At 36.9% G+C, this 144,179-nt stretch overlaps 2 protein-coding genes, 3 long non-coding RNA genes and 1 pseudogene across 7 annotated transcripts in view; 1 reads left to right on the top strand and 5 right to left on the bottom strand.

Moving 5' to 3' along the window:
• Positions 1 to 60,398: 60,398 nt before the first annotated feature.
• On the bottom strand, positions 60,399 to 60,929 carry LOC148093715 (ATP synthase F(0) complex subunit C2, mitochondrial pseudogene; annotated as a pseudogene).
• A 9,153-nt stretch (positions 60,930 to 70,082) lies between these two features.
• LOC107531418 (uncharacterized) lies at positions 70,083 to 76,445 on the bottom strand. The gene is made up of 3 exons (XR_001602622.2): positions 76,412 to 76,445; positions 74,288 to 74,417; positions 70,083 to 70,531 (listed from the first exon to the last, which is right to left on the bottom strand). It is a non-coding gene; the product is annotated as an uncharacterized LOC107531418 (long non-coding RNA).
• Positions 76,446 to 76,992: 547 nt separating this feature from the next.
• On the bottom strand, positions 76,993 to 85,446 carry LOC148093714 (uncharacterized). The gene is made up of 3 exons (XR_015714045.1): positions 85,098 to 85,446; positions 79,446 to 79,519; positions 76,993 to 77,552 (listed from the first exon to the last, which is right to left on the bottom strand). It is a non-coding gene; the product is annotated as an uncharacterized LOC148093714 (long non-coding RNA).
• Positions 85,447 to 85,548: 102 nt separating this feature from the next.
• On the top strand, positions 85,549 to 129,768 carry LOC107531417 (uncharacterized). Of its 3 annotated transcripts, XR_015714044.1 has the most exons (5): positions 85,549 to 85,842; positions 91,769 to 91,863; positions 99,670 to 99,733; positions 99,824 to 99,913; positions 128,822 to 129,768. It is a non-coding gene; the product is annotated as an uncharacterized LOC107531417 (long non-coding RNA). The 3 variants fall into 3 exon arrangements; XR_001602618.2 differs by lacking the exon at positions 85,549 to 85,842 and having other exon boundaries at positions 86,139 to 91,863; XR_001602620.2 differs by lacking the exons at positions 85,549 to 85,842; positions 99,824 to 99,913; positions 128,822 to 129,768 and adding an exon at positions 99,977 to 100,009 and having other exon boundaries at positions 86,139 to 91,863.
• Positions 129,769 to 135,580: 5,812 nt separating this feature from the next.
• KCNRG (potassium channel regulator) lies at positions 135,581 to 141,252 on the bottom strand. The gene is made up of 2 exons (XM_016205470.2): positions 140,310 to 141,252; positions 135,581 to 136,617 (listed from the first exon to the last, which is right to left on the bottom strand). Exons 1-2 carry the CDS (start codon positions 140,888 to 140,890, stop codon positions 136,377 to 136,379), a joined length of 822 nt encoding a protein of 273 aa, XP_016060956.2. The 5' UTR covers positions 140,891 to 141,252; the 3' UTR covers positions 135,581 to 136,376.
• A 1,124-nt stretch (positions 141,253 to 142,376) lies between these two features.
• TRIM13 (tripartite motif containing 13) overlaps positions 142,377 to 144,179 on the bottom strand; it is a 12,243-nt gene continuing 10,440 nt past the window's right edge. The window contains exon 3 of the mRNA XM_016205469.2: positions 142,377 to 143,979. Coding sequence (XP_016060955.1) covers positions 142,750 to 143,973 — 1,224 coding nt within the window. The 5' untranslated portion in view covers positions 143,974 to 143,979 and the 3' untranslated portion in view covers positions 142,377 to 142,749. The remainder of the gene's footprint in view (positions 143,980 to 144,179) is intronic.

The raw sequence follows: 144,179 nt of genomic DNA, 5'->3' as shown, positions 1-144,179 counted from the left end.
CTTCTTCCAAAACAGCAGCAGAGGGGACATAATCATCATGCCTATTAATCAAAAGTTGCAGTTTTCTTTCAAAAAAGAAAACCCATGGGGCACTTTAACGTTTATCCTTTTTACCCTTGCTGTATGTAGACTATAAAACCATTAAATAAATATTATAAATACCTACTAGGTACCAGCCCTCAAAGACACTGAAAAAGAAAGTATTTTTGGATTTTGCCCTTAAAGAAAAGAGTTCATTGTCCAGTATCACAGGCTAGCCTCGTCTGCTATGAGGACTGAGAGCAAGTCAGTTCCTAACTTTGTCAGTTCCCACCCCCATCTCTGTGTGCATGTGGCTGAAGCAACATATCAGGAAGACTGTGCTGTCCCAGGGTACTATGGCTCATTAGGACACCCCGTGAATGGCAAAACATAGTTCCCAGATTCCTACATGTCATGTGAATTCAGCACCTGGCTTGGGGCTTTGCTCATCCATATGTTTTTATGGATAGATGAAGCTTTGTAGAAAAACTGCAGTGACTCAGGACAATCTAATCCTTGGGCCATATCAAACAAAAGTGAGTGTGTGTGTGTGAGTGTGTGTGAGTGTGTGTGTGTCTGTGAGTGTGGTGGCAAACACACTAAATTGAAACTTTCGGCCCAATACTCTAGACAGCTGATGAAAGCACTTCATTCTCTGCTTTAAACCCAGAAAAAATATTGTGATTCATTTTGTCTAGGGCTTTTTAAAAACAAGAATCAAGGGGAAACCCCAACTCTCTTTTTCATACCCTTATATCAAAATTCCTCCCCTGGGTCCCTGACCTAAGATAAACCTACAAACCATTCGAGAAAGATTGAGGATAAAAAGGGAAATATTTATTGAGTGCCGAGCACTATGCTAAGTATTCCTTTAACAAAACAATCCTGGTAAAGTATTATCATCTAAACTTTACAGCTGAGGAAGCTAAAGTTCAGAGAGGCTAAGAAACTTGCTGAAGCCACACAGCTTACAGGTGGCAGAATCAAGGTTTCTCCTTCCATGACAGCATGCTGCTTCCTCTCTACACCTGTACTCCCAGCCGCTGCTGATCATGTCCACATGAGAGTGAAGGTACAGAACACGGCAGACCTGGGTTTTACGGGGCTTAAAGCTTATACAAATTTTGTGTCTCTCTATAAAAAAATTAAATACAAAATTTGTTGCAAAAATGAATATGTATGGAGAAGTAAAGAAATTACACAAATTTAAAAAAATGTTTAAACATGACAAATATTTTCTTGCAATGTACTCTTTTGGTTTTCATAAGGATATGTCCTCCCTATCATATATGAATTTTTATATGAACAATTATTCTGGGGGGAAAAAGTATCCTGAAATTAAGGTATGCACAGGACAATTCAAATATCCCTACATTGCACTGAGCTATACAATTCGATAAATGGGTTCCTCTTATACTGCATACTGTGACTTCTTGGTGAGTGAGAGATTTTTCATCAGAACATTTATTTCTCAGGGCATTTTGCTTCCTTTGGCAGCAATTTTACACAGCCTTTCCTCTGAAATCACCAAGCTTTGTCAGGACAAGATGCAATCGACACAATTAGACAAGATCCGGGATGGGATGCAGAAAACATGCAATTTCTCACACAGACATGTTTGCTGTGCTGCCTAGAGGCTGTGCCCTGCAAACACAAGAATTCTGATAAAATCTATTCCATACTATTCACACGAAGAAAAGAAAAAATATGTAGTGGATTTATAATTGTATATTTGGTATAACCAAGAATATTCCAGAGAGAACATACTGGGCTAGGCATCAATCTTCTGCTTCCAATTTTATGTCTGTTGAAGATAAGAATTCCCCACAGTTAAGCTTCTCAAGCCTTGCTTGAAACCTTTTTTATTCTCCACTACCCCTTACTTCCATCAACGAGTGTCCTAGGGCTGACTCCTATCTTTAAGACCTCAGGTCCTCACCTTTGCTCACCATTCATGCCGGGTGAGTCATCCACTGGGTGGTAGGAGTATTCCTAGAAGCCAATCTTCACTCAGGTGGCCACAAAAGGGACTGTAAGCTACATTAAAATATCCCAATAAACTGTGTGTATTCCCAATTCAACTTCTTCTTAGCCAGCTCCAAAACATGCCCATCGCTCAGGTGCAGCCGACAAACAGTGATGGAGAAGGAGTCAGAGTGGAAAGGAGTGGTCTTCAGTGACTGCATGTTTTTCTAATTTATTTATTTTAGTGACTGCATGTAAAACATCTTGCTTTTGCAAAATTTAGAAGCACACATGATCGTGTGAACACACCGGTAGCACCCCTTGCAGAACCTTCATTAGATTGCTGGAGGCTGGCTGCTGATGTGGAATAGATCATGTTACAGAAAAATAGAATTGAAAGAGAAGCAATCCAAGGACTGAGAAGACATTTAATGAGACTAACAAGGTCTCTGGGTGCCCCTATCAATCAGACAGGCTTAGTTCAAAGCAGACACAGAGTAAGGGAAGAAGAGTAAAGGTCCAGCAATCATCTGTTTCTGTAATTTTAACAAACTACAGTCATCCAGTGAAACAGAGTCTCCTCCAAATGTTGCCTCCACATTCCACTCTAAAAAAAACTTTGGAGACCAGTACACAGCACAGCTCCATGGTTAAGATTAGCCTTTTGGCCTTTTTATTTTTTCTCCCAGGGTGGTAGTATTTTATCTCCCTCAAATGTGTGTAAGGGATGACTTTGCAGAAAAACTTTGCAGTACTATTGTCCCATGAATAATTATTATTATTATTATTATTATTATTATTATTATTATTATTATTTTAATCCTTACCTGAGGATACCCTCTCCATTGCTTTGCAAAAAACTGGAAGCAGGAGAGAGAGAGAGAGAGAGAGAGAGAGAGAGAGAGAGAGAGAGAGAGAGAGAGAGAGAGAGAGAGAAGGGAGAGAAAGAGACACATGGATTGGTTGCCTCCTGCACATGCCCCGGGCTGGGGCTGGAAATCAAGCCTGCAACCAAGGTGCATGCCCTTGCATCAAACCCAGGACCCTTCAGTCCATGGTCCAAAGCATTAACCAGTAAGCCAAACCAGCTAGGGCCATGAATTCTTTTTAAGAGCTGATATAGACTGGAAGGTTGTTGCTGTTGTCTTTTTCCCCCTCTTATCAGCTCATCAAAGCTTACATGTATAGTTTCAAGGAAGGCAAATTGGTTTTCATCAAGGATTGAAAAAATAAATATGATCCCTCACAGAAAGACTGTGAGGTCCCTTTATTCCATTAGATACTACCCGTAGAGTTGATCTTTCAAAGGGAAATATCCATTAATTTCAGCTCCAAATGACACACAAAATTGACCCCTTAGAATGTGAGGCCTTCATTTATATGTCTTATATAAACAACTGCCTCTTTCCCCTCCTGTTGCTACCTGATTTGGGTAAGATGGACCAGAGAGCTTGTGAATGCCTCTCTTCCCAGACACAGATATTCTCCAAACAAATCCCACAATCTGGCAGCCTTCTCCTATCCCCTAAGCCCAAAGGCATAACACAGGCTTTGCTGACAGTCGTGAGGTTGGAAAAAAAAAAATCCCTTGCCATACTTGCTTAGGGATCTACAACAAAATCACATCATAGATTTTCTGGTCATAATGCTGTTTCATGAAAGAAATGAAACACAAAATTTATTTGCTGGCTATCATGTGCCAGGAACTTTCATATATTCTTCATACATACCCTTTTGAAGTAAACACTATTATTCGTACCTTATGGATAAGGTAACTGAGGCACAACGAAATTAAGACATTTTCCCCAAGATCTTGCAGCTGTAAAGGGAAGGAACAGTATTCAAACAGAAGACAACATCTGGTGAAGTAGTACTCACAGCATAAAGTGAGGAGACCATGGGCTTTGGACTTAGCTCCTGGCTTTACACATAAAAGCAGTGTGACCTGAGACAAACTATGGTGCCCCTTTCCTCATCATAAAATAGGTGTAAAAACAGCACTACCTCAGAGGTGCTACAAATACTGAATGGATTCTTGATGTAAAAGACTAGCACTTAAAAGATACTCAGTAATTTTTGTTATTTTTCCTTCTTCTCAAGTTTCTTGGAGGCAGAGGTTACATCTTTTTTCTTATTTTGCACACAGTCTTCCCTAAGCAAGTATTTATGAAAATGAACCCTGCCATGTCCAGTCCTTTTTGGTGACAGCTGACATAGTATTTTCCAAAGCAACATTGTCATCCGTATGCCCAAAATATTAAAATTCTCATTTCAACAGATTGATTGGATTAAATACCTCACATGACAATACAAGCAAAGTAGGAAATGGGTGGGGAAAGCATTTTGCAATTAAGCCATCAGTTCCAGCATCTCTTTTTTATTAAAAAATATTTTAAGCCCTGGCCGGCATGGCTCAGTGGTTAGAGCATCGGCCTGTGCACCAGAGGGTCATGGGTTCAATTCCCAGTCAAGGGCATGTACCTGGGTTGCAGGCTCGATCCTTAGCCCCAGTTGGGGTGCATGGAGAAGGCAACCAATAAATTTGTTTCTCTCACACTGATGTTTCTCTCTCTCCTCCTCCTCCTCCCCCCCCTTCTACTCTCTGAAAATCAATGGAAAAAATATCCTCAAGTGAGGATTAACAAAAATTATACATATATAATTTTTTTTAAGCCAGGGGAATGCAAGGTGAAACAATCAAGTTATCAAACAAGCATTCCGAGCACTATCATGCCTCTAAGACAGGCATGAAAGGCTATTAGGCCAGGATTGCATCTGATCCAGTCAGGCCTGGCTTTTAGGATCCCAAACCAGCTGCTCAGACACTAGCTTAAGCACATGAATGCTGAAGGCAGCCCCTAGCCCTAAATGAAGGCTACACTAGTATAAGAAATAGGGTTTGGCCTACAAATATATATTTTGGCAAGAATTAGTCCACTTCTTTCTATTTCCACTTTGAACACCCTAGTTTAAGCCATCATTATCTCTAGCCTAGAATTCTTCAATAGCTTCTCTAACTAATCTGCTCCTGCCTCTTTCATCCATTCTCACACTGCAGCTAGACAGAATTTTTAAAAGCACAAATCAGACCATGTCAGCCCCCTTTTCTCCCACAGTCCTTAGACTTAAAACTAAACTCTTCATTATAGTCTGGAAGGCCGAATGGTATCTGGCTTCTGCTTACTTCTGTATTCAGTGAGTGAGTGAGTGAATGAATGAATGAAGAAACAAGTGAATAAGTGAGATATAGCAACACTCTACCTATCTAGGATGAAGCCCAGAATGTCTTTCAGAAGACAGGTGACTGTTATTGCTCTCGCTTAATGTTTATGGAGTCTTGAGCACACTGGGATACATACAGAAAAACAGAGGTAATTCAACCCCTATACTTCAAGAGCTATATCCCAGTAGGTGGTTTTCCAAACACAAAAGCAAGGGAAGGTTCTTGCTTGGTTACATTTGTTTCATTCTTTGTTCTTCTTCAGACTTATACAGAGACAATGGTGTATATAGAGCCATGAACAGTTGTAAGAAAGAAACTAGGAATGCTAAGAAAAAGTAGATAAACTGCTAAGAGGAAGGGAGAGAAATAAATCAGTAAAAAAATAAGGAATCAAGCAGGGAAGTCACAGGAGGGAGGCAGCAATGAGGAAGAAGGGAAAGTCCATATTTGGCTCTCTCTCTCTCTGCCTGAAATGGCCACTTGACTGGGACTCATTTGAAAAACCATAAATTAAGGTGAGTTCCTGTGACCTCAGACAAATTGTGACCATCTGGGAATGGACTGCAATAGCTAGAAGAGTACATAAGTACACTTGACTCTCTGGGTTGATGGACTGAAGGCAAGAGGCATAGCTGGTTAATATTCTACCATTACTGCCTTACCTCTATTTCTTAAATTTCTTATTATCTTTAAAAACCCTCTCTCAAGGGTGCGAGAATTTACAACCTGACATTAGAGAAGAAACTGAGAAAGAATCTCAGCCAAAATGTCAACAGTAATCTCAATAAATCAATACACTCAACTTCCTCATCTGCATAGCTGGTGTATCAGAACAAAAAACACTCTGATTGCTCATGATGTCCATCCAGTTGCCATGTCAACACTGAGGAGCTAGCCCATCAATAGGTTTGCTGGAAATGCTGATCCAGTTCTAAAAATATAACTTCCTTTTCTCTTCAAGAGCAATTTTCCAAGTTAATACAAATATGTAAGAATACTGAGGCCCATCAAGCCTTCCATAACTCTTGTAGGTTCATTAGCTAAATACCCCAAGAGCTTCTTACACTTGTGAGGACTGAACTGAGTTATCACCGCTATTGCTGATCTACTAAATTGTCAAAAATGCAGCAGAATCTAAGGTTGTGATGACCATTTCTTCCCTTGAGCCCAAGGGCAGGAATCATGAAATTCTTTCTCCTGAGTCTGGACTTGGCCTCAGAAATTCTCTAGACCCAGCACCCCAACCCAAGCAGCCTCAAACAAGCAGAGTGAAAACTTAAGATTAAGCCTTTTTCCCATATCTAAGCTAAGCCCTCATAATCTCCCAAAAAGAGCTACTGTAAAGACCAAATTCTAAATCAGACTGTGAAACAGGTTACATTTGTCTTCAGTGGCACCTAACCCCTCTTTACAGGAGTTACCCCCATTGTTTCTGTCATCCCATCCCCAACAAAGCTATCATTCTAGGATGTTCATGCTAAACCAAGATGCCAAAATTCCATCCTGTGTGCCTATCCCTGGCCTTCCTTCCACAGGTGTTATTATATTCTCAGAATGTTTCTTCCTCCAACTTTCTTCTCTGTTAACACCTGAATGTCTTATTGTCTTACTCCTCCTGGACCCTTTTTTCTTAGTTCCATAGATGATAACTGCTTAGTCTGACAAACTCACCTAAACCAATGTGCTAATGCTCCAAAGGAACATACTTGAATTTTAGCAGGGCCCTTCTAGAAACAATGGCCTCAATAATAACGGGGAAATTTTCAGACCTTGATGTTAATTGGCTAGATGAGAGATTTGGAAGCCTGAGAGAGAAGCTGCTCATTGTCACACCTCCTTGTTTTTCTTTCTGAGTGCCCACTTCACACACTTAACAACTCTTTTTTAATCTGTCACTGCCCTGGGTCTTTTCTAGATCCATTTCAGCAAGCCAACTTAACTACCACATAAGAACGTAAACCATGAAACACCTAAAATTTTCCAAGAAAAGCTACTGTAGTTGAGAAGAGAAGTACCTGATTCTGTGGACCTTTGGGCACATGTTAACTGGAAGAGTTTGTGAGTAACCCCCTACCACCACCACCACCAAAATGTAAAATCCTTCCTCTATAAGCATTAACCTGGAACCTTCCAGAAGATGAATAAAAACTACCCAATACCACTTAGGTTAAGTGGCTTACTGTTTTCACCAGATCTGAATAGGCCTAGACAACAAAAAGTGGGTGGGTATGAACGTGTATTTTCACTTCTTTCATGAGCCCTAGTCTCTGTGGACAGGTTGTTTTTAAAACTACACTCACAAAAAGCTTTAACTGCTTGAGTAATTCTTGTTTTGCTGTACATTATTATTCACTTTCGATCATGCAACTCAAAAATGACTTAAAGGATTACAAGAGTGTAGTATAAAGTTTTTAATACTATTCAATGGCCCTTAAGTAAAAACATGAACACCATCAACTGCAGTTATCTTGTGCAATGGCAGAAAACTGTCAAGCCCAATTATGTGAAAATGCAAGAGAACTGTTTAGACAAGTTCCTCACCAAGCCTTTCCATTGCTCATACAATAGAGGATGCTTAAAATCAGAACTTTAATTACATTAAATGTTTTCTGGTTCTAAAACATGCTAATATATCCTACCTGTTAGGATAAACATTAAAATAGTTATTCCTAGAAGGAAGATCACAGAAGTCACTTGCCAATCAAAATTTGTGCATTCCAGGTGAAGCTAGAGAAAATTCTTGAGGCAAATTTACTACTGAAGAGTGATTTATGAATGTGAAATGCTTGAGACACACATACCCAAACCCCTAGTTGTGGGTCCTGTTTTATTAAATGTAATCCACTTCCTTATATACTTGTTCATTTGAGGTTTTGGAAAACTACCAGATTAATATTGAGCATATAGTAAGTGCACATAAAAAATGTCTAATGAATGAATGAGTATACTGAGATATATTAAGGAGCTCCAATAAATGTAGAAAATTTATAGAACCATATCTCACTTTCTTCAAAACTGCTGTTACTACTCTGTTAATTACTCTCCTTATGGCAATTTCTCTTTTTGAAATGTTTTAAGGCTTTTATTTTCCCAGAAATGAATTAAATATTGCCTAGCCCGGCCAGGCTTGGCTCAGCAGTTGAACGTCGACCTAGGATCCAGGCCATCCGGGTTTGATTCCTGGTCAGGGCACATGGCCGGGTTGTGGGCTTGATCAATGATTTTCTCATCATTGATGTTTCTATCTCTCTCTCTTCCTCTCCTTTCCTCTCTCTGAAATCAATAAAGACATATATTTTTTAAAAAATTTGATGCCGTCTAAGCATCTGCATATCTATACCATTTAGATATAGCATGTTTTTTTCCATTTCATAGATTTCATAAAATGCAAATGTTGAATAATCCTGCCAGTGTTAAGTCATTAGCACACAAAGATGAAGACTCATGAGCTTCCTGTTTTAGTTTATCTCACATTCTACTTCATAGCCCAAGTAGGTTTCATAATAAACATTTCCATCAGCTGGTGCCTCAAATTCTTTATTTTTAAAATACAAACGATTTGAGCAATATCACTATGGTTTAGAAATGTTTTTCTCCCTGTTGGTCTCTGCCATGATCTCCTCTGGATGTCGTTCAATTAGATGCCTTCTCACTTTTTCACAAGTAGCCTGTTTTTGTCAAAGTTTGAAAAACTTTGTAAAAGAACTATAAAACGTTTTCACTGTCTATAGAGAAAAAAATGGATTGCTTGAGCCAGACACAGCTCCCCATAGAGCTAACCTTTTGATCCTGGAATCCTTTCATGCACTTAAGTCTTCTCTAGAGTCAATGGAAGTGTTGTGTATGCAAGGGCAGAAGGATCAAGTTCAGCCTCTTCTTTAGTACTCTGTAGCCAAGTGGGATAGCCAGCTGAATCTGGTTTAGTAAAAAAAAAAAAGAGCGAGAGAGAGAGAGAGAGAGCGAGAGAGAGAGAGAGAGAGAGAGAGAGAGGGGGGGGAGAGGGAGAGGGAGAGAGGGAGAGAGAAAAGAGGGAAAAAGAAACCCTTTCCTGATGCTTTGAAGTTGGGGGGTGGGGGGGAGTATAATAATATCAGGATTTGTAGGTTATTTTGCATAATCCTTAAAAGATATTCTTATGGCTTCAAAAGTTAGTGTGATAAGAAAAGCAAGAATCTCCAGTACTCATAGAAAGTATTTCTTTTAAGTTCTGTGCAGAAATAACCCAAAATGTATTCTAGGAAGATGTGAAATTATAGGCAGGAGTGCACCTAAAACTATTCCTGATAGATGGATTTCTATTTTTAAAAGAGATATAACACAATATCCCTCAAAAAAAAAAAAAAAAAAAAGTCTCCACATAAAGTAGATGGTGGTTGCCAGGGGCTTGGGGGAGGGAGGAACGGGAAGTTGTTGTTTAATGGGTACAGAGTTTCAGTTTTGAAAGATGAAAAGGGTTCTGGAGATGGATGGTGATGAGGACAGCTCAGTGTGAATGTACTTAATGGTACTGACCTATACACTTAAAGTTAAAATGATAAATTTTATGTTATGTTTATGTTAACTGCAATTTAAAATATATAAAAATAAATTTTTTTAAATATCCAAATGCTTACACTATTTCGAATCAGCAAAATTAGAACTGTTAACTGGATAATTTCTTCATGGTTTGCATTCACTTGTTCTTTTTTTTCCTTGAAATGAGTACAAAATACTCTGATGAACACAAAGAAGCTTGCCGGAGGATTCTACTATTTGTAAGTGGATTAAGTATCTCTGTGACTAATCCAGCTATTTGAATTGAAACAAGGCACTCTTTACTTTAGAATCCTTATCACTCTAACCCCACAAGTACTCACTGATGAGACCAGAGGCTGAGCAAGGTGACACTGCACTGCCAAGTGGAAAAGGCGGCTGGCGAAGAGAGAAGGAAAGGGGCGTGACAGAGAAGCCTTAGAATCTCTCCACTGGAAGCCTGTTCAGTCAAGAGACTGAATTTCATTTTCTGGCATTTTGACCTGGGCATGAAGAATTTAAATTAACACCACTGGATACAACTTACTGTTTTTAAAAATAAGCATTTTAGCCCGGCTAGGCGTGGCTCAGTGGTTGAGCATCAACCTAGGATCCAGGAGATAGCGGTTTGATTCCCGGTCAGGGCACATGCCCGGGCTGGGGGCTCGATCCCCAGTCAGGGGCGTGCAGGAGGCAGCCGATCAATGACAACTCTTTCATCATTGATGTTTCTAACTCTCTCCCTCTCTCTCTCTCTCTCCCTTCCTCTCTTTGAAATCAGTAAAGATATATTTTTAAAATTTTTTTTAAAAATGAGCATTTTATTATCAGTTTGTGGGAGGGTACTAAAACCCATGTGATTTATTCATATTGGGAATCCAGCAGCAACTTGGGTCTGGAAAACAAAGTGGCTTCACTAAATAAGTGATGGTCTCAACACTAAATGAGAGGTTGAGAATTACCTTCTTTCTGGTTAAATTCGCATACACACACAGAGAGAGAGAGGGAGGGAGAGAGAGAGGGAGGGAGGGAGGATGATAAAGCTGAAACAAACAGAAGAAAGGTGAGCACTCTATTCAGTAGCTGGTAATAGAGTGTAACTTTAATACAGATGAATAATTAATTTTCCCCCACTTTTTGGAATCCAGATGTTGGTCAACCTAATCTTTGTTCCAAACAATGATTGCCTCTTTAACAAGTCTCTTAAAACTTTAGTAGTGGTCCTCAGACAAAAAGAAACTGTTCTAAGAGGCAAAATCTCCAAATTCTCTTCTTTGCTGTCTTTGACAAGTGAGATCTATGGCTCCTTGTGTTCACTTACCAGTCTATACAACTAAAGGAAGTATTTTTTTTATCTGTTTAGGGTATATTATAGGATTATAAAATTAAATGACTACGGCAAAATAAAACAGGTCTCTGGTGCTCAACGGAAAATCACTGGACAAAGAACCCACAATGCACAATGGACAACAAACGTGCAGAACGACCTTCAGCTTTGTCCGTAATGTAAACAATGCAAATAAAACCAGTACATTCTTTTTTTTCTATCACAAAGGTAAATTCTAAAACATTGGAGACAATGAGAGTGTAGGAGAGAATGCGTGGAACAGATATCTTTGTGTACTGTTGATAATAAGTGTAAACTGTTACAACTTGAGCATAAATTTAGCAACTCAGCAAGTGTATCACTGTCAAACTGATAAATATCTGTACTTTTTGACCCAGCAATTCCACTTCTAAGAAGTTTCTTTAGACAGATCATTGTACATGTGAACAAAGAAGATGCAAAAGGATATTCATTGCAGTGTAATTTACAATAATAAAAATTTGGAAACAAATCATGTCCATAAGTAAGAGACTAACTAAATAAGTCATTTCTCATTCATTCATCAGCTATTGGTTGAGGGACTACTAAGTACCAGGCAGTATTCTATATGTCACATACATAATGCACCTATTAAAATAATGATGTAGATCTATAGTTATTAGTATGAGAATTACAAGATAGTCCTTATAGTATTATCTCATTTATATAAATGTGAGTGTATATTTACTCATATATATTTATATGGAAATATATATACATTGAGAGACATCTATAAGGATGATCACTAATGTGTTGTCATATTGCAAGTTATATGTAACTTTTTTGTTGTTAATCTTGATACTTTTCTATACTGTTTAAATATTTTTACAACAAAGCTATATCATTTTTATAATCTAAAAATATTAAGGGTATATTCATTCTGAAGAGATGAAAAGAGAACCATTGGCACAACTTAATCATATTAATGTGCAGAAGAAAATACCAGACAGCCACAGGATTCCAGAAATCCAGCTGCACTTCTAAGAAGTAAGACACAAAAGCAGATGCTTTCCCACAAAGATGAGGTAAATAGGGATGAAGCACAAGGATTCCATAGAACTCAAGTGCACAACGCAGCTGAATGTACTCTACTAAACTAGAAATCCAAGCCAACAAAGTCCCCAAAGACAGCAAAGCCTAAAAACTAATAACAATAAACATATTATACACAGGGCTTTTATATAACTTGGATGTTTATTTGTATTGAAGTCTTGGTCCTTTAACAGTTTATAATGTTGCTTTTTAACTCTGTATATCATTCTTTTTCCTTTAAAAAGTATTTCCCATGAACTCTCCCATCCCTTTAATCCTACAAGACAATTTTTAGTCTGAGCAGGTGGAGAAGGCATATCTTGGTTAAAAAGTTAAAATACACTGGGTTTTATATGATTTATGATTGTCTTAGACAAAGTGTCAAGCGCATACAATAGCACAATCATCATCCAAATTAATTCCTTTTTCTGCCATAATGAATAGAATCAACAGGATGTGAATCATTAAGACGTACAGAAACTGTAGCACAGAATGATATACGAGAACTCATGCTAGAAATTCTCCCATGATACTACTGAATCTCAATACAGTATATGAATAATAAGAGGACAGAAACATAACCCTGTCAGATCTCTAACTGATAAGAACGAATGTTCAGAGATTTCTCATGTTAAAAGCATGCAGCAATCCTTTAAAAGTCTGGGTTTCTATTGTGAAAGGGTACTAAGTATTTGATTTTGAATATTTTTTTAGTTTTCATCATGTTGTTGTTTACTCTTACTGGGTTAGTTTACATTTTTAGACCTTGTACTATACACGCATCATAAAACATCAACTTTATGAAACCCGTATGAAACTTCAGCTCCAAGCCTTTAAGATGGAATCAAATCTTGCATTCATGGTTTTTATGATAAAAATTGAAAACAAAACTTGAAGTCATTTGGTTAAGTCAAATAGAACAAACAAAGCAGTCTGGTGTCTTTTATTAGGCCCGCTTTCAGTTTTGAACAGCAAGCTCTCTTGGCCACATAGAAATCTTAAGAATAAGTGTGCGTGTGCACAAGCGTAAAACACTATCATAGTTGCATTAGACACATCAAACGTTCTAGCTTTACTCCTTTCAAAATGTTTCAAAGAGTCAGGATAACCTGCCAGTAGATTTTTTAAAAGATGAAAAAATATTCTATCATATATGACCTTTCTGATTAGAGAGCGGGCACATACAGTCTTACTGACAGAACCCATGCTTCAGGCTGCCATTGTTAGCAAAGCTGAAAGACATATGGACTGAACTGTTACCTGGGCTGGAAGCGTCAAGCTCTCTCTGGTTTCTCGCCCATACCTGCCCATTTGTTATATTCTTTAGATGAAAAATCCAACTTCGAGCAGTCTGCTGGCGTTCGTTCCTAAGAACAAATCAAGTTTCACCAGGTTAACACGCATAGGTCCAGTTACCCCAGTTGGGAAAGGAAAAGGTAAAAGTTCAGGTTTCTGGGCTTTACATTAATAGTTCAAAGCTAGACAGCAGGGTGGGAGGTTGAGCACAAGTCCCCTCCTTGCCTGCCAAAGCAAGTCCTCGCCGCAGTTGCCTCTTTATGAGTCTTTGTTAATGGAGCATTAAAGGAAATGACTAAAATAGAAAGAATACACCATGTTCATTAGTTTGATGCTGCACAGTAAAATGTTACTTCCATTTTCTTTAATGACATTTTTGTAGAATGATGTCAGAAATAAAGTTTAAAACACAGTTTTAACCTCAAAACTTCTTAAAATAGTTGGAGAAATATCTCTGGGCTGAAAAGTGCAGTAGTATAATCTTTCATCTTAACTGTTCAGGAACGAAGGGTTTACATTTGGTTTAGTATGTGTGTGCGTTTTCATCAGCAGCAATTTGTATTGAATCAGTCCTTCCCAGTGGTTCTACTGCAATAATTATGTTTGAAGTGACCAAGAATATTTTATTAGCCAGTATTCAAATTTTTAGTACTTAAAACTGAGTAAATATTATCAAATCTCTTAGGCTGTATCTAAATGATAATTTAAATTTAAAAAAAGAAAAAAGAAAAGCTCACTTCAGTAGAAAGTATTATACTAACAGTTTATTTAATAAAATAACAGCAAGTTGTTTATAATATGATTTTACTTAAATTCTTGTGGTAATATTTTCAATAATGTATTTATTACTGTCATGGCAATACAATTTTGGGATTATTGATAAGGGTAGAAAAATTCACCCACTGTGTTAAAATAAGTGGTCTCTCTGTGGAACTTAATGAACAAACTGAACTACCAAGCAAAATAGACTCATAGATAGAGTAGGCAGAGAACTGTGGGGGAGGGGGACAATTGAGCAAAAAGGGGGGGAAAAAGAGAAAACTCCTAGACATGGACAACAGTGTTGGGGGGAGGGGAGTGAGGGGAGATGGAAGAGGACATAGAGGGGATACATGGTGATGGGGGGGAAAAATAAATAAAGTTAAAAAGAGATTCCATACTAGTCTAAAATCCTACAGTTCTAAGCAGTTTATTAATAAGAACTAAATGAAACACTTCTTCAAAAACATATACTTCTATCTCAAAAGCTTCGAGGAAGGAGCAGTTTTCATGAACACACAGAATCTATACACTGTTGAGAAAAAATGTATTTTTTTCTTCAAAAGGAAAAAAATTAAGAGGGCCCTTCACACTTCACAGCCTTGCCCTTCCTCACTCAGAATTCTGTGAAGGCAGCCGACGTATGCTTTAGCCTGTGACACGGCTGTACTCTTTACCCCCTTCCCACTCCTGCTGCAATCACCACTTCCCACCAAATAACAATTAGCTACCAATAAAATTGAGCCTGTGGCAAAGCGAACACTGATTCAGCATCTTCGGAAAAAAACAAAGGCAGGAACTGGACTGGTACTTCATACTTTGTCGGGCTGAGGTCCAGTTGGCTTGGTGTAGACTTCAAGGACCCGCAAACAGCTTCCCCAGGTCACCTGGTTGATTCCTAGGCAAGGTCCCACCTAGCTAAATCATTTCTCCAACATGAGTTTCTTTCTTATTGCCAAACATCTCTAGAAAAAGAGGCTCCATAGTAATCATTCCAATGTTTAACAAACCTCTTCCCTAGTCCAACCTACCTCCCTCCTGCTGAAGTGAAAGACCTTTTCCTTTTGTTCTCTTCTCTGCAGCAAGGAGAACAGCTGGTCTCCATACAATATCCCTTCATACTCTTGAAATTTTTATTAAACCTCTCATCAGTTTCTCTCTTCCAAGCTGAATAATCTAAACCTCATAAGTTCTATTTTTCTAACCTTTTGATCAGTTTTTTTCTTTCTTCTGTATTCTCTTCTTGCTCTAATGTATGTAATAGGCCTGGACTACTGAAAGTGAAATCTTAGATGTAGAGGCATTAAAGTGAACTTAAGAGGTTTTGAGGATTGTTAAACAGGGTCTAGGGATGGCAATATGGGATGACAGAAAACTGAAGAAAGATATACTGGAATTTAATTTATAAAGCCAAGATAGTCTTGGAAATGTAAGTCTTAGTCATTCTAAATTTTCCACAATTTCTTGCAGAGTCATTGTATTTTCAAGACTAGCACTGGATAATGTTACATTCAGCTGCAAGTTTTGTGAATGTGAGTCTTGCCCAACACTTGGAAAACATGCTGTCCAAGGCACTCTTCAGTGCAATTTTAGACTGCAATAAAACAGCTAGATAATATTGGCTGACTCAAAAAATGCAAATCTCCAATAACTCGTTACCTAATAAATGCTGAATTCAAATGTTAAAGTCACACACCAAGACACATGGTTTGACTCTATCCCAATCTTTTATCAAGACATACAGCATAATCAATGGCTGAGATGAATCATTCCTTGTCCCAAGATGGTCAGATGTGCCTTGCAGGGGTTTTTTTAATCCTCATCAGAGGATTTTCTTTTTATTGATTTTTAGTGGGGGAGAGAGAGAGGGAGAGAGAAAGAAGCAACGTTTGCCTCCTGTATGTGCCCTGACCTGGGATCAAACCCACAAGCTAGGTATGTGCCCTGACCAGGAATTGAACCTGCAACCTTTTTGGTGTATGGGACTATGCTCCTACCAACTGAGCCACCTGACCAGGGCATACCTTGAAGTTTTGATCTAAATACCAGGTGGCATGAAGTCCTGAAAATGTCAAAGTGTTTCTAAGAAAACCGTAGGATCCAGTGCTCAAAGAATGTGCTACACATAACACACTAAGTGTATTATTTATGTGGTGGTTTTTTCAATTTTTATTAAATAAGAACCCAAGAATAAATGTATTCAAATGCATGAAGTTAAACGTTTTACTCTTGATTATAACCAGATACTTATTTTTAAAAAAGAAAAAAAATTATTTTCTCAAAATTAAAAATAAAACCTTCCCTATTTCTGGCCTCAATAAGGTTAAATACTGGTTAGATACACTTTGGAAAGATGCCATTTCTATTATGCCAATTTTGACAAAGACAAAGTGTGCTGCTTTACTAGTTCTTGTTTCTCAAATACCACATTTCTGCCTCAGAACTTTTTTTTCTGAAGGTATAACTTTCCCCCCAAATATACATGACTCAGTCTATATTTCCCAATTGTGGGTCAAATTCTAATTTTAAGGACCAAAGCAGGGTGTCTTAACAGTTATATGCATGTTCCCGAACACACTTGTGAACTGTGTGTATAAATGTGTATTTGAAATGTCTTTAATTTACCATCTTATTGGTAGACAAGTTGGTCTTTCACTGACTGAAAAGGAATTGAGCTATTTATCAAAAACAAATTGCTGCCATCTGTGAAATAAACAACTAAGAAATTAGTACCATAATGAAATTCATAAATCAAGATCGATGAGGAGAAGGATACTTTTAATATCCAAAATTTGTGCTTTTTTCTCCCTTCCAACCTCTGCATACTGAAAGAAGGTTCAGGCAGCAAAAACTGCAGAGATAGGCCTTATCCTCCCACTGTGAAGCCAAGGGTGAAATTCTTGACAGGCTTGGGTTATTTGCATTGTAATGCAAAATACAAGGTGCCAGATGTAGGGTGGGTTCCTTTTATGTGTGTCTTCCAGCCTTACTCCCCTGACTCCTAACAATGTAAATTTAATTGGGTAGCACGTGAATGAAGAAAAAAAGATTATAGATTCTAAATCATGTCTTATTGGTACCAACATTTTGCTATGAAATGTTGGAGAAAGTCAGGCAAAGAGGAATAACAGGCCTGTCAGTATGGCATAAACCAAATTTGGCGGTCAGGTGTTCTTTTTATCCAGTTGCATTTTGACCACCTGGTTTAATGAAGATATCATGAGATGTTAGGACCTTAAACTGAATTGCTTGGTCATACCACTATTTATTAGATGCCTACATTGTCATGACCTACATTACCTGCCCAGAGTAATCCTGGCTATTAATTAACTCAGGGCCAAGAATCAAACACAAGCATCTTGGCTTAGGGTTGAACCGGCTCCCCGTTACACCACATTCTCAATTCCTTGATGGCTAGTTATTGCTGCATTCCACTGTCATAAACTGAACCCTCACAGTAGAGTGCTATATTAAAATGGTGTTGGCTGTATTTCAAAACATTTCCTATTCATGAGCTCTCTTTCCTAGGAAAAAGGCCTAGTAATAACTTCAGTGTAGCACCAGAGTCACAAAATCTAAAGATCAGGAAAACATTCAACTGAAATGTAACACAGGACTTTAATGATTGAATACAATTGTAGCTTGCTCTTAATCGTCACAGTTCACTAAAATCAAAGTGCTAAAATGCGTTATTGAATGCAGATAAAATATGATTACCTTTATTGTTGTATGCTTAAAAGAAAGCACTGAACCTTGGTCATTTTAAATTCCAATGTATTTGAACTGCCATTCATTACACTGAATCTCCATTTGTTCCCCCTTTTTCCTCCAACAATGACTCTTCCCCCTTGGATAGAGGGTCCTATCTGCCAATCTTGGGCTCTCTTCCTCTACCCCACTAACAAGGATTTTTAGAAGCTCAATTAAACCAAACACTGTTCCTGGAATATAAATGACCATATATTTTAATAGGTTATTATTCCCAAAGGACTTTATATTTTAATAGAAGAAAAATCTAAGCCAGCCAGTTTCAAACTTTAAAGGAAGGAATATATAAATTATTAATCTATAAGTTTGTTATACTAAATAAAAATAGAAATATAGTCAGTTGAACTTAAAATTCCCAAGAATCACTTTATGAAGTCTCACCAGAAGAATCAAAGATGATCAAGGCTCCAGAGTACACACAATGTGCTATATACATGCGACTTTTGGTACCTATTGCCAGTTCTCCTATGAAGGGTCAAGCTGGTTTACATTCCTACAAGCCTTCTACAAAAAATTCTGTCCTCGTCTTTTCCAACTCTGAACTGGTCAAAACTTAAGATACAGTTTTCATCACTGCTGCACCAATTTTCACCTCAATTTTAGTTCAAGACATTCCTTTCAAAGTGTAGGAAAAAAAGTAATTTTAGAAGCTCAGTCAAACCAAATACTGTTGCTGGAATATAAATGACAATATACTTTGTGTGTAGTGAACACACAATACGGTGCACAGATGATGTGTTGTAGAAATGTGCACATGATACCTGTATAATTTTGTTAACCAGTGTCACTCCAATAAATGCAATAAAAAGGAAAATATTGTTTTAAAAAAGAAAATATCTACACCGTAATGCTTGCTGCCTGAAAAATCACAAACTGTAAAGTGGCATGAGTGGAATGACCTTTTTTAAGAAAAAACTCTCACACACAGACATACATATACATTTATATACTAACTTTAAAAAAAAAATAGCTGTAAGAATATACCCCAAGCTTTCAATGGAGTTACTTCATTGGCAGTGTGTGGAAAGAGAAAAAGGTTAATTTTTTGCTTTATAAAACTAGATTGCCTAAATCTTTATATCTAGGTATCTGTTTTGTAGTTTAAAAACAAAAATTAAAAAGCTTTAAAGAATTGTGTTTCAGAATAAGGACATGGGAAGCAGCTCACAATGTTTCCTCAAGTAAAAAAAAAAAAAAAACACAAACCAAGATACAAATAGCACAAACAATACAATTCCAAAATTGTAAAAATAAATCATATATGGCATTAAATATAAGAGAAATATAAAGAGCCAAAAGAAATGAAAACATATCAAAATATTACTGGTTAGTTCTGAGTGGTGAGATTAAAATCAATTTTTTTTTCTGAATTTCATAAAATTTCTGCTATGAACATAGATTACTATCATAACAGAGAAAAACAAATATTATTCTAATATATTTAAATTTTTAACTGCTTTTCTTTTAAAAAATATATATATATATCTTTACTGATTTCAGAGAAAGAAAAGGAGAGGGAGAGAGAGAGATAGAAACATCAATGATGAGAGAGTGATTGATTGGCTGCCTCCTGCACAGCCCAGACTGGGGAACAAGCCCACAACCCGGGCATGTGCCCTGACAGGGAATCGAACCCTCATAGCCTGGATCCCAGGTCAACGCTCAACCGCTAAGCCATGCCCGGCTGGGCTAACTGCTTTTCAATAAGTTAATGGTATTTGCTTTTCTTTTTTTAAATCCAACCCCATTTTTTTATTTTAAATCATTTTTTATTTTTCAATCACATTTGACATACATTATTATATTAGTTTTAAGTGTACACCCCAGTGACTAGACATTACATAACTTACTAAGCAATCATCCCAATAAATCTTGCATCCATCTAACACCAGAGTTATTAGAATATTATTGACTATATTCCCTATGTTGTATTTTACATCCCAATGACTATTCTGGAACAACCAATTTTTTCACTCATCCTCCCCAAACCTCTGCCCATCTGGCAACCATCAAAATATTCTCTGTATCTATGTCTATTTCTGTTCTGCTTTTCTATTTTGTTTTCTAGAGTCAATCGTTGATAGATATGTATTTTTGCCATTTTATTGTTCATATTTTTACCTTTTTTCTTATTATTATTCTTAAAGAAGACCTTTTAACATTTCATATAATACTGGTTTTGGTGGTGATGAACTTCTTTAGTTTTTTCTTGTCTGGGAACCTCTAAATGATAGGTTTGCTGGGTAGAGTGATCTTGGTTGTAGGTCCTTGCTTTTCATTATTTTGAATATTTACTGCCACTCCCTTCTGGCCTACAAAGTTTCTGTTGAGAAATCAGCTGTCTTATGGGATCTCTCCTATAAGTAACTGCTTTTCTCTTGCTGCTTTTAAGATTCTTTCTTTGTCTTTAATCTTTTGCATTTTAATTATGATGTGTCTTGGTATGGAACTCTTTGAATTCATCTTGCTTGGGACTCTCTCTGCTTCCTGGATTTGCATGCTTATTTTCTTCACCAAGTTAGGTAAGTTTTCTTTCATTATTTTTCAAATAGGTTTTCAATTCCTTGCTCTCACTCTTTTCCTTCCTGTTTCCCATGATGCGAATGTTGGTATGCTTGAAGTTGTTCAAGAGGCTCCTTACACTATCCTCATTTTTTTTGGATTCTTTTTTCTTTTTGCTGTTCTGATTGGGTGTTTGTGTTGTTGTTTTTTTGCTTCCTTATATTCCAAATCACAGTTTTGATTCTTGGCTTCATCTACTCTACTGTTGATTCCATGTCAATTCTTTTTCATTTCAGTTCATGTATCCTTCATTTCTGATTGTCCTTTTTTTATGCCATTGAGGTTCTCACCAAGTTCATTGAGCATCCTTATAACCAGTTTTTTGAACTCTGCCTCTAGTAGATTGCTTGTCTCCATTTTGTTTAATTCTTTTTCTGGACTTTGTTCTGTTCTTTCATCTGGGACATGTTTCTTTGTCTCATCATTTTGGCAGCCTCCCTGTGTTTGTTTCTATGTATTAGAGCTGCTACATCTCCCAGGCTTGGTAGAGTGGCCTAATGTAGTAGGTGTTTTGCAAGGTCCAGTGGCACAGCCTCCTCAATCACCCAAGCTGGGCACTTGAGATGTGCCCCCCATGTGTGGCATGTACACCCTCCTCTTGTAGTTGAGCCTTGATTGCTATTGGTGTATCAGTTGGAGGGATTTACAATCAAGCTAATCAGCTGCAAGGACCGGCTGCAACCACCAACCACCGACCTCCAATCACCTTAGATGATCAGCTATGCAGGGGCCCACCCTACAGAGCAGGACTTACTTCAGAGGGCTCTGGTGCCCACTGAGTCCACAACTTGAGTGTGTCACTTGTGGAGGTGATTGGGTGGTGGTGCTCTGACACAGTCTGAAGCTGTCCACTGGGTGCACTGGCTCTGGGGCCTCTGCTTGTGTTCAGCCTGGGACCACTCAGCATGGGCTACAAAGTGATTTGTAGATGGCTGCTACTTCTGCTGAACTTGGAGGTGCCCAGGTGAGGCCAAGCTGTGAATCAAGGCTGGCTGCTGCTAGCACTGAGCCTGGGGCCACTCAGCGAGAGGTACAGTACTCACCGAGGCTAGATGCTACTTGTTTGAATCTGAAGCATGAGCCAAAACAGGCCATTCCTATGGAAAAGCCACTGGAAACAGCCTGAGTGGGCTGTAAAGTTGGGTGGAGCAGGGTCTCAAGGAATCAGCAGGGCTAAACAGTGTGAGGCAGGTTGGTGGAGGCTCAGATATGGTGCCTGATTGTTGGCTCTGTTGGAGGGTTGTCTCAGAAGAGGAACAATGGCCTCTGCCAGCACTTTTGTCCTGCAGAAAGACACCCCTCACCCCCATCTCTTGTCCTGATGCCAGACAGTTTAGCTTCTTCCCGTATGTCTCTGGTGCCTTTCAAGCTGCTGCCCCAGTGCTGGAGCTCAGAGGGATTAAATCCAAGTAAATCCATGTGTGGGCCCTTTTAGAGGAACTGCCTGGGCTCCAGAAGCTCTCTCTCTCCCTCAGCCTCAATCCTCATTGGTTTTTACAGCCAGAAGTTATGGAGACTTCTCTTCCCAGCACTAGAACCCTAGGCTGTGGGGCCTGGTATGAGGTTGGGACCCCTTGTTCCTGAGGGGGGACCTATGTTGCAGAAGTATCCCTCCTGATTTTTATCCACCATAGGTGAATGTGGGGCCTGGTATGAGGTTGGGACCCCTTGTTCCTGAGGGGGGACCTATGTTGCAGAAGTATCCCTCCTGATTTTTATCCACCATAGGTGCATGTGGGGCCAGCCCTTTCTGTGTCTCCACCCCTCTACCAGTCTTAATATGGCTTATTCAGTTCCCTAGTTGTAGGACTTCCATTTGGCTCAATTTCAGGCAGTTCTGAACAATGACGGTTCTACAGTTTAGTTGTAATTTTGATGTGGTTGTGGGAGGAGAAGAGTACCTCATTTACCTATGCCACCATCTTGACTGGAAGCCTGGTATTCACTTTTCTAATCTAAGACTACTGCCAACATTGACATTCACTTTAAATGCTAACCAGTATTATTCTAGAGCTTGAGATGTCACATTTCTATAGATGAGTATTCTTTTAGCTATGATGTGCATGTTCTACTAAAGACTTAAAATGTTAGATTAAAAAAGAGACCTAACATAGCAGATCAACAATCTGATGAAATTGAGGTCCAAGTAGTTCATGTGGTTTCCCAAAAGCTCAAATCTTTTTCATTAATGGAAAGACTCAGAATTGATTCTCCCAATCCAGGGGTTTTCCATGACATGATGCTGCAATGTTTTGGATGAGAATCACTGAAACCACAACAAAAATAACACTTTAAGAAATGTACAACAAAATGGCAAATGGACAAACTGCATGTATCATCATAGAGAACTATTAAAATACCAAGTTCCATTCTCAAAATGCCATTGGCCTTTCTGAGAATTCTACCTAGATAAATGATTAGATTGGACCTAGAAGGATACTTAAAGAAACTTGATTTTTATTTTAATAGTAACACAATTCAAAGCTTAAATGAAAACATCTGTTTTCATTTTCTTTACTGATTACGATAGCTAGAGATTCTAAGACATCAAGCATGACTGTCATTTATTTGATATGCAAATATATTTCTTGACTTGAGTGTAAATCTTATACTCTTGATTATGTCCCTCATAGCTAATTATTTTTTATATTCCCCTCTGGGTCCAAAAAAAAAGTTTGAGGTAGAGTTAATCATTAAGAAATGCACCCGTCCCACAAAACGCCTACAGGCACAATTCCAAAAAAAAAGCAGACCTTAATGAATTAGAATCCAGATCACTGGGATAATTGCCAATTCTGCTTTTTTCCACCCTTCCCCAAAGGTTGTGACCCAAACCCAAGGATGAAAGGCCAAATGGATAGAAAGGGGAACCAGGGAGAAGGCAACCACATGGCAAAGGGATCAATTTCTACAGCAGTTATAAAGCAGATCCATTTATTAAGGAGCAAGCATTGTGCTAAGTGATAGTCATAGTTTACCAGGGTCAGATGAGAAAGTTGGAGCTGTTCTCAAAGGGATCAGACCCCCATAACAGTTCCCACACTGACTGGATCACCAAATACCATATACACATACAACACACACCACAACATCCATAGCTCTCAGCCCTCTCATTAATCAAATAAGTTTGATTTAACAGAGTATTAGACACTTTCACTCTTGCTAATGCTTTGATTCTGTGTACCCCAAAGCCAAACAGATAATTCTGGATCTCAAAAATGAACTACTTCTGGGACTTGTTGTAACACATCCTCATACTTAAAGGGGCTTAGGCGTCTCTTTTCCTCACAGGGCATCCTTTCCTAGCAGGTATATGTACATATATTCACTGACATTCGCAAAGTATGACTATGTATTCATTCATGTCAAGCAACATGACATTTCAGAACATGGGGAACTGAGAGGCCCCCTTCCTCAGTTTTTGTTTGACTAAGCCTAGATATAAACTTGATAATTCCATCTGAACCAAAAAGAGACACTGAGGAGAAAACCCAGTTAATAAGGTACAAATATATACCTTTCCACAGTCAAGTATCATAGTCTCACTTCACAGTATTCCTAAATTTGAGGTGGAAAAAACCAAATCCAGAATATTCTTTCATTTATTTAAGCAAAGAGATTAAATCAATAGAGGAAAAAGAAGTGACCCACAAATCACAATTAATTACTGTTTCACTTTTTTAAAACAAATAAGTAAACTAGCCAGTTAATATAGCTAAAATTTTTAAAAATATGTTCTGCAAATACTTTTTTGAGATGAGGGCAAATGACCAGCATTCATACTGGCAGCAGGATATTCAAATAGGCAACTGCCAGGTTATAATACTAAATTTGTATCTATTAAGCCCAATCTCCACACTTGCATGTCCAATACTACATAGTAACAACTGTTGTTTATAACCTGTTGAAGTCCTCAGTAGCAACTGTAATGTCCTAAAATACTTACTAAATAAATCAACTAGATTAAATTCTATTAGGATAGTTATACTAATTAATATATCTCATACCTTTTCTCATGTTTTAATTGATTGTAAACTGGCAAGTCACATATGATAATACAGTCCAATTAGTGCAAAACAGCCCAGTCCTGAACATTTAAAACCACACTTACTTTACTTACTACAATATGATAAGTAAAATAGAAAAAGAAACAGAACCACACTTATAATCCAGGAAGCAATAAATGCTGCACTCTCTCATTATCTGATATTATATACTGAAATATTTAAGTATGTCCAAGTTTTTATATCAGTCTAGATCTCACGTCCCTAGATAGACATAAACTATTTTCCAAGTGCAGAAATCAGGCTGGCTTCTTCTCATCCTAGCTTCCTGAGTATTCTGACCACTGCCCTCCAGCACACATACATGTTCACCATCTGAGACACTGCAGGTGAGGGAGAAAAAGGAGAAAGAAGTTTCATGACTTCTGAAATGGAAAGAAGAATTAAGTTCTGAGAAGGAAAAAGAGAATGACAGTTTTTCTTAATTCAAGCATTGAGTAAATATTGTTGCTTAATTATTTTTAAAAGATACACTAGATCTTATTGAACATTTTTTAAAGTGTATTTTTAAAATATACTAGATCTTATTAACCATTTATTTCTTTAATTTATAAAAAATGAAACTATAATGTAATGAAACTTGTTCTACATGCAGAAACATTTTGCTTCTCACATCTGATCCCTGCCCCTGCTTCCTGCAAATCTTAGCTTGAGTGATCCCCTGTCCTTAAATGGTAAGTAATCTAACTGCTAAAATGAAGACCCTGACACAGCTGAACTGGGGAAAACACAAAGTGGAAATTTATCCCCCTAGGAAAAATGAGTAAAATACATGTTAAGGAAATGGGTAATTCAGGGAACCAGAGTATTAAATAAATTCCCAGATGTTTGTGCTGCTGTTTGTACTTTTTAAAAAGGAAATAGTTTTTCATTACTTCATGAACCCTCCCTCATTATGAAAATTATTTCAAAACCCCCAGCATTCAAAAGAGAAAGCCTATTCTCAGAGTTGTCAGGTTCCTGCTGTGTCTCAGGTACCACTAATGTTCCAGAAGCCCACAGAAAAAGCCCAGGCCAGAAAACAAGCCTGATTTGGACCTCTCAACCCTTGAGTCTGTGCTTATATAATTCATGATTAGGATGGATTTCTTAAGCTCTGATAAAATCATATTCCACATTTCCCCAATCAGTATTTCAAAACAATAGTTCATTTTAACATTAAGAGCACATATAGGATGGCCATAAATCCCCACACCTACCCCTGGACATCACACACCTTCACTGGAAAGCTCTGCCTCTGTCAGTGCCAGTGAAAGTGGTCAAAAATCAAGCCGAAAACATCTGAATGTGCACACTCAGCTCCATGATTTTCACCGTCTAGAGTAAAAAAAAAATTCTCAAGCAATTTCCACCCAACTTGGCTTGCCTTTCTTGCCTGTAAATTGCAATTCTGCCAAGTTACAAATTAAAGATTCTGCCAGTTTTCAGTTTTGTAAGCAAAGAAAGAAAAGAAGGTCAGCATACTTTCCCTAAATGGGTAAAGTGTGTGTGTGTGTATGTTGAGTTCATACTTGGTTATAGCAGTATACTATAACAACATATGGAACTCTTATTCAAAATTTCCAAAATAACACACACACACACACACACACACTCTTTGTATATAGATCATTAAAAAAAAAAAGTCAAACCCAGATTGAACTGAGAGAGACTAGGAGAGATGGTGTTTGTAGCTATAAATGCTAATATCCACAGTCATTATTGCTGTGATTTAGGCAGAACAATTTGCCACCCTTCTAGATCTTTATTCTAATGTGACCCATATCACAACTGTAGTCAAGCGACTACTTTCAGCCTCCACAAAAAAGAATTTAACATCTCGAAAAGTCTCCAAAGCAATTTACAGCCCAAAATAGACTAAGTTAAGAGTGGTGGTGGTCATGGTGGCAGAGGTTCTTCTAGGATAATGTCTCATTTAGGCCCAGGATGAAGCTCTGAAGTCAAGAAGGAAACCCTCAGAATGCCCTGTGGGTATTAAGAGCAGCTGCCAGGGAGCCAGCTAAACATCCTTCCTTAGACTTCACTGCTTTTTAAGAAAAAGACTTTTTCTTTTTTTTTTCTTTTGACACACTCCTCTACCCCCCTTTCCCTTGGCAACCATCAGCTTGTTCTCTGCATCTATGGGTCTGTAGAAAAACAAAATATTGAGATAGATTTTTAATTGTAAATTCTGGAAAATATCTACATAAGGCTTTTAACAGCCTCTCTTCCCAAAGCTGGGAAAGTGGTGTGTGTTCACTGTCAAATAACCAATACTGATAATAAATAGTCAGAATGTCATTGCAGTTGAAGAGTAAAACTCTGTTGTGAGAAGCAAGAATTTGAATGCACAGTCAGCAGGAGTCTATCTTGGTACAATCATTCTGGAAAGCAATTTGGCCATATATGTCAAAAGCCTTAAAAAATGCACATACCTCAAATACTGAGACACACACACACACACAAAAATTAAAGGGTATTAATGTCCCACTGTTCATAATAGTGAAAAAAAAAAAAAAAACCCAAATGTTCAACAATAAGAAATTTGTTTGACAAAATAGGATACACTTTTCCATACATTATGATGCAAAAAATTTTAAATCATGTTATAGAATATTTAATAATAGGAAATATTCATGTATATTATTTAGTGATAAAAGATGCTAATAACAGCATTATCTCAGGAAAAGTAGTTTTATTTCTTTCTTTGTACTTTACTGTATTTTCCAAAATTGTTACACTGAAAATATATTATTATTGTAATCAGGTAAAAAATAAATTTTATTTTTAAAATTAATCATGTATGAATCTTAAAAAGAAATTCTTTTCTTTCTTCCTTTTTGTCCTATCCTACGACCAACTCCACACACACACACACACACACACACACACACACACACAAAGCAGCCTGAATTTTGCCAGTTTTCCTGATTTCACCTGGGTTCTTTTCCTGAGGAAGTCAAGAGGAAATAGTCCCAGAGGACATGGGACTGTAAAAGCCAAATGCTTACTAACTTCATATTTTAAAAAGGGAAGCAAGACCATGAGTGGCTAAGATAATTTGGTGATGAAAATGAGCCACTAAATGGATTAGTTATCTTGGTCTTTACTGATAAAAATATTAACAAGGTGTTTGTCCTTCAATTATATTTTGAAGCAAAGATAATGGCATTTCACTAATTTATTCATTCAGTCATTGTCTTAGTTCATTTGGGTTGCTATAAGAGAACAGCAGAGACTGGGTAACTTAAGAACAAAAGAAATTTATTTCTCAGTTTTGGAGGCTGGGAAGTCCAAGACCCTGGTGCCAGCAAATTCAGTGTGTGGTAAGGGCGGGCTTCCTGGTTCACAGACGGAAATATTTTGTTGTTGTTGTTAATCTTCACCCTAGGATATTTTTTTCCCATTGATTTTTTTAGAGAGAGTGGAAGGGAGGGGGAGAGACACAGAGAGAGAAACATCTATGTGAGAGAGACACATTAATTGGTTGCCTCTGCATGCACCCCGATCGGGGCCGGGGTGATGCCTGCAACTGAGATATGTGCCCTTGATGGGAAATCAAACCTGAGACCCTTCAGTTGGCGGGCTGATGCTCTAACCACTGAGCAAAATGAGCTAGGGCACAGACAGAAATCTTTTCACTGTATCCTCACATGGTGGAAGAGGTGAGGGAGCTCTCTGGGGTCTCCTTTATAAGGGCACTAATGCCATACATGAGGGCTCCACTCTCATAATCTATCACCTTCCAAAGACTTCATGTCCAAACTACCATCACACTGGGGATTAGCTTTCAACATATGAATTGGGGGGGAGGGGGACACATTCAGTCCATGGCAGTCATCAAATACTGTGCGTCTCTTATGTGCCTACATGGTGCCAGGCCTGGAATACAAAAAAGGCAAGCTTAGTCCCTGGCTTAAGTCCCTCACAGGTTGTTGACTACATGGCTGACTGCATGGTGGTTTTCTGGGCACTCACCTCTTCTTCATCCATCCTCTTCTTCAGCCACAGCAGTTCCTCTTTATTCGTCAGCCTTTCATTAAAGTTTTCTTTGAATAAAAGATTCCTTAGCTTAAACAAAAATTGGAACTCTTTGCTAAACTCTTATTTAATTAGTTAGATGCTCTGGAGTTGAGTAGCATCCACTAACAGTTTTAAATGATATAACGGATAAAACGATTAGCCAAATGCTCCCCCAACCCATATGATGTGTTATAAATTATGTCATCTATATCTGCTTTGAAGATTTCCTGTCAATCTTTCTCACTCCTTAGCACACCAAATTCCCTAAATGGGTTTGGATTCTTAACCTTTGCTGGTAGAAGCTAGGGGGCTATTTTTCCTTAGGCAACTTGACTATAATCAAGGGTCAAGCTCTTTTTCACAAATTCTGGTCTCCGCAGGCTTCATAAGAACTACTGGGGAATTTGTTTAAAATAGAGTCAGGCCGCACCTCCAAGAATCTGACTCTGCAAGAGGTGAAGTGGTATTGCTTTTAACAAGCATCCCAGGTGTCTTCTAGCTTGACACTTTTAGGAGGCAAAGCTTCTAGCTTAGGTGAGGGAGGCTCAGAATGTTGTTAGCTCTCAAGAGACTTCGAGCATCTGTTACCACACATTTTCATAATTTCCCTGTCTATATGTCTCTTTCACCCACTTTTGAACAAGGAACTTGCCCTAATTTCTTACCTACAGGCTCAGTGCAATTCTACAGTGTCCAGTAAATATTTGGCATTAAGTTAATTACTAAAGCAAAGGACAACAGTTATTCGCCAAATTCTGATCCTACTGAATTAGTTTTTTTATCAATAAATTATTATAATAAATTTGTTATTAGAACGCATATGCTTTTTCTCCTGTAAGATTACGTGAAGCTAAACTATTAGAAACAGCTTTTTTTATTATTATTGTTCAAAGTATTACAGATGTCTTTTTTCCTCCCCATTGACCCATTCCACCCTGTCCCATTCTCCTCCCCAATCCCTCACCACACCATTTCTGTGTCCTTGCATATATGTTCTTTGGTTAATCTCTCCCCCTCAACCTCCCACCCCCTTCATCCCTCTGAGATTCCTCAGTCTGATCCATGCTTCCATGTCACTGTCATTTCTGTCCATCAGTTTATTAAAAAACAGCTTTTAAAAAATAAAAATTTTACATTGTTTTTGGGTTTTAAGAGTGCTCCTAGAGGTAAACAGGATAAGAATCACTATCCAGCTATTTTCTTGAGGAAAGAGACCAAAGATGGATAAAATGACTAGCAAGTACTCAAAATTTTTAGTATTTGCATAGTTAAGGATACAGTGTAGCATAGTGAAAAAGCACAGTCTTTATTGCTGGATTTGAAGTGGTGCTCTGCCATTTACTGCTTTGTGATCTGACCAAGTTATTTAAATTTTCTGAGCCTCCCTTTTTTGTGCATGTACTGTATATGAAAGGACAGACAGGCTTGTCTGAAGGATTAAATGAGTTTAGGAGAGTGTTGGGCACATAGCAGGAGTTGATCAAGCACTATTTCCCTTTCTTCCTTATATACTTTCCACAGGAAAGACTCAGTTTGTCTTGATCAATGTCATATTGTCAGCACACAGCACAGTACTTGACAGGTAGTACATGTTCAACAGATAGCTATTGAATTGATTGACTGTTTAATGGAATCTTAAGACTTAAAAAAGCAAAACTTTCCTTTTACATATCAAATGTTATCATTCTATAAAATTATAATATTACCATAATCCCTCCCCCAATCACAAACCTCAGATGGTCTACATACTAATGGCAAGCCATCTTCAGTCAAAACCCAAGGCAAGTGACCTAAAAACTACACATTAGAATATCAAACATTTCTATTTCCATTTAAATGTAAGACTACACATGCATTATCTGTATCAGGAAACGAAACATCTCTTTATTCTGAAAATGTTTTAGCAAGTAAAGGATGGTAAAGAGAAATTAATCATATTGTGTGAATTCAACTTGTATAAAACATTCTTAGTGTACTACTTATTGTGATCTCTTAATTTTTGTACTGGCAACCATAAAATATAATTTGTAAGGATACTATAAATTCACACAATCTCACTTTTTCCACAGGGATGTGAAGTCCTCAAATGTGAATTCTCTTAATATGATTATCTTTTTTAGGATCATTACCCTCTGGGTTGGGAAGAGAGTCCATGAGGAGAGTGAGAACACCGACTTGGAATCAGATAGCTCTTCCACTTATTCACCAAGCAACCTTCGAAAACTCACTGAACCTCAGTTTCCTAATCTCTAAAATAGAAATAAAAACACCTACTTTGTGGAGTTGTTATGAGGCTTAGGAAAGGCAAAATGTGTGGAGTGCCTATGAAACATAGCACTCAATGAATTGTTCCCTCCTGCTACAAAAGGAATCAGTAGCTTTAATTGGGAGTTTAAATTTTTTTAAAAGTACCACATCTAGGTACTTTCATTATTTACAATTGTGATATCAAAGTAACACTTTTTTTAAAGCCTAGTTAGCTGCAAGATCTTTCTTTTGTCTCTCTAGAGCAGTTATTAGCTTATAGCAGTCCTGAAACTCATAAATGTGAAGGCTGAAACATTTCTAAGAGGCTGTATCAATCCACAAAAGCTTTCTCTTTCCGATGGATATTCTCTCAGATATCTCCATGGGACTTCCCAGAGCTACCGAGCTAAATGTCCCACCCCCATGACCTCGATATCTGAGAGTTTAGAGCCTGCCCTGTCCGCTGCCCTTTAAATTCCAGGGATGTTGAACATCTTGTATTTAGTTCTCTTGATCTTCCATTGGATGGTAAATTCCATGACGACAGGAGAGTGTCCTCTTCACTAAGGTTTAATCTAAAACACAATTCTCTAACTGAATATTTTCACAAAATTTTCTGCTAGATGGGTTCTCTTATAATTAGTTTTTAGTTTTTTCTTTTCTTTTCAAGGTCTTTTCAGTGGGTCCTGGCACACAATTACCAAGCTATCTTAATAAAGTAAAAATGAATCCTTCAAATCTTAGCACCAGAAGCAAAACCCAGGGGGCATCTGATCGAGTGCAGTACCACAGCCTCCTCAGCTTCGTTTCCTGTCCTAGTGCTATGAAGGCCTCATGGTGCACTGGGCCCCTCTTGGGTCCAGGCTAATCACCTGAGGCTGTCTCTCTATCCCATTCCTGTGCATGGCATACAGTAGGCTCTCAGTAAATATCCGTTAATTGAATGATTTCTTTGGGTAAGATTTTTGAAAACACTAAAGAGTAAGTGGAAAATAAATAGGGAAGAACCTTAAAACTCAAGAAATTCGGACAGAAAAATACAGATTTTGGATCCTAACTTGGTCTCTGGAATCTCAGGCCTTGTCCCAACCATCTTTAGACTGGCCATAGCCACACTGTCTTCTTACCAAGGCAGCAAATCTCCCAGCCCCCTTTTTCACACAGAGATAACTATCCTAACCACCCCCAGCCCTCCACAGACGCTCTGGGTCCTGTCTCCTGGTCCTTTACATGGCTCCCTGTTGTTCACTCTCAAGTCTGCCAGGCTGATGGCTCACCCCCATGTCAGACTAGTCTTGCAGGGAAGCCCCCCTCCTCAACACAGTGCAGGACCTCCCTTGGCAAGCCTAGGAGTGTGGGGAACATGCAAGTCCCAAGGTGGAGAAACATGCCTGAACAGTGGTTAAATCCTTCCCAGGCCTTTAACCCACCTTTGGTCAGTGTGACCATCTCACTGGAGGGAAGGAGAAAGTCCCAAATCCACTTCTACGAGCAAAAATACTGATAAGATCCTAAGAAAGTAGTCAGCCCCTGAGTTCACCAATTACAGATTAGAGAAACTTGTGTAATTCTTTTTTGGTGGAAGAAGAAACCTGACTTTGAGCTAACTAACCGCTGGCCAGAAGCTACTGGGGCCTCGAAATTCCTTTGTGGCTTCTCCGCGTCCAGGCCGGTGCCCGAGGGTCCTCTGCCCGGGCCCTCTGCGGAGGCTCTCTGAGGGCTAGGCCCGCCTCAGCTGGGCCACCTGCGGCCCACTGCGCCCAGCACCCAGGAGGCCGAGGTCCCTGCACTCCCTTGGCTGGAAGCTCCGCCGGGTCGCTCAGGTCAGGCCCAGCTAGATGCTAGAAGCTATCAGGCTCCTGCGACCCCCACCCCAAGTGTTTCCGCTGACCGGCCCAGACCCACAAGATCCACGAAAAGAACAGAGAGTTCCTGCCTGCTCACTGCCCACCAGACTTGCCTGCGCCACGAAGCTGGAGAAGCAATTTCCCTGCGCTCCCCTCAGCCCAGGCCCAGCCTGGAAGCGCCTCCGCCTTCTGCGGCGCCGGAACCAGAGTGGGCTGCCCTCCCACGCGGCTCTGTGCTGGGGCTGCCCTCCCACGCGGCTCTGTGCGGGGGCTGCGCTCCCACGCCGCTCTCTGTGCCCTGGGCTCCGCGCGCGACGCGGTCCTCGCAGGCCCGCTGCCTGCGTCCCTGCGTGCGAGGCCCCGGAGACGCGAGGGATCCTGAGAGCCGTGGCCGCCGCGACCCCTCGACGTCCAGATGGGAGAGCCCCGGAGTTCTTCCCGGCCGCGGGGTGGGATGGAGAATGGGAGCTCACTCCAAGTCTCCGTTTGCAGAAACAGTATGTCCGTGGCTCAGCGATGCCAGGCCCCCACGGAAGGCGAGCGCGAGATTCCGCCGGCCTTCAGGCTGGTGTCCATTCGTGGAGAGGAGAATAACCCCCAACTTCCGCGCTCAGAGCAGGATTTTGAGGGGACTCTGGGCTGAGCCCCTGGCTGCAGTCCCTGGCCAGACTAGTATTTTGTTTTTCTCAGTTCTGACTGGGCTCGCAGCTCTGAACTCGCCGTGACCCCCACGCCCCGCCTGGAGCTCTGCGTGAGCAGGAACCCTCGGGACTCCGGAGGATTCACGCTCCCACCCGGGCTCGCAGACCCCCGGACCGGAGGGCGAGGAGATACTTATCTATGTCCATTAACGGTGTATTTTTCTAGAACGAGCTAAATAGATCTCAAAAGAGTTCAGTTCTGGCCCCGAAATCACAACTGCGCCCCTCTGTCTCTCCATACTCCCCGAGGGCGCTGATCTCGGGAGAGGGTATCGGTGCCCCTAGTTTTCCTCATACCCAGCCTGGCGACCCCGGGTTTGGCTTTCCAGGCGCGCGCATGGTGCCCACGCTCACCGCTGCGGGCGCCGGGCGCGGGAAGCTGAGGAGGTGCCACTGTTCCGCGTCTCAGTCCACAGGGCAGCGGGCTCCAGGAGGCTGAGACCTGCCTGGGCGGCGGAGGTCACCCGCCACGGCCCGCCCCGTTTCTTAGAAGGAGAAAGAGCAAAAAAGCTGCGCTGAACACTTTAAATTCTTAACAGTTTGAGGCAAGAAAGCCTGTAAGCGGAGGCGAATGTGCGGGAATTCTCCTTCACAAAAGCAGTGCAGAGTTGCCAGGAAACTCACTAAAAAGTTACTTTGTTCCCCGCAGAATGGGCCCCAAAGAAAAGGCGCCCCAACCAGGTGACCTGCCGGGGATCCGAAAAGCCGCGCCCCGCGCCTGTCTTCTCCGGCAACTCTGAAACCAGCGCGGGAGGAGCGGGCAGGTGGGTTTTCGCCACCGTGAGTATTACAATCTCCTCTATTTTTTTCATTTTATTTTTTAAAAGAAAAAAATGAGCACAAGTCTCAAAAGTGGGTAGCTGAACAGCGTCCAGATAAAATTTTCACTATGAAAATGTGAGGTAGAGAGAGAGGGGTTGTGGGTGAAGGCTGCTCTAACAGAAATGCGGGAAGTGAGCAGAAACCCACGATTTTCGTTTTTACTGTAGAAATCGGTAAACGAAATGAAATAATAGTTGCCTCTTACAGCCACAGAAAAGTTTGAAATAATTTAATGTGTTTCGGATTTATATGTATGCAACCACTACACTTTTTATTTTGTCTAGCTATTTCCATTAAGTTTTAAAACGCTATTAAATAGTTCCCTGGATACATTTTGTGACTTTTTTTTTTTTCAAGTAAGTGGAGATTACATGAACCAGAAGCGAAGTCTGAGCATAACTTCCTTAGCCACTGGGAAGCCTGTCTCTTCTGCCAAAATGTCCAAGAATGAGGAGAAGAAATAGAGAGAGGGAGACTAAATACTTATTGAGTACCTACTATGTGCAGGCACCTTGACAGGGCTAGCTTTACACATTTTATTTCATATTAATAATTGTGTATCAATAAGAACCTTTTTAAATAAAAAGACGGAAACTTCCTTCTTCTACATCCGCACCTCAGATAGATAGCTTCCATAACTTTGTTTCATTCTCAAGAATTTCGTTTTCACTTCCTTCTTCGAGGTGACATAATTGCCAAGGTTAATGGAGAGATCAGTGTTTAATGATATTAAAGTCTGTTTTGTTTAACTGATTACATCATTTAGTGTTAATCCTGTCTGAGAGAAAAAAAAAAACACCGTGAAGGTGAGCCAGCACAAGATGAATTTCTTCTAACTCCTTAGGTCCCTATAAAAATAAAGAAATCCCAAACTGTTTGGGAGGAAAGGGAACTTGCAACTGGAAGGAGAGCATGGTTGCTGAACGCTATGTGAAAAAAAGCAAAAGCTTTCCATCGCTATGGTTCACAGGAACCGAAAATGTGACCTGTTTTGAGAGAGCTATGCAAACACTGTGGCTTATAGTGAATAGTGATAAAGACTGAGTTAGACTAGCTGCTACAGGTGTTATAATGGATACGTGGAATTGAGTGCCTAGAACTTAAAAAAAAAAAAAAGGGAAGTTAAGGAAGGACTTGATAACCAGAGGAAGTGGGAAAGGGGAAAAGGAGAATACACCCAGGAGCTCCAGCAGGCAGGTAAATCATCAAAAACTCAGTTCCTGCAACTAATGAAAAAAACAATCTCACTATATACTCCAGGGGAAATTGTTCTCTGACGCAAGCCTGACGGTAGTCTATTTGTCCAGTTTCTTTTACGGAGTATCAAAACCGTTATTTCAGAGATTCAGCCAGATGTTTTGACTGGGAGACCAAACAAATAAACAAACAAAAACAAAACAAAACAAAAACAGAACAAAGCGTTTCCTGCTATAGCTAGCGCGCGGGCCGCGGCGGGGCCCAGAGCCCAGGAGCCCCAAGCCGCGCGCTTCCCGCCCCAGGCTGCTTAGACAGGACGCTCCCCGCGGCCCGGGGAGAAGTGTGCGGGAGGGCGGCCGGCCGGCGGGGGCCGCTCCGGTTCCCTGGGGGCCTGAACTTTAGTCTTCCTTTGGAGGTACACTCCTTTAGTTCTGTTCTGGAAGGGGGAATGGGCGCAATTCCAGAGCTATCAAGATTCCCACTCACACTTGATAAACTTGGAAACCCTGGGAAGTTCTAAACTGCTCTTCCTTCTTCCCTGAGTCCCCTTCTATCTCCTTTACCAGGGCCACAGGGCAGTTTGCCAAGGGGGTGCGCTTTTAGATGATTTTTTTCCACGTAGACTGGAGAAGCGCCTCCGCTCGATCCGAAGGCGACTTGCAGACCTCAGAGTCCAGGGCTCCGCGTGGCGCTGTGCCCGCCCCCTCCGAGCCCGCCCAGCCTCAACCTCGGAGTGAGCCGGAGGGGGGAGTATCATCTCCAGCCCTAGCACCGTGCCAGCGCGCTCTCCTGACATAACCCCGTCCAGGGGGCCGGGAGGTGCACTAACCTTTGCTTGGTTCCCCACCCCCCACCCCTCCTGCGGGCTACATCCCTGTTCCCCGCAGGTTTCCTCTTTGGAAGCAGCTCCCAAGAGCAGAAACTCTCGCCTCCCCCCTTCCCCCCCCCCCCCCCGCGTCCCCACTTTCCGGCCCTTTCCGGGCTTTCACAGCCCCACCCAGCGTCTCCCACCCGTCCACGCCAACCCTGACACCACTCCTCAGGCCCACCCCGAGGCGCCGTTTTAACCCCTTAAAGGTTTCCTGCCGCAGAGGGGAGGGGAAACAGAGACGGTCCAGCCTCCCCACCTCACCCCACCCCCACCCTGCCTGGGTCACGCCTAAAATGCCGCCCAAAAGGTATTGTGAAATAACCCCACGGTGGACGGGGGTGGTGGAGCGGTCACGCTACCTCCAAACTCTGGAAACTCTGGCAAAGTCTCGGGAACACTTGTGCTCCCCCAGGACAGTTTTCTTTCCCTGGCGGGGAGTGCGGGGTGTCTGAGTTTCTCGGCAGTAACTGAGAAGAGCCTCTCCTTTTCCCCAGCCCCTTTAAGGACATGTGATCTTCAGCCTCAAACTTTCTCCTCTGCCCTAAAAGCACAGTTAGCCGCGGAGAGCGACCCCAGGCGAGGCAGAGAAGGCAGAGCACTGGTGTGGGGTTAACCCAAACCAGGACGCCTCCAGGTTAGCTGAGGCCCCTGGGCGCGCTGTTTGCTCGAGGGAGCCCCCGGGATGGCAAGGGGCTCGCTGCCGTGCCTGAAACAGTCATTCCCTTTTCCAGATCGTATTCCCATAAAATCTAAAGCCAGATGCATCGCTTGGGCAAGTTCCGATTTCACCGCGAAAAGCACAGATTTGTTTCCAAACTGGACTCCAAAGCGAGCTTTCTGGTGCGGGTTCCAGGGGTGTGAGTGAGGTTGAGCTTTCGATGGCTCAAGGGACTGCCCGGGTGGGCAACGTTTTAGACACTGAAGTCTGAACTTAACCCAGGCAAAGCACCATGTGCGAATGCGGAGGTTATTATTTTAAGTAGGGTGCACAATAAAGACAACTATGGGCTTTCAAAGTCGTGCGTGTGTGTGTGCGCGCGCGTGCGTGCGTGCGTGTGTGTGTGTGTGTGTGTACTTTTTGTTTAAATGGGTAGAGGAGAAAAGACCAACTTCATAATTATAGACGCCCAGTTTAACAAGATAATCTGACGGACCCTATTTTTCACAAAAATAAGTTACAAGGGGAAAAAGTTGCAAGAAAGTGAGAACAGTGGCCACGTATGCAACCTAAGGGCAGGCATGATGAAAGCAGGCGTTTTTATAAGTCTGTTGCGTCGAAAACAGCTTTTGCTGAGTTTTTTGTTGTATGTGTGTTTAAGAAACAGAGGCTCTTTTTAAAAGGAATTAGCTTAAGGGTCTATTTCACCTACAGCATTCCTCTAATCATTATAAAAAGAAATTTTGGTGGAGTAAGCCATCTTTTTTACAGTTAGAATTTTCTGGTATTTGCAGTTGTGGTGAAGAGTGAAGGAGTAAAAACGAACAAAGCCACTCTGAGATTGACTACTGCCTATTACTAGCAAAACAGAAGGAAACCAAGACTGCCTTCCCAAAGTTCTCCTAAGGGAACTCAATTTTGCATCTTTTAAGATTATAGCTGGTTTTTAGTCCTGTTAGTGAAATAAATAGGCAGCAATACAGAATTTAAACAGCGCAAACAAGTACCCAATTCCAGGTCTCCCTATTTAAAAGCGAAAGAGCTCAGTGTGAACTTGCTTCTGAACAGCTAGAGGTGTAACAGCAGTGGGTGCCCCATGCATTAGGTGCTAGTGAGAGAGTACAGATCCAACTACTGGTATAAACTGTTTTCACATTCAACTCATTTAGGATCAAATTATTTTTTAACACTTGCCAAAATCACAGATTGCTACAATAAAGGTGCCATTAAATAGAATAAAGTTAATTGTCTGGCTGCATAAATGTACTGGAGTGACAGAGCGTGCATCTCGCAGGTCAATCTTCCTGTGCTGGTTCACTGCCAGAGAGGATGGGATAGGCTGACCAGACTGGGGCTGGCTGACATCCCTGAGGAGTGGCTGTGAGGGGTTACCTTTACTTCCTGAAGATATTCTCATGCCTTTTCTTAACTGAAAGGTCTGTGGCCTTGGTAAGGCCGCCCACACTGGCTGCGCTTCTATCCAAATCTGCCCAGGCCACCTTGTCCCGCAGTGAAGACTGCAAGGGAGGAGGGCGGGGCCGGAGGATATTACCAAAGTTTCCTGAAGTCTTTATAGCTCTTAGAGCTCTTTTGTTTTTTTTTTCTTTTTTTTCTTTTTGTTTTTTTCTTAATGAGAGGCGGGGTACTAAGCTAATATCAGTGGAGCAACAATTCGGTGGGCCTCCAGTGCCCCCCGGCTTCTGGGAGCCCTGCCACCCTCCTCCCCTGGGTCTCTCCGGGGGATCCGCCACTGGGGGCCAACGCTAGCCTTCGAGCTGCACTCCTTTGCCTCTGTGTCCCCTCCTCAGGGTCCAATCAGTCTCGAATTTCAACTCAAGACCCAGACCAAACGTTCCCGTCTGAGCTCGTATATTATTAGACCACTGACTTTTCGCGGGGTGAGGAGGAGTTTCCTCGCGCCCTCCTGCTACCACCCACGACCCGGTTTCCGCAAAGCTGGGGCGCTCACCCTTGCCTCTCGACCCCAAACCTTGGTCACCCCCAGCTGCGCTCTGGGAAGCTGCTGCGACTGATGCTGCCGGGTGCTTTCGTTTTGCTTTCGCTCCCTCCTCTCTGCAGCTGGGAAGATTGCGGAAGAACAAAGTGGGGGTGAAAAGCGCCTGTCAGACAAAGTGGCGGGACACCTTGGTTCACCGAAAACTGGGCCCGGACTGGGGGGTAGCAAGGCTAAAGCTGAGGCCTGCGCACCCTTGTTCCTAGCAGGGGCCAGAATGGCCAAGAGGCCTTGGCTTGTTTTCTTCTTGCAAAGAAACGGGCTTTGAAGATATACATCAAAACTGGTGGGGAAACGAAAAGGCAGGCAATGTCTTTCAAATACAGACAAGGCAAAGTAGAGGGGCTGGAAGAGGGGTGGCCGGTGGGCCTTTCACTGCATTGTAAGCAAACCTGGAGAGAAGGTGCGAGAGCAGAGAGAATACAACAGGTTCCAGCACCAGGATCTGAACACGCGTCCAGTTTGCTGCGGGCGGACTCCGCTCTGCGCTTTGGAAACCCAGCAACCAATACGCAGGTTGGCTGTATTTCATCTCGCCTGCCTCTTTACCGGGAGCGAAGCACACATTGCCAAACTGATGAACTTATGGCATAAGGTCTCCCCATTAGGGGTAGAAGAAAAAAAAAAGAGAGAGAGAGAGGAAGAGGGAGAGAGATCCAAACCTGGAGAGGTTTCTCAGACAGAGGCAAACATATTGCTGCTGGGTGTGGCCCCTTCGAAAGCGTTCCTGGGTTAAGACGAGCCCAGTGCCCGGCCAGGAAGCACGGCCGGGTGGGGGTGGGGTGGACTTGTGCAGAGTCCCACTCTGACCCCTTCCCCAGTCTGCTCTTGAGACCAAGGAGGGTGAGTGCTGGGAACTGTCTCTCCAAACTCTTTAGAAAATAACATAACCCTTCTAGACTGTTTACCACACTGTCCAGCTGCCTGGAAAAGTCCGACGTGTTTCCTGCACTCGTCCCAGCTCAGCCCCCAGCTTCCTACCACCCCTGATCTGATGGTCTAAATTATTTTATTCCGACTCTGCAAAGTTCAGCTATGATCTAAATAAATCACTTAGGGAAAAGACCGGAAGCTGCAAAGGTAAATTACACTCAAACTAGCTACTTGTACTTCTATTTACTGCCCTCCTTGTTTACATTGAACTCAGGAACTGAGGCTTTAGGCCGGCCAGGAGCTCAGTTTCACTTCACGGGTATGACGGGGCCTATCATTTCGCCGCCACGTTTTAAAGGAAAGTTCAAACGTTTTTATCACAGATCTAACTCCCAGTAACTCCTCAAGAACTATATCCCCCACCCCCCGCACTGCAGCCCAGGTCTAAAAACTGCTCGGTCCCTAGATGTCCGGGAAGCAGTGAGCTCAGGAAGGTTCGCTGCACCTGCGGAGCCCGGAGAGCGTCTGGGGAGAGCGTCTCCGCGGTCTTGTAACGGCCCCACCGGGCTTGCGGCGCTCGGCCGGTCACTCTGCGAGCTGAAGCGAGCCACCCCCACACCCCCCAGACTCCCGCCCCCACTCAACCACGCGCGGCCCGGGAGATACTGGCATCCCAAGGCCTGGGAAAGGGGGGGGGGCGCCAGAGACAAGTCCGGCCCCTGCCTCCCAGGAGAGGCCCAAACGCGCGCACACTCCGAGACCAGGGCGGTGGCGCTCCTAAGCCGGAGGGGAGGAAGAGGGCGGAAACTCATAAAGCTAGGGAACACGCCCAGGAGCCTGGGGCCCAGGGGTACCCGCTGGGAGGCTAGAGCGAGGGTGCCCACGCTGTGCGCGACGCCGGTGCCACGGCCCGAGCCCAGGAGCTAGGCGCACGGGTGAGCGAGACAGCCGCTGCCTCCACGAAGCCTGGCAGGCTCCACAGAGCCCCCGGTAGCTGGTTTTCCCGGGCGAACACGTGACGGGGTTGGCAGCGCTCAGGAGGAGGGGGAAGCGGCGAGCTGGAGGCCAGGGGCAGGCGGGCGACTAGCGCGCTGTGTACTTAGGTCGTGTGCTGGGGATTTTCTCTCTCCAGAGCCGGTGGGGGCAGGGGGAGGGGCCACCGCTCCGCCTTCTTCTTTTCGCAATGTTGACGCAATCTATAAATAGTGGAACAAAAGGACCAACTTCCTCGGAGCTTTGCTGAAACTGCACAAAAAAATCGAGCTGGGGGTTCCCTGGTCCCTGGCTATGAGGCTGGGAGCGCGGCACCCGGGTAGGGGGCGGGCGCAGCGGGGCCGCGCCGCCGAGGGGGGACACCTAGCTGAGGCACAGCTGCCGCCGCGCCGCTCCGCGCGAACCCAGGGCTCCAGTCCCTGCGCGGGCTCGAAAACTCGCCCTGACCAGGGGTCTTCCTCTTCCACCGATGACAGGTCAGTCCGTACCGCCCCTTTCTGCACTGGGTTTTCTTTTCCCTCCCCCAAGCCTCTACTTTTAGAAGGGAACTGAGGGAAAAAATAGAACGAGGCGCAGCAGTGACAGCCACCAAATCTGTAATCCCAGGAGGCCACGGAGCGGTGGCCGAGGGGACTCAAGGAGGGGGTCTGCGCCTGGCCCCCGGTCATACAACCATTGCCCGCGCGGCCGCCGGAGAAGAAACCCGGCGGGACTAGAGAGCGCCGCCCAGGCGGCAGGGAAAGCGGAGGCGAGAGCGCCGAGGAGGTGGTGGCCGCCGGGCAGGGGTCCAGGGCGGGTCCCCTGCTGCGGCTCCCGCCTGGGGGCAGACCCACGGCGGAGACGTGCCAGGCACTCGCCCCCTCGGAGCTCGGACCTGGCTGAGCAGAAAATCGCTGTTACCGAAGCCGCCGTGCACCCTGGATCCGGTGCCCACGCACCCACGGCGCCAGGAATTGGGCTAAGTGGAGGCAGGGGCACGCTCCTCCAGGAGCCGGGGACCTCAGCGCGACAGCCCGCCACGCCGCCGCGGCGGTTACACTGGGCGAGGGGGAGGGGGCGGAGCTGGCACTGTTGACAGCCCTGCTCGAGAAGGGCGGGAGGGCGAAAGTGGGGAGCCAGGGCTGGGGAAGGGAGCGGGCGCAGGATTCGGTGGGGGGAGGGAGAGGAGGGTTGAGGTCACATGACAGGCAGACGCCCCCGCTACAGGCTAACCGTAGCGGTGACGTCACCGTCCCCTGACTGCTGGGGGTGGCACTTCCGCTCCCTCCCCCATCTTTGCTCCCCAAACCGCAGCACCGGCGCGCAGCCTTTTCCAAGTGTGGGAGTGGGCGGAGGGTGTACCGGGGTTTTCCTAATAGCTCCAGCCCGGGCATGCTTCCCCAGCTCCCCGGAGTCCCGGGCTTGGGACGTGAGCAGCAGCCTTAGTCGCCCGCTACCGACGCTCTCCATTGTGTGAGCCGTGGGGCGGCGAGGGCGGCGGGCGGTGCTGGCCCCCCGCGGCTCCAGGCCTCGGAGGGGCGGGGACGGCCCTGGAGCGGTCTGGGCCGCGCTCGCGGGCTCCTCGCGGGCGCCGTCCGCGCTCCCGCAGCCCCGCGCTCGGCTCGCGGCAGGGGGTCGGCGCCTGCCCGCGTTCCCGGGGCGCCGCGGCCCGGCGCTCGCTCGGCTGAGCGGGCCTGGGTCCCGCGCCCCGGGTGTGCGGTCGGAGCCTGTCTCCGCTCCAGGGACGGGATCCCAGCAGTCGTTACGAGCTATTTGGGGAAACTCGGGGGTTTGGTGATTCACCGCGGTGAGCGCTGTTTACAAGTTGATGCGTTACTAGCAGAGACATACACTTAGCCTAGATCTTCGGCCCAAAGAGGGCAAAGAGCTGCGTTGGAGGCAACAACAGACTTTTTTGAGAGAGAAAAGGTTTGACTGTGAGGGCTTGTACTGTAAGACATTAGCAGACTAGTCAGAACAGGGTCTAAAAAAGTTGGAACGTCTCCCAGGGTAGATAATTTCAGAGACACGTTATGATAATAGGCTACCTTTTTTAGGTGGTGTTGAGGTGAACCAGGAACAATAATTCAGATAAATTACCTCCTAGTGGTTCGCTGAATATTAAAATTACAGGATTTGTTAAATATGCAACACCCATACGGTGGCTAGGTATTAAATAAAACTGATACTGAAAATTCCCATACAACATTCTGTAACAGGAAGGTGTGTGTGGGATTTGTTATCAATATCTGCTGGCAACTATCAGCTATACATTTACCACCCAACTTCTCCTAAGAAAGCACTACAAAAATACAGCCTGGGGTTCAATTTGGAAATCCAGGAGGAAAATACTAGGAAAAAGAGCAATTAGTAGGCTGGCTTCAAGGAGGCAAGAATTCACTCCCCATTTGCCTATGCTGCACAGCTATTTTGTAGGTAATGTGACCTGGGGTGTTTTTTGAAAGAAAAAAGGTAACTTCCTGGATAGCAAAAATTAGGCCAGCTAAGAAAAAGAAAAGGGCTCCCCAAGCTGAGAAGCAAAGCAGCATGTACAAAGGCCTACAGTGAAGAATTAAGCTGAGATAAGTATGGGTGGGACATGTGGGGAGTGAAAAGAGGGATGAGAAAGGAAGCTGGAAGGATGGGGCTGGCAGGCCATCCAGGGCTTGTATTCTATACTGAGGAGTTTGGACTTTTAGCCTGAGATCTACATAGTTTTAGCCTTTTGGGGTACACATACCCTTTTGAAAACCCATGGAAAGCAGTGCACCTAGTACAATTTTGCATACAATTTCAAAGGCTTTACTGTGCTTGTGAGTAAGTAACTTTTGGGCCTCAGGATTAAAACCTGTAGCAGAGATTTTTCAACCAATGTGCCTCAAGATTTTTTAAAACATGCAATACCTATTTAGTCAGGGGCACTGACCCCTTTTCCCTTAGATTGTCATAAAAAAAAAAAAAAATAACAGCCAACACAATAGCTGGTGTGAATGAATCAAAATTATACCTTTTTTTTTGGTAAGATTAGCCAAAAATATATTTTTTGTTGTGCCATAGAATTTTAGTAATTAGTTTGTGTGTGCCATGAGATGAAAAAGGTTGAAAATCGCTGACCTATAGGAAAGGGAAAACCATAAAAAGATTTTTTTTTTTTTTTTTTTTAATGGAAAAGCATGGTCAGGGGTGAAAGATTATAGGTCTTTGAAAAGATTACACGGGTTGAGGTTCTGGAAATGGACTGTATAACAGCATGTGATCTAAGTAAGAATTGACTAGGACCACTGCTGTGTACCTCATGGCAGTGGGGATTGAGAGAAGAGGGGTTCAAGAAAAGTAATTAAAAAGATTCAGTGGCATGGGAAACTGATTGGCTGTGTGGGACAAGTTAATTCCCAAGTTTCTGGTCCTGGGTGTGGGCTGGGCAGAGAAGTGACCTCAAGTCCAGGAGCAGGAACTGTGTTTTGTCCCTGTGGAATCTGAGGTATCAGGGAACTATTCCAGGAGGGTTGGAACAGAAGTCTGGCTCTTTGGAGTCATTAAAACGTCGGTAGTAGCTAAAGCCGCAGAAGTGAATAAATGGATCAGAGAGAGTGTTAAGTGAGAAGAGTTCTTAGAAAGGATCCTGGGGATCCACCTACATTTAGGGAAAGGGGAAGAGCCAGAGGAACCTTGGAAGGATAGTGATGAGTGACTAAAGACAGCGAGGTGTCCCTAGTTTATAATTTTGATTAGTAAATCCTGCTTCCTTGATAAGGAATGAAAACACATTGCTGGTTTGGTCCCTTTATAAGATTGAAAAGGCTGTATACTCTTTCAATGAAAAAGAAAGTATCTTTTGAAAGATTCTAATTCAGAAGGGAGATGAATGCAAGAGAGGGTTTAATCTTGCTTCCCCCCCTTTTTTTTTGAAACTAGGGTTACATGGGGAAGAAGAAAAGAAGTACTGTATAGGGAATCAAACTTTCTCTTTCCCTTCTCCCTTACAACCATCCCTTCCCCTCTAAGTCTGACCTTACTGACACATTAGGCCAGTAAGCTTTCAAGAAAAGGAGTTCATATAGATTGGTCCCCATGATGGTGTTTTTTGTTCTCAGTGGCACTGCAAAATCACACTTAATCACCAACAATTAGTACTAGGAGGTGCTCAGATTTCAGTCTGGCTAAGGAAACAAGGAAAAGTTTTTCTTTTGCTTCCTCCATCTACCTACTTGTTACAGCTAACCTGAACTACAGATTGATTGGAAGCGGGGACTCAAGTACATAACAAACCACCCACTCCAGAACTTAGTGGTTTCAAATAACATTACTTTACTCATGAATATGCAATTTGGGTAGGGCTTTGTAGGGACAGCTTGGACAGCTCGTAGGCTGGAGGCTAGCTAGCATCAACAAAAGGGTCTTCACTTGCATGTCTCCAGATAAGGACTGACTGAAGTCTAGGACCTTAGCTGGAGCTATTAGCCAGAACACCTACACTTGGCCTCCCCTTGTGTTCTGGGGTCCTCACAGCAGGGCTGCTGGGTTCCATTTATGACCTAATTTTAGAAGTTATGCAGCATCATCTCCATCAGATTCTATTCATTAGAGGCAAATCACTAATGTCATACATATTCTAGAAAGGGGAATTAGACTCTACCTTTTAATGGGAGGAGGGTCAAAGAGTTTACTATGTGTTTAAATCACTACATATATTAACTTCAGATGAAACAATTTATAAACGTGTTAGACTTGGTATGACCAGTGTTGAGTATGAATTTAGATGGTTTTGTCACTTGCATTTTATGTATATACACTCTTGTGGTGTATTCACCTATCCTGCATCCATAATGCAAATTAAGGTTGCTCTCTGCAGGAAATTTCCAGTGATTCCAATATGGTATGTCTGTATATAGAAGACACGGACTTGGGTTAGGTACCCTGACTTTCTCACACACTGTCTCAGGTAAAGAAGGCATTGCAAATCTCTGAAAATTTTCTGCAAAGACTAAAAAAAGTAAACAGATTCAATCACATACAAGAAGCAGCCTTGAGTTTTCAAATATGTTTTTATTTTACCAAGGAAGAGTCACATTCTGATTGAAAATCCAAGAGGCATTTTTCTAAGATACAAACAAAAAGAAATAAGGAGACACAATGCAGGAAGACCACCATAAGGCTCAGAGATAACTTACATTAAACACACACACACACACAATGTGTTGTATATGAAAAATGCTTAAATATAAGAAAACAAACATCCTCTTTTTGATATTAGAATGAAATATAAAACTCCAAACATTTCATTGTTTTTTAATTACTTTTAGCTCTATATTTTTATTTTTTAAATTCACTTTTATTGTTGAAAGTATTACAGATGTCCTCTTTTCAAACATTTCATTGTTACAGCAAAGCTAATCCCCAGCGCATTTGAGTAGGCAGTTTGTCTCATAATGTGCCCCCTTGTCCCTTATGACCATTCCCCCTCCTCCAGGTCAGGCCTCCTGAACACAGACACCTCTCTCTCCCAAAGTAGGTAGGACCCCCACAGCATCTATACTTCCAGGGCAATGATCAGGTCCTAAACGTTTTTTCTGTTCCCTTCTTAGATTTTTCTTGACTTTAGGCCTCACTAGCAAGGCTATTACTTCTCAAAGTTAAAGGGCAAAATGATAGAGATTATTCCAGTAAGTAATTTTATAATAAATTCTTGTTACATAATTAAAACAAAATGACATTTCTAAAAAAGGACTTACGTTTTCAGATGTCAGGATCTTGACTTGGACTTGTTTATTCATAACACTCAGTAATTCCAAAAGGATGGTGGAGATTTTAGGTAGTTTATAAGAATTTACATGTGTTCCTTGAAGGTGATATAACACTTGATTATTACAGTAGGAAATTTAAGTGACCCTTTTCCCACTTTTACGATGAACATTGCATTATTTAAAAAAAAATACATGTAGTGTTTGAAGTAGCATGCTTTTAAAAAACATTTAGTTGGTAAATGAGCTCGAGTTCTCTAAGGAACTGAAAATACTTCTTTTCCTTGAGTAATCAAGAGTAAATAATCTTTTTAAAAATTGATTATAGAGAGAGGGAAAAGGAGAGAGAGAGCAAGAGAGAAGCTATTGATTTGTTGTTCCACTTATTTATGTGTTCATTGGTTGATTCTTGTATGTGCCCTGACTGGGAATCAAACCTGCAGCCTTGACATATCAGTATGATGCTCTAACCAAGTGAGCTACCAGCCAGGGCAATAACCTAGAACCTTTTTAAATTCTCCTAAAACTGACATAATTTATACATCTTTGATGTTCTCTTAGAAAGATTTCCTTTATGGCTTAGAGAAAGTAGTAGTGCTTAGGCCATTTTAATAATTTATACTTTCCTAATGCTCTCTAATACCTTTATATATTTTGCTGATTTTGCATAATTATTTACAGTTATATTGAATCAAAATCACACTGTAAATTCATACTATAGAATGTAGGTCTTAAAATCAGTACATCTAGACAATGAGCAAGTGTACATTTATGAACACTTTGCTTTATGCGTGTATTTCTTAGTGGTTTTTGAAGTAGTATGCTTTTAAAAAAACAAAATGTATTAAGTATATCTCTGTTTTTAAAGTTTCTTATTAGCAACCATAAAAAAAAATTGACACAGTGTTCATGTCAAGCTAACAGACTTTGTTATCAGGCCAAAACTGTTCTTGACTGTGACTTCACAGCTACCATGGAGGCAGCCCAAAGGAACTTAAGTAAACACTTTAAAATTACGTAATGCAGTTCCGATGGAGGAACAACTGCAACCAAACTGTGCCATGTAGTTTTACAGATGCTATTTTTCTGTATGCCAGAATGTATTACCCTATCTATACAATGATTTCATAGTAATTATAGCATGAAAGAAAATTGGAAGTGAGCCAGTCTGTTTCTAAGCATCTTGATGAAGGTATGGTTGAGGAAATTATTTCAGAGTAGTTATCTAGTGGATGATTTTCTTAACCTTATAAACTAAGCATTTAGAAGCATTTTAGAAAGTGGTATAGTGAAAATGGCACATTAAGCAATAAAATCAATATGATTTCAATAAAGAAATAAGTTCAATAAATAAAATATATTGCTAACTGATAGTAATAATAGTCTATTATGTTAAGAACTAAATACAGTCTTACTTTTTATTAAGTAAATAATTTGGATCCTTTATATTAGTTTTCTCCACCTTTCTAAGTGTTCAAAATGTAATTTATTTTACAAGGAATATTGCCAAAGCCAATAAAAAATGCATTACTTCAACATCTGGGCAAGGCTCTGTGATAAGGAAGCATCATGGAGAAAACAAAACAATTATAAGTCCTTAAGGTAGTAAAGTTATGAATATGATTATATGAGCAACAATTCAGCTTTACCAAATTGAATTACAGAGTCTCCCCATCAGATGACAAAGATTGAAAACAAGTGCTCATAACCAATGTTGCTAAGAGAGCAATGAAATTTACAATCTCACTAATAGTAATATTACCTTTCAGTGGTCTAAAAAAATGTCCAAATCTTTGATACAGTAGTTCCACTTCCAGGAACCAATCCTAAGGAAATAATCAAATATGAAGTAAAAGATTTATATATACTACAGTATCTATACAGAGAAACAATCTAAATATTCAACAGTAAAAGAATGGTAAATAAACCAAGGTGTATCAATCTAGTGGAATACCACACAACCACTAAAAATATTTAATGTCACAGAGAAATATTTAATTTAATGTACAGTTAAAATTTTTAGGTTATAGAACTATTTCTCATTTATTTAGAAATGCATTGATTTATATGCATAGAAAAAGGGTGGGGAAAAATAGATATAGGTATGTAATGTGATACAAAATTTCATGGTAAAAATTTTTACCTTCTTTTTCATGTTTTCTAAAATGAGTATATATTATTTTAACAATCAGAAAAAAGTCATTAAAATTAAAACTTTTCTCCCAAATATGTAAATCAAATTACATATATTTACATTCTTGCAACATAACATATTGAATAAAGTAACACAACATATTAGTTACTTTTTATAAATACCTTTTCATTTCACATACGTATAACAGTGTTTGCCAGTGAATATCTCTGCTTTCTAAAATTAAATTAGATAAGGTATAGGCAAGTGCAGAGTATTGTGTATAATTTGAGGGGTAAAGTTTGGTGGCAAAGTTGATTTGGGGAAAATTTGGTAGAGTCAAAATCCAACTAAAGTTACTGTAATGGCTAGATCTATTTTATAAGTTTTATAGTAGCACTTAAAAATTTCTTGATTGTGGTAAAAAATATTAAAAATTAACAGTCTTAACCGTTTTAAAATGTATAGTTCAGTAGTGTTTGGTATATCATATTGTTGTGTATAACAGTATTTTAAGGATAATATCTTTATTGGTTTCTTAAAAACAATACATATTCATTTATAAATAATTTAAACAATATAGAAAGTTACAGGAAAATTTTAAATTCTCCATAGATATCAGGTTTTACCATCAATATTAAATGAACTTCATGGTAGGCATATTTCTATGGATTTATATGAGTAAGATAATCTTAAGGTGAGAACATGCACACTACTTTTAAGTAATAAAGTATTAAATTTCAATTTCAATTTGGTAGTAGCAAGATCAGCTTAAGGAATCGCTGAACTTTTAAATAATGTTTCTTTGCCACAAAAGATCTTAGTTCCTAAAATATTTAAAGTTGTAAAAAGTATAAGAGTTTGGAGACTTTTTTATCTATATGTTTCAAATATAGAAATGCCAGTAGACTCTGATATGAAAAAATGTGTTTTATTGGTTATGTCATTATTTTTACAAAGTCAAGGTATTAATGTTTATTTCTCTTTTGTAATCCTAATTACTTTGGTCATTTGGTCTTGGTCTGTATTTTAAAATCCAGTGCTCATAACATGTCTTGATTCTCCAAATCCTAGTTATTAATTTTCATTCACTAAGCAGGTCTAAGTAACTCCTCCCCCTCCACCACCCCCATCCCTCCTTCTTTTTCTTCATGGACTTATGGGTGTTATGTTTGCTTTTTTATTAATTCTTGAATGACCCTTATTTAGATATAACAGTTTGGGTCATCCTGACTTTGCTTTAAAACTGCGCATTTTTCCTTTGTTTTCTGGCTTTGAATACTGCTTAGAGGAAGTCTAAGGCCAACATGATTTCCTCCCTCTTTAAGTTATTTCATTTTCTGTCTAAAGGTCCGAAAAGGTTTTCCATCCTTCTTTATGATTAATAGCTTAATCATCAGGAGCCTCAGTATTGAATATTATGTGTCTATTTGTCTTTGGACATATTATACTACAGTTTCAGTTCTTTTTATTTCGTGGAAATTTTCTCCTATTACATTTTTAAGTGCTTTTTTTTACCCATTTATTGTATCATGTACTCAGGGAGACGAATCAGGCTACAATATGTTGTCTTTGTCTCACTTGCATATTATCTTCTTTGCATTTACTTTGGTCTAGTTTGCTACTGTATTCACTTCAATTCATTTATTAAATTCATTTGTCAGCTGGAATTTACAAAGTGCCAGCAGTAAATAAGATCACATACATGCTTTTATGAAGCTATGAACATTTTAGTTAGGATGGGTGAGGAAGAAATAAACAAACTTAATATCCAGTATGAAGGGTTTGAATTTTGTTCTAAGTGTGATGAGAAGCAGGGACATGGTGAGTGCTTTAGAGGAGTCACTCTTGCTGCCACTAAGTATTTCAACAGCAGTGAACTGAATATAGTAGTCCCTCATTATCAGTGGGGGTGCAGGAGGCAGCTGACCAATGTTTCACTTAACCCCAGTTGGTGCCCCCCAAATTACCCCGAAATCATAGATAATCCCGAACCCTATGTATACTGTTTCTTCATATACTTACCTATGATAAAGTTTAGTTTATAAATTAGGCACAGTAAGAGATTAAACACAATAACTAATAATAAAGTAGAACAACTTAACAATATACTGTAATAAGTTATGTAAATGTGGTCTCTCAAAATATCTCATTGTACTGTTACTGCCCCTTCTTGTGATGATGTGAGATGATAAATGCCTATGTGATGAGGTAGATGTGACGAAGACATTGTGATGAAGTATTAGGCTATTACAAGAGTTACTTGAATACAAGCACTTCCACCCCAACAGTTGATCTGGTCACTGAGAGGGCTGTTAGATAGCTCACCGGAGGGAGTGTGCACAGAGTGGGTTTGCTGGACAAAGGGATGGCTCATGTGCTGAGCAGGATGGAGCAGGATAGAGAGAGATCTCATCACCCTACTCAGAATGGCTTGCATTTTTAAATTTATTGTTTATTTCTGGAATTTTCCATTTAATATTTTCAGGCTGCAGTTGACCGTGGGTAACTGAAGTCATAGAATGTAAAACTGTGGATAAGGGGGGACTACTATATAAATAATTGGTCAAATAGGTGTTGTAGAACTGAAAAAGGGAGTACTGAGATAATAGAGTAACTCTAGGAACAATCCATTACCCCTGGCACTGGATAAACACAGGGAAGACCTGAAGTTACTAGAACCCAGAAGCTATGAGGAAAGACTCAGCAGAGCTGGAACCCTGACCTCAGAGGAGGGAGTGTTGCCCATTTGCTGGTGGTATCTCTGCAAGGATATGTAGGGGCTGGTTACAGGAGAGTAGAAAATAGTTGAAATTTGGAGCTAACTGCTGCTATCAGGACAAAGGACCTTAACTGAGGCAATGCTGACAGGTGCAGAAAACCAAGGAGCAAGTTCTTATTCTCTTGTCTTGACTCTTTTTTTCTAAATATGTTTTTATTGATTTTTTATTGAGAGAGAGGAAGGGAAAGAGATAGAGAAACATCAATGTGAGATTGAAACATTGATTGGTTGCCTCCTGCACGCCTCTTACTGGGGATCGAGCTGGCAACCTAGGCATATGCCCTGACTGGGAATGGAACTGATGACCTCTTGGTTCATGGGTCAATACGCAACCACTAAGCAACACTGGCTGGGCTCTCTTCTTGACCATTAGTCTTTCTCTAATGCCCCTATTGAAAGACTGTAGCAGGGATTCAACAGGCAAAGTAGATATGTAGTTTAGTTTGTAAAGTCCCAGTCCCAGCATCACAAAGCAGAGTATGGAAGGGTTTATTGCTAAGAGACAACAGCTTAATAACTGGCACAAAGAGGGATTAAGGGTGATTTCTAGGTTTTTGCCTTGAGCGAATAGATGAAAATAATGCCATTTACTGATGTGGAAGAGACATAAATTGAACTGGAGAAGAAAATTAAGAGATTTGTTTTGAATGTGCTAACTTTGGTGTCCTTATTAGGCATCTGGAGTTCCTGGGTAGAAGGTTGGATATGAGTTCGCAACTCGACAGAGAGAGAGAATACAAATTTTAGGATTCCTGAGAACATAGACAATATAACAGAAAATTGGATGAGATAACCTAGGGGGAAATGAATGTTGATGGGGAAAAAGAAAAAGAATGAGGAATATGCATGGGGTCCCCAAATGTTTGGGAACAGTAAAAGGACCCGGCAGGAAGGTAATCATGATCTCAACAGGGGCAGATTAGGGGAGCTGCGGAGACAGTAATCCTAATAGGAATAGAATGAAGAGACATGTAAAGTGAGGAAGTGGAGACTGCAAGTATACACAGTCTTTGAAAAGTTTTGTTATATAGGGGAGCAGAAAAATGGACTCCTACTCACCGTGTAAGTGGAGGGGGATCTGGGGTCTTAGGGTGATGCTATTTTTAGGATGGGAAATATTACAGTATGTTTACTGATTGGAATAATCCAGTAGAGAGGGAGAAATTGAGGATGCAGTAAATGGAGAGGATAATCACAGGAATATAATCCTTGACTATGCAAAACAAGATGGGATCTGGGACACAAGTCAAGGGGCTTTCCTTAGATAAGAGCAGGGATAGTAGATCCTTTATAAAGGAAGAGAGAGTATATGTGAGTAGAGATGAAGCAGGTTGGTTGATATAGCATGAGAAACATAAGTTTCTCTTGTGACAGCTTCTATTTATCAATGAAACAAGAATTTGGAGTGAGGAGCAGGGAGATGCGGGAGATTCCAGAGAGAGAGAAGTCATAATTGTCTTGGAGGATAGAAGAATGAGTCGACTAGGGGAATGTGCTGGAATTACCAGTTTTTTTCTTTTGGTGAGAATTCAATTTCCAGCCATGTCTATTTCATTTCTTGCTGTCCCAAATTTATTTGTTTTGAAATAACAATATTACTTTGGCCTTCATTGGTTTAGGTTGTGGATATTTTCTGGCTACTTCTAGTAATGCTGTTAAAAGAATTTTTACTGTTCTTTGTTTTGCTCATCTTGTAAAGTGTTTGAGTAGGAAGATTTTGTGGTCTTCCTTCACTCCCTATCTTTATCTGAAAGTTTAGAAAAATGTTTTTAAATAGACTGTACTTTGTATTATTTAATTCACCCTATATGTAGGAATATAATAGATAAGAAATCATAGTAATATTATATGTTATTATAATAGCCACCATTTACTGTGCTAGGTACTTTGCATATATGATCTCGAAAACTTATAACAACCCTACAAGGTAAGTATTGTTGCCAGTTATTTCCCCAAGAAACTTTTTTTGTTGGTGATATCAGATCACAGAATATTAACCTGGAGCTCTCAGATGGCTAAAATAAACAAGGTAAGAACAAATTTCTCTCTCTTTTGTGTTAGTAAAAAATTAGCACTTAAGAGACTATTCTTTTTGATGTACAAAAGAGTAGTTTGCAAAAGTGCACCACACAAACTAATGGCAATTTTATGGACAGCTTTTTGATATCATACCATATCATTAAACTTTTGTTGGGAGACTTATAAACTGACAGATTCAAGGAACTTGGTAAATGACTTGAGGTATCTCCATCATCAACCATGAACAAATATAGGGAGAGCCCACCATGTCAAAATAATTAGTAAATTATACTAAACTATTATAATTTTACAAATTATAGGATATGTATCAGTGTTTGTTTTAAAAACTCCATTACTTGGATTTAAAGAATATCAGATTTTTCTTTTGGTCAACAATATTTATACTCACATGATGACACTGAAAACATCATTGGAATATAATCACATATCTATGACAAGTAATGGATTTCTCTTTTTGATTATACAAATTGTACACAGAGGTAAAGAAAATTTTGAAAATATTTTAAAATGACAACAGGAAAACAATAATTCCTTTATTTAGATTCAGATGACTATTGCAGTTCACATATTTTCATGCAGTTTTTTTAAGCTTTATGAAGCTTAAATTGTTTGCTTGAGTACACTGCCTTTTTTCATAACAATTTATCAGAAATGTTTCCTCAAGTTATTTAAAACTATGCAAAAACATTTTCAAGACTGCATAATGTTCCTTGTATAGAGTACTGTTTCCTTAAGTGGTCATTTGAGCTATTTTCCTTACTTTTTATAAGTGGTGTTGCTATGAACTTTTTGATGAATAAATCTGTTTTAACATATCAGATTATTTCCTAAATTAGGATAAATTCTTAGAAATGGTCTATAAGGCCAACATTCTAAAGCTTCTTCGTCTGGCAAAATTTTGCTGTAAAAAAAGTAAATATCCTTTAATTTTCTTATACATTTTTATATTGGAAATAAATCTAAGAAGAAAAATTTATGTGCAATACCTTTTAAAACTGAGATTATTATTTAAATTTAAGTTCAGTGTTTTGGTTTTGGTTTATTTTTGTTTAATTATCTTACCAGTAAGGAAAAATGTGCTTTTTAAAATATTATTTACTTCTTTTTGTCAGGTTTGAGACATTTAATTTGAGGATATAGGTTTAAATGTATACTTATTTCAGCCTAATGCTTCTATTTTTCAATAGGCATCACCACCTCTCTCTTTTTTCTATTTCTAAACATGCTCACCTAACAGTGTTGCTTCCTAACTCATCATCAGTTTAATATCACATATATACCACTAGTTCATGGTATAAGTATACACATTCATCTGTGGATAAAAATATAAATAAAATTAAAATTACTGGTCAAGGTTATTCCCAAACTTAGCAAATTTGGCACAAGAGTTTTAAGAGTGCTTAAATTAATATTATAAAAAGTTCACTTGTGCTAGACTGAAATGCAGAGCATATGAAGAATAGAGCAGATTTACCCAATTCTAAAATTTATTCAGAGTGGTGATGGAATGACAAACTTGGGGAAATTTCCAGAAGAAATCTAATCAAAGTAAATAAAGGATTACTGCATTTTAGTGGCTATCATTGCCTGTTGAACTTATTGAAATACTTATTGAACATCCTTTATGGTCAAACACTTGCTAGGCCCTGGAGTCAACAAAAAAAGAAATAAACCTGCCCTCCTGAAAGATACATTCTAGTGGAAGAGACAGGCAAAAGCAAACGAATAAAATAGTTGTAAGTTGTAATCTAGTCATTTCTGTTACTCAGTATTATTTATGTGAGACAAGAAATGATTTGGTTCTTACCCAAGAATTTTTAAAGTTGTACTGAGTAAGAAAACAGTTAAAGATTTAGAATTATGAAAAAGTATAGATGATCTCTATAGATATTTTATGACTGATCATTATCATTCCCTTGTGCCCTGTACTGCCTACTCCCAAAAAAGAGGAGAGACTAGGCTAAAGTTCTTACTCTTTGGCCTAACCTTCAGTACTCCTTTATCCCTGGTTTTGCTTCCCAAGGTTTCAGTTACCAGGGGTCAACAAATATGGTCCAAAAATATTAAATGGAAAATTCCAGAAATAAACAATTCATAAGTTTTAAATTGCACATTGTGCTGAGTAGCATGAGGAAATCTCATGCCATCCTGCTCTGTCCCACCTAGGACATGAATCATCCCTTTGTCCAGCGTATCCACATGTATGTGCCATAGGCCTGTTAGTCATTTAGTAGCCATCTCTGTTCAGATCAGCTGTCGTGGTATCACAGTGCTTGTATTCAAGTAACTCTCATTTTCCTTATTAATTGCAGCCAAGTACAAGAGCAGTGATGCTTGGCAATTTGGATGTGCCAAAGAGAAGCTGTAAGGTACTTCCTTGAAGTGACAAAGTATGTATGTATAGGAAAAAATATAGCATATAAAGGATGGGGCAAAGTAGGTTTACAGTTGTTTGTGTGGAAAATAATACAATAATTAATAAATAATAATACAAGAATAAACTCTGTGTTTTGCATACTCACAACTGTAAACCTGCTTTTGCCCCACCCTGTACAGGGTTCAGTAGAATTCCAGGTTTCAGGCATCCACTGGGGGTCTTGGAACATACCTGCTGTGGATAAGCGGGGACTACTGTAATCTGGTCTGACACAGCCTCAAATGTAGCATTTGTAGTAGAAGGTACAATGTTCCAAATTTGGGGAGTAAGAAAACCTAGGTTTCAGCAAGTGGCAATGCTGGGATTGAGACCTTAGATGAGACATTTAATTTTCCAGAGTGTCAGTTTCCTTTGCAAAATGATGGATTTTGACTAGGTGATCTCTGAAATCCCTTTAAGCTTTAAAATTCACTATCCATGCATATCTTCTTAAAACATTTCTTCCTTTATGCTCCTATTTATACTGGGACTGGGGAGGAAATGGCATGTGGAAGAGTATAGGGTTGGAAAGAATAAGATTGATTCCTGTTTGATAGGAATAATGGATTTATAGTCTGTAATGACCATTCTCTCATATTATTGGATACTTTGAAAACATGTTTTTAATATCTTCATATTGTTCTAACATACGGATATACCAAAATTTATTTATCCATACTTCATTTTAAAGATTGTTTCCTAATTTTTGCAATTATGTAATGATATTTTACAATCCACACTTGTCTTCTAGTACTTAAAATAATATTGCAGGCTTTCTCTTTTCTGTTGTTCTTTTGTGGAAAAAAAATGTTACTATGATTCCTTCTTATCTACTCCAGCTTATACACGGCTTTCACTTAACAATCAAATCTCCACTTTGTACAATGTTATAGCGCCTGCCCTTTCTCCTTTATAAAATAGTATCAACCCTGAGTGAGGTCCACATTTCTGCAGCTCTCTTGCAGCAAAAGAATGTGAATGAAAGCCAATTCCATGCCTGCATCTAGTCTGGATAATGAATATTTTAGTTTTAACCAAAGTTGAAATCCATGAGATCAGAACCCCACCAGCAGTCAAACAGAAAGATTCATTTCTGTCAACTATACCCAAAATTTGACTTAGCACTAAGCCATGTATATATGACTTGGTTAACTATAACAAAAATAATTATGACTTTGGTGATTTTGCCATGATCCTAAACTTGCTATAGTATTATTACATTGAAACATTAGAGTATAAGTATATAAAAGAAGTAAAATTTAAGATTTTAGCCCTGGCTGGATAGCTTAGTTGGTTAGAGCATCATTCCGATACACCAAGGTTGTGGGTTCGATCCAGGGTCAGGGCACATACAAGAATCAACCAGTGAGTGCATTAAGTAAGTGGAACAATAAATTGATGTTTCTTTCTTTCTCTGCCTCTCTTTATAATCAATAAATAAAAATTTTAAGATTTTATCTGCTAAATTCAGTGAACAACTAAATTTGGTGAATAACCACATAATCTATTTAGTTTTTTACTTTTTTATAATATGATATATCATTTCAATAGATATTGTTATCAGTGGGGTGCCATCTGTGTCCTTAACCTGTTACTGGTGGAAGTGGAGCTCTTGGGGTTCTGCAGGAATAAGAGTTTTCTGAGGCCCCCATGGGAGGTGAGGTATTGTGGAAAGCTTTATTGATCATGTAACATTAAGGGAGTTCCCTTCCAAAGTCCCATCTCCCTCAATTCCACCATGGAAAAAGTCCCATCTTGTCTTTAGCAGAGCTAGAATTAAAGCCACTGCCCAGAGTTTTCACTCCATATTAAAGCATAGTCTAGTCCAGCATCTGGGTAGCTTAGCTTATGTTCTCAGCTGCAGTTGCATGTGCAGTCCACATGGCCATGGCCATGAGACTTCTTAGGCCAGTGTGGGTCACAGCAAGCAAGTGGAAGGAAGCAGAAGCAAAGCAAGAGGGACAAGAACAAGCAAGAATTCCTTTGTCTGAGGATTTTAACTGGGAGCTTAACCAATGAACCCTTCAGCATTCTGTGTGCTTGCATTGGCTCCATCCTCCTAGCCAATTATCTTTTCTCCAGGCTAGACTGACAGGCAAGCACCTTCCCTATGTCACCCTGGCTTCACTGCACATGACCCCATCTTCTATTTTGTTGGCTCCCTTCCCCCAGTGTTTTGCAGGGAATGGACTGGTGGTTCCTGGGGAGTGTGAAGTTGCAGCTTCCTGGTGAAGCTGCCTAGATGACCATGCTTACAATGTCTGGCCCTCCCTTTGCTTCCTTCCTATTATTAATATTAACTAGCTAGTTATGATGGTAACAATATCAATTCTACATTAACTTTGGTACTTCTCCACCCACTGGGTAATCAACGAGGTAACACACTGCTTTAAAATTACTCTAAAAAATATCCTGAGTGAGTTAAAATATTTTCAATTTAATAGTTTTTGTTTGGGAGAATAGAATCTTTGTAGTCATAGATGTAATTTTAGTGAAGGGATCTTTGAGGTCATATACAGATGAGGACAAGTGAAGCCCAGAATTGTTTTTTTTACTCATACCAGTAAGTTTGGAGGGTGTGGGGGGGTGTTACTCTCTTTTCGCCTAATACATGCCAGAAGGTCATAGTCTGTAAGAACAGTATGTAGCTAACACAGTTGAACAAATCCAAGAAAGATGTCTGATTTGATCCTAATTTTCCCCTTAAGATTCTTATTGTATGATCCATTCCACCTTAATCTGTTACCACCAACACAAAAAGGAAGTGCCTTTACACAAATTTATGCTCATATGCAATAAAACCCAAAAGGGAAGTTGGAGTTAGTTTTGACAGAGCTACATCATTGCACAACTCCTTGGAGGGGAACATTTATGTCTATCTATATGTATACATACCTGTAGCCTCTTTATCATTTTTATTTTATTTTAGAGAGTAAGGCAGGGAGAGAAAGAAAAATATCAATTGGTTGCCTGCTGCATGTGCCCCAACCAGAGATTGAACTCGCAACCTGGGTATGGGCCCTGATCAGGAATCAAACTCGCCACCTTTCGGTATACAGGTTGATGCTCCAACCAACTGAACCACACTGGCCAGAGCCATACTTGTAGCCTCTTAAGTGTGCTTCAGGAAATACCATTTACATACATTATAATGTAAATGGTGTTCCCTGTGGTTGTGCATCACGGGGGCACTGCAGATATAAGGGTTGTGTATTGAATTAATTAGGGCAGGCTAACTGCCATAACAGATCAATCCCCAAGTGTATAATGACTCAAATTTGTTTCTTGCTGAAATAAGTAATTCAATATTTAGTTTCCAAGGTCTTTCAGGACCTAGACTTTCAGTACCAAATTCCAAGGTCTCCCTGGGGGTTCCTCTCTATTTCAGTCTGTTGGAAGGGGAATTTTTTAGGCAGGGGGACTGAAAGTAGTGCATATAACTCCCATTCTTATTCCAGGGCCCATGGTTTAGTCACATGCCCACACCTTAGCTGCAAGGGAGGCCAGGAAGTGAGAACATGGGTTTTGATGTCTAGGGAGCAGTCATTGCTCACGTAGGTTCTCTATCCTCCCTCCTCCTTCCTCCTCTTCCTCCCCCTCCTCTTCCTTCTTCTTGCTCTCCCTCCTTCCTCTCCCTCCTCCCTCCTCTTTCTCCCCCTCCTCCTTCCCTCCTCCTTCTCCTCCTTCTCCTTCCTTCCCCTCCTTCATCTTCCTTTCTCCTTCTTCCTTCCCCTTCCTCCTCTCCTCTCCCCTCCCCACCACACACACACAAATCCTGAAGTGGTCACACAAAAAATAAACTCACTAATAGTGAAGTAAAGGGACTTTTATTTAACAGTTGCATTCACCTCTCCCCTTTCCCTCCTTCTGGCAGAACTGTTAATGAATATATAACAATAGTCCACTGAAACCTCAACATGAGGAAAAAAGCAAATTTTTGCAAACATAACCTTTACACATAAAATGTATACCTTAACTTAAACATGTGTATTGAGGTGGTTTGGCTTGGTTTTCGTATTCCATTAACTAGTCAGATTCAGAACAAAGACTCATATCTGGTTGCTTGTTTTAGGGGCACAAAGCCATCAAGCTTCTTTTTAACTACACTATTAGTAAATGATGTCTGAGAAACATTCAACTTTGTATGCAACAAAGATAAGAATTCCAGAAATAAAGGCAGCAGTTTAGTGTTTTTCCCCCCCTTTGGGTAAGTTATCATTGTAATCCTCAAAGTGTTCTCAGTTATTCTGTTTTTAATAGAAGCATTGCATGGTTGCACTTCTGAAGTCATAAACAGGAAGTGTGATATATAAATGTCAGTGAAACTAACATTGATGTTTGATGTTTTCTTCCCTTCATATTTTCCCGTTTCCCCCTCTTATTAATACAGTGTTTATTTGTCTTCCCTCTGTCAAGCCCTGAGCCAACTACTTTCCCCAGGCTGCCTGGGGACGTAAAGGAAAAGGAACATATAGGGCAGACAGGACAGGGGAGAAGGAACTATGGGAGGCGGAGACAGCTCCTTCACATGGAGAACAGGATCAGGATGACCACCGTCAGGCAAAAGAGCCCCATGGCCTCTGAGAGGGCAAAGCCCAGAATGGCATAAGAGAAAGGCTGTTGCTTCAGGAGAGCTGCTCCCAGTCCAGAGAGCCCCTCATATTTTCATGTTAATGTCTAATTTTGTATGTACTGAGAGACTACATGAAGGCAAGTAATAATATTACCTGATCAGTTTTACCTGGCATAACCAATGATGAGGCTCCCAAACACAGTCTAATTCCAGCCCCATAGCCTGCCACCCCTACTGTGGCAACCCCAGCCCCAGCCCCAATGAACTTGGTTCTTGTGTCAATGTCCCTTGAAATGGCCCTGGTTTGGAAGCTGCAGCTATAAGTGAAGTCAGGGGACGTGGGGCTGCCAAGCTGCTGAGGCTCTCATCTGTCAGTGTCTCTGGTCATTTCCAGCACCACTGCAGACTGACCAATTCAGCAGCAGAGAGGTGCTCCTGACCAAGGAGGGGGTCAAACTTGACACAGGCATACATCTTCAGAGGGTGAGGGGCTGTGGCAGGTGAGCTGCTCCCAGTCCAGAGAGCCCTTCATATTTTCATGTTAATGTCTAATTTTGTATGTACTTAGAGACTACATGAAGGCAAGTAGTAGTATTACTTGATGGATTTTCTTTGGCAACCAAACACTTTGGGGTATAGGGGAAATACACGGAATAACCTAAGTGTTGTACACTTTCATGGAGGAGGGAAAAGAAATGACCTAGAAACTGCTGTTTATTCAGCATCATTAGAAATTGCTTTAATGTATAAATTACCCAACTTCATTGTTGCCAGGAGACTGTAGATGGAGAGGGCAGAGAGTGAGTGACTTAATTTAGCTATTTGAAAATCTTACACTTCGTACAGTCTTATTATGGCACCTCAGCCATTCCTTGACTATGTTTTACTACATTAATTACTTCGCAAGACAACTGAGGAATAGCTTAAGTATTGTAAAAACCCAGGATATTATCTCTCATTCTCTTTGAATAAATTATGTTTTTTAATAGTTAATAATATTTTCTATATAACACTCTTTCACTGTTTCTGGTACAAACATTTCTATGGAGTCTATGAGAAAAGATTCAAATTGACCAGTCCAGAGCTTTTATATTACATTAAATATTTCTGGAGAAATGTTACCAACATATAGATGCTTCTGTAACTTTAAAATGTTTTTCTTTTAAGAAACTGCTTCTTTTCTTAAATTTTTCTTAAACTAAACACTGAAGGAACAATTTTACTCAGTTATAATATATGAGCCCTGGCCAGTGGGCTCAGTTGGTTGAGCATCGGCCCTTACACTGAAAGGTCACAGGTTCGATTTCCCATCAGGACACACACCTGGGCTGCAGGTTTGATCCCTGTTGGGGGTGCATATGGAAGGCCGGAGATCGATGTTCCTCTCTCACATCAATGTTTCTTTCTCCCTCCCTCCCTTCCCCTCTCTCTAAAATAAATAAGTATATACTGAGGATAAAAAAGAAATCACAATATATGAGTGAAACAGCAAAAATTAGAACCTGTGTATTTAAACTCTCTTTCAAGACAGACCACACTGATCCAGACAATATGTCTAAAGAGAGGAAGCCTGCGCATCTATTGAGTGTCTACTTTTCTGTAGCACAAGGCGTGTAAAATACAAAACACTTGAGGCATTATCTTTTAGTTGAAAATTCAACATATGGCTGTAGGAGTATGTAAAAAGTAACATAATGAAAGTATATAATGAAGTGTAAACTATAAATAATCACTAAGGGGATGGGCAAAATGAAGTGATTTAAAACTAGATTGATAATGGATAGATGTTTTTGGAATAGGCCAATCTTATGTAGAATATTTTTAAGTGGTGATGGAATTAGATTGCCAGAGAGAAAAGACACCCATTTATCCTGTTATCAAATATTTATTGAGTGCTTACTATGTGCTAGGCACTATTCAAGGCTCTAGAGATATAGCAATGTACAAAACTATTGCAGAGCAGGAACAGGCGGGTCATCTTCCAGACATGATATTTGATAGAACACAAATAACAGAATAGAGAGAAATGAAATAGAAAGTAAAAGAACTGGTAATGGGCTTAAATTACAAGGCCTTAAATGCTATGATGTTTCTAACCAGGAGAAAGATATTTGGTGTGAATTGAACTCTTTTTGTCACTACAGTTAGAACAGGCTTCGCTCCTAGCCTCCTAGATAACTTTATAACCAGTATAACACAAACAAAATAAATACTGCATTTATAGACTCCCAGCTGAGGTGTGTGGAGGGCAAAAAGGGAAAGAATAGCTAGCAAGAGCTGAATTTATGTCTCCCCTTTTAACTTTCCAATGGTTATTATCATATAGTATCAGTCTCTTCCTAGCAACAATCTCCCATTCGGTATTTGTCTAAGTTGTGATTCAGTTCCTGAAAGTTCTGTTCTTCTTTCCTTCCAGGTAGAATCAATGAAAGGAAAGGAAATTCCATTTAAATTCCCTTTTTCTAGTCAGTCAGGTTTTCCTTATTCACCCAGAAACTTCTCTACACAGTGTTCCATGAAAAGTATTTTATATTTTGTAAAGGCTAGTTGGAGAAGATGTAAGACAGAAAGGGGGCCAGGGAGAATACCAAGAGTCTGCAATATAATACAATACAATACTAGAGGCTACAACACAAACTTAGTATTTAAGAGCTTGGATTAAATGGGCATTTTAAAAATGAAAAGAACATATCTGAAGTGCATTATAAAGAAGTAACTATTAAGAAGTAACAAGTTTAGCAATTGTTTACTTTTGGGAAGGAAAAAAAACTAAGGTGATGAACCTAACATTCTAAGCTTACAGGTCCAAAAAAGTTGTGTTGTCACCAATAACAGCCAAGAAATTTGGAAGAAACAGCTTGAAGGAAAAAAATGAACTTAATGTCAGGTCTAAGTGGGATGTCACTAGAACACAGAGGACTCAAGCTTTCTTGATAAACTGTTGGGCCTGTTGATATACATGTGAAAGTCATCATACAGAAATTGGTTGAAACCCTATGAACTAATGAGAGAATGCAATGAAAACCAAATGGCTATTATGAACTTTGATTGTAAGATGAACTATCAATTTCAGAGCAATTTCAAAGGAGGTGATCTAGCTTCGGAACCTTTCCTCCAGATCAGACAAAGCTGGCCTTTATTAAGCATTATCTCGTCATTTGGCTGATCCCTTAGTGCGTGGGAATAACAATGAATAAAACCGAAAGACTTAGTTTTTCTGGACTATCTCATTCAATGTTCTGAATTTTTAATTGCATGTGCTCCTAGCCAGCTTACAAATTATATGCCTAAAGATAAAACATACAACATACAAAATAAATACCCGATATTAGCCTGAAAAGAGCCTCCAAAGTCACATATTCAATTTTTTAGTTTCAACCAATACAGCTATACTATGAATATTGAAAATGGAATTGTATCAAAACTATAAGTTGCTTACTGGTGCTATATACATTCTAATCTATATCTAACAAACATACCAGACAACATATTGAACGGTATCGGGGCGTGGGAGAAGTGGGTAACACCGAAGTGGGTAAGACTGAGCTATTAGTTATCAGTAGTATTACAGCATCCCTCAGTCCTGCTATTTAACTACAAATCTAAATGGAGGTAATCTAGTATAGAATGTATATTTTGAAGTAAAACAAATTTGAGTTTAAATCTTGACTACATTACTAACAAATTCTGTGACTTTGAAAAAGTTACTGCCTTTGTGAGGCAGTCTTGTCATTTTGTAAACTAGAAACAAAATTATGTAGCTTAATGGGTGTCATAAAGATCTACTGAAACACCAGACTGCCCAGGTTCAAATCTTAGTTACCTCACTCAACTTTTTGCCTCCATTTCATTTGTAAAATGAAGATACTAGTCCCTACCTCAAGGAATTATGAGGATTAAATACCTTTATATAAAGCGCACACAACAGTGCCTCGCACACAGCAAATGATATTATTTGTTTATACTATAATTCTTATTTAAAGCACCTATCCAGTACTTGCCCCTTAGTGTGTTTAAAATAAATGTTAATTCCCTTTTATTTTACAATTGAAATTATTTTCCTTTTCTCTAGATACATTTTAAAAATATATATTTATTAAGATTTATTAAGGTATAACTGATATTCAGTAAGCCACACATATTCAAGGTGTACAACTGATAACTTTTAACATGTGTATTTAAAGTGTACAATTGATGTTTAACATGTATACACTCGTGAAACCATCACCAGAATAAGAGAGTGAACATATCCAACATCCCTAGAGATTTTCCCCTGCCTCTTTGTAATCCCTCCCTCCTTGCACCTCTCCCCTCAGGCAACCATTGGGCTTTTGTTCCTATAGATTAGTTTGTATTTTCTAGAATTTTATATATGTAGAATTATATGGTATGTTCTCAGCTTTTTGTCTCTTCACTCGGAATATTATTTTGAGATTCATCCATGTTGTTGCATGTAATAGTTCATTCCCTTTTATTGCTGAGTAATAGTACATTGTATGAATATATCACAATTTATCTGTTCACCTGTTGATGGACATCTGAGTTGCTTCTAATTTGATACTTAAAAAATAAAGCTGCTATGAACATTCATGTACAGATCTTTGTAGGAACACATGCTTTCTTTTCTTGGGAAAATACCTAGACTGAAATGACTAGATCATATGTTGGTGTATATTTAACTTGTTAAAGAAATTGACAAACTATTTTGCAGATTGCCTGTATCATTTTACATTCCTACTAGAAGTGTATTAGAGTTCCAATTCCTCCACATCCTCAACACCACTTTTAACTTTAGCTGTTCTAATAGATATGTATATATATATTTTGCATATAGATAACTAGTTATTGCATCATGGTTTTACTTAGTGTTTCCCTAAAGACTAATGAGATCAATACAGTTGAGTGCTTTTTCATATGCATGTTTGCTATCCAGGTATCTTCTTGGTGAAGTGACTATTCAAGTCTCTTGTCCATTTTTTAATTGAGACTTTTGTTTTCTCTTTCAGTTTTGAGAGTGTCTTATTATCTTGATACAAATCCTTTATTATATGCTTTGCAAATATTTCTCCCAATCTGTGGTTTGTTCTTTCTTTTAGCAGTGTCTTTTGAAGAAAAGAAGTTTGTAAAATTTAAGTCCAATTTATCAATTTGTTCATTTACAAATTGCGCTTTTGGTGTCCGATCTAAGAAACCTTTGCCTAACTCAGAGTCACAAAACTTTTATTTTCTTCTATAAGTTGTATAGTAACTTTAGGTTTTACATTTACGTCTGTCATCACTTTTGAGTTAATTTTTGTATATGGTATGACATACGAATCAAAGTTCATATTTTTGTATGTGGATATCCAGTTCTTCCACCACCATGTATTGAAAAATGTCTATTCTTTCTTCACTCAATTACCTTTGCACTTTGTAAAAAATCTGTTGTCTTTATGTATGTGGGTCTTTCTGGACTCTGTATTCTGCTGCATTTATCTATTTGTCTATTTCATACTAACAGACTATTTTGATTACTGTAGATTTATAGTAAGTCTTAAAATCAGGTAGTGTGAGCCCTACAACTTTGATCTTTTTGTCAAAATTAGTTTCAGCTATTCTAGATTTTTGCATTTCTATATAAATTTTAGACTGAGCTTGTCAATTTTTTTAAAAGCCTACTGGGATTTTAATTTGGATTGTATTGAACCTATAGATCAATTTGGGAGAAGTGGCATCTTAACAATATGAATCCATGAGGCAGATATATCTTTCCAATTATTTAAGTCATCTTTAATTCTTCTCAGCAATATTTACAGCTTTCAGTGTACAGATCTTTCATGCCTTTTGCCAGATTTATCCCTATTTATTTTTTAAAATTTTTATTGTTGAAAGTATTACAGATGTCCCCCTTTTTTCCCTCATTGACCCCTTCCACCCTGTTCCCACCCCCTCCAGGACTTCACCGCACATGCACTATTGTCTGTGTCCATGGGTTATGCATATATGCATAGAAGTTCTTTGGTTAATCTCTTCCCACCCCTCCCCAGATTTATCCCTATTTCATATTTTATGCTATTGTAAATGCTATATACTTTTTTGCATTTTCATTTGTTTGCTGCTAGAATGTAGAGCTATAAGTGATTGTTATATATTTATCATGTAGCCTGCAATCTTGCTAAACTTATTAGTTCTAGTAGCTTTTTGTAGAGACCACCAAGTTGAATAGATGGATGATTATGTCAGTTTTATTTCTTTCTTTCCAATCTGAATGTGTTTTCTTTTTTGCCTGTTTACACTGGTCAGAACCTACAATGTTGAATAAAAATGGTAAGAGCAGACATCCTTGTATTGCACCTGATCTTAAGGGGTAAGCATGCAGTCTTTCACCATTAGGTATGAGGTTATCTGCACGTTTTTTGTAAAAGCCCTTTACCTGGTTGAAGAAGTATCCTTCCATTCTTAGTTTGCTGAGAGTTTTTAAAAAATCAGGAATATTAGATTTTGTTGGATGTTTTTCTACATCTAGTGAGATGATCAGTTGTTTGTTTTTGTTTGTTTGTTTGTTTTTAGTTTAATTTGGTGAATTTCATTTATTGATTTTTGAATCTTAAACCAATCCTATATTTTTGGGATAAACCTCACCCAGTATTATCCTTCTTATATATTGTTGGATTTGATAAAATTCTGTTTAGAATTTTTATAGCTATATTCATGGGGGAAACTTTCTGAACTTTCTTTTTTTGCATTTCTATATGAATTTTAGAATCAGCTTGTCAATTTTTTTAAAAGCCTACTGGGATTTTAATTTGGATTGTATTGAACCTATAGATCAATTTGGGGAGAAGTGACATCTTAACAATATGAATCCATGAGGCAGATATATCTTTCCAATTGTTTAAGTCATCTTTAATTCTTCTCAGCAACATTTACTGAACTTTCTTTTTTTGTAATGTCTTTGTGTGGTTTGGGTATCAGGATAATGCTGACTTCAAAGAACATTTTCATTTTTCTGGAAGAGTTTATGTATATGTGTGTGTTTTTCCCCTAAATGTTTGGAAGGATTTACCAGTGAAGCCATATGAATCAGAAGTTTTCTTTGTGGTAATGTTTTAAACCCCTAATTCACCTTTTAAAAAACAGATAAATAACTATTCAGGTTATTTCTTCTTGAGTGAGCTTTGTTAGTTTATGTCTTTCAAGGAATTGGCCATGTCATCTAAGTTGTTGAAATTTTTTGCCTAAAATTGTTCAGAATATTGCCTTATTGTCCTTTAAATGTCTGTAGAATTTGTAATTATGTCACCTCTCTCCTTCCTGATATTGGTCTTCCTGATGTGTGCCTTCTTACTTTTTTTTTCCTGACCAGTCTGGCTAAAGGCTTATCTATGTTACTGATCTCAAAGGACCAGATTTTGATTACATTGATATCCTCAATTGATTTTTGTTTCCATTTCATTTATCTCCACTTTGATCTTTATTTCATTTATTTTGCTTCGTTGAGTTAATTTGCACTTCTTTTCTAGTTTCTTTTTTTAAAAAAATATTTTTATTGATTTTTTTGAGAGAGAGGAAGGGAGAGAAAGAGAAACATCAATGTGAGAGTGGAACATTGATTGGCTGCCTCCTGCATGCCCCTACTAGGGATCAAGCCCATAATGCAGGCTTGTGCCCTGACTGAGAATGGAATCAGCAACATTTTGGTGTATGAGATGATGCCCAACCAACTGAGCCACACCAGCCAGGGCCTTTTTTAGTTTCTTAAGGTGGAAGTTGAGACCACTGATTTGAGACTTTTTGTATTTTCTAATATAGGCATTTCATTTATACAAAACTTGTTATGTTGCATTTTTATTTTCCTTCAGTTCAAAATACTTTCTAACTTCATTTTTTATTCCTTCTTTAATCAATGGGTTATATAGAAGCATGCTATTTTGGTTTCAAATATTTGGGGATATTCCAGTTAGCTTTCTGTTATTGATTTCTAATTTAATTCCATTGTGGTCAGAGAAAATACTTGACATGACTTGAGTCCTTTAGAATGTACTAAGACACGCTTTATGGCCTAAAACAGAGGTCAGTAGGCAAACTTTTCCTATAAAGAGTCCAATAGTAAAATATTTTAAGCTTTGTAGGTCACATACAGTCTCTGGCACATATTTTCTTCTTTTTTTTAAAGAAACCTCTCAACTTGTAAAAACCATGTTTAGTTTATGGGCCATACAAAACCAGGCTAGATTTGGCCCCGAGGCCATAATTTGCTGACCCCTAGCCTTGAATATAGTTTCTCTGGGTAAATGTTTCATGTACACTTTAAAGAGAATATGTATTCTTTTATTGTGAATGTTACAGAAAAGTCAATTAGGTAATATTGGTGGATAACACTGAGTTTACTATATCTTTGCTAAATTTCAAGTTATTCTAGCAATTATTGAAAAAGAGGTACTAAAATCTCTATCACTGTGGATTTGTCTGTTTCCTCCTTGTGGTTCCATCAGTTTTTGCTTCACATATTTTGAAGGTCTGTTATTTGGGGCATAAATATTTAGGATTGTTATACTCTTCTCATTAACTGGCCCTTTTATTATTATGGAATGGCCTTCTTTATCCCTGGTAATAATCTTTGCTCTGCAATCTACTTTCTTCATGTTAATATAGCTACACCAGTTTTCTTTTTATTAGTGTCCGCAGTGGCATGTAGATTATTTCCATCTTCTCATTCTTAAAGGTTTTGTGTCTTTGTATGTAAAGTGTGTTGGGTCTTGCTTTCCATCCAATCTGACAATCTCTGCCTTTTAATTAGGATTTTTTTTAGATCATTTACATTTAATGTGATTATTGATATTACATTTAAGTTTATCATTTTGCTATTTTCTATTTGTTCCATCTGTTCTATGAGTTCCATCTCTTCATTGTTCCTTTCCCCCTTTTTCTGCCTTCTTTTAGATTATTTTTTGTGAATCCATTTTTTCTCCTTTGTTGGCTTATTAGCTATAACTGTTTTGTTATTCTGTTGGTTGCTTTAGGATTTATAGTCTACATGTTCAACTTATCACAGTCTAAAGTGATATTACACAACTTCACATATAGCCAAAGAACCTTATATCATATTTCTATTTTACTCTTCCTGGCCTTTATAATAGTGTTGTCATGTATTTTGCTTATGCATATTATCAATCCCACAATACACTGTTATTATTTTTGTTTAAACAGTTGATTATCTTAAGAGAATTTTAAAAAATATTTCACATATACCCTGTTAACCTTTTCCAGTGCTCATCATTCCTCTATGTAGATCTATATTTCCATCTGGTATCATTTTCCTCTTGTTTGAAAAAACTTTCGTGCAGTCTGTTGGAGATGATAATTGAATTTTCACTATGAATTTTCAGTCTCTCTGCAACACTCCCAGGTTCAAAGTGAGCAAGCGTCAATTAATCTATTCCTTGCCATACTACAAACAGCCTTGGCTAAACTGTAGAAGAGAAAAATGAAAAGGAGCATATTATACAACCACGAAATAGCCTAGAACCTTGCCTCAAAAGTCCAGCTTGGGGAAAGAACTTGTGGTATGCCAGGGTGTTAAAAGTGACTGAATAAACATGAGGCATCTTCTCAGATATCAATTTTACTCAGAGATTTTAAAGAGATTTGTAAGCAGTATATTTATACTACACATAGGATTATTATGGTATATAATGCAACATTTATATTAAATTTAAGACAAAATGTGAAACTAAAGAAAATTATAGCTTGGGACCAACATTCTAGGCAATTTTTCTTCTCTGCTATTAACTACACTTTTGTAAAAAAGTTTGAGGAGCCATGACTTTGATGATTATTCATGATTAAAATGTCTCCTAAAATTGGATTCTGTCAACAAATGTAGATTATTCATAGAGGTTTTTATTTAATTTGAATATGCATTTCTGAATTGACCACTATATCTTGCTGTTCAGTTCATGAATCATCTCTAATGGTGCTCATGAAAAGTGTACTTGATTCCAAGTGTTTAAAACGCCCATAATTATTCCTGTGAAGAAGGACCAGTTCTCACTCTTCTGACTGTTAGAAAAACTGTCCAATTTTCTGATTCCCATCTAGGATAGAATAAGAATGCACATAAAGAAACCTGTTAGAAATAGGCCTAAAATAGAGATAATGGGCTCGCTATAAAGATACTACCAAAAAAATCCACTTCTAAGACTGCATCATAAGGAAATAAATAAAGCAAAAATTTAAATATTAGATTATTCCTTTACCAGTAGGAAAAAAATTGGTTGCAATCAATATAAATACCCCCAAATAAGAAAGTGTTTAAATTACAGTACATCCTTATATTCTATAATAGAATACATATTCAGCCATTAAAGTATATTATAGCTGAATATTTATTGCTAGGAATAATACATCTTACTCATTTGTATTTTCTTTAATATTAACTGCTTGTAGTAAGGAAAACCCAAAGTTTTCATAAATACTTATTCAATATGAATACTTATTCAAAATGATGACATCATTTGTTTATTCATTCATTTAACAAATATTGGCAGTATTAAATAAGACATAGTCCTTGCCCTCATGACTTAATTTGTGAGAAAAACAAGGGTGTGATCAACAATCTTGGAAAATTTTTATTGCTTTCATTCTCATTACTTAATTGCCCAATCATTCCCTCCCTTATTCATCAAGGACTTTGGCACTTGGCTTTCAGTATCCACCTCCTTGCATTTTCTGCTATTGTGTGACTCTTCAGTGTCCATATGGACAACCCATCCAACAACCTTGAATTCTTCACTCCACCCGCTCACATCTACTTCATTCAGCAATCCATACCCAGAGCCACACCCTCAACCTTCTGATTACCAGGAAATTGCTCCACAGCCTTAGACTCCAATATATTGATCTCTGACCACAACCATTTACTGTCCTAGTTTGTTTCACTCCATTACTCCCTAAATACCAGCTTTCTTTTTGAACCTCCATTCCTCAACTATTCTCTTTTCTTTCAAACCATGATCTCCCACATAGCTTCAAATATTTTCCCATCAGGCTAGATTCCCAGGTACATCAGTCTCTCCTGCTTATAACCTTGTCCACTGGTTTAATTCATCCTATCCCATTCCTTAGAGCATATATTTTATACTATCTTTTTTTTAAAAAAAATATATCTTTATTGATTTCAGAGAGAGGAAAGGAGAGGGAGAGAGAGAGATAGAAACATCAACGATGAGAGAGTCATTAATCGGCTGCCTCCTGCATGCCCTGACTGGGGATCGAGCCCGCAACCCAGGCATGTGCCCTGACCGGGAATCGAACCCCGATCACCTGGATCCTACGTCAACGCTCAACCGCTGAGCCACGCCTGGCCGGGCTATACTATCTTAATTCAACTCAAAGTTGCTACTTCACCAATGCCCTTATCTCTTTTATGCTTCCTTTATCAGAAAAAAAAAAAAACTATTAGCTATTAACCTCCCTCATCCTCTTGTTCCACCTTTGCAAGTTATACGCATATAACTACCTTCACCTGCTTCATTCTAATCACAGAGGAAGAATTATCCTTTCTCTTTTTCCAAGTCAGTTCCTTTATGTGCACCCTTGATCCCATAGTCCCTCTTCTCCTACAGAATCTTGCTTTACCTTTATCTCTCTTTTTCATCTCTCTTCTCTGCTGACCCTTTTCCCACATTTTATTTTTTTTATATTCCACATATGAGTAAGATCATGTGATATTGGTCTTTCTCTGACTGGCTTATTTTAGTTAGCATAACACTCTCCAGTTCCGTCCATGCTGTCCCAAAGGGTAAGAGATGCTTCTTTTTTATAGCTAAATAATATTCCATAGTGTAAATGTACCACGGCCTTTTTACCCACTCACCTACTGATGGGCACTTGGGCTGTTTCCAAATCTTAGCTATTATAAGTTGTGATGCTATGAACTTGGGGTGCATAAGTTGTTTCTGACTGGTGTTTCGGGTTTCTTAGGATATATTCCTAGAAGTGGGATCACTGGGTCAAATGGCAGTTCCATATTTAATTTTTTGAGGAAACTCCATACTGTTTTCCATAGTGGCTGCACCACTCAGCATTCCCACCAGCAATATACTAGGGTTCCCTTTTCTCCACATCCTTGCCAGCACTTGTTTGTTGATTTGTTGATGGTAGCCATTCTGACAGGTGTGAAGTGATATCTCATTGTTGTTTTAATTTGCATCTTTCTCATGATTAGTGACTTTGAGCATTTTTTCATATGTCTCTTAGCCATCTGTATGTCCACTTTGGAGAAGTGTCTATTTAGGTCATTTTCCCACTTTTTAATCTGGTTGTTTGTCTTCCTTTTGTTTAGTTGTATGTGTTCCTTATATATTTTGGATATTAACCTCTTATCAGATGTACCATTGGCAAATACGCTCTCCCGTATAGCGGGCTCCCTTTTTGTTTTATTGATGGTTTCTTTTGCTCTCTTCACTGTAAAATCTCCTCAATTTTGTAATATCCAATTTTGTAATAACAGCACTCGTTATTTCCCTTTTAAAGAAGAAATTAAGAGCTTTGAAATAATATAAATCTATTGTAACCATTCTCAACTTTAATATACTTTTCAACCCAACACAACAGAATTCTGCCACCATCAATCCATTCAAAGTGTCCTGGCAAACATTACTAATAGCACAATTACCAAATCTCATGATCTTTTCAATTTATTTGACCTGTCTTATCTTCTGACTTCTTTCATTCTGAAACCTCTCCCCCAGTGGCTTCTCTAACACTGAGCACTGATGGTGCTCCCTTCCATTCCTCTGCTGTTTCTTCTCAGTTCTTTTGCTGCCTCCTCTTTGCCCACTTACTAATGTTGATTCTCATTTCCTCTCACTACATTCAGTCTCTATGAGCAATGACATCCATTATCCCCTTAATATCACCTATTTAGTGATAGCTACTTCCAGCCCAGGCCTTTTTCCAAAACCTCAGACACATATGTTGAGCTCCCTGCTCAACTTCTCTACATGAATATCCCACTGACACTTAATCTTCCATATTCATTCAAATATGTCCACATGGAGCATCTCATCTTCCTCCCCTTTCTCAGTTTTCCATCCCACACCCAAACACACACATGCGCACACACACACACATCCCCCAAAGTCCAATTCTTCCTCTATTTGTCTCTATCCTAGTTAATTATACCACCATTGTATTCTACAACCAAGCCAGGGACCAGGTAGTCATTCTAGATTTCTCTCTCATCTCTAGCACTTTCGTAGCCAAAAATCTCATTATTCCCCACCATGACTGTAAAACCACACAAAAATACTTCCATTTATTAAAAATAATAATAAAGTACATTTTACAACATTGCTCCTAGTATCTAAATTATGAAATGACAAACACATTACATTATTATCAAACCATGAAGGTTTATGCAGAAACATATACAACTTGCACTATCCCCAGAGATCAGAAATCTTGTTCATACCCCTATACCTCACAGTGTTTAACACATAGTAGTTGTTGTTTAACTCTCTGTTCACTTTTGAATAAAGTAAATATAGCATATTTAAACATATCCATAATAATTATTAGATGCATGTTAAATAGCTCAATAAATAATAATAGGATTCTTATTAATCTTATATAACAAAACGTAATTTTTACACCTTGTTAGTTTGCCAGAATTTCTTTAAAACATACCTCACACACAACGCCACATAGGAATTGGATTCCCTACAAACTGAGCTTCCTCTCACTCCTATTCTACTGTCATAGACAATACTTAATCTATCTGTGCTCCCTTAGTTTCTGCCCAGTCCTCATCCCCCAAATGATGAAAGTGAATGTACCCTTATGGATACCTTCATAGTAAGAAGAGTGTGACCTAGGTAGATCAGAGAGATCCCATTGTCTCCCCAAGTCTTTCCTACTTTGTTCTCTGATGCCTGAAAGATGGACCCTCTAGTCTACAAGATATGAACATCAATTTTCCTAAAGAAAAGAAACAAAATACAGTATTCAGTAATACAAAGTGAATCAAATTCAATAATGCTAATATACGAAAGACAAATATAGAGCCTTCCTTTGTCAATTGGGAAGAACAAAAGAAAGGGGTATATTATTAAGGGGCCTTCAGAAGCAATGCCTTCCGATCATTCCTGGTTTTTAAAAATTTTTCTTTAATGCATATTATTTTATAATTAGAGGGGAAATGTTCAAAAGCAAGTCCACAGGTCTAGTTTTAAGGGCAAATAAAAGTTATAATATGACCATATGTAGTACTAACATTTTTTACATCTAAATAATTAAAGGAATTTCAATTTTATATAAAAGGAAAGGAAATTTGAGTAGAAATAAAGATACATGAGGGATCATTAGATTTAGGCATATGTTACAAGAATTTCTTATCAGGAAAAGGTTTTGTATCTACCATGCTATATTAGTAGTTTTGCAGTTTACTGAGTTCACTGGGTCAAAAGTTAACAGTATGGGGTCAACAAGTAAATGAAATATTAACATCAAAAATTAAAGGATTGGAATTAAAAACAGGGCATACTCCTATGATGAAGAAAAGGAAAAGGTGTTCCCACTAGAGCTGTAAACTATTCACCTATTTAAAATAAATTACTTCTTCAGAGCTGCCCTAAAAAGTTAATTTGTTTTAATCACATAAGCATTTCTTTGCCAAAACAGAGTGTGCTGTATTTTATTCTCATTTCCTTATGGATTTGTTCTACAAGAAATAATTTTTCACATATTAAGTAGTTCTCAACTGTCATAGAGAACTGGTCATACATCCTCAGTCATATCTTCCAGAAAGTAGAGGGCCTCAATTTTTGTTTGCTAAAAATAAGTAAGAAATGAATGTTAACAGATTCCTGGTCCCTGTCCTCCCAACTTCCAGGATAAGGCTCATCCCAAGTCAATAAACACTCTGAGAGAGTCATGAGTTATAGTTTTTTAGTTTTTACCCATTGTAAAGTTTACTTTATTAAAACCCTTCTATTTTCTTTTGATAAAGGGCAAAGAATAGATCTATTTCTATTACTCATAGTCTTTTTTATTATTTAAAATTATTCCCCAAACATAAACATTTTAATGGCTATCACAAAAAGTTAACCAAACCTTGGTATATTTCAGACCAAATATGGTATATGATTTACCGTTCTGAGTGTCACTTTTGAGAGAGGCCCTATTAACCTGAAGAATAACCAGAAGAAGGGAGCTAAGACAGGTGAAGGGTTTAAAATAATAAAGCCATTAAAGAAACTAAAAGGATGTTTGGGGAATGGGGATTTAGATGTCTTCTGGTTGAAAATAACTGTGTTCATATTTAAAGGGTCATCACATATAGGTGGAAATGAATTTGTTCTCAGTTGCTACAGGGGGCACCCTGACAAGGGTGGCAGTTACAAAGTGATGTTTTTGCTCTTAACGATTCTATGATTCCAGAACTGAATAGATTAAATTTTCTTTATTAAGCTCTTATGAAATTTATATTATCTTAAAAGCAATGTTTCAAAACATTGTTTTTACTATTTCATCTAAGGCCAGCATTGTCACACTAATTTTTTAGAAAGTATATAACTGAAACAAATGGGTTTATCCATTTCCAGGTATCCTACTGGTAAAAAGGGGGAAAGTTCAAACTTCTTCAATAAATACTAACCATTATTAATTGTAAAGGAATTTTAGTTCAGTCCCATAATCTGTGGCCAAGAATATGGAAGCAAAACAATTCTTCATATAGGGGAAAAACCTTATACCTCCATAATCTTAATAAAGTTTGAGTTGAAAATGCTATACATATATGAATCTGTTCTAGCCACTTCTAAAAATTAAGGCTCCAAGCCATGCAAAGTAAATTTCCCAAAACAAAAGTACATTTCCTGATGAATGTATAAATTTTCTCCCATGTAACTAATATTGACATACTTTAAAAATTACTTGCCCGGCCAGGTGTGGCTCAACGGTTGAGTACTGACCTAGGATCCAGGAGATTGCGGTTCGATTCCCGGTCAGGCCACATGCCCAGGTTGCGTGCTCGATCCCCAGTCAGGGCATGCAGGAGGCAGCGGATCAATGACTCTCATCATTGATGTTTCTATCTCTCCCTCTCCTTTCTCTGAAATCAATAAAGATATATTTAAAAAATTATGGCAAAAAACCCAAAACACTACTTTTAGTAGTTTCTAAACTGCTTTTAGTTTCTTTTTGCCTTATATGATTATTAAAGGGCCATCCAAATATTATGGATAATAAAGTACATATATTGATCTTCCATTAAAGAATCACCTCAACTGCAGAATAAATCTGTTTCTAAACTGTATATTCTCTTAAACTGATACCTAATTAATTGAAGTATATAGTTATGAATCATTTAAGTAACCTCTGAGGAGGATTCTATAATTTTTTTAAAAAATATATCTTTATTGATTTCAGAGAGAGGAAAGGAGAGGGAGAGAGATAGAAACATCAACGATGAGAGAGTCATTGATCGGCTGCCTCCTGCATGCCCCGACTGGGGATCGAGAACGCAACCCGGGCACCTGCCCTGACTGGGAATTGAACCCTGATCTCCTGGATCCTAGGTCGATGCTCAACTGCTGAGCCATGACCGGCCGGGCTATAATTTTTTTTAATGTACCAATTAGCTATAGGGAAAAGAAACTATCAAAGTTTTTTGACCAAACAGAGATATACTCAATATCTAAAATAAACTATAAGCTTGCACTTTGAAAACGGAATGTATACTGGTGAATTTGTAGGAAAAGCTCATCACATTCTTACTAACAATTTCAATAAATGTGCAATTTTATTATTTCAGTAATAGACTGGATGCTGGATCTAACTGCTGTCCAACTTGAGGTCTGACACTTCACAGACTTAAAAAGATAAAAAGTACTTTTTATGAATTTGTTACACAAAAAAGTACAGAAAAATACCTAGATTTAGCATTAAAAATATACTTGCCCTGGCTGGTGTGGCTCAGTTGCTTGGAGCATTGTCCTATGCATGGGAGGGTTGTGGGTTTGATCCCTGATCAGGGCATGTGCGGGAGATGGTCCATCAATGTTTCTCTCTCACGTTGATGTTAGTATTTCTCCCCTCCCCCTTCTCCTTTCTCTAAAAAGATCAGTAAATATGTCCTTGGGTGAGGATTTTTTTTTTTTTAAACAAGTATATACTTACAATGATTAGAAATTTAATTTGAAATTTTCAGGTAAATATTAACTTGAAAACTTAAAAACTCATAGTAGAAAGTAAATAGCTATAAGACACAGATTAGAAACATTTTTAAACCAGCTACTATTAAACTTTGTACTTTTTGCCTTTATTATAATTCTTGTAGTTTAGTAGATATAATATTTCTGGAGGGTAAAAATCCTAGCATAGCTATTTAGAGCACAATGTTTTAAATATATGATAATAAACAAGTACAAAACCATCTTAAAATACAATACCTTGTTTGTAATAGATACTCAGTAAACATCAATTTATTTCAATTAGAAAACCACCTTAATATTCAGTATGTAACAAATATTTACCACTTTATATTCTTTACAATTTTAATGCTCAGTTTATAAGAATACATAGAATAAGTCATTCTCAGATTTGTTCAGGTGGCAGAGCAATTGGTGATCCTGTCTCTCTGCTGAATACCATTCATTCCCATTAAATATTTGTCAATGCCAATAACTGTGGTAAAGACACAGGACAAGAATATATACAGCCCCAGCTATTAGTAAACTGTCAAAACCAGGAAATATGTTTATGTATATATATCTAAATATGTATGTATGAATATTCACTACCTCAGCCACACATCAATACATAGGCAAAATGGCTATTTATGTGTATATTAGTTTCTTATTGCCACTGTAACAAATTGCCCTAAACTTAGTGGCTTGAAACAATAGAAATTTACCATCTTACAGTTTTAGAGGTTAGAACTCTGAAATGGGTCTCAGTGGGCTAAAATCAAAGTGTAGGCAAAGCTGCATTCCTTCCTGGAGTCTCTAGGGGAGAATCTGTTTTCTTCCCTTCCAGCTTTTAGAGGCTGCCCTCATTTCTTGGCTCCTAGCCCCCTTCTATCTTCAAAACTAGCAATAACTGGTTGAGTCTTTCTCACATTTTACCACTCTGACACTGACTCTTATGCTTCCGTCTTCCACATTTAGAAGAACCTTATAATTACAATAGTCCTACTCAGATAATCCAGGATAATCTATTTTTAGGTCACCTGAGTAGGAACCTTAATTCTATCTGCAACCTTTGCCATGTAACATAACATATTCATAGATTCTGGGACAGGAACATCTTTGGGAGGATCATTATTCTGCTATCATATATATATGAACAGTTTTTCCTATTTTTCTTCAGGAACTTGCATCAGCCATCAGCCATCTCTGAAATTATGCAAACTGTTCACATGTGTGCATGATTCTAGAGAAAGGATTTATAACATTCAACAAATTCTCAGTTTCAGAATCACAAGACAAGCTCATAAAGCACCACTGTTCCTTAGAAGCATAGTTTGGTGGTGTCAACAGTTCCAAAGTTTAGATTGGCCTTTTAACATGTATATTTTTAACTTTGATTAGAAAATATTAATATGGGTTGAAAGTTTTTGCTGAAGTATATTTTTCTCTGTGTGTTTTAGAAGTAGTTGTAATCATACTAATTATACTTCTTTATATCTTGTACTTATAAACATTTTTCCATGTTGGTATGCATCATTTTTAACAGCAAATGCAGTAGATATTCCACAATTTACTTAATAATCTTCATAGTATTAAACATTTCATTCTCCTATCCCCCTTTTTTACTATTATATTTAATGCTTGAATGAGGCTCTTGTATAGATTTTTTTCCTTATTTTGGATTTATTTCACCTAGGCTAAATTCCTGAAATTAGAGTTTTGAGCAGGAAAGATATGAATATTTTATAACCCTTTTTTATATATCACTAAATTATTTTCCAAAAGGTCTGTTTAAGTTTACATTGGCTTTACTTACCAATACCATCAATGTGAGGAGGGTTTTGTTTTTTCTTCATGTCTCTTGGATTTTCTAATATGTTCACCAGTACCCTTGTTAAAGTAAATTTGTAAAATATAAATACAATCATATTACTCATTGGTTTAAGATTTTTCAATTGCATCAATATAAAGGTGACATGCAAGGCCCTTCATGCTTTAACTTCTATCCACTTATGAGGCTAACCTTTCTGACCTTCTCCAAAGGCACCTAGGCAACAAATCATATTAACTACCTCAATTTTCTTGAACCTTCCTGTTTTCTTATACTCCAGTGATTCTGCTTTAAATGCCTCTATGGCTTAGTTGTGCTCTCTCTTTTACATTGGGGTAACTCCAATCTTTTAAGGCTCCACTAAGGTATCCCTCAAGACAGCTCTATCAAGCTGTAACCTCCTCCTGTAAAGTTTTTCTGAGCCATCTACTCCTAACCTGGGTTATATGCTCTTCCTCTATATTGATCAAACTACAATTTTCAAAAAATTTGTTTCTTCCATTAGAAACAAATATAACAGAGACTACATCCTTTTCATCTCCATTTATCCAGTTCTGATATGGTAAATGTTTAATTCAGTGTGCCAGTGCATATCAAATCCATCAAAACATACCTACATTTTGGGAACTGCTATTCCCACATCTGGGAAATCTTCCAATAAATAGGCAAATAAATGAGAAAGTCAGTTAGGAAAAGTACACAAAAGACATAAAAACATTCAGTTCAGAATTTTTTACAATAGCTAAATATTGGAAACAACCTAAATGCCAGAAATAGATGAATAGGGTAGATGATATGAAATATGTAGCCCATCAATTTGGAATGAAGGTTGTAAAAATGGTACAGTAACTCAGACGTTTATGACATATTAAATTGAAAAAGACAAAGGAAACAATTTCCCACTAAAGTCCTATAAATTAGAGGTACAGACATTAACTAAAAGGGAAAGTGAAAAATGTATGAGTTGTTTGTATGGATTATGATTTTATTGCCTTAATTCAGAACTTCATGAATGTTGCTATGCATCTCAATTATAATAAAAATAATTTAAAGTTAAATCCATGCCATTAACGTATGTGTATATATTGGTGTATTCATACACACACACACACACACACACACACACACACACACACACACACACATATGCATATATTTCCTAGCCCTGTCTCTGAAAGGTCCAAGAAGCAGAGATACCTCAGTAGCAATGAACATCCGTAGCCTTGGTCTCTAATACAGTTCTCCGTTAACAGGGCTCCTTAGAGAAAAGGCTAATTCCAGGGTGGGGCAGGGTAAGGATAAGATAAACATGGAACATCTTATTATACCACAAAGTTAAGAAGTGTAAAAAAAAAAAAAATGATGTAGGCATGTCACAAAGACACAGGAGCCAAACTAAAGGTCTTCCCTCTAGCTAAATCTGGGACAATTCGAACACCAAAATAATTAAATACAGATTTAAAGATTTAGAGGTGAGAAGTCATGATGTATATAACTTACCTTAAAGTGATTCAGAAAAAAAAATTACAAAATATATACATATATAGATAGAACACACACATGAAAATGAAATACAGAAATGGAAAAACAGGAATTCTAAGTTAGTGCAGATAAAATAAATTAATTAATTAAATAAATAAATAAATAAATAAATTCTTTGTTTGCAGTAGAATGTTGTGGGCCAACTGTTAAATGTGGAGGGAGTACTAAGTTGGTCGAATCATTTTGCAACCATCATGGTAAAATTTTATCAGCAATAATGGATGCTAAATTTAAACAGGATTTTTGATGAAGAGCAGTATATATTTTCAAATGTCTCTCCAGAAATTGCTTATTAATTGCCAGGAAGAAAAAAAAACACTATATGGTGGAAAATTCAAGCCACATATGGACCAGGTGATCAAAATTAATATCATCAGTGTAGGCTAGATGGATATCATGTGCTTCCAGAAGTGATATCCTGAGAAGGACATATATCACCTGCACAGTAATCCAGGTTATGAGGTTATGAAATGCATAACCTCAATCTGATCATGAGTAAACATCAGACAAAAACAAAATAAGAAGGGTTCTATTAAAATTGGGGGTGGGGAGACAAGCTGCATTCTTCAAAGATGTCAAGGTACAGTTTTTTCTAAGGCTATGAAAATATTCTAAAGTAAAGGATGTTAAAGGGTCAGGACAACTAAATGTAGTACCTAACCCTAGACTGAATCTGCCCAGGAGGGGGAAATGCTACAAGAATCAACCTACAAAATTGGAATATGACGGTAGATTAAAATATTATTTCAATGTAAATTTATGAAGTTTATAAGAAACACACTCTCAAGTATTTAGGAGTTGAAGGACCAGGATGTATGTACTAAACCTCAAATGGTTCAGGAAAAAAAACTGTGTATGAACACACATAAATGTGAAAAGAGAGAAGCTGTGCATAAGAGGAAGCAATTTTCCCCAACTTTTTGTAAATTTAAAATCATTTCCAAATAAAAAGGCTTTGTTTTGTTTTTTCAATTAAGTCCACTTCAGAGAAATACCAACAGGAAAATAAAAAGTACTCATCTAAGTAAGTTTTTCTAAAAAAACATTCAATAGTTTATACTGTTTTCTGTTTTTTAATATATCTTTATTGATTTCAGAGAGAGGAAAGGAGAGGGAGAGAGAGAGAGAAACATCAATGACGAGAGAGTCATTGATCAAGCCTGCAACCCGGGCATGTGCCCTGACTGGGAATCGAACCCCGATCGCCTGGATCCTAGGTCGAGGCTCAACCGCTGAGCCACACCTGGCCAGGCTATACTAAGTTTTCAAGTTACTTTTCAAAATGTCTTCTCTTTAAGAGTCTTCATTCTTTCTTATAAGATTTTATCAGCTTTTATCTATAGCTTTCACAATTTTACCTAAATAAGTTAATATGCTGAAGCCAACATACCATCAGTTGTAGTATACTCATTAGAAATAGCAGGAGGGGAAAAAATAAACATTGAAAGTACAAGACCTCTGTTCTCCACACTACACCCATATTTACTATTCTTTAACTGGTGATTGCACTCCAGTTTCCAAGTAAAACTTCAGATTTTAAATTATGACTCCAGTTCTACTGTTATGACAAGTAAAGAGTATGCAGAGACACAAACTGGATGGGTGAAAGGGGTGAGGGAGGGATGATTAACTCTTCATTATATTCAAGAGGAAAGAAAGCTGAAAACTGCCCTGAGTACCTAAATAATCGAGTTATTTCTTTTCATAAAGTACATTATTTTGTGGAGTGTTAAAATATAGGGAAGGTATTCTTACTAGTTTTTAACCTGTGAATTTGATGGTCTGAAGTAAAAGCTCTTTCTTTTTTTCTTTAAAATTCAACTCAGGAATTTGCACCCCCTTGTGGTCAAATAAAATTTTTCATTTGCACAGTACCATTTTTTCCAATTGGGCTTTTTGTTCAGGCATAGGAACCATGTTACTTGATTTTGTTTTCTCCCATTTAGGTGAATCAAGAGCTTTAGTGAAGGATTTGGGGTGTACTAAATAAGATTTTAAACAAAATGGCTTAAATCTAAAAGTAACCTCCAAATAAACTTTAGTCTGTGCAAAATGGAGATAATAATTGCACCCACCTCATGGGTTAGTATGAGGATTCAAGGGGAAAATGCATATATACTTAGCACAGTACCTGGCACATAGTAGATATTCAATGTTATTATTTATCAACAATAACATCATCAATTGTATACAGTCATTCTCTTGACAGACTATACTAAAAGGGAGCTAGATAAAAATTTTTACCAATTAATGAAGTTTAATACAATCTTGCAAATAAGCTCCCAAAATATATCACTTATCAAAACTTCCCCTAGCTGATTCTCCCCGCAGGTACATTATATTTTTAAAATACAAAGAATATGTAACTATCTCTGGATGACAGAAATTTGGATGGCTTTTACTTTACATGTTTTAGACTGGCCTGATTTTTTTCTTTAACTTTAATAATTAAAAAGAGCAATAAAACCATTCCATTTCCATGTTACTCTTATGAAATTGTAAAACAAGTTACTATCCTTACTCATCTAACAGAAATCATTACTCATATTTGGCAAAAATCAGACACAAACTGAATGGGTTTGTGTCTACACAAACTGGCTAATTTATCATTTTAAGGGACTCTTGAAAATGAATGCTAATCCTTAATGGCACTAACTACAGTTTGATTTTTAAAACACCTCTTAAAGAAGCCATTATGAAAGACCAGTGTAAAAGACTATTAGCTAATATTTACTAATACACCAAGCACTGTTCAATGCCTTAAATATATTAGCTCATTTATATCCTTACAACTACCCAATGAGGTACTAATATTACTCCTTTAACAGAAGATCAAAGTGAGAAAAAGTAACTCCTGTAGGGTCACAGCTAGCAAGTAGCAGAGCTGAGATTCAAACCCAGGCAGTTGAGTCCAGAGTCCACTCACTTAACCAGTGCAGAAAAGTACCATACAAATATAAGATATACATACTACTCAGCCATGTTATTTCTTGATCTGAAATTATTAAAATCCATTTCTTTTTCAACTGTACCTCAGTAATGCAAATTGTGCCAACCTTCTCCCATTTCCTCACTTCTTAGTACTTCCTGCACTTATATATTCATTGTTTTAACCCTCACAATCACATGTCTTCATATACTTTAACAGTTATGGTTCATCACAAGTTGTTTTGCAACAAAGTGGAAGAAAAAAACAACAACAACACAGCAATACCCCAGATTTTTAAACTGTTGTATTCTTTAGAAACTTCATTATAACCTGGAATTGGGAAAAAGGTAACCAACCAAAAATAATCTTAAAATCTATTTATGATCGATCGCAATTAAAAAATTTTTTTTTCATCTTGACTAGCCTGTTGGCATATAGGATAACTGTACGAAGCAAATGAACTATTGAAAGAAGTTTTTAAGGAAGGTGTATAAAATACAACTTTATCGTTATTTTAGTTGTATCATAGCGCCTGGATTTTGAAGGTGGACACAGATTTGCCTAGGTCTTGTGCTTCCACTTACTAGTTGTAAGACTTTGGGGCAAGTTTCTTGATCTGAGTCTGGGGTCTCGTGTACAATGATATTACCTACCTCTTAGGGCTGTCGTGAGATACAAACCATAAACAGTTTATTTAGCACCATGCCTATCACAGACAATACGTGGTAACTAGGCATTATTACTTTATCATTGTGTCTCACAACGGAAACCCATCTTTACTAGATTCAGTTCACTTAATACGCCGTATTTTTAATCACCCTACATGAAACCCAAAGACTACCCATTCACCCATTCACCTCTCCCATATGCGAGAATGCTTAAGGGCGAGTGGGATGGTGAGATAAACTGGATTCGATGAAAGCGTCTTTGCAACAGGACTCGGGAGGACTAGGGCAAATTTAAGCAGTGCGCGCGCACACACACACACACACACACACGTAGTGGAGCGGGGGAAACCACGCTGCCTGTGTGTGCTATGCCGCCGGCCCCATAATCTGACAGATGCGGATTCATCCACGCGCTTGCTACTTGTGCTCCTTTAGGCAAATTACTTAAAGTCTCTGAGCCTTGGTTTCCTCGTCTTCAAACAGAATAATAGTACCTACCTCATAAAGTTGTTCTGAGGCTTACGTGCAATAGCTCCTGAACAGCGTTGGCGTACAGCAAGAGCTCAGCACACAGGCTGGGCTGTTTTAAATACACGTGTATCCGTGCAATACAGTTAGATGGTCTCGGAGACACACTCTGTTGTTACTTTTAGACACTGGCATTAAGACGTTTTTCTTTTCGCTTAAGCTGCACCCTTATCTGTTTTCCTCGAACAGCAAACTAAATGCCTATCGACTGATACATCGTCTATGGACCCTCAGGCCCACAATCGGCACAGTCCCTCTACCACCGAGGCTGAGTAAAGGACCTGCACGCAGGCGCAAGGAACAGAGGTAAGAGGATTGCCACCTAGGAAACGGAGGAGAGAGCTGAGAACAGCGATAATACTGCGCATGTGCAAGGCGCGGGGGCTGGGGGGAGGGGTTGGCGCGTGCGCAAAATTATCGAGAAAGCCAGAGAAGGGGGGTTGGAAGCAGTATTGACAGCTGTGAAGGCAGCCCGCGTTCCCGGCATGCCCCAGGGCGGCGGGGTTGGCTCTAACGAATTTGAATGAGGAGCCTCAGCGCTTTCGGCGCCATTTTCGAGTGGTGCCTGGTCCTATCAATCTAGCGGGAGAGATGGGATAACCTGTCCGAGAGTACGTCGCGACTGGGACTCCACTGAAAAATCACTAAAAAAATCGTCAAAAATTACTTTGAGCAAAGGGCAGTTCGCGGCTCTTGGCCAGGGTTGGCGCAGTCGGTAAGAGACTGAAGTAGCAGAGCGGGACTCGGGAGGCGGCAGTGGTGGGACCGGCAGGCGGTGAGGGGTGTAGGGAGTGGGCACTGAGTCCGCCTTCATTTTAATCACGAAAAATGCGAGGAGATAGGGTTGGGGGCAACTGGGTGTCTGCGAGTGGGCGGTGGCGGGCGGAATCTGGCGGGAGCGCGGAGAGACTGGGGTGTGGGGGGAGGGGAGTTGCAGTTTGAGCGGGACGCCGACGGGCTGTGGCTGAGCAGCCGCCGCCCAGCGGATCTGTCAGCAGGACCCCTGAGGACCCGGACGGGGCGCGGCGGGGCCCTGCAAGGCCGCGGCTCCTTGACAGGAGGAGTGGGACGAGCGCCTCCTCCCCGGTTGCGGAACCGAGCGGTCTTTTATCGCAGTTTTCCTGGCCTGCTGAGGGCCGGTCTTCTCGTGACAAGAAAGTTAAGGTCGGCGGAAAATAGAGGACCCGGAGTAGCGGGTGCCTCTCGTCCGTCGTGCGCGGCCCAGCCCAGTATATTGTCGTCTTTGACGCTAAAACGTGAGGTACCCTAGGAATGTGAGTTTCACAATGCCGCCCTCCGGTTCTGAGCTCCGCGGTCCGGGCAGGGGTAGCACTGGCCGCTCTTAACAATTTGGGGCAGATGGGACTTTTGAGGTCTTAGCGGGCTCCTAGGAAAGATGCTAGACTTTCGCTTTTTGCTTGGGATTTTTTTCATTTGATCTCCCAGTGTTGTCCTTTCTTGGGGCAGGGGTCTTGGGTGAGATAAAAGATGGGGCTCTGAGCTTGCGATGTCCTCCGAGTCACTTTTCTTAGAAGACTTTTCTTCTCCAGTCTTTGAAACATGTCGCGAGGGAAAAAACAATCTGTGAAACAGTATTGATGTTTTCTTCTCTAAAAGTCTTTACCCGCACAACTTAACGGCAATTTTGCAAACCCCCCCCCCCCCCTTTTCTTAGGAACTCTCTTGACTCTGAGACGGAGGGGAGAGGGATGTTATTTGTCTTTCCCTTTAGTGATTGCTTTTTTTTTTTTTTTTTTTTTTTTTAGCTCCCAGATTCTACCAATTCTTACTCCACAGCTCGAATGATTTGAGCCAGGGACGGCTTTAAGTAATACTTTATAGATAATGACCTTTGTAAATACATTGGATCTGGAATCCTTTTCTGCGGCGTAGGCGCCACTAGGTTAACTCTTTGCAGGCGTGATGTTTTGCGTGTGGAACGCACGGTTCTGAATTGCAAATACTAAGGAGATGGTTTTTGCAACAGCTATTCGATTGTTCGCTTGGAGGAATAACGTTTCAGGGAACCGCAGTCACACGCTTCTGGGCTGTATGCGTAAAGTCCCCTCCCCTGTTCCCTAAAATTGATGTAACGATTGATTTATTTTTTCTGTAAAGACCGGGGACCCGCCCTCACTTAAAATCTTTTTCCGAAGAGAGTAGGAAAACGAAATGTTACGTTTTTCAAATTGTGTCTAACGGAGCTCCCAAAACACTGGACATGTTATCCCCTGATTGGCTGGAAGAAAGCGGACTGAGGGGTTTGAATGTTAAACACTAGATTATAATTCTCGACTTTACGAAAAATTATATTTTTAGAGAACCACGGAAATAATTACAGAACGTTAATACGAGGAGTTAAAAAAAAAGTTGCTGTTTAATTTTTTCCACAAAATAACTTCGAATGATTCTGAAATGTATTATTAAAAGTAAAATTGAGACAATTTTCGTAAAATAGTAATTCTGCTGGCAGAAATTACAAGACTTTTATATATTTACCTCTGTTCTCTATTGATTAAAAACTGAGAAGCATTTAAGATTTTTTTATTCTTTTGTCAAATTTTTCATCTTAAGCTACATATATTACATGCAGATTGCAAAAGAATTGTTTTTTGTTTGGGGGATTTTTTAATAAAAAGAAACTTTAATTTTCTTAATGTTGAAAAACTTTTCCATATTTTTTTTTTTTTACAAAAATTGGATATATTTTTAAAACTTTCCACATCTTTGAAATATATAGGTTTTCCTAATTCAGCCGTTGCAGTGGGCTTAAAACTTTATTTACAGGAAATTTATGTTGCTTAATTTACACAATACAACAGGTAAGTATGCACAGGTGCGTATATATGATTTTATTCCTTTGATAAGTTTATTATGAAGAAAATATTGCATACAACAGTGGATATGGTGTGTTTTATTTAGTTGGTTTTAGTTTGGTTTTTGTTAAACGTTGCTTGAGACAGCCATCAATATATTTCTGTTTATTACCATGCTTGTCATTCTGTTTAATTGTATCTTGATGAAAGTCGGGTGTGGTTTTCAAAGAAAATCAGTAAACTCACTGATAAACAAGATAGCTGTTAATCTTTTTAAAGTTTTTTTAATTTTATAGAAATCTATCTTATGAATAGTAGTTAAAATTTCGAAACTTAGAGTCTATATTCTCACATTAGGTCCAGTATGCGTTGTTAGGAAATATTCAAATGACAAGATTATACATGACTTTTGTAAGTCTCTGCAGTGCTGTAAATATAATTTATATTAATAAGTGGAATGACTGATTTTATAAATCGTACTATTTTGTATTGCCTCCATAACAAGAATTGCACAGAACCTGTGTTCATTTTTTTTTAAAAAAAAAGCTGTTTTATTTTCAATCATCTCATGAAAATTTCATAGAAAATACGATCTTTTATTAAATTTGACTTGATGAAATTATAGGAAACTTCTATTTTTAATGTAATTTTATCTATGATACCAGGACTAGTGGGTTGTGTGTTGCTGTTGTTTTGCTTTTTGTGTTTTAATTTCCATTCAAATTATGTGACTTGGAGAATTTTGAGGGTGGGGGAAGGCTTTCAAATTCCACCAGGCTGGTTAAATTTAACCATACTTTTTTAGTGCTTTGGTTTATAGTTTTTGTTTGTTTTGGGGGTGATGGGTGAAGGATTGTTTTGCTTAATAAGCCATTTTTTAAAGAAGTGAAGAATTCCTTTATTTAAAACACTACACTTAAAGCTTGAAAACACACTAGCATCTAAATAAAATCCACAGCATTCAAAATATTTTCCCTTTTATGCAATGGTAGATAAGAGGAAGATTTTCGTTTTAGATTTGTGGGCATATAGGTCTGAGTTCCAACAGATGCATATGATTACTATATTATGTATATAATTATAATTTATTTTCTATTGTACTGTAAAGACTAGAAAAGTCTTAATACCACAGGAAAAGAATGGTGGAGAAAAGTGTTGCTACAGTAGCTCATCTCTTTTTTGAAGCTATATTTATATATTGAGGGGGAGAGGGAACTAGAGAAGGTATCAGTCTTTCTGGTAGCATTGATTTTCATTTTTGTCCTTACTATTTTTAAAAATCCAAATAAAAGTGCAGTTTTAGACTTTGTTTTAATGCTGTCAACTGTCTTAGTTGTACATTTACAAAATGTAGCCTCAGGTGTTTGTATATAACATTGTATTTTTTCTAATCAGATTAATATCACTTTTAATGTTTATCATGAACTACTAGAGCTAAAGATGAAAATTTCAAAATAACTTTCATATTTTGGATTTCTTGTATCATCATGTTTTGTATACTACATTTTTGTTTTGTGGAGACTTACATATATATTTTTTGTTTGTTTATTTATTTATTGGTATATAGTAATAGTTCAGAATGTAACAACATACTTTAGTCCAAAAATATTGATCAGTTGATTGGGTTTACAAAAACAAAATAGCCAGAAGACTGTGTTAGGTATTTCTTCTACATGATACATAAACTTCTTCCAATTAAAAAAATCAGAGTATAAATTTACACACTACTTTGAAATCTTTGAAATTTTATTCTACAAAAATTTGTCTCTTTAAAAAATTAGCAGCCTAAAATTGGCTCTTATCTTTTATTTCTTTTGTTTAATGAAGCATAATGATCCCCTCATTTCTTTTTAACCCCTTTTTAAAAGAAACTATTAATCTGATTATAACTAGAAAACATGTGTTAGAAAGAATTGTCATATTTTAGACTATTAGTGTACATGCAATTTTGTTTTATTATTATTATTCAGCAAGCTTAGCTGTGTGCCAGACAACTAATCTGGACATGTAATTAGAATTCAAACTATGACTTGCTGAAATTTGTAGCCCCTCTTAAGACCAAAGGAAATCAGTAATAAACTACCTCTTTCTTTGAAATAAATTTCAAAAATGAGATTAAGCTGTTTTGCATTTTTTACAAATTACTATTAGAGCTCTAAAGTTGATTGTCTTAATATTATAAGAGTAACATCAGTTTTAGAATATCACATTACTAATATGTGTTTATATATTTGTCTGATTATTTGCATATACAAAGGACTGTAAAGCCTTCCTGTACATTTTGCTTTTTGTTGGGGAAATGATTTCCTTTTGCTTTTTTACCCCCCTTGACTGTCTTAGAGATGCTTTAAAAGATCTTCCTTTTAGAAAGATAAATTTCAAATATTAGAATTGATATTAAATACATATGAATTTATTCTAAAGATTTCTTATCAGTTTAATATACTTCTGTTTAATCCTGTCTCATTTTACTAAAGAATTTTTGCACTGGAAAGACATGGGTTCTAAGTGTAAATAATAAACTATTTTGTAATAGATTTGAGATTTGAGTTTTCCTATTTAAAGATTTTTTTATATCTTTTTTTTCTCATTTGGTTTAATATATTTGTCTTGTGTTTGAACTTCCTTTGTTTTTTATTATCTAGCATGTTTTTGTTTTCCTAATATTTAAAAACTTAACATTTGGCATGGAGTACATATTGGTATCTACTATTTTCTTTCTGTGATTTTTAAAGTTAAGCTACTTTTATTTTTAGAGTGCTCAAGTATGGAAAACTTTGTTTATATCTTTGAGGGAGGACTATGTAGATATGATTTTAATTTTTAAAAAATATAGTACTTGGTGTTTGTGGGTTATGTGTGTGGTTTTTGCCATTAAACAATCAAATATTTGGCAGCAGAGGATTAAAGGTTTATTTGTTTTTTATTTCTTTTCCTAAGCTATTTTTAAATAATAATGGCTAACTCAGAGCATTATGGTTCACATACGATACATTATAAATCTTTGTAGTTTAACAATTAATATTTTTATATAATTGATAGCCACTAAATCATTAAGATTTGGGTGAAACAAATTAAAAAGCTACTTATATACATTTGGTTACACCACCTCTGCTTGGAAACATTAAAAAACCATTGGCCCAATATTCATATGTTTATTACTTATATTTTAATTTGTTTAAAGAGTATATTCTAAAGTTTGTTCTGTTAGAATTGTAATGTTTTAAAATATTTGGAAATAATCAATATTATTGTTCCCTCAGGCATGGCAAAAGACAAAAGTTGGAAATAATGGTAATTTCTGTCATCCTTAAAAAGTTTGATAATTTGGGGAGAAAGGTAGTTAAAACTTTCTCTCCACCCCTTAAGTATTTTTTTAAACTTGGTTTTATAAGTTTCAGAAGCATGGACAAACTATATCTCTGGTATTTTCCTTGTGAGTCCGCTTTACCAGTTCTCTAACACCTACGTGTACACACACACACACACACACACACACACACACAGACACACCCACACCCACCCCTACCCCTGTACTGCTTTGAAAATGAATGCCCTAAAGAGAACTGAAAGCAGAAACATACTAATCTGATTGTTTGAAGAGGCTTTGAATGACAAAACATATCACAGGTGTTTCTAATCAAGCTATTTCTATTTAACATTATTTTCAACTTAGTATTTTTTGGTGTGTGTTTTTTTAACATAGGCAAGATTGAGGTCATTTTGAAGACCTTACCTCTGTGTTCAGGGATCCACTGTGGAACTGCAGGAGGGGGAAATCTGTTGAGTGTCTTCATGCTATAATACATGACATTTTTATTGCAGGTTTTGACCTTTAGGAGAGAGCCAATTCTGGAGAACAACCTAACTTCTTTGATTGAGCACTCACATAATGCATTGGAACATGTTAGGAGATTAAGGTATACTAATGAATTTTAAAAGCATACAATTTTATATCTTTGCAATATAATTGGGTTAGACCATTGGTAAAGCTAGAACTTTTAGGTAAGCTAAAAATCATTGAAGATTTAGTAATACATAAAAATCATCCTGTTAAGTGGCCAAGGTTGAATGTTCTTGTTTATTAAAACTCAAGATTTTTTTTATATAGTTGATGTTCTTATCATCTTGTATTAGGTCCAACTCCAACTGAATTTATTTAGTCTAAAAATAAGTATAAATAGTGATTTTTCTTTTTTCCTCTTAGGGTTGTTGATATAGTGTTATATGTAAAAGAATTAAATAGTGGATTTTTCATCTTACAAAAAAAGGTTTAAATCAAATGGAATTTGCTTGGCTGTGTAACAGGTTTAGTGGTAGGTAGAGCCTACAAAATTAGATAAAACTAATGAGAATATTTTAAGAGTATTAAAGTATTCCAACTAGTATCCTAACTAAAAGTGGCAATTTGGTTGAAACTGAAAAACCCACTTTCTTAAGCAGAAAGTAGTATCTTACTCTTGGGTACTCCAAGTAAAAGATTTAAATTGTTCATATGAAAAGTTGCAAATTCTTTAAAAACAAATCGTAGATTGCCAAAATTTCTAGTGACTTACTGTCTTTTCCTCCAGAAAACTTTACAACAGAACCACTTTTATAGCATATTTATTTTCTTTGATTTGTATAGTTTTAGTTGAAAATTGTGGCTACTTAGCCAATAAAATTCTTGATTGTTTTCTAAATGGTAATCTGGTATAATGAAAATGAACTTCTTGAACAGAATTAGTATGATTTTTTAAAAAAACTACTTGCTACATAAAGTTTGCTGAAATATAACGTACTACAATTTTTCTTTAAATATTTTTTCACCTAAAAATGTTTACTTTATATACTTTAGATATAGGAAATTACAAGGATTTGTTTTCATTAGAAAAGTGTAATTTAGTCTTAAGAGTAAAGTGTAATTATCATGGTCATAAAACTGCTTTTATCTTTAAACAATATCTTTAAACAGTATTAAAATATTTTTAAAGAAAATTCTCAGATGTATGTTTAAGAATTTCTGAACATTGAGACACATCAAAATGCTAAACTAACATTGGATGTTTCTGTATTAGTAGATATTAGATAGATAATCCAGGAATGTGAATCTTTTAACAGTTAAAGTTAAATAAAATGTTAAAAGTTAACAGAAATTAGTTTAATATAAGGATGAAATTCAGGTGTTGATGTCATTATGCTATAAGTGATTGAGATAAATTTTGAATTGAGAATGTTAGGAAAAAGCAGCTGAGTTTGAATAGGAAGAGAATGAAAATTTTCTCCCCTCTAATTTAACCAGTGTTTTCCAGATTAAAGAATATTAAGATGAAAAGTTTAAAATATGATTTCTGAGTGTCTGGGGGGAAAAAAATCCAGGTTCAATTTATCACTTTCAATCCAGGTATCTTACACACACACAGCCTTATCAAATTAAATGGGTGAAGAGAGACAGCTTTTACATTTATATTGTAGATAAGGACATAAATGCACAGAGTTGTTCCTAATTTAGAGAATTTATGATTTGTGTTCTTTGAAATTGTCAAAACTTATTGTTTGGACACAAATTTTTAGCATCATAAAATTGTTCTCTCTATATACTGGCTTATAAATTTCCAGATTTTTGAGCTTAGGAAATAATTTAACATCTGAAAGAATTGATGCAGATATTAATAGTTTTCTTGTATTTGGTCAGTTCTTATATAGGGTGAGAAACTGTAATTTGTAGTATGTGTTATTTTAGGAGACATGGTAATAAAGTTTTTTACTGCAAAGTGCGATTGGCTATCTTTTAACTATCCCTTAAAGGACGTTTTGTAAGGATTTTGGCTGTTGTAAATTTGCAGACCTCCTTATCTATATCTGACTAAGCCTTGATTTGTACTTCATTATGCCAGAATTTTGGGGAAGAATTTACTGTTATTTTTTCCAGTGATAAATATTTATCTTACTTGTGCAAATATCTATATTTTTTGTTAAATGCATTTTTAGGGTTAAATAACATTTATTTTAAGGAGAAATTCTTAGTTGTTTCTAAAATACAGTTATACTGTCAGTGTTCCTATTTTATTGAAATAGTTATCCTTGGGTGGGGAGGAAGAATATTTGGATAAACTAGAATAGAGGTAATTTAACATATCTGTATATGAAGGGACTTGAAGTTATTCATTATTTGTCATTGATGTATAATGCTAATTTATAAGAACAACTTATATCTTAAGCAATTTGTTAGCTATAACAACTTGCCTTAATAGAGGTTTTATAGTGTTGCTGAGGATTCATTAAAGAGTAGATAAAGTTATCTTTCTTAATAAAAGTTTTTAAAATGTTTATTTGAAGCAGTTTTGTGCATGAGTATATTTTGTGTATTTTTTCTTGACTAGCAAGTATATCCTTGATCTATTTCTATTTTTTTCAAATAAGACATAATGCATCAGAATTACATTTTCCGATAAGCATTTTCAAAAGGCAGTATTTAATGTGAGGATTTAAATTTTTTAATTAAATATTACTTTGAAGTAGAATTTAAGTTTTCAGTATCACAAACCACATTTTTGATATTTCACTAACATATAATTTCGCTTAGTTTTACTTTCCTATTTTCATGGTTAGACTCACTTGGAACAGAAACATGCAGCATGTTTCAAATGTACCTGCTGATACGGATTAATCTTCTGGTTAATGGTTTATTGGTTTATTAGTTTGTAAATGTCTTAATTTTAAACATCCTTTGATATTTGCTCTTTTTTATTATATAGCTTTTATAATACATATATTTAGAAGTTTTATCCTGTGACCCTCAGAATTATTATTTTTTATTTTTATTATTAGTATTATTTATTATCGAGCTGCTAAGCAGAAAAATTGCGTTTGCAATTTTGAGGAAAATAAAAGATTGGGTTTTTTTTTTTTTTATAAAGTATTATGATCTTAATTTACTGTATTTTATACTTTTATTTTAAGAAATATCAAACCTAGCCTTTTTGGCTAAATATTTCTTAAAATTTATTGCCATTCTAGCACTTACAAAAAAAATTGATAGGTTTCCTAATTTTTCAGATTTTTAAAATATTTTTTAGAATCAAAAATTTCCCTAGGTGTTAAAGTTCATAAATAACATCACATTTAAATTTAAAGGTGATTTGGTGGAACAATTTATTTCTGTTGTTAGTCATCCATTAATATTATGTACTGTTTTTAGCTTTGTATTGCACATTTAAAGTAAGTAAATTACATGTAATAATTTTTAATAGTTGGAATTTTTGTAAAAACTTTATAGGCTAAAAAATCATTTTTTTGTGTGAATAGTATCTGATGTCAAACATGTGGTAGTGATTAGATATGTGGAACCTGGGAGCCTGGAGCTTTTTAATTTTATTTCCTGATTAAAGTTTAGATACTTTCTTATATTCCAGGAGAATAGCTAGGGAAAATACTCTTTATGAATTTATGCTGAACCTGGATAAAACAATCTGAGAATTTTGATAATTGAGCAGTTAAATCTAAACTAGGAGTTCTCATTAATTTATTTCCTTAGATACATTATAGGTTTCCTTTCTAACCAAAACACCAATTTTGTCTTTTTTTCTCCTCTTCCTGTCCCGCTTTTTAAAGAAAAAAATTCCTTCTAAATGTATTGTATAATGATGTAAGCAGACCTGTTAGGTAGGTTGGGCTGAACCGTTTTTTTTTCTTAGTTGTGTACACTTTTCTCAGTTTGCTGCTTGAGCAGCAGCAACAGTGAATAAACAAGTGTCACCACAGCCCTTGTTCTTGTCCCTTACAGCTGGGAACAGGGGCTGGGAGATTGCTGCTACTACTCAGCTGTTGTACATAATAACATCAAATATGCAATAATGGTGCCAAAAGAGCCCGCACCCACCAGTTTTTACAGACAAGGTGTGAAGGGCCCAATTGTCAGTGTAACTCATATATAGTATAATATATTCTTTGACAAAAAGGCATCTTTCCAGAAGAGCATAAAGAGAACAGTAGATACTTAATAGTTTTTAGACTTACTGTTTTTTACTATTACTCTGGTTTTACTTAATGTAATTTTTATTCAGTTAATTTCCTCTGAATGGAAACCTGTCTTCTGGAAGTGTGTATTGTGTTTCATGTTTTTCACTTTTAAGCTGGTAAACTGGAACAATTAGTAATTAGTTGCTAATAACACAAGTTAGCTAATATTGAGGAAAGAAAAGTTGACAGTGGCCACATAGGAGTGTTTCTTTTGCTTTGGGGCCATATTTGGGATCCATATTTTTGTTTTATATAGCCCATTCTAAACAAGGCCAACTTCTTGTTGGTTTCACTATGACTAAAAAGCACACCACTCTATACTACTTAGTATTGTATGTAACTAATACAAAGGACGCTGCAGTTAGAAACTCGTAAGTCTTTACTTTTTCTCACTGTTAATGTCTTATATCTGGAAAATGCAGATTATTCTAAGTCTTTTGGCAATAGGACTTTGTAATTTCAAATAGTATAAACGAGTGTTTTTTATTTTTACAATTTGAATTGCACAGATTTACATCACCTAAATATCTGTACATTTTTCTCTTTTGTATCTAAATAATTCCAGTAGGTTGTAATTACAGGGAAGGGAATATTGGGTTTCTATTAAAGTTCTGATTTCATTTGTAACATTCTTGCTGGAAACCACAAATGACATTTTATTTTAGCTTAAGAGCCTAATGTCTTAATTTAAAGTCTGACATTTACAGTAGCATTTCTTTTAAAAGGTAACCATAGTTTTTCCCTGGTCATCTTCATTAAAATGAAAACCAATTACTTCTACTCTTAATGTTTTCCCTTACTAATTACAGTAAACTAAGAATATTAGTTCCCTGCCAATATTATTCAAAAAAGCTTTGTTGTACTATGTGCTTGGTTATCTGAAATGATAAATGAGCCCATAACCTGGTTTAACATTGTGAAGTCCAACATCTTCAACCATAAATTGCGGTTACTTTTTTTTGGCTAATACTGTAATTTAACAGATAGCATTAAGTACTGTTAAATGACCCTTAACCAGAAAGTGAGTTCCAGAATCCTTTATATTGAAAATATCTTATTTTTACTGCTAATTATTGTGTAAAGTATCTGTCACTACCTGTACCAGAATAACCTAGAATAAAACATTTTCCACACCTACTGAATCAGAATCTAGAGCTGGGGCTCAGGAATTTGAGTTTTTTCCAAGCTGTGATTTTTGTTTATTTGTTTTGTTTTTAGAAGCACCACATGTAAGAAGCACTGCCCAAAATGAAATGAGGATTCTTCACACCAATAAACCATTTATATTTTCTGCTTTTTTTTCTCTTTGATCATTGTTTATCTAAGTTCAATAACTAATTATGAATCCTGTCATTTCTACCACAGTAGTTATAGATTAAGTTTTGGTATTTCAATTATGTGAAGAAAATCTATATTATGTGAGCTTTATTTTTGTGCAAGTATCTTGGGCCAAATTTTAGTCTATTCTCTTTCTTTGGAACACTTAGTATACCTACACTTGATGAATTGATCACTTAAGAATTTTTAAAATTTTCATCTACATAGTAGCTATTTTTCTTAAATGTGGTTTTATTTTTTATTTATTTTTAATATGTCTTTATTGATTTCAGAGAGAGGAAAAGAGAGGGAGAGATAGAAACATCAATGATGAGAGAGTCATTGATTGGCTGCCTCCTGCGCGCCCCCGACTAGGGATCGAGCCCACTACCCGGGCATGTGCCCTGACCAGGAATCGAACTCCGATTGCCTGGATCCTAGGTCGATGCTCAACCGCTGAGCCACGCCTGGCCGGGCTTAAATGTGGTTTTAAATATTGGAGAAAATACAGAAAGGGGAACTTTTCTTATGCTGCTTGTGGGAGCATTTGACAAAATTCTAGTAAAGTTGAAGATATACATAGGCTTGAACCCAACAATTCCATTCTGAGATGTCCTAGATAAACTAAGAGGTGTGAAAAAAATCTTACTTACTTTTACTTTTAATAGGAAAAAATTTGAGAACAGTGTGAATGTTAACCAACAGGAGATGGTAAATTGTGACATAATCATATGATGAACTCTTTGTTATACTGCTATTTAAGTGAGAGCTGTGTGTATTCATGGATGAATGACAAAAATAAGTTGCAAAAGTTTATATACAATATAGCAACATTTATATAAAATATATATGGCATGGTAAATTTTTATTATAAGGCTTGAAAACAGTGATATATACTGTTTTAAATATTTGAATCTATAGTAATAATGTAAAAGAATGCTTAGGAAATAAAAATCAATTCAGGATTGTGATTGTATCAGGAGAGAGGTGAATGGGACCAGGATATGGTACAAAAGGGACTCAACTATGTGTAGTCTTTTTTAAAAAAAAATTAAGCAAAGTAAGCATGGCAGAATCTTAGAATTAAATACAGCTGGATTGGAGGGCCAGGGCTAAGACGTGGAGATTCATTTTGGTATTATCTTGGGTTTTCTTTGGATTTAAAATGTTTGGGGTTTTTGTTTTGTTTTTCAAATTAATGAAACAATAGTCCTTTCCTTTTGCGGGGGGCGGTGAAGACATTCTACAGTAAGATGTACAATTGGAATGAATGTTTCATTAAGAGCATTGATGGGTTTGTTTTCTCTATTCTATGATTTGTAGTAAGTGCTTAACTGTTAGTTGGTGTAAGAACAACTTATAATATGTACTATAGAAGTCAGACCTTTTAACCAACTTAAGTTTCCAGGATATTTTTCAGTTCTTTTATTTTTAAAGATAAGATGTAATGTTTTCCTTTTTTGTGTACTGGCTTTTAATCCTTCCTACTCTTAAAATTAAAGAACCATGAAAATAATTTCTCTTATTCTTCTCACTACTCTTTCATTTTACTCTTGAATTCAGACAATTTCACAACTCCATTTCCTTTTGTTTTGGCCATAGATTATAACATTATTTTCAAAGATTTCTTTATGTATTTTTTAATTCCACCTTCACCTTTGTATTCATAATAGAATTATTGAAATTGGGCAATATGTAGATTTTTAGCTTTTGCAGTAGCATGTATGTATGTATATGTGTGTGTGTGAGAGAGAGAGAGAGAGAGATTGGTCAATCTTGCAGTATGATCTTGAATTTATCTTAAAATATCTATAATTATGATGTTCTCCAGAAGCTCATTGTGCTTCAAGTTAGACACTGAAGAATGAGTTTTAATTACACTTACATATTTGACTTTTAAACTTTAAGAAGGTATTTGTAATAGAAAAGTGAGTTTCAAAAACTAACAATAATCCCTGGCCAGTATGGTTCCGTGGTTAGAGCATCAGTCACCTCCTTTCTCCCCAAGCCGCCCAGTGCGTGCACACACACAGAGCAAGGATGCCAGGGTTCGATTCCTGGTCAAGGGTACCCAGGTTGCAGGTTCCATCCCTGCCTGGGTAGGAGTATTTGCAGGAGGCATCTAATCTACATGTCTTTCTCACATGATGTTTCTCTCTCTCTCCCCCACTCCCTCCCTCCCTTCCTCTCTTTAAAAATCAGTGAAAAAAAATATCCTTGGGTGATGATTGACAACAACAAAAAAGTAATACTCTGGACTGAAATATAGAAATGTTGCTGCTGGATTTTATAGTCTGTGATTGTTCTTTGCTTCATAGGGATCAGAAAACTGTCAACCTCAACTGAAAATTTTCTAACTTATATAATGTGAACAAATTTTTAAAGTCTTCACTTTTATTTTTTCCTAGGTTTGATAACAATAAAATGAAGACCGTAATAAAACAGCCCCATACTTAGTTCAATTCTTATCTTGTAAGTATTAACTCGCAGCCCCTCTACCATTGCTATAAAAAGTTACTGTTTGATGTCATTTCCTTTATTTCTAATTTTTTGCCATCCTAGAATGACAACTTGCTAACCTCCCCTTACCCTCTCTACACATTGAAGTTTGGTGTTTATTTAATCCAATTTAGAGAAAGAAGAATGCCATAGGTAAGTTTTCTTTTTATTTATTTATTTATTTATTATTTAAAATATGTCTTTATTGGTTTTCAGAGAGAGGGAGGGAAAGGGAGACAGAGATAGAAACATCAATGATGAGGGAGTCATTGATCAGCTGCCTCCTGCACGACCCCTAGTGGGGATCAAGCCCCCAACCCGGGCATGTGCCCTCACCAGGAACTGAACCTCCATCTCCTGGATCATAGGTCCATGCTCCGCTGCTCAGCCACCCCGACTGGGCAGCCATAGGTAAGTTTTCTGTTTGGGAAAGGATCTTACAGCTAGGCTCTAGCATCTCTAAATCTGAGAATCACAATTTTACACCCTTTTCTTTTAAAGGAATTTATATATAAGTAATATTATTATTATCATTATTCAGGTTCATTGACATTTTATGGTTTTATAAATTGGAAGTATGCTCTCCATTTAAGAAGTTGTTTTTTCATTAATATTTTTTTACATTTCACTAGGTTATACTTCAGACTTTTTTGTGAAGTCCTTAAAATTTAGCTGTTAAACTTCAGGAGGTGGGAAAAACAGGAAGGCAATTCCTTTTCCTTCCTTCTATACATACACTTGCACACCTCTTTTCTTAGAATATGAAACATTTTTACCCTGAGTCATTTAACCTTTGAGAAGCGAGTAAGTTCTACGGGAATAATTCTAACAGGTTAGCCAAAATTAATCTTATACCCCTAGAAAAAATCTCAAATCCAGGTTATGGTAAATGGAGAAGGTTCTTATTCCCTAAAAGTATTTGAGACCCTTTACCAAAAAGATTCATTTTGATTTATTTCTTGAGCTAATTCTACATCTTTAAATGAAACTCAAGTGCAGCTGTTTCTGTTCTTGATGTTGAGGGATGACCCTCTTTAAATGAAAACATTTGAGATGCTTTTCTTACATTATCTCATACCATTGCATTAGTGACCCAGTAAATAATGTCTCTCAGCTACTGAACTTGATAAGTAGTTTTTAGGGTGGAAATCAATTAAATATTGAAAACTTAATAATGAGCCAGTTTGAAGAATAGTAGCCAAATGTCACAGGTCACTTCTTTTTTTAAATTTTTTCCCTTTATATTTTTGTCTCTGGAAAACTAGAATGGAAACATTTGCAAATCCCCAAAGAATCATATATAATCCAGGCTGGGCTTCTTAATTGGTCCCTTAGAATCCAGTTCAGCTTTTCTTCAACTTAAGTCTCAGAAAAAGAAGTCTTTTCAATTGATATTGCACTCTTACTATATAAGACTGGAAGACAGTCCACTTTTCAAAAAGAAATAGGCATATTTAACTTTTAACAAAATTTTAAGCACATATAATGTCACATTCTTCATCTCCTTTATAAATTTCTAAGCAAACATTTTTTCTTGGATACTCTGCAGTATTTTTTTAAACACGGGTCTTTTGCAATGTTTCGTAGTTGGTATGCTTTCTGTTGTCTGTTCTAGGTAATATGCCTGGAATTCCCTTTAATCTAAGGTACTAAAATGGTGATGTTTCCAAATTAAACAATAACCAGAAAAATAGAACATAGTGACAGTAGTCAGTGATTCTGTATGATTGTATATGTATGCCCTCTTTTCTAATTTTTTAAATATTTTTAATGCCATTGATTCTTTAAGGTAGGGATATTTTTTTTTTCAAGCTATTCACTTTTGGAATGTAGATGTTCCAGAAGTTGTGGAGTATTGGTATTTCATATATTTGATGCTGTCACAATTAAATAATGGCATTGTTTTGGGTACATTTTTACAAATTGAGTAAAGAAATGAAATATATATTTTTTTCTCTTTTTATTGATTTCAGAGAGAATAAGGGAGAGGAGAGGGAGCGAGAGAGAGAAACATCATTGTTGAGTCATTGATCGGCTGCTTCCTCCATGCCCCCTACTGGGGATCAAGCCTGCAACCTGGGCATGTGCCCTGACTGGAAATTGAACCGTGGTCTCCTGGGATTATAGGTTGATGCTCAGCCACTGAGTCACTCCTCCAGGCGAGATGAAATATTTTTTAAGTTTCTTTTTCAATTTAAACTTTTGCCTGGCAGGGCGTGGCTCAGCGGTTGAGCGTTGACCTAGGATCCATGCGATCAGGGTTTGATGCCCAGTCAGGGCACATGCCCGGGCTGCGGGCTCGATCAATGACTCTCTCATCATTGATGTTTGTATCGCTCTCTCTCCCTCTCTTTTCCTCTCTCTGAAATCAATAAAGATATATTTTTAAAAAATAAAAGAAATATTTTTTAAAAATAAATAAAGCTCTTAAACTTCTGTTGCTTAACATAAAACATTCAGAAATAGTCATATTTCTTTTCTTCCCACTTTTTCTTCTTTTGAGCTGTGTTTTGATTTTTCACATTGTAGTTTTGGATACATAGACAAATTATATGGTTCTGTATAATTTAAAATATAGTTTGGTGCTAAATAAAATAACATCTTTAGTTGTATTGTCAGAGGTTAAGATCATTGCTTCATTGCTTCTATCTTTTTAATCTACAAAAAAAAATCTTAAGATACTGACTTTATAATTAGGAAACAGAAAATAAAGCTGAAAATTCACCATTCATTACCATCAGTATTAGTAGTCCTGTAAGCAAAAGTGATAGAACACATTACTTTGTAATTCAGGAGACTTAGTAAATTTGCCTGTTCTCAAGAGCTGGGCTAGTAAAAGGAAATGATAAAAATTATTTCTCTCAGAGTGGTTATCAAGATAATTTTTTAGAAATGTTATTAAGTTAGCAATATTATAGCAATAGCATGTAATTATACCATTCTAGAAAATATTATCAGTTCCTGAATTATAAATAGAGTAAATGTAGGACTGACTGAAAGTACTACAAATAAAATAATATTGTAATCAAGTAAGTAATTGATAGGGCAAATGATATAAAATCTGTTTGCAATAGAAGTGTAATTCTTTTGGCATGCATCACTAGATATAACTGAAATTTTTTCTATTTTTATTTCCCATGAGAATTCACTTTTGTGTAAGTTACTGTCTATCTGTGCCACTCGTGGGGACATTTTAATTATCTTGAATAGTTTTATAATATGAATGTTGCTGGGAGAAAGATATATGCCAAAAACGAAAATACCAAATTGCCCTTTTGGCACTTGTATTAGTAGTAAAGAGTGTTATGATCAAATTTAAGGATGCTAGGTTTTCAGCATTTGGTGGTAAAGAAGGCTTTGTAAACTTACTGATACAATCAAGTGATATTTAGTAAATATGCCAAATCTAGGCTCTTAAGCTGTATATTGTTCTATAATTTATGAACATGGAGAAAGTTTACAATATACTACAGCCGTTTTTCAGTCATTGTTCAAATAACTGATGTTTTTGAGAATTTGGCAATGTTAAAACAAATGCCAGGTGTTCCTGACCTCAAAGTCATATATTTGACATTTATGTGTTTAACAACATGATTGAATGAAATCTGAGCTGTTACATTCAAGGCAAGGCTGTGTTTCTCTAAAAAAAACTATAACCATAAATTTTGAATTTTAGTGCCAGAATTCAAGAAAGGGGATGGATTTGTTTATTGTTTTTTCACCCTGAACAACTTCTCAGTTCAGGAGAAATGATTCAAAGAACAATAATGGAGAATTTCTTATTTATGAAATTGGATATTTTCTTAGGAAAATAAAAACATGGCAAAACTTAATAGCACAGGTCTTGATTTAAATAGGAAATAAACGTACAAACGTAATGAACTATAGTATAATAGGGATTTCAAGTTCTAAGCTTAAATACAATAGGTAACATCAACAGACTACTCAGTGCAGTCTTGCCCTTTGTCACTGATTTGTCTGAAACATTTGAGTTTTCAAAGTTATCTCCATATAAAAACAGGAATAAGTTGACTGCAGAATTGAAATAAATATATGTCCAGAAGTCAGCAATCACACCTTTTTGCCTAGGCTGTCAGTTTTACTTTTCCTGTTATATACAATAAATAAATTTATTAAAATTTTTTTCAATATTTTCCTTAGTTTGGCTCTTCAAGTTGTTTTTCTATGCCACTAGTATTTGCTGCTCTGGAGTCACAACTTAAAATTGGCAATTTGCCCTCCAAATTCTTAATAAGTCAGCTTAGTGAAATACATTGAATTTTTCTAAATGTAAAATTTTAAATCAATCTATAGTAATTTTATTTTAGCCTTGGCTTATTTTGCTTAGCATAATACTCTCCAGGTCCTACTGTGCTGTCTCAAAGGGTAAGGGACCCTTCCTTTTTACAACTGCATAATATTCCATGATGTAAATGTCCTCCGAGAAGACACTTGATATGATTTCAATCTTCTTGAACTTATAGAGAATTCTTTTGTGTCCTGACATGTGGTCTATCTTTGAGAATGTCCCATGTGCACTTAAGGAGAATGTATATTCTGCAGCTTTGGGATGAAATGTTCTGTAAATGTCAGTTAAATTCATCTGATCTAGTGTGTCATTTAGAGTTACTGTTTCCTTGTTGATTTCTTTGTGTGGAAGATCTATCCAGTAAAGTTAGTAGGGTATTAAAGTCCCCTACTATGACTGTATTGCTGTCTCTCTCTTCTTTAAAGTCATTCTGAAGTGGTGTTTTTTTTTTTTTTGCTTTCAGCCTATGTGAATGTCTTGTTCTGTGGTGGGACTCTTGTAGACAGCATATATTTAGGTTATGTTTTATTATCCATTCAGCTATTTCTTCATGCCTGTTTCTTGTTCTCTCTATTTCAACTTATTATTATAGCAGTCCCTGTAACATTTCTTGCATTGCTGGTTTGGTGGTGATAAACTCCCTTAGCCTTTTTTTGTCTGGGAAGCTCTTTATTTCACCATCTATTTTGAATGATAGCCTTGCTGCATGGAGTATTCTTGATTTCAGATCCTTGCTTCCATTACCTTGAATACTTCATGCCATTCCCTTCTGGCCTGTAAAGTTTCTGATGAGAAATCAGCTGACAGCCTTGTGGGAGCGCCTTTGTAGATAATAGATTGCTTTTCTCTTGCTGTCTTTAAGATTCTCTCTTTGTCCCGAATTTTTGGCATTTTAATTATGATGTGTCTCGGTTCTTTTTGCTTGGGATTCTCTGTGCCTCCTGAACTTGTGTGACTTTTCCCTTGACCAGGTTAGGGAAGTTTTCTGCCATTATTTCTTCCAACAGGTTCTTTATCCCTTGCTTTCTTTCTCTTCTGGTGCTTCTATGATGTGAATATTGTTACATTTAATGCTGTTCTACATGTCCCTTAAAGTGTACTGTTTTTTAATTGTTTTTTCTTTTTGGTTTTCGGATTGAGGGATTTTTCCTACCTTGTCTTCTAATTCACTGATCCAGTCCTCAGCTTCCACTAATCTATTGTTTATTCTATTATGTCATTCCTAATTTCCTTCATAGTTTCCATTTCTTTTCTCATGCTGTTGAGCATCCTTATGATCAGTATTCTGAACTCTATATCTGATAGAATTGCTTATCTCCATTTCATTTCGCTTTTCTTCTGGAGAATTATTTTGTTTCACTTGGGGCTTGTTTTTTATCTCCTCATTTTGGCTGCCTTTATGGATTTGTTTCTATGTGTTAGGTATATCTGCTAGGATTCACAGTCTTTTGAATGGTCTCTGGTGCAGGCCAGTGTCAGATGCTGTTTTTTATTGGCCTTGAGTACTGTGAAGATTTTCACACTTCACAGCCTCGTGGTTCCCTCTGCTGGTGCTGGGTGCGTTTGGAAAAGACCAAGATGCTCACCAAGGTCTGCTTTCCCAAGGCATGGGCCCAGAAGCAAGTCAGGCAAAGATTCAAATCATGCAGAGGCTATTTGTTATTCAGACTCTTAATGAACCTCAGGCTGTAGAAACTCCACAGGGTGGAGCAATAGGTTTTCCAACAGGGTGGGGCAATTGATTTCCCTACCCCCAGGCAAAAGCTGTTTGCACAGTAATTGTCTGCCTGAGAAAGAAGTCCTCTTTCTCAGCACTGGGGAATGACTCAGCACAGGAATCCAGATGGCTACCTTCTGAGCTCCAGCCCCCAAACCAGCACCTGTTGATTCTTCCCACACAGTTCTAGTCCACACTGCCCTGCCTCCACCAGAGCCCAAGGTGAGTGGCTGCATATGAAATTTTGTGTGTTGGCCCTTTAAGAAGGTGTCTGCATTTTCAGCCCTCTCTCCCAGGCAGGCAGAAACCCTGCTGCTTTTCACAGCCATTCTCAGTTCTGGTGCTTGGGCTGGGGAGCCAGGTTTGGGTTTAGACCCCAGAGTTCTCAGTAGGAAACACCTGCAGCTGAGATATCCAGCTGGAACTTCTGCTGCCTGTGGGAGCCTGGCCAGCCCTCTTGTGCCTCTGCTCTTCCTACGAGTCTCTGTGCGGTCTCCGCTTTATGTCCTTGGTTATGAGGGTGATTTCCAGCTAGTGTTCAGGTGATTGTTCAGAATCATTTTTCTATATTTTAGTTATAATTCCAGTTTGGTCCTGGGAGAGTGTCAGTGTAGGATCCACTCAGTCTGCTGCCATTTTGGAATCTCTTCATAATAGTTTAAGATTTTACAATCTTAACAGTAGGCCTGTGAAGTAAGCACTAATAGGCCCATTTTACAAAGAGGAAACTGAGGCTCTGTAAGTCTTCTCGCTACATATTCGTTGTTCTATACCATTGCTGCCTCAATAAATTATTTCAGCTCCTTATTGATAAAATTAGAAATACAGAAATTCACCAGTGATTTCTATTGCACTCAGGACGGTTTTAGAACTTAGGAGATATGCCTAGAATTTTTAATGTATCTTTTTTGCCGTATTTAAATTGTTTTTTAAATTTGTTACGTAATATGGAAAGAAAACTGAATTAAGGTGTTGAAAGATTCCCATTTACTCGGATTCATGTTTAAGTTGACTTCTTAAGCAGGACATTAATTTATTTTTTCTCACCTTTCAACATGACTTTTTTCTTAGAAGGTCATAAGAATAAAAAGTTGATATATATCAGAAGTGTTTAGAGATCATTAAGAGCCCACAGGCCAAAACCTCCAGCATGGAACTAACACTGTTGTGTAAAGATAAAGAACTGAATGGTTGGGTTTTTTTTTGTTTTGTTTTGTTTTCTGATTTTTTAAAATAGCTCTATTTTTTTGGTTCTACCCCTAGCCATTAGGGCTCTTTTTATATCTAGTTAGGGAAGGTGGCTTTTCTTTTAGTCAGCAAACTTAGAAGCAGAGATTTAAGGCATGGAAGCACTATGATATTTACAGTGGACAAAAGATATAGGAGTGGAGAAATGGCTTGGCCCATACCAGGAATCATTACCACATAGCTAATCCAGTTCAAGTGGAGGATAGTTATGAAATCATGAAACCAAATATCTCCTCAGCACAGTGCTTAATACTGAGAATAATTGTCTATATTTAAAAGTTCTTATGAATGGGCAAGTAACTATAATTTTGAGTGAAAAAGAATAATACCTAAGAAGAAAAAAATTTTAAGATAAATAGCATACAATGGAACCTTGGTTCTCAACTTAATTTGGTCCAAAAGTCTGTTCAAGAAACAATTTGTTCAAAAACCAAATCATTTTTTCCCCGTTAGACATAATGCAAATTGAATTAATACATTTCAGACCCCCAAAAGCAAAAAATCATGAAATATTCACAGCAAAATTCCCTGAGATGTTTACAATGCAAGATTTGGCAGTAAACTGACTCACTCATGCATTCTCTCCGTTGTCACCTGAGAGACTGTTGATTGATCATACAAGTATTATCAGCATGAAAGGGTTGTGGGGTCGAGAACCGAAGTTTTGCTCAATAGCCAAGACATTTTTCCCCATACACAGCTTGGTCAAGAACCAAATTGTTTGAGATGGGAGATGTTTGAGAAGCAACATTTGACTATATTTATGGTCTTAAAACCTTTTGTATTTCTTGGCTGACATCATGGTATGTTTATGATTTATTCATAGTTAGAGAGTAAAATCATCAAAAATACTCCCGAAATATGAATGGTTTAGTTTCTAAATAGTGTAGGGGATCTAATAATAAAATGATAACATATTTGGGGGGCTTATATATAACTGTCCTGACTTTTCTGGAATAAATTGTGTAATTTGAAATCCACTTTACACACAGTTTCTAAACATTTATTCATTCATCAGAAAAAAATCACTGGAGTACAACTTTCTATTCACTTAAACACAAAAACTAGGTTTTTTGAATGATGAAGCAGGCTTTTTGAATGTTATTTCATTGCATACACCTCATCACCACCCTGAATTTTAAATGTATCTTCTGTAGTTAAAATGCATCTTCTGTAGTTAATCTTTTCTTATTTAATCACTTGTATCCAAAAGACAGAAGTAAAAAAAAAAAGGAAAACATATTTTAATCTGTTACCTGTGAATTTTATATATTTGTACATTTCATAAAACTTTCGATTTCTTAATGGGGGAATGAAAAAATTACCTTGTTCAGTGAAATTGTCATGCTGTTTGGTTTGACCCCATAATTAGGCCTTTGCTTAAAGATATTTAAGAATGACTAATTTAAAATGTTATTTTGGTATAATAATAAAGGGTGGGGCCCTGGCTGGTGTTGCTCAGTGGTTAGAGCATGGACCCAAGCGCCAAAGGATGGAGGGTTCCATTCGTAATCAAGGGCATGTACCTAGGTTGTGGGTTTGATCCCCAGCCCTGGTCCGGGTGCATGCAGGAGGCAGCCAATTGATGTGTCTCTCTCACAGCAATGTTTCTCTCCTTCTCCCTCCTTTCCACTGTCTCTCAAAATTAATGGAAAAAATATCTTCAGGTGAAGATTAACAAAAAGTAATAATTCAGGGTGGGGCAAAAGTTTAGTTCATATGGAAAATAATACAATAATTAATAATACAAGAGTAAGCTTGCGTACTCACAACTGTAAAGCTACTTTTGCCACACCCCATATATCATGACTTAAATAGTATTCCACTCTTCTAAACATTCTGCTGTCCAGGGGTTATATGTAGCCAGCTACTTAGAGGTTTATGTGCAAAATTTGAAGCATACTTGAACAAGTACTATTACAAATTGTGTTGAATCCAAATTAAAAGTGAAATTAATGTAAACGAAAAATCTAAAGTAATGTAGTGACACATAAAGGATAGCTAAACAACAAAGTTGCGGAAATATTTTTGTGCCATGTAAAAAGACACTCCTCTATCTGTCTGGAATTGCTCCGCTGAAATCTTTTTATTAATAATTTAAATAAGAATTTCCATATTTGATGAAAAGAATTTCCATATTTGATGGAAATAAATTTTTTCTACTGGTTTAAATTTATCAGGCTTTCAAATAGAAAGTATTTAGTTTTAATTATCTAAGTGAAAAATAGGAACACAATCTTTCTCCTCATGAGAGTGTTTATTAAAACATCTATGATAAAATTGCAATATATATTGTCACAGAAAGCAGCAATCTTTGCCCTGGCTGGTGTGGCTCTGTTGGTTAGATTGTCATCCTGTGCACTACAGGGTCTCAGTTTCAGTTCCTGGTCAGAGAGGCAACTGATCCATGTTTCCCTCTCTCCCTCCCTCTCTCTCCTTCCTCTCCCCCCCCCCCCCACTCTCCCCCAGTCTCCCTCTCCTTCTCCCTCTTTCTGTCTCTAAAATCAGTGAAAACATATGCTTGGGTGTGGGTTAAAAAAATGGATCCAAGACCTAAATGTAAGAACTAAAACTCTTAGAAGAAAACATAGGGTAAACCTTTATGACATTGAACTTGGCAGTGATTTCTTAGATATGACACCAAAAGCACAGTCGTCCATAACAAAAAGATAAGTTGGTCTTAATCAAAATTTAAAACTTTTGTACATAAAAGGACACTATCAAGAGAGTGAAAAAGCATCATACACAATGGGAGAAAATATTTGCAAATCATATCTGGTAAGAAATTAATGTACAGAATATATGAATAACTTAATAACAAAACACAAAAAAAGTTTTAAAAATGAGCAAAGGACTTGAATATGCATTTCTCCATAAATGACCGGTAAACTCAAGAAAAGATGCTCAACATCACTAATCATTTGGGATATGAAAATCAAAACCACAATGACGTACTACTTCACACCCATTAGGATGGCCATTATCAAAAAATGAAGAGAAAATAAGTGTTGGCAAAGATGTGAAGAAATTGGAACCACTTGTGCGTTGCTGGTGGAAGTGTAAAATGTTACAGCTAGTATGGCAATTCCTCAAAAAATTAAAAATAGAATTTCCATGTGAATCAGTGATACTGCTTTTAAGTATACAACCAAAAGAATTGAAAGCAGTACTCAAACACATTTGTATACCATGTTCATTGCAGCATTAATCATAATAACCAGAAGATCAAAACAACCGAAATGTCCATAAACAGATAAATAGGTAAACAATGTGTAGTACATACGTACTATTAAATACTACTCAGCCGTAAAGAGAGTCTGCTATATGCATCAACATGGATGAACCTTGAAAGTTATGCTAAGTGTGAAGTAAGCCAGATGAAAACAAATACTGTATAATTCCATTTATATGAGGTGCCTAGAATACGCAAATTTATAAAGACAGAAAGAATGGTGGTTTTCGGGGCGGGGAGATTGATAGGTAGTATTTAATGGGTATAGTTTCAGTTGGTGTAGATAAAAAGGTTCGAGAGAATGGAGGGTAGTGATGGTTGCACAACAATGTAAATGGTCTTAATGCTGTAGAACTGTACACTTTAAAATGGTAACATTTATGTTAGGTATATTTAACTACAAATGACATTCTTAGTGTGAAGTTTTTTTAATAAAGGTTTTAAAAGCTATTTGCATTTTAGAGTATTCACATTTCTTTCAAGTATGGTACATTTGGCTTAGTTTAAAATATAAAAAAAGGAAGGATTGGAATTGAAATTACTATTTTTTCTTGATTTTGAAGTAATCATTCATTTGACTTTGGAGTAATCATTTAATGTATACATCTACCTTGCAGCAGGGTCAAAGAACAATATGTGATCTTGAACAATTATTTATTTCATGATTTTTGTCTCAATCTAAATGATTTTAAATTTTTTCTGGAAGGGATTTTGTCTGTTTGGTATATTAGTGTAAAGATTAGTGTAACAGCTGGGACTGTGCCTAGCTCGTACGTGTTCAATAAAGTATTTGTTAAATAAAAAATGTATATATATGTATAAACTTTGTATATTTGAAAATGTCATGCTTACATTTTTGTCTGAAAAGTAGGTGTGCTTTATGTCTGGAAAGTGAGTTGAGGAAAGAGGGTATCCTAGGGGACAGTTTCTTAATGTAATTGGTAAATACAAATAAGTACTATGTATTTTCATGTTATTGCAAACATTTATTTTGGCTACATATTGAAAATTGTGCAGAAAAGTAAGACTAATAGAGTAATGTGAAACAGATGGCTCAGATAGGAGATTAGCTACAAATATTTTTTAATAATAGCGAAAGTATTCACAAGAAAATTAGTATGGACTATGGCAGTTGTGCTTTTTATAAACAATTAAATATTAGAAAGGATGTACAAATTTCAGTGTACATCACCTTATTCTGTAGAAGTATTGTATCTTTAGTATAGCTATTTTAATGGTGAGACAACTGGGGCAAAAGAGATTGTCAAGACTTGAGCTAGAGTGGTGACAGTTTTCTGGTATCTTGTAGAGAAGTACATAATTTCATTTCATTTCCAAAGCTGAATAAATGAAAACTGTTTAGGATTATATTTCCTTGCCTTCTGAAGAGGGGAGACAGGTAAGGGGTAGAAAGATAAAGAGCCACAGGATTGCTGTTTTATTTCTCATCTCTGGGTACAAAGTTAACTCATCTTTCCAAGGCTTCATATTCTAGAATTACTTCTTATATAAAGTTACATCCAACTTTGACAGAATAAATATTCTAGTAGGGAGATAAATGTTGAGGGTAAAATATTTGGGGTTTAAAATATAAATTATTTAAGAAAATTGATTTGTTTGGGGTTTTTTTGTATATTTTTACTTTATGTGGTATTAAAATTTTTCATGTGACTTCTTTGTGCTAGCTTAAGTTTATTGAAACTGAGCTCTTGTCTGTCATTTTTTACTTTTCTCTTGATATGAAGTCTTATCTACTTAATGAAGATGTCTTTTGAAAGGTACACTTCAAGAAATGAAAGGCTGTAATTTATGCTGTTAACAAGGTAAAGATTAAATTTTATGAATTTACTTTTTATAAAAGGAAAAAATGTGTTTAATACATTCAAAAATTTGATTAAATATTTAACTTTATTGACTTAAGTTGACACAGGAAAAATACTTTTCTTTTCCTCATATTATGCGTTTTGTGTTCCTAACAATAGCAAAGTGCTTGGCATGTAGTTGGCTTTCCTTTAGGTTTTGATATAGAAATAAATTATTATGCTACTCAAAAGCTTTCTAAGAAACAACTAATGCATACTATATCAATGTTAGAATCTTTAAATCTGGGTTTTTAAATGGTTTTATCTTTTTTTCTAAAAGAAAAATATTTTTTGTATCTTTAGGTGCTAATGTGTGTTTAAAAAAATAAAACCTTGGAGTAAAGTAGCAGCACATAATGGTTTGTGGGTTTTGAAAAGGTGCAGGCCATATTGTGCTGCCTCAAAAATACAAGGATTTGATCTTCTGAAGAAAATATATTTCTTTTTATTCATAGCTCTTATGATAGTGATGTCAACAGTGCCTTAGCAGCACGTAAATATTGGCGTTAAGATTCTAAAATTATCTCCAGTATTAACTGTGCTGCTGAAGTAAGGTTGACCATATTCTACAGTCATATTTTAATGTATATTAATGTTACTAATGAACTTTCTGTTTTATTGATAATGTATTTTCAGTATTATTGATAACCTTGTTATGTTTATGATTCTTTAATCTATAAAAATAAGTACTAACTTTTCAGTTGTATTGTGTTATATTGAAATAGTATAATTGCAGTTTAATAATTGTGTTGAATGCCATCAAGTGTTTACTGAAAGAGCTTATATAGCAAGTAAATTTATCTTAATGCACATTTATATTCAATGCAAGTATTCAAATTTTTATTTATGATTAAACAAATATTCGTTTTCCTTTTGTTTCTTTAGTAAAATGAAATTACTTTAAAGATATTTGCTTATCTCACAGTTAAATGTACATTATAAAATATACATTTGAACAGAACTTAAAGAACTATTTAGTAATGTTTCTAAATATTTACTTATAAAGGAAGGGGGAAAGTAGTGAAACATGTTAATTAAATTCCTGACATCCTGGGTCTCAAAATGCACTTAATCATAATTTTAAAGGTAGGGAAAATCTTACAGGTGACCAACCTATTCCTTGGGTAACTCAGGAAACAGTAACTCAAATTAAGTAATTTGCTACATAGATAGATTAGCATCTTAATCCTATGCCTTCTAACTTCATATTTTTTTTCTTGTTCTTATTAAATGTTTCTTTTTAAATAGTTGGCTGAAAATTTTTGTTGACAAGTCAAAAATATGAAGGCCTTGCTCTGGCCAGTGTGGCTCAGTGGTTAGAGTATCAACCCTGCCCACCAAAGGGTCTCAGGTTTGATTCCCAGTCAAGAGCATGTACCTGGGTTGTGGGTTCGCTCCCTCCCCCAGTCAGGGCACTTGTGGGAGGCAACCAATCGATGTGTCTGTCTCGATCTGTCTGTCTGTCTGTCTGTCTGTCTCCCTCCCTCCCTCCCTTCTACTCTGTCTCTGAAAAAGCAGTGGAAAAAATTTCCTCGGGTGAGAATTAACAAAATATGAAGGCCTTGTTTGCGTTTTAGATCCCAAAATTGAACTTCCCAATAAAAACAAAAATTGTAGTTAGTAATTTTGTAGATGCAAAAACACAGTCAATGATTTTAATTAAAATTTGAAGGAAAATGTTTTCTTTACCTTTTATTTTTTATTTTTTTATTTGTTGGTGTTTTATTAAGTCATTCAGCTAAAAAATAATGTTCAGGATGAGACAAGTGTCTGTGCAGTAGGTGATACTTCTGGTTTTATTTCTTGTCAGGAATATCTTACTCTTTTCTATATAACCAAGCAGAAAATCTACAAAATAAACGTAGCTCTTAAGGAATCATTTCAGTTCTAATTGTCAGTTTTGAAAACCCTAAAAGTATATCAGATATAATTTAAGAAATTGTATATAAGTATCTTTTGCTTAAATTCTAATTTGGAGGTAAAGAAAATATCGTATAAGACAAAACTCATTTTTTAGAACCTCACTTTTTTTCCAACAAGTTTTTTTTTCCAAAATAAGGAAGCAGTACACCATATTGTTAGAATTAAATGCCATCTTTCACATGGCAATAATAGTGCCTGGTGCTTTTATAAATCATTCATCAAGCTCTTAACCTGTTTCCTTCATTTCAGCCATTTTATGAAAGACTGTAGCAAATATATGATAGTTTCTGGTTTCACTAAAAATATTCTGGGACTTAACACATAGGTGCTTAGAAGTAGTTACTAAGTGAATTACATAGCTTGTCCAATATTTTCCAGAACACCCCAGGAGTTAGATTTCTTTGTTTCGTTTTGCTTTTGTTTTTCTAAATGTATTTAAAATTTTAGGAAATTATATTTAGTCTAATCTGCCTTCTAAATGACAGAGAAAACTTGGGTTTTACATTTACTAGGTGAATCTTTATATCTAGGTGCTCCAGATGTGAAGATGGACCATTTGGGGCTATGATAGCTAAAAGAAAACTTTCTTGTTTTAATCCTGAGAATAGATGAAAGAAAATTTGAAATACTCGGAGAATAAGACAATACTGCATTGAAATTTATTGTAACAGTATGCAGCTTCTTTCCAGTCTTTTATTAAAGAAGAGGAAATAGCCTATCAATACCTGATGAAACACATTAGGTAACTCAACAGGACTGGAAGTTTTATTTGTAAAAGTTAATATACTTCCATCTTTGTGTAATTTTGAAACATATAGAATAAATAGTAAAATAAAATGTTAATCTTAATTTGGCTATTTATTTTGCAAGGAAGAAATAGTTATATATAGGTGTATATTGTTTTTAGTTTTTCCATCTTCTTTGGAAAAATTTCCTAATTTTTTTATTCAGGTTTCTTTTTAAGTTGATGCCAAATAATTCCAGCATTGAGCATCTTAAATCTGTTATTTGAAGTATGGATTGAGTTTGGTGCTAACTCAGAGGACTGCAGGCAAGTATCCAGGAGATAAGGAGAGGAATATTTTATTCAACAATTCAGTTTGCATCCTATAATCAAATGCAGATCTCTTAAGATCACACGTGTTGATATGTGATAGTAGATTTGAAAATTTGGCCATAGACTAAATTTCATACTTAACAGTAGATTTTCTTCATTTATATATTCTTTGGTGGTTATAGAATTATAGGTGTTTTAGCAACTAAGTATTATTACTGATACAAGCCCAGCTTAGACATAATTGGATTAGCAAGATTATATTTTCATAAACTGTGATCTCTAAAGTAATATATTTATTTATTTAGAAGTTGACATTCTAATTCAATTTTTTTTTCCTTTGCAGGTGGATATTACTACCCCTTATTTATGGAAAAAGTTTTATTTCTAAGTGTTTTTTTCTCGTTGAGTATTAACAAAAGGGAGAAAAATTAATGTCCTAAACTTTTGAGATAGATTTGGCTCTAGTAAGTATTTAGACGTATTACTTTGCATATCTTGGAAGAGAAATAAGAAACCATCATCAGTACATTTCCAGCTAAAAAAAAATCTTATTTTCTTACCCCTTATCAAGGGAATTATAGTTTACAATAAAACAGTTTCTGTTTTATTGCTAATAACTGGAGCCCCTTTAATTTAATGAAGAATTAATTCCTCTACCAGAAATTTAAGAGTTTATGTTCTTAGCTTGTTTATTTATAAAATATATATCATGGATTTTTGATGTCTTTTTTTAGGTTATATGTGATGAAGAAAATGTTGGCAAAATAAATAAGTTTAAGCCTCTTCCATTAAAATTACTGTACAAGGTGACAAGTTAGTTGCTGTTTTTGTCTTAATTATCCTGAAATTAAATTCATAATTTCTGTTTGGGTCTGTTGCTTGATTATTAACACATGCGATTTATGCAAAAACTTAATGAGTAGTGCACTTAGATTAGCATATTGATGAGCACAGGTCCCCTTAATTCAGTGGGGTTTTCAATAATTTGATAGTTAATTCTTTTCATATGATTGGACTTTTGAAAAAACATGTAAACTGCCTGTAGAACCTTGTCATTGTTTATATTTATCTTATGCTATAGGGCTAGATTTTGAGAAATTGTGATTAAAGATATTCATTTGTTCAGGAAATTGTTATTAAAGGTATTCTGTATATCTTTGGTTTATAACTTTATTCTGTTAAAGAATATCTTTAGAAAGTGGTAGAAATTTTAAATCACCCTAGTTTGTTTCCTTTTGTATTTCGTTATTTTAAAATCTTTGGGAATGCTTATATTTATGGAATTAACATTTCAAGGATGTAAGTTCTTATAGTATTTTTTTTCTGGACCTAATTCATATAAAGTTGTGGGGTTTTCAAAGTTTTCATGTGATCAGTTCAAAATATCATTTTAGCCTGAAGCAATGAAGGTAGAGCATTTGTTGTTTGGTAATATACATCAAGAAAGTTTAAGTAACATCATTTCTTAAGAGAATTTATAAGTTTTAACGTAGTCTCTACAGATTTATATACTTGTTCATATTTTCATGTATTTTCTGGCAGTGTGAAAATGCTAATGTGGGACAAGGAGCATTAAGAATAGATTTGAAACTTCATAATGAAGAAAAAATAGATTTAAAACATTTATATAGAGAAAGGTACAAATTTATTTTATGTAGGTGCAGAGGATCAGCACTGAACAAAACATAGATTCCAACCCTCATGGAGCTTACAGTCTTGAGAGTGAGGTGTGGGTAACAGAATAGACAAAATTGATAGGTACCATATGTCACTATCAGATGGTGATAAATTCTGTGGAAAAAAATAAACCAAGGGATGGTATAAAGGTGTTTGGAAGGCAGGAGATTTATATAAATATTTAATTCTCACAGGATCTTTTTTTCTGTTGCTTTTCTAAAAGAGTGAAAGGGAGGGTGGGTGAGGAGAGAGAAGCATCGATGTGTGAGAGAGAGAAACATCAACTGGTTGCCTCCCACACGCACCTGACCCGGTTTGGGGAGTGAATCCACAGATCAGGTATGAGAGCCCTTGACTGGGAATGGAACCCTGGACCCTTCAGTGCTCGGGCCGAGGCTCCAACCAGGGCAGGAGAGACGTATTTTTAAATAGTATAATGAGAAAATGCCTTACAGAGATTACATTTGAACAAAGACCTAAACCATAAGGGAGAAAACCATTAGGTATCTGGGAGAAGAGGCTTTCAGGCAGATGATAGAGCAACTACAAAGACCTTGAGACAAGCATTTCTGGTGTGTAAAAGGAACAGCAAGGAGGTCTGGTTAGCTGTTACCAAATTATACAAGAGGGAGAATCATAGCTCATAGGATCGAAGACTATAGGGGCCACATCTTATGACTGTTTAATCCTTTAGCTTAATCTACAGATTTAATTTTTCATGCAGTTGGTTGTGTCTAAGCCTATTTGCCCTTTGTAAATAGACATAATAACCTCCATTTGAAACCATTTAGAATATAAAAAGTGTTTGATTGGTTGGTGAATAGGTATATGTGTGATGATCAGGTTTTTGTAAATTGTGCTTTGATGGCTCTGAAACTATTTTCTACTTGAAGAGTTTAGTCAAAGCTATTGGTTCCAAAGAACACATTGAACTTGTTCATCATCTTTGACACCTCCATTCTTGGAATTGCTGCCATAGTTAAGTACTTCATTATTTCTTGCTTATTCCTATTCTGCATCATTTTAGCTGAGGAATTCTTTGTAATTGTTTCATCATCTGCTATAGTATATTCCATTAATTTAACCTTCCTTAAACCCTGTTTTTTATTGGATAAAATTCGAACTTTTTAGCTTGTACCTCATCATCTTGCCCCAACCTTTTCTAAAGTTTTTCCATATTTCTTCAGGTGGACCAGTCCTGATACATTCATATTTCTATCTCTGTGCCTTTATTTATGCCATTTCACCACTCCAGTTCCTCCCCAACTAATTTCTGTGCATTTTGAAAAATCAGGCCAAACCTCTGGTATTTGCTGACTTTAAGTCTGGCATTATCCCTCCTTCCCATGTATGAGCAATTTATATATCCCTAGTTCTTAACCTTGTTCTGTAACTTAACACACCTGAGGAACATAACACTTTTATCATTAATTGCACCTCATTTATTCATATATTTTAACCTGTTCATATTAGCAATAAAACAAAAATTTTAAAATTAAGAAGCAAAATGAAGAAAAAGCAGGTGGACTAAGACATCCAGAACTTCAAAACACCAGCCTAAATACCACGTCCCAAAGTTCAAATATTAATCTTATGCTGACAAGTGATGTAGTTCCTTTTTTTCTGTTATATGAAAAACTGTATATAAATCACAGAGTGTGGACCAGCCATAATATATTTTTAGGATTTTAGCACATTAAAAGAATAATTATATCAATTTTCTAATGTAAAATCAATTAATAAATTCTTTTAAGAAGCCCATGTGTTTATTATAGTGTTTATAATACTAAAATATTAAGAGTTTTTTAAGTCTCTAACAATAAAAAGCTTATTAAATAACGTGTTGAATGGAATACTGTTCAGCTATTTTAATTAATGTAATTATATCAATGAACTAGAAAGTTGTTCGTGATTAAGTGAAAAAGGTTACCAAGTAGTACGAGCAGGCTAATTAGAAGAATAGATTTGCTAAACTTATTACTGGTTTACTATGGGTACTATATCAATCTTATTAGCGTGGTAGGTAGTGTACTGTAAATAAGCATGTATGATTGTGAATGGGGGAAAGTTTGTTTTTTCTCTTTTTTTAAAAGAGTGAGAAATTCTTGAAAAGTAAACAGTTATTTGAAGCAGCCTTACCACCATGTAATCACCCCCTTTGGAAATCTGTAAATGGAAATTCTACTGAGCTCAGGAACTGTAGAGGTGATAATGAAGGATACTATCATGGGAAGAACTGAACAGATAATTTCAAAAATTAAATCATTTCAAAATTAGATCTTTTTAAAATAAGCTTCAGGGGAGCAATATTCCCTGTGTTCTCAAAGGAGTGTTAAAAAGGAATTCTTGAATTTGTTGAGAGGTTTTGCTGTCATTTCTCCATTCTTTCAGCCCCCAGATCTCAAAAGGTAAGTATAAGAAAAGGAGTAGTATATAAATCTATTTTAATTTTGAAACTATATCAGTAAACTAAAGAAAAATCTGATTTATAATATATTTAGTAGCACAGTGAACCTGACTTTCAGATCTAAAAATTAAGGATTTTTCTGTTTAAAAGAAGTTTGTTTCAATTTTTCCTAGCATAAAAGTAATACATGGGCATAGAAACTTCAGAAAAAGCAAAACATTCTATTTAAAAATCACAGTTTTGCCACCCACTGGCAACTACTATTATTTGGCTTATATTATTCCCTCCTAGTTACATAGTTGGATTAGCAATTTTTTTTCTTAACCCAATTCATAACTGTGCCAGGAACTAGGAGCATTTCCTTCTAGAAAAGAGATACAGGATATGCTATGGCTCAAGTTTTTTCTTTGCATTTACCTAAAATATTACCAGAAAAATACCATGAATTGTAGAATTTGTTTCATAATATTTAAATACCTAAAATTTCTCAAAATATTTAGTAAACTTGAGCATATTAAAAGATGCATTGCGTTTACCCTGTGGTTTCCTCTGCCACATGTGCATATCCCTACAGGTGCCTTTCCGTAGTGTGAGAGGCATTCTGATGCAAGGGAAATCACTGAAGTGTTTTTAAACAGGAGAGAGTAAGGAAAGTTACTACTGAAATATGTGTACTGCTCAAGGAGAAATCGAAGATCAGTATATTATGAGTTTGTTTCTTTTGTACCCCAATCACAAAATTTATCAAAAAGTTGAGCTGTTTGGAAGGGATGGAATTTACGTTTGTTACTCAAAAAACCTCTATAAATAATTACGGCTATGGTTAAAAAAATGTACACATGACACAAATATGAATTCAGAGTGTATGATCAATTTATAATGTAGCAAAAATGGTATGTTTCAACCTATTTTATAAATTAAGTAAAACCCTTAAGGACTAGTAGTTTAGCCTGGCCAGGTGTTGTTCAGCGGTTGAGCATCGACCTAGGATCCAGGAGATCAGGGTTCGATTCCCGGTCAGGGCACATGCCCAGGTTGCGGGCTAGGCAGCCAATCAATGACTCTCATCATTGATGTTTCTCTCTCTCTCTCCCCCTCCTTTCCTCTCTCTGAAATCAATAGAGACATGTTTTATAAAAAATTTAAAAAAAAAGGAAAAGAAACTAGTAGTTTAATTGGAAAGGCAGGTTTAGAATCTGAAAACTTGGCTAATAGAATAAAGAAACAATATTATTTGGGAGTCTAGAAATCTGACTAAGGGGAATGGTGTTTGTCATCAAAAGAGGCCTATGGTACAGATTTCAAGTCAGACCTTGTTATGCTACTTTGTCAGCATTTTAATGGGTATTGCATCCTTTGAAAAAAAATAGGAAGGCTACCCAAGTAGGTATTACAGACCAAATAGGTCTTTAATAGTTATTGTACCATTTTTGAATAGGTGATTCTTAAATGTGTCTTTGTCTAAAACTCAAGGAATTTGGAGCTTTGAAAATCGGTGACTTATTTTTTCTACAAAGTTCTACATAGTTATAATTGTCAGGGAAATTTTGTGATTTTATAATACTTCCTCTATTCATTAAGAAAATGAATTCTTATAAAGAAAGAAAATACCTCTTTCACTATAATCTTTCTTATTTTCAACAATACCAGATGGTCTTGGTTTTTGGATAGCTAAATTAGATAATTTGTAGTTTAGGTAAAGGTTCAACAGATTTAAAAACTAGCATGGAAATTTATTCCAGTTAACTTACTGCTATATGCTAATAAATATATGTTCCCCCAAACCATTGTTCATTGGAAGTCTTGGTGTGTATGGCTCCTGTCAGGCCTAGATGTAGAGTATGAATGTGAACTAACTAGAGGGGATTCAGAGAATTGAAAAAATATGAGGTGGTAAAATGTATTATGGAGTGATTGAAAAAGAAGAGACATAATTTTGAGACTTGTTTATTCTGTATTGCACTGGATGACAATGGGAAATCAAACTTAAGGGTTTTATACCAACTGGATGTATGCATTAGACTGCTTTACCAAGAACCTTGAAAGTGATGAAATAAGGGTGGAAAGTAAGATTTAAAAACATTTGAAATGAAAATAAATACATTAACTGAACAAATCCTTGCCTTTAAAATGTGTGCTACCAAAGGACGATTTTTTACTAAAGGAAATTATAGGGAAACTTCTGGATATTTTGTTTTCCTTTAGGACAGTTTTTACTATAAATAACCATTGTTTTAACAGAACTGACAGTTTCTACAAAAGGTACTCTAAGTTCAAGATCAAGGTTTCCAGAAGCGTATGTCACTTGTCTGGGAACTATGAAAATGAAAATGTTAACATTTTCATTAAGTACTAGAGATGGAATATGATTTTTTTAAATACTAGAGGTTTTTATAAGTTGGCATTTGTTTTCAAGGAGGGTTACTTTTAGAGAGAGAGAAACATTGATTTGTTGTTCCACACTTACTTATGCGTTTATTGGTTGAATGCATAGATTAGTTGACTCTTGTATGTGCCATGACTAGGAATCATACCCACAACCTTGGTGTAGTGGGACAGTGCTCTAACCAATTCTGCTACCCAGCCAGCGCCCAGGAGGGTTACCTTTTGAAGGCTCTTGGACAAGTACAGTACAGAACTGATCAAGTTTTCATTTTTCTCTTAAGACTTCAAAGAATAAATTTGAAGAATTTGGATAAATAGGAAGGAATCAATTCTACAGAAAAATTTTAATCAGTTTTGATTTGAGAAGGGTTATAGTGTTAATGAGGCATTCTCTGATGTTTATATTTTAGGATGTTTGGATGTTAAGACTAAAGGGTCATAGTTTGGGCTTAGAATTAAATCTCTCTGAATTCTCTTCCTCTAGTTAAATATAGGGGAATTCAGTTTCTATTGGAGCTTTTCTCATCTTAACACACATACTATGTGCTCAGCCAATTATTAAATGGGGTGTTTCCAGGAACATCAATCCCACTCTCAAACTGGCAGTGGGTCTCGCATCAAATTTGCAGGAAATAATCATTCTATATATCTACCAGTCTTGAGGACAGATCATTGTTGAGACTTTATTAAACAATGTTATAACTTGACTGAAAAGATAATGTTTACGAGAACATCTTTTAATTCAGGCTTCTTGGTTTTTATAGTTCAAGTACTTTTCAGACTATGGTTCTCTTCCAAATTATACAAGATTCTTGATATGAGAGAATTGTAAATATAATAAAGAACATCAACCCTGGCACATGTTAATGTTTATTTGCCCCTCTGGGAAATAGACCAGTAAGTTTTTGTTGTTTGAGTGGTTATTTTAGTGAAAATTATTCAAATCAATCAAATCAAAACATTTTATTTTAAATTTATTGTTGAAAGTATTACAGATGTCCCCCCTTTTTCCCCCTTGACCCCTTCTACCCCGCCCCTGCACCCTCTTCCCCAGGCCTTCACATTATTGGCTTTGTCCATGGGTTATGCATAATATGTATATAAACTCTTTGGTTAATCTCTTCTTACCCACCCTCCCACCCCACCTTCCTTCTGAGATTTGTTATCTTAATTACTACCCCATAGGGTTGTTGATTTTTTTAAAGTACATATAGAAACCACTCAAGCTTTAGGTCCTGCTGTTGGTGATAGAAATGATACCTAACACTGGTTGTGTAATCCTTTGCCTGAAATTTTATTTAATAACCCATTTAATTCTCATAACCACCTTATGAGGGAGGTACATAATTATCCCCATGTTATAGGTAAGGAAACTGAGTCACAGGGAAATAGCATGCCTAATGTCATATAACTAGTAAATGGAGTAAGGATTCAAATTCAGGTGGTTTGATTGCAGAGTTCATGCTCTTAGTAATTATATCTACGTCCTCTGTCCTATTGCCAACAAGAGATAGGGGAGATAAAATTAACACATTAAGTCACAAAATGCTCAAAGTGATAGTGATACCTTCCAAAGAATATCTCAAAGATAGGTTTGTATTTGATAGTACTATGCCAAACACAAATTATTTTCTCAGATATTCCAGGATGGTACTACTGTGTCCTGCAAGGAGGCATGCTATTAGAAGTGTGTTTCAGTAACACTGGACATGGGTGTTTGTGTCCATGTCCTCCTGCATGTATGTGTGGCCCATGGATATACATGCAGATATATGTGAATTCAGTCAGCTCTTAATGTAATAATCATTCCCTGAGAAAACTGCGCTTGCCCAACTGTCCATAGTAAGTACACAATCTATAGGTCGTGCTTGGTTGTATTTTTAAGGCATTTACAGCATCAAATATTGTCATGTTACTTAAGCACACTCTCTCTCTGGAAGCTCATCAAAATCTAAGAGAAAATGGACTTTTTGTAACTAAAAGACTGCAGGCCAACTACATAATACATCGAAATTGTAAACTTATTTTGGAGATATCTCTAAGCTATCATACACTTTTAAAAAAATCTTGTCAATTTAAAGAATTATACTTCTGCCAAGGCTTAAAGATCATTAATTTCATTCTGTCTCCGAACAATTCCAGGCAGTATAGCCTTCAGAAATATTCTCAGGTATTAACTCAGAAGGGCAACCTCCCCTTTCAGGTATAGACAGAAAATTAACTCCCTTTTCTGTATTACCACTCTTATAGTAGTTGTTTTACTGCTTATGACATGTCGTATTGTGATTGTTTTCTTCCTTATTTTTTCTACTATTAGGCTGTAAAACTAATAGGCTTAAGCCCAGAGGCTGCCTTAACTCAGCTCATTTGGTGACTAATGTAGTTGATGACCTCACATAGCACTCAGTAATATGTTTATTTCCTTGTTATAGAATACATTGATACCAATTTGGATATGGCTACTCAAAACAACTCACTGATCAGGTAGCCAGAAGTTAGATCATTCAGTGGAATTCTCCCAGGCTCAATTAAGTCAAATCTATTTCTATAGATCACCTATATCACAACTACATTGAAGGATCAAAAGGAATGAGAAACATGAAATAGTACTTGCCAGATAATATAAGATTTATGTGGAAAAAGTGTATGTAAGGGCCCTTTATTTCTCATTGAGATAATTTACTAGTTAAGAAATAAAGAATTTTACAGCACATTTTATTTTATTTCTTACCAGGAAATTTTAACAAAATATCTGATGTAAGTCAAGAAAAATTGCCTATAGCAGGCTGAAATGGATTCCCAGATGTTCTTTCTGAGAAGTTAGGAAAAAGCACTATGGAGATCAGGAATAGTTTGCTTTGCAACCATCTCATAATTCAGGATTTTTAAAAGTATTAAGTACTTTTTAAAGTGTTAAAATTATTGAAGGATATTTTTTCTGCTTCGTCCATGGTGTTGATATGCTTTGCCCTACATTAGGAAATCATCTGGCTTCTGGGCTCTACTTTTGTTTGGAGGACCCAAAACTATTCTCAAATGAACTGAATCTCTAGCCTTAATACCCTGTTTGTTGTATGCAGCCTCTTGGATCTATTTTACATGGTGGCCTCTGTTGCTCTTCATAGTTAATTCCTCCCAAATTAGGGATGGCCTTGCCTGTCAGTAAAATATTTGGGTATTTTATAGTTAATGAATGTATTTCTTAATAATATATCTGGTAGGTCTGCTACTCTAAAATTTTTAATTTTTAAGAAGTTTTGTAAAATTAACTATTTACTGCCAGATAATACTCATTGCGACGGTATTGAAGTATAATGAAGTATAAATATTTCATTTATAGACAAGAAAAAAGCCTAAGATATTGTTGCATTAGAATAGAATTATGACATCAAGATTCTAAAATAAAACACATAGCACTGTGCCAACGCTTAGTTAGCTTTAGGTAGGTAATTGCTCATTTCAGTGAATCCAGAGACCTGTGAAAGCAAGCATGAGAATAATGAAATTGTCTTAAAATCTCATCTTCAACCCAGTCCTGCATAAATATTAGCCTGGGAGAGGTCTGAAGGGGTTGGAAATACCTTTTTTTTTTTTTTTTAATAAATTTACATTTCATCTTGTTTCATTTCCTATGATAATCTTTTTATATTAATATGCTCTTTAAATTTTCATAGTTTTAATTTACTCATTTGCACAATATAATTATACAATTTGTGGTATCTGATATATTATTTCAAGTAACAATTTCCTTACAAATAAAAGGAAAACATTAAAATTAAAACATCTGACACAGATATCTAATAAGCATTTCAATTAATATTAAATGAATTAATAACTGATTTACTTAACATGGTGGGTAAAAGGTAAGTCAGAATTCTTAGAATTCAATTTTTAGCAAATCTTATATAGAGCGTTTATGTTTTCAAAGTACTTACTTTTAATATTCAATATTTTTATATGTAATTTATCATAGTTGAAAAGAGAGTCCTCATAGAAACAGTAAAATGAATTAGATTAAATCTTTTTAGACTATGCTTTTGGTTTTGTTATTTGCTCATATGGAAAAGAAATTGTTCTCATAAAGGCATGTCTAAAGAAATAACTTAAAATTAGGGTTCATTTAAGAATTCATACAAGAATTAAGATTAATGTGGAAAAACAAATGATATAAAAGTGAAAATATCCATTCGATTAATTTGATGAGTCTAAACATGAGAATCTAAATTATTTTCCATCATTTTGTCCTCATTTTTAAAATCTCAGACAATGAAACTTCCACCGTGTCAGTCTCATTCAGTGTATGTGCAGCTATTCATTCATCCCGTAAGTCACTTTGTTCAGAAGTACTTGCCTCTATACTAATACTAATTAAGATAACAAGCATGTAAGGAAAGCTGAAACTTTCCCACTGGCTTAGAAGACCATGAAATGAAGCAAAACAAAATATTATAATGCAGTAAAGTAAAATTCATTTATGAATATTATGCTAAAGGAGCGTTTAAGTAGCTTGGTTACTTTTTCAGAGGAATCACAATGCAAACAGAAGCTTACACTGTTCCTATCCCAGAGAAGTTAGTGTGGTCATATACTTAAAAATTGGCTCTGCTATTGGTTAGTTGTGTGACCCAAGTTGCTGTCTCTCCAGGCTTCAGTTTTAAGTAAGAGATTGAGTTTAGTTGTCCCAAATTTTTATAATCCTAGAGTTGTTGGCCTTCAATAATACAAGGTGAGGCAAAAGCAGGTTTACAGTTGTTTGTATGGAAAATAATATAATAATATAAAAAGAAACTGTTTAGCATATTCACAACTATAAACCTATTTTTGTCCACCCCGTATATTTGTTCTGCAAGTAATTCTGTACACTGACATATTACTCATAAAAGCGAAGGGAAAAGTAAAATCTTGCAGATTTATGTGGATACCCCTGGAAAGTGTATGTTTAACTTTGCCATTATAGAAAAAATGTTTAGGTTTCAATCATGGTCATGATACATACATGTGGTAGAGTGGAACAGTTTTATTCCTACAAATCTGGTTTTGAATAGTGTAAATATCTGAAGCAGTGATAATTTGAGGTTTCAAATTCTGTAAATGAGAGTGAATATAATTTTATTTCATCAAAAATAGTTATTAGCCCGGCCGGGCATGGCTCAGCGGTTGAGTATCAACCTAGGATCCAGGCGATTAGGGTTCGATTCCCGGTCAGGGCACGTGCCCGGGTTGCGGGCTCACAGCCGATCAATGACTCTGTCATCATTGATGTTTCTGTCTCTCCCTCTCCTTTCCTCTCTGAAATCAATAAAGGTGTTTTTTTTTTTTAAAAAAAAAAAAAGTTATTAAATACTACTTTAAAATGCCTTAAGATTTTTCTGTTTGCATTTTTAAGTGAGATAATCTTTTATTTTTAAGGGCCTATTCTATGCCCAGTATTTCACTAATAGTCTAAAAAAAAAAAAAAGTCGTGTCTGTCAGCAAAGAACTTTAAGCCTAGATGGGAACATTATACTCATGTACAACAGGCAGCTAAAGAATAGCAGAATGTAAGGTCTGTCTTGCTGACTTGAAGTGCAGTAGAAGCTCAAAGAAATGTGGACTTAGACTCATCAGAGGAGACTTAGAGGAGGTGGAAGATGAGCTGGGCTTAAAGAATGGATTATAGCCTGGTTGGTGATTATAGCCTGAAGGGTCTTGGATTCGATTCCCTGTTGGGGTGTGTACAGGAAGCAACCGATTGATGTTTCTCTGTCACATCAATGTTTCTTCCCCTCCCCCTCCCTCTCCTCCTCCCTTTCCCTCTACCTTCCTCTCTAGAATCAATGAGGGGGAAAAAAATCCTCAGGTGAGAATATATATATGTATATGTATATGTATGCATGTATGTATATATGAAGGAAATATAGGCTTAAATTAGACAATTTTATCCTAAACAGAGAATATATGGCTTTTAACTAAGCAAATCAAGTGAGAAATCTTGAAAGGGTTGCATAGAAAAATACTGCTGTCAGGATATTTTTTGTCCTAGTAAGAATGACTTTTACCATTATGGGAATGGTTGTGAATTGTTAAGCCAAATAGAAATACTCCTTTTCCAAACCACTCTTAATTTGCATCCAAGCCTTAGCTCAAGTTATTTACTCCCAGATTGTCCTTTCCTTCATCTTCAACTGTCTAAATCTTAGGCTATCTATCCCCTGCATGAAATTTTCCTAGTTCATTTTCTTCTTCAAATAGCATTTTTCTTTTGTGCTTCTACACCTAACTTAGAACAATGAATACATCCTGCCTTATGGGCAGGGGCTATCATTTTTTATTATGTATTCTGCAAGCCTAAAATAGAAGGTGCTTAATAAATGGCAGTTGGTTGCTGAAAATCAGCAGTAATGCCTGTATGATAAAATTAATATATTCTGGAAAGGCTAAATACCAGCTAGATAAATGTAACGTCTAGGCTCTTTCCTGGTAATTTAGGAGTTCTCCACCTTTTAGCACTTATTGAGGTTCTCATTCTATGCTAAATATTTACATTTATGCCTCAGGTTTAAGCTACCTTACAGTGTCCTTTTTTAAAAAAATTTTAAGTCAGAAACCTATGGATGGGGTATGAATTGTTGGAAGGCCTGCAAAATTTTAATATCCCTTTCTGAGGGTTGTTAGTGATCTAACTGATCACCTAAAGCTTTCCGAAGTATAGTTTGTTTTCTGTTGGCCTTTATTAGTGTGTCTGAGGAGATTGAAAATAGTAGAATGAAAAGTCCTTACATTAAAAAATACTTTTCAAGAAACACCATTACCATAATCACAAAAACAAATGTATTAAGTATCAACTGCAGTTTTTTTAAGTGATTCTCTATAGAAAACGGTATGCTTCTGACCTCTGCTTACTGGAGCTAGCTTATTGAGTGGAATAGCTTTTCTTATAAACTTTGGATGATTTTATTAGAGACTAAATCACACCCAAAAAAAGCTTTAAGAAATCTAAGAAGACAAAATTGTGGATCAAATATGCAGCATTTGTTTTCTACTAGACATTTAAGTCATTTCATAATGTGATAAGGATTTATTTTTTATGTACCCTAAGAGCTTTTATGTAAAATCTAAAGGACATGTCTATTTTTCCACAATCTAGGTATAAATTATGGTTAACATTTAGTTAAAAGTCAGGAATTTAACCAGCAATTAAATAATGGTTCCTATGGCAAAGCAGTTTCCCTAGATACTAATTTACTTTATAACCTGTTTTCTAGGCATAAGACACCATCCATAGAACTGACTATACCAGGGGTACGTAAGGCACATGAAGAAAGAATTGAGACCAGAAGCTGCAAACAGACATTGTCTGTTCTAAGCAGAGTTCCTGACAACAGACCACTCTAGTGAAGGGTAATAAATGCCATGTGAGATGATCCCCGCAACACAAAACTGTAAGTAACTTTTGGGAATTACAGGGGGATTAGAAAATTGTCTCTGCTGACTCAATAAAATCTTCATTTTGTAATTTGTGGCCTGTATGCTTGTAAATTAAGATACACTAGACCTCAAGTAGAGGTCTAGTTAGTGGGTGAGAATTTAAGCCAAAATACAGTGCAATAACTTGGGACCTTTTTCTTAAAACCTGAGGAAAAGGTTACATGAATTTGGATAACTAGATTAGAATTAAGTTATTGGACCTCTGCCTGGAAAACCAATTAGAGGACTTTAGTCTTGATATGGCAAGAAATAGGGAGGCAGAATAGCCCAGCCTTTTGAAATAACATAGTGGAAGTTGACAAAGTAATGGAATTTTTGTAAATTAAGTGTGGCTGTACTATATATAGGATTCTAAGAAATAAAGTCTAGTGGCAAGGAAACTGGCATGTGACTATTATAGTAATCTAGGAGTGAAGAAATTCTGAACAGAATAGTGCCAATGAGAAGGGAGATGAAAGAATAAATTAAAGATATTTCAAAAGGAAAAACTGTAGAACATCACAATGAGTTGGATAAAAGGGTGGTGTCAAAAAATACATATTCTGTACTAGACAATCATGGTATCACTGAAAGTGGACAGTTAAGAGAAGCTGGTTTGAGAAGATGTTGAGTCCCATTTTTGTAATACTGAATTTAAGCTGATATGCAGGCATCTTATTTGAAATGCTTTGATTAAAAGTTGCTGACTCAGAGGGAAGACGGGGCGGGGGAGTGGATGGGGAGAGATTAATCAATGAACTTATATGCATAAATGCATAACCCATGGACACAAACAAGGGTATGTGGAAGGACTGGGGGTGGGGTGGATTTGGAGTGGAGGGGGGTCAATGGGGAAAAAAAGGGGAAATCTGTAATACTTTCAACAATAAAGATAAATTTTTTTTAAAAGGGTTGCTGAACATATAGAACTAGAATTCTATGTAAAAGTCATTCTGGAGAGGTAAATTTGTCAGTATCCACATAAAGCTGATAGGGGTGGACAGGCTAACTGAAGCTCTTTATTATGGACAATAGATCCCTTTCTTTTAAAAAGAAATATATAAACACATGTAAATAAAAATTTTTATGTAAATAAATTATTTGACTAGGTATGCAATCTTAAATAAACATTTCCAAAACTGAATTAAAACTCTCCCTTTTTTCCTTTGAGTGTCATATCTCAAGCTTATGTCTGTAAGAAAATTAGTTATGAGGGTCAGTGACTAAAATGTGTTAATATTCTTGAACCTTAACCTCTGCTTCCATTAATAAAACAAAGATCTTTCCCAGTATTAGACTGAAGGAATGAAATTGAGAATTTAAATTCCAAATAATTCAGTCAGTTTAAACTTTGTAAAATTGACATGGCTTTAATTTCTCAAATGGAAAGGCAAGTAATTGAATTGTGGGAAATGTGCTGATCTCTAGTTTCAAGAAACAGTCCAGCACAAAGACCTGGCATTCTAGCTGAAGAGCTGTAATAATAAACAGAAATTTGAAAACCAGGAAGACAAGTTTTTTAAGAGTACAACTGTGGCATTTCAAAGGAGGTATAACAAGATATTCCAGAGCTGGCCAAAAATGGTTTTGATAATTGAGATTCTTTATTTGAATACTTGTTTTTGATGGAGAACACAGTCAAGAGAAAATGAAGGTTCTAAGAGATCTGGAACTTTTTGGGCTTGCTTCTGAAGAAAGTGTTAGCCAAAAATAATCAAATAGGAACTCAGTACTGCTTAAACTGTAGGCAGGAGTTTAAAAAGTGACAAAAGCCAAAAAAAAAATAAAATTATTTAATTAATTGAAAGCAAATATTTTGGTTTTCTAGGAGCTAAACCTTGTTTTGTAGGATTACTATTTAGAAAGGCAAAATACCTTGCTCTATTTACCTAGTTATTACCTGTCATGAAAAGTAGCCACATGTCATTAGACAGAAATACCATAATCTACATCTTTCTTTGATTTTTAATTTTCTACTTTAATGATATATAAGGAAACCTAAAATGTTCATTTGTGCTTCCAAACTGCCTTTTAAAAACTCAGTAATATGTCTTCTGGGTATACTACAGTCTTTTAGACCAAATTCATCTCCATCCTTGAACCATTTGATTAATCCAAGTAGAGCGAACCTACGACTTCAAACTGGGTTATCCCAGTTTTTTCTATATTTCCATCCTAGTTACATCTAATTTACTTACATGCCTGATCTATTGACTTCTACTATCTTTTCATGACTAAATTTTGGAGGTGAGTCAACATTTAATATCTATCATAGTCATGTAACATTTATTCTGAACTTATATTCCTTTAAAGTTTCTTTAATTACTAAGTACTCTTGTAGCATTACATTTTTATTAGCAAATTATGTATATTCCAATTTTGGCTGGGCTGTTTAACTGATTAAATGTATAATTTTATGTAGCTTTTAACTAGTATTTCTATATACATTTATATTTTCATCTTATTTGTAATCGCCCAAGTAAACATCTAATAGAAAAATACTATGGTTTGGTTTTTTCTTTAGTCTTTAACTTGAATCATGTCTTTCAGACTCTTTATGTAAAATATCCTCATCCATCTTTCAATCAACTATAATTCTTGTTTTTCCAAGTGCCTGTTCACTAATACTGTAGCATTCCAAATTGTTCATTTCAGTTCAGTTTGGACTGTTGGATGTCCAGCACTGTGGGGGGAATATAAAGACCAGTATAAAGCACAGTCCCAGCCCACATCTTGAAAAATCTTGTGGAACCTCAGACATTGCAGCCAGAATTTCTCAGGGTCTCTTATTACAAGGAGGGTAAGACAAACCTGTCCTGTTTGGCCTCCACCTTGGGAACCCAAAGAAATTCAAATTCTTACCAGAGTGTGAAAATGGAGAGTAACATGAAATAGAAACACTTGGTATTGGTGTGTTTAACTCAACTGGTAGAGGAAAAAGCCACTTTAAAACAATGTTTTCTGGATTTGAGGTACTGTTATGAAATCTGAAGGTACAGAATGCTGCCTACCTAAAAGCTCTCTCTAGTTAGGCAGGTCTTAGGTACATTTTAGTTTTGGGAGCAAAGTCCTATTTATTTTGTTGCATGTTATTGCTTTTTAGTTCTTCGCGATGCTTACTACTCATTTCCCATTTATCATGTAAGGTGTTAGCTTTTTATCCATTTAAAGGCTTCTGTGGTTGGATCTATCATAGTTTAGATAAATATTAATGCATTTTCTAAGCTTAACAATTATGAGATGATGAGTTTTTTGGTGGAGTTTGTACATAACTTTTCATCTCTAGTAGGTCCACTAGAAAGCCAAATAATTCTTGAAGTGTAGTTCTGTGGCAAAGCTGGTAATTATGTTCTATTTAAAACACTAAGTTTAATGTCACATTGTTCTTTTTCATGGCTTCTTTGGTTCCAGGAAGGGGATAAAACTTCCTAAAAAATTTTTTTTTAATTTCCTTCGTGGCTTCTACATTGCTAAACTTGCTGTTACAGAGTCAACTTCCTCAACACAGAGGAAAAATAACAGTAGAATATGGGAGATTTAGAGTGCTCTTAGCAAGTCTTTTATTATCCCAGCAAAGTCTCTGGTGATGTGGCCATTTCTATTATTTATGATAGAGAATCAATACAAAAACTTACAAAGTGAAGCTGAAGTTTGTCAGATGTAAACAGTATACAAGACAAATTAGAAACAGCTATTATTCTCTAAACCATGTATTTCTCAAGCTGCTTTCCCTTGACCATTTTATATTACATTGGGCTCCTGATTTCAGATATGTTTTCAAAGCAGCCCAAATTAATTCTGACTTAACATAACCTAAGAACTCTTTCTAATTATGAAATATATTAAATCCAAGAGTAAAATTAAACACTAGAACTTCTCAGAAAATCTTTCTAGGGAGAACTTCCAATTGCTTACAAGGTAAATTACTGAGGTTGAAAATAAGCTAAAATCGTTAGTGCCTTACCAGAAATGAGATTGTGGGTGATGGAAAGAAGCTGAAACAAAAGAGAAGTTGGAGATTAGGGAGGCCTAACTATTGATGGTACAGTTAAGACCGACAAACATTAACATGTCGTTGTGATAATTTATACTTGTGTATATGAGATAGATTGATAGTGTATATGATTTGATGAACAAAGTTTTCAGCATAGTTGGACAAGACAAACTTCTGCCATTATTTTCTTATAATTGAAAATAAAATCATTTCATTTAAGAAGTTAAGAGTTAAGTGGTGCCCATATGAAAACGTCAGTCTTTTTTTTTCCTAATGCAAGCAAGAGCTTTTAATTTCCCTGTGGTGTATCTAACACATTCCTGTTTTCTTCAAACTACAATTGCCTGCCTCCCTTTCTTAAACAAGACACAATTTTTTGCATGTCTACATCTCAATCACAGTGTCCCACTCTATTTTGGAGTGAACACCAGAGGCTTACTTGAGGTGATCTTCAGAGATGTATCTCCAGATGAGAAAAATCTCTAAAATACTTACTAAAATAAGAAACTCAATCCACTCTAAAAGTCATTTCCCCATAATGAATTTTTAAGTGTGGCAATATGTCTCCTAAAAATCTCTACACTGTGAACTCATGACTTTTAGACACTATTAATAAAAGATTTAAGTTATTTTCATTTAAACCCATTGTCAGTGTTATCAGTTATATTTGTAGTAAGCTCTAGAAGGAAGGCATTGTTTTGTTCCTTGAAAGTATCTCCAATGTCCAGAATAGTATTCAGCACACAGCAGATGCCAATAAATATTTATTCAATGAATTAATAAATGTTATATGTATTTTATGTTTCCACAGGCAATATGTTTCTGTTAGCACATTAAAAAGAACATTTCTTATCAAACTAGTTTTCTGCACATATGAATGACTAAGAACACATTAATAACAGTTTAAATATTTCCTGTTACAATATTCTGTTTCAGTATTTTTAACCAGTTATCAGTTTTTAACAATCTTACCAGCAAAGCACTATAGAGAAATAAAATGTTATATATATAATCATGCCAACTATACTCAACTAGTTAAATCATATACATGCCAAAAACTTAGCAGAATAGAAATATTGTGCCCAAGAATATTATGCTAGCAAGGGAACCAGACCAAATACATCATCCCCAAAACTAAGATGACACATTAAAACAACTAAGTTGACTTTTCTACAGAAAAGAGAAGTGCCACCAAAACCAAAACACTTATTCATAAAGCTTTTTTTTCTTATTTGGGTCATTATTTTCAATTGCTAGCCTTAACATCACTAATCTTAAAGTATTTTGCACTTTTACGTTATACATAATCTTTTGAGGTGCTATTAGGAAATTTTTTTTTAATTATTTCTTCCCTACAACCTAGTACACAAATCTGTAAGTAATTACTAGAAATGTCTAGAATACAATTTCTTTACTAAGTGGAGGAGCTTCATAGGAAGGGTGGTAGAATAAAATTTGTCATTATAATAGGCCATACTGTGCCATAACAGGCCCCCTTACTCTGCATACTATTTTTCAAGTATAGTTTTTTTTATTTTAAATAATTCATCTACATGGTCCAGTGAAAAGTAAGCCTTTCTCCCATACCTAAACCCTACTAACCCAGTTCCCTCTCCACAGGTGACCCGTATCTTTGCTGAAAATTGCATGGATATATAAGAAAATTAGCATTTTTTTTTCTTCACAAATGGAAACTATAAAGTGGAAATATATATTTTTCCACATTATACATTGTTCTACACCTTGCTTTCTCCCCTTATAAATACCTGACAGTACTTCCTTATCAGTTTGTGAACTGCTGCCCCATTCTTTTTAAGGGCTGCATAGTATTTCATTGTATGAACCATAATTTACCCATTCCCTACTGATGAACTTTGAGTGTATTTCTAATCTTTTGCTGTTACAATGATGTACATCACCAATTGAATGTGAGCTCCTTGAGAATAAGAATTTCTTACTTTTTTTTTTAAATATATCTTTATTGATTTCAGAGAGAGGAATGGAGAGGGAGAGAGCGAGATAGAAACATCAATGATGAGAGAGTCATTGATCAAGCCCGCAACCCGGGCATGTGCCCTGACCAGGAATCGAACCCTGATTGCCTGGATCCTAGGACGATGCTTAACCTCTGAGCCACGCCTGGCCGGGCTCTTACTCATTTTTTAATCTTGAAACTTAGTATAGTGTCCCACAAATGTTTAACAGACATTTTTGAATGAGTTAACTGTACTTTTTAAAATGATACTCAACTGCTTCCATTCAGTGGTTTTTTAACCCTACTATGTACAAAGTACTTGGTGCTCTTTGACGTAATGATTCCTTTTCTAGATGTTTATCCTGTTTAAAATGACACGTATAGCCCGGCCAAGCGTGGCTCAGCGGTTGAACATCAATCCAGGATCCAGGCAATCGGGGTTCAATTCCCTGTCAGGGCACATGCCCGGGTTGCGGGCTCAATCCCCAGTAGGGGGCATGCAGGAGGCAGCCGATCAATGACTCTCTCATCATTGATGTTTCTATCTCTCTATCCCTCTCCTTTCCTCTCTATGAAATCAATAAAGATATATTTAAAAATAATAATAAAATGACACATATGGAAGAATTCCTACAAGAGGAATCACTAAGTCAAAGTATATATGTATTTTAAATGTTAGTAGACGTTATTCAAAAAGCTTTTCATCAAATGTAGGTGCTAATTAGTAACAAAGATATTATTCCTCTCACTAAATATTTAGCACAGTGCTTTACACATAGTAATGCTAACACTATTGAGTAGATTGAGCTCACATTGAAGTGAGAAAAATTTTGTTTTTATGGTGGCATATAAGTCTATGAAGAGGAAAGGGATCCATCTTATTCATCATCACTAATAGTTACTGAGTGCTTACCATATGCCAGGAGATGTGTTGAGCATATTATCTCCTTTAATCTTCATATATCCTAGAAGATATATATTATCCCCATTTGATAGATGAAGAAGTTGAGGCACAAATAGGTTAAATGACTTGCCCAAGTCATACAGTTTATAAGTGATTAAGTTGGGATTAGAAATCAATCAGTATGATTCCAGAGCCCATTCTTGAAAGCTGTATAAATGTTCAAGAAAAAGAGAAATGTAAAGAGGGACTGAAGGTAGAAAGAATATGTGCCAAAGTACCAATTGCACAGTATTGTTCAGAAAGCAGCAGTTGGAGTGGCTTAAGCATTGTTGAGGTGTGGCTGCCTAGAGATGGCATGAAAGGAGATAAGGCCAAAAAGTTAGGCTGAGTACATATTTGACTAACACAGATGCCTTAAATATGGAATCTCCCTGCAAGAAAATAGCAATTTCCCTTTACTCTAAAAGAGAACAAAAAACCTCATTTCTTTTTCTGAGATTGCTCTGGCATGATGGTAGCCTCAGGTTTCACTGTTTTGTTTATGGCAAGAGCTTCAGGCCTTTTTATCCTTTCAAAACAGTAGCATTCGGTTTTGTCTTCAGAGGACACTGTTCTGCTGCTGACCAGATGGAAGCCTTCCATTAATAAAGTGTCAATGAGTAAGCCGAGGACATTAGTTCCATTGGCCAATTTTCGGTTATCAGGTTGTATAGAAACATACCTAGGACACACAAAATAAATGTTTAATAATAAAGCATCCCTTTAATAACTAGCAAAACTAGACACATAAATTTGACTTATAATCACACACTTCATTTATAAACCCAAATCAGTAATTTCAGGGTACTAAAAACAGGTATCTTACTGTGATTTCCAAAGTCATTTTAATTCTACATTTAGGAATATAACTGACATTGATGAATTTTCATTGAGAAACTATTTTCTGGAGCAAACAATTTGGTCAAACAATCAAATTTACTAAACATTGTTTAAATTAATTGATTTGTTCATTTCAATGAATATTTTATACATTTACAGTTTCCCCCCTAGATCTAATTTACCCATTATTAGAACTGGTATTACACATTTTTTAATGACTTATTCCTATCAAATGCATTTTCTTCAGGTAAATTTTGCAGATATAAAATACCAAGACTTTATTGTCCATTTTTACTCAATAACTGTCTAATGTTGCAAAGCAAAACATGGGGTCAAAAGGCCTCTGGTTATTTCCTGGGAAACTCCATAGAACCAATCCACATAATTCAAGAGAAATGTATCTGAACTTTTCAGATTGGTTATATGTTGGCTTTAATAATGTCAACACTAGCCCAGCCATGCATGGCTCAGCAGCTGAGCATCGACCTAGAATCCAAGAGATCGTGGTTCGATTCCCAGTCAGGGCACATGCCCAGGTTGTGGGCTTGATCCCCAGTCGGGGGTGTGAAGAAGGCAGCCAATCAATTACGACTTCTCTCATCATTGATGTTTCTATCCCTCTCCCTTCCTCTCTCTGAAATCAACAAAGATATATTTAAAAAATAATAATGTCGACATAACACATTCACATAGGTATGGCTGTATTACTCCTTTACTTACCATCAAGGTTATTTTTATGTGTTTGTATCTTCCCATCATTTGTCAATGAGATGTGAAGAAGAGGCTAACTTAAAATAGTTCTAGGCTGCATCCTAAACTACCTGCAGATTTATGGGATAAAAAGAGCCTTGGGGACATCCCTAGCCTCCTTTTAATTATGATTGAAATAGAGGGGCTTATTGTAGCTCACATATATAAGTTCATTCTAGGCAAATAAAGCAATTCAGTAATAAAATGTAAGAATTGTAAAACTACAAAGTACATATCAAAACAAATCCCGGGTTCAATTCCTGATCAAGGACACATACCTGGGTTGCAGGTTCGGTCCCTGCCCCAGGGCGTGTGGAAGGCAGCCAGTCGATGTGTCTCTTTCACATACACGTTTCTCTCTCCCTCTTTTTCTCTCTCCCTTCCACTCTTTGTGAAAAATCAATGAAAAAAATATCCTCAGGTGAGGATTTTTTTAAAAAACGTTTATTATGTCTGATAGAGTAAATTTTTAACCTTAGGAAATCATTCCATCTACCCCCACGTCCCAGATCTTGATTGTATAGCCTAGCAACATTTTTCAAAGAGAAAAGGAGTTATAGAACATCTCACAAAATTAAGATAGTGTACAGTAGTATAGTAGTATACAGTAGGCTATAACAAAGTGGAATGCACTTGCAAGAAATCACTGAGCCAAAGTACTTAATTCCCTGTGAGGCCAATTGAGAAATTACAGATTTCACGGAACCCAAAAAGGACAGAAGAAACCAAAGAGAAATAGAAAATCAAAACATATTTTAAAAACTTAAAAGGCAATTACACTTTTCCGTTTGACCCAGTTTAAAAAGGGAAAGTGAGATAGAATAAAAGGTTTAAGCTTAATAACATACCACATCTGCAAGATGCAAGCTAAGTATTTCTAGTACTGTGAACTTGAGAGATGATAACTGGGCAACCTGCTAGGTTAACAAGCCTTAGAGTAGTAAATCACATTAGTGGAACATACTAAACAGCTGGATGACACACCAGACTCTCTAGGAGCCATTCAGGCTTATTCTCCTCCACTTTCCACCTTCAAAAAACAATTGAATGGAGAGACACAGACCAAGGAGTGAGCAAGAAATAAATATGATTGCTAGCTAAGCAGTCATCTAAGGTGGGTCTTTTAAGGCTGGAGGTTTCATCCAGTCATCTGAAATCCCAGTGATGTCACTTTATTCAGGTTATCTGTCTCTACTTTGGAATTGGCACTATACCAAAAACAAACAAACAAAAACAAACAAAAAACCTGCGGGACAGAAAAAATTCTAAACTTCAACTGAAAATACTATTTGGGGATGAAAAAATGTTTTAATTTTAAAACTAGCTTCTGGTTTGGGAATTATCTATTTTAGAAGTTTAAATAATACCATTATCACATTAAGATGAAAAAATTTTGTATTTCTAAAACACAAACCTTTAATAACAAAGGGGAAAACACTTGATGCTGTGTACATGCAAGAATATCCCAACCTGAATTTCTAATCTTGTTTTTCAAAATTACAATTATTTTCTCCAAATGCATAATTTTTAAAAAGCATTTAAGTATCTCCAGGATATCTTTTACCTTGCATGTTTCTTCTTAAAATCAGTAACACCGTTTTTCCTTACGTTTCTTTAGGATCCCTTTTTCAAAAGGGATCCCCAAAGATCTTAACTCAAATTTTAAAAATTAAAAAACTGGTAATTTCCTCTCTATTTATGATAGTGCCTCACCAATGAAAAGAAAGTTGTGCAGAGAGGTATCTTAAAACCATTTGAGATAATGAGAGGGTCTTTTCTTCACAGCCAGCCTATTAATTTAACTGGCTCTCTTCTCCCAAAATGTCATTTCAACCTTTTTGGAAGGGCAGGAATTATAAACTATAAAAAGTTAAAAATTATACTGTTGTGTTCTCCAGTTGCAAGACCAAGTGGTGTGTTGTGGAAGGGCAAACATTGGTCGTTCCTGATGGCTACTGCTAAAGTCAAGAAAATACCCCAAAATATGTCTACCTTTACCCACCCCCCAAAACATATGCAGACTTTTTTTTCCTCCTGAAAATTTAAGCCAACTTTCACACATAGTAAAATAACGGTGGGACATTAAAATATTTTTAAGGGGAAAAAAGATACTGACAGCCGAATGGAAATTAGCCTTAGTTTCCAGCCAAGAACAATAGGGGGAGAAAGTGAGTGAGTAATTGACTCAGGAGCAACTACCCTTAACATACTGACAGCCTATCCCAATATTTGGAGTTGTCTAAGAGTGCCAAAGATGATAAAGGATACCAGATTTGCCATGGGACAGATCTGCCTTAATAGTGTTTAAAAATAAAGTAGAAATGAGGAAAATCGGTAGTCAAATCATACGGCCTGAAAAAATATACATAGAGTGTGAGGAGATATCAGGATAAACTATTGAGCCTTTACTATATGCCAGCCATTAAAAATATCTCTTGGGGGTTAAAAAAATAAAAAGTGTTTGATTCCTAAGCCAAATTAGCAATGGAACATCATCTATAAAATTATTTCTTCCTACAAGTTTAGTGACCACAGTCCCAGTTTTCCCTGGACAGTCTTGGTTTATTCCTATTGTCCCACATAGTAACAAAACCCTTTTTCACTCTGAAAAGTATCCCAGTTTGGACAGTAATTATCTGGTCATTCTACGCATCTCTACTGGTTACCCCAAAACATTATTTTGAGTCATTTTTTCCAAGAAGTTTCGGGCATGAGAAACTTTCAGTTTTGAGGGGAAACATCATGAACTTGTGTAGAAGAGAGATGCTTCAAAGTACAAAATACCTGACTGCGGTTTGGTTATCAGTAATGCTGTCCGAGCCGCACTGGAAAACCAGGTCGTGGTAAGAAGGTCTTTGTGGAGGCAGTGGAAGTAAGGTCGTCTGAGGAGGGCAAGCGTTACTACTCCAGGTTGGCGCTGAAGGTTGCTCTATAAACACTGTAATCTTCCCAGTTAGCATCTCAATTGTTTTGCTGCAAGAGCCAAACACTCTGAAAAAAGCTTGAGTGTTTCGGCTTAGGAACCGCACCTCCACAAGAGCGGGTCTTGGCTGTAGCAGGAGTTCTTGGTTTAAGAGATCAACTAGAGGATCAAGTTCATAGAAAAGAGCCTCTCTCTGAAGCCTAAGATAGTCTGAAAAATCAGTAGGTAAAATAAGCTGTTGAGTCCTCAAAAAATCTAAGATGAAACTAAATAAAACACCATCTCTGTCCACAAAAATCTGGCCACCGTGCATCTTCAATTCCTGGTCTCTGCCATCTAACATTCGTGTGAGCCGAGAGGCAGGAAACTGCTTTATGGTAGAAAATCTTGTTGTGAATATCTTCCCTCCCACATTCAAAGTGACCAGTTCCTGATTACTCATTCTTTTGCTTCAGCCTAGAGGCTACAAACCATCCACCACAGATTTAGGAACTTGTAAATCAAACTATAACTATAAATGCTGCTAGTTATGTATGATTAATAAGTGGAGGGAAGGGAAAATAACAGAAAACGGAGACCTAGATTACCAGGTAACATACTGTAAAGCAAACAGTGTATCCACAGTTGTGTTTGCAAATCTGAGTTGCTTGGGAACATGCAGTATACAAAATAAAAAAGCTACAGATGAGAAACTGGATAGTTTAAGGAAAACTGCCAATATATCTAGGGGTAGGTATCAAATAGATCCCTTTCTTGTATTCCATAAATTCTCCATGAAAAGCTATTGTAAATCTGTATTAAATATATATATATATATATATATATATATATATATATATATATATATATATATATATATATATATACTGGGAGCAGGAAAGCACCCTCCCCACCCACCCCCCAAACCTCTTATCTACCGAATCCTCATGGCAGAGGTTACGATTTACAGAGAAACATCATTTCTTATGATCCCTTTAGCAATTTCAATCACAAATTGTCAGGAATGAGACAGCCATGACCTCAGCAGCTTACTTTGACTCTGCTTCTCATAACTAGAATGATTCTTCTGTACTTTAAATTTCATTGCCATCTTTTTTTTTTCCTGTCCCCCTTGTATTATCTCTTCTCAACCAAGTTAAAGGACTGGGGTAAAGACACTCGGGGCTTTCAAAGAAATGTCTTGTTCCATGACAGATATATGATATACTAAAGAGCGGCTCTAAGATAAGGTCACTTTTGTTTTTATTTGAATTCTAAACAAGGAAATTAAAGTATTCTTTGGGAGATAGTGTGTCTTTATCTCATGTGAACAGATAAGACAGCATTAATGTTAGTGATTACTTTGTACTTCATAATGGATTGTTTTTTATATTGTCAAAAGTCTTACTCTTAAATTCTTCAAGCAAGTGGGTTGATTATACAGTTGCCAAGATACTTTGGGACAGCACATACTTAGCTGTCAGTAAAAAGGAGGCTTTCCCATTTCCTGCTTTGCCATGTTTTGTTTTTTTTAAACCTATGCCTTTGTTTGGTCGGCCACCTAACACTTCTGAAGTTTATCACCAAACTCCTTTGGTGATAAATTTATAATACCTAAGGAGAAAAAGGCTAGTGCAAATCACCCTCCTAAAAATGTACAATTATAACAAGAAAATGCTAGTTTTTATTTACATAAACACTTTAGCAAAAAAGAAAATCAACCCTTAGTAGAAAAATCTGGAAATCCAATTCACCTGTTTTTGTTTGTTTTTAACATATCTTTATTGATTTCAGAGGGGGGGGGGGGAAGACAGATGGAAACATCAATGATGAGAGAGTCATCATTTATCGGCTGCCTCCCACACCCCCCTGACTGGGGATCGAGCCCGCAACCTGGGCATATGCTGTTTCTTTGCTTTTTTAAAGAATGTTCACTGGAGAGAGAAAAAGTTGCTTTACAAGAGTAGTGTTTATTACATGCTTAAGTGAACAATCACTATTACATTACCTCATCAATACAACATTAGATCATGTGCTCTCTCACCTCCCCTTTTCACATAGCACAAACGCAATCAATACTGGGGAGTAAGATGCTTACTTCAAAAGTACTCTTTAAAAAGGAAGGAGGGTTCAAGGCTGTACGATTAAATTTCACTTTTATCTTTATGCTACCTAATTTGAACAACATATGTAAAAAATTTTTGAAAGGAATACTTCTGGAGGAAAATATCTGACTGTAATCTTTCACCAAATCTGAACTACAACTCTGTTCTCTAACAAATGTCTAACAAAAAACAGAGAACTATGCAGTTAAAATGGGTTTTATAATAGTTTGTATTTGCACATAAATTCTGCCACATTATTCAGCACTACCAAAGTAAAATTCTTGAATCTTTCACTGAAAATGAAAAACCCATCTGTCACCTGTTCCCAGTAAAAAACTGATTGTTTTACAAAATCAGGTGATTTAGTCAGATAGGAACTTAAGTGTGAAAGGTGGTCTTTCCAGATTGAGAACTCATCAAATAAAGACCATTCTAGGAATGTAGTAGGATCGACGAAAATAAGAAGGCCAAGCAGAATGACTACCATAGAAAACTTATAAAAGTTCCAGGGAATCTTGCTAATCAATGTGCCAGTGTCCTGAGGCAAAGACAGTTTATCCACATCTACTAGTTTTATGTCTTCCCACTGACTGGTATCAAAGTTCTTCACTAAAGGGCTTGTGGGCAAATTAGAGGGAGGTAAAGGAGTTTCCTTGATTACTTTTATTTTTTCCCTGAACTCCTGCATCTGTTGCAGAAATATGATTGGTTCTGACACGTCTTTGAAGGCCTCAGCAATGTTAAAGGCCATTCGTTGTTCCTGCAAGATAGTGTTGAGTTTGTTAATCTCTGGGTCATAGGCTTGCATAACCGCAAGTTTCATGGTCTCAAAGTCAGACAGGATTTCATTCTTCTTTTGATCTAATGTGTGCTGTAACTTCTCAAAAAACTCCTTCACTTTATCTGAATCTTTAGTCAGTAGCTGTAGAGATTTCCTTTTGTTAGTTTCCAAGGTATCCAAGCGAGAAAGAGCATCTCCACGACGCCAGGTCTGAAAGCTTTGAAAGAGGGACTCAAAGGCATCCCTTTCCTGAGCATAGGCGTCTTCAATAGAACAGAAGACATGTTTGGTGTGGTCACCACGTGTAGCACAGATTCCACAAATCAGCTGCATATCAGTCAGGCAGAAAATGTTGAGAGGCTGCCCCAAGTGTCCTTTGCACACTGGCATTTTGGGAGAGATCTTGATTTTGTTATACTTCTCCACAATACCCTTCAGGGAGTAATTAACCTGCAGGCTATTGACTCCAGAGGCTGACGTTTCCTTACGGCATGTGGGGCACTTGAATGGAGATGACCTCCACAATGAGTTCCGCCCTGTCCCTTCTAAGATCCCTTCTAAGCATTTTTTGCAAAAGTTGTGCGAGCAAGGCAAAACGCGAGGATCATCAAACAGACTGCAACAGATTGGGCACGTAAGATCTTCTTCAAGCAGCTCCATCACATCCTACCATAGAGAAAGAAACATTTTATTTTATTCCAGTAATCCCCTCCACTTGCACTATGTAACCATCAGAAGAAACTATCTTCATAGATATTAAAAATGATCTTTCATTGAAATAACAAGGTAAACAAAGGAAATAAGAAAGCTGGAAAGGGAATGCACACCAAAGCAGATTTAATCTGCTGGGACTAGAACATGCTCCT

The sequence above is a fragment of the Miniopterus natalensis genome, chromosome 2 (assembly GCF_054644295.1).
Source record: "Miniopterus natalensis isolate mMinNat1 chromosome 2, mMinNat1.hap1, whole genome shotgun sequence".
Lineage (NCBI taxonomy): Eukaryota > Metazoa > Chordata > Mammalia > Chiroptera > Miniopteridae > Miniopterus > Miniopterus natalensis.
The sequence above is the reverse complement of the archived record's forward strand: the minus strand, read 5'-3'. Positions and strand labels throughout refer to the sequence as shown.

Bases quoted from the DNA above. Each gene is read 5' to 3' on its own strand.
- KCNRG (XM_016205470.2), bottom strand. From the start codon at position 140,890: ATGAGTAATCAGGAACTGGTCACTTTGAATGTGGGAGGGAAGATATTC. The intron at 136,618-140,309 runs GTATTTTGTACT...TGTGTGTCCTAG, and splicing joins GATAACCAAACCGCAGTCAG to GTATGTTTCTATACAACCTG.